Genomic DNA, 144,179 nt, shown 5'->3' with positions numbered 1-144,179 from the left:
CCTTCACGCACCCAGACTTCTTTATCTTTCAGGGCCAAAACCCACAACTGGAGGAGCATACATAGTTCATGTTGGGCAGGCCATAGACCTGGACAGGCCGCATAATAATAAATTTCATTTCTTTACCGGTCAAAGCGGTTTACAGCACATTAAAACATCAAATAAAACAATCCAGGATAAAATATTACTGAAGAAAGTCAAATATAAAGTATACATTCAAAGTAACTAATTAACAGGAAACTAAAATCTTAATGATTTCAAAACAAAACATTACAGAGGAGGTCAACTACAGGACGCACATTTACCACAGCAAAGTTAAGGGGGAAAATGTTTACATTTCAAAAGAAAACATTACTAATGGAAGTCAAATATAAAATGCACATTTAAAACAGCACAACTAGCAAGAGAATAAAATATTATCATAAGAAGTGGGTCTTAAGGCCCTTAAAATACAATCTGAACAAAATTGGTGAAGCAGCAAAGTTTATTTAGCATAATACGTTCTTGCAAGAGCGGGTATCTAAAGTAGGCACACCCCAGCTTTGGAAAAACATGAGCTTATATTTCCTATACTCAAAGCACAGTTCCTTCCCTTGCCTCCCCATTGGCTGGATACTATGAGGTTTGCAGCAAATCACAACTACCTACTTTCCCTACTAACATCCCTGCCTATGTTTTGTTGTTGTTGTTGTTTTGTCGTTTAGTTGTGTCCGACTCTTCGTGCCCCATGGACCAGAGCACGCCAGGCACTTCTGTCTTCCACTGCCTCCCGCAGTTTGGTCAAACTCATGTTCGTAGCTTCAAGAACACTGTCCAACCATCTCGTCCTCTGTCGTCCCTTTGTCCTTGTGCCCTCCATCTTTACCAACATCAGGGTCTTTTCCAGGGAGTCTTCTCTTCTCATGAGGTGGCCAAAGTATTGGAGCCTCAGCTTCGTGATCTGTCCTTCCAGTGAGCACTCAGGACTGATTTCCTTCAGAATGGAGAGGTCTGATCTTCTTGCAGTCCATGGGACTCTCAAGAGTCTCCTCCAGCACCATAATTCAAAAGCATCAATTCTTCGGCGATCAGCCTTCTTAATGGTCCAGCTCTCACTTCCATACATCACTACTGGGAAAACCATAGCTTTAACTATACGGACCTTTGTTGGCAAGGTGATGTCTCTGCTTTTTAACATCTCCCATTACCCTTATTTCAGCCCCCCCTTACCCTTATTTATTATCTCCCTTATTTGCTCTATGTTCCTAGGCAGTTACTTACTAAGCCGAGCAAAAAAACCCCACATCCTGACCACAAGCTCTAAATATCTCCAGTTGTCTGGACCAGAGGCAGAGCTATGTGCTCCGGCACCTGGAGCCAAGCACATGCTGTGTACCTGGGGGTGGGATGAGCGTCCCAGGGGGCGGGATGGCGATGACATCTCCCCCTCAGCGATGACACCTGGGGTGGACCAATGTGGCGATCACACAGGGTCCCTGGACGTTTCACCGTCTATTGATCCCTGTGCCTCCACTTTGTTCCTCACTGCCACCACCCAGGCCCTACCTGGTACAATACTGAGTCCAGTCATGGTTAATTTGGAACATAAACTTTTGTTTATTTATTGCAGTTTAACAAGCGTGTGGTTTCATAAACAGTATTGGTCAATTACAAACATGGGGTGCGTATCCAGACCTATAACTTCCATTACCTGCTCTCACTCAATAAACCACCTCTCAGATATTTACTTGTCTTTCTAAAGTAAAGGTAAAGGGACCCCTGACCACTAGGTCCAGTCGTGACCGACTCTGGGGTTGCGCCGCTCATCTAGCTTTATTGGCCGAGGGAGCTGGCGTACAGATTCTGGGTCATGTGGCCAGCATGGCTTAGCTGCTTCTGGCGAACCAGAGCAGCACACGGAAACGCCGTTTACCTTCCCTCCGGAGCGGTACCTATTTATCTACCTGCACTTTGACGTGCTTTCGAACTGCTAGGTTGGCAGGAGCATGGACCAAGCAACGGTAGCTCACCCCATCGCGGGGATTCGAACCGCCGACCTTCTGATCGGCAAGCCCTAGGCTCTGTGGTTTAACCCACAGCGCCACCTACGTCCCACTTGTCTTCCTAGCCCCTAACTATTCCTGACTCAGCTTATTTCGCTACACTAACTCAACCTACCCACGGACTCTATCCCAATTCACTCCCACTCCAACCAACCACCCAACTCCCAACGAACTCCCCCCTTCGCCCCTTTCTGATTGGGTAACTTGTTTAACTATTTCACCTCCAGCACTCTCATATGTTAATGTCACAACCGCACCCACCGCACCCCTTTCCTCCGCCAGTGGTCTGGACTGCTGACATTTGTCTAACTGTTGCATTTGTGGTTTATGTAAAAAAGCAACATCCTCATTTCTCACATAGAGCATATCTACTCCTGTTGCAGCAAATCCTGTTCATGGTGGCTGGCGGCTGTGGAAGCTCAGGCTCAACGACCTGGGTCTATACTGAGAGACGGCCAAGATGGCCTCTTCAGCAGCCTCAGCTTTTGGAGCTGGAGTCAGTCCAGGCCCCGCCCTCCCAGGCCAGGTGGGAAAAGGCCTGCAAAGCGGGGAGCAGGTACCCCCAGAACTCACGACCAAGATTTGACATCAGGAAGACTGCAATGCTAATCCCACAACCCAATAGGATGCCTTTTAAATATTAGGTTTGTTTTTGAATAAAGTAGGGTTGCCATATTTCTAAAGGTGAAAATCCGGACACAAAGTTGTTGAGCTCCCCCTCTCCTGGACTTCTGACATGGGTTACTGTTACGGAAATAACCCGGGGGGGGGCACATCTTTAAAGTTGTTAAATGATACAAATACAGTGGTGCCTCACAAGACGAAATTAATCCGTTCCGTGAGGCTCTTCGTATAGCGGTTTTTTCGTCTTGCGAAGCAAGCCCATTGACAGCTTAGCGGATTAGCGCTGTTAGCGGTTTAGCGGCTTTTAGCGATCAGCTGTTAAGCGGCTTATCAGCGGATCAGCTGATAAGCGGCTTAGCGGCTTAGGAAAAGGGGGGGGGAGGGGGAAAAAACCCGCAGGAACTCGCAAGACATTTTCATCTTGCGAAGCAAGCCCATAGGGAAATTCGTTTTGCGAAGTGCCTCCAAAACGGAAAACCGTTTCGTCTAGCGGGTTTTCCGTCTTGCGAGGCGTTCGTCTTGCGGGGCACCACTGTATTATGTCTGAATGTATCCTTTCAACTTGACAGCTCAGGGAAGTTACCTAACTTTAAAATAATATAAAATCAACTCCTTGCCAGTTTCCTCCATTCCAAAGCTATTTTCCCCTTGAAAAAGGACTCCAGGAAGTTCTCAGAAGTGACAAATGCTGGGCTCATTGTTAGCCAAGGGAAGCCAAATCTCATCACCTGACTTGCCTCAGGCTCCAGACATGCAAAGGAAGTTCTATTGTACTTTTGGTTGGTGGGCACTTAAGATATATTTGTCTATGCTAATCTTATACCTGAGTCTTGCCCTGCCATGTCTGTTTATGCTAATCTTGTATCAAGGACTTGTCTGGACATGTTTGCCAAAGTTAACCCCTCCTCTTTTGTGACATGTCAGTGATGTAGCAATGATGTAGCAATGATGCTGTACGCACTGTATTCTAGGATATGGTGGGAAAGTTTTAAAAGTCCTTGTCACCCCATCATCGGGGTTCAAATTGCTCTTTGAACCTATTGCACAATAACTTTGGTCTACAGCTATTTGCTCTGGTTGGCTGGAATCCTTAATTTATTCCGCAGGGACCTGTGGGCTCTGCCCAACGAGCTGGGTGACTGAACAGCCTCACACCTAGATTTTTCCATAACAGTTACCGTATGTCCGGATTTCCCCAGACATTCCAGTGATTTCTGCCAGGACACTACTTCCGACTGCCATATTCCAGTTATGTCCAGGAAATTCCAGACATATGGCAACCCTAGAATAAAGCATCTTCAGGTTTGGGCAAGAAATAAACCCAAATATAAAAATGTTTGTTCTACTGCTTCTGGTTTAAAAATAGGGTTGGATGGAATTGCACGTAATGATTTTATATTTATAATAAGCCTGCTTCAATCATTGCATTTCCTTTGCAGGGGTAGTTATATTTAACACCGTGCCTCTCAAATAAAATGAGTTCCTGAAAGAACAACAGGCATCCTTCAGCAAAGTCCCACTGAAATTAATGAATCTACACTACCCATGTTATTAACATCAGTGGGTCTCCTTAGAGCAGGACTAGCACTGAATACTATACAATCTTCCCACCCTGTCAAAGTGTGCGGTTTTCTGTACATATTCTGTTGCTGTCCATTATGATGACAGCCCCAGGGAGTGGCAGAGGAGGCAGCCATTTTGAATTCCCCCTATTCAAAAACACCTAAAATAGACCTTTGAGGGGGAAACAAAATGGCTGCCACTCCATTTCACCTGATGGAATAAATATAACATTCTCAACTTTGCTCCCTTTTTTGCTTTTTTTCAACCCTCCCTTACATACAAACGAGAGATAGCCACGCACAGTCTCTCCCTGGCAAGGGGATTCTTCATTCCCTGCCCTGGAGAGGCTGCGCTGCTAAGCCAGAAGCCAGGACAGGACAGTCAGCGGGATCACAGTGCAGCAATTTCGCTGGCTGTTCTGGCTTATGGACAGCCTCACTCCCTTTAAAGAGCGCACAGAGTGTGCATGCGGCTCTTTAAAGGGAGCGCTGAGCAGAGCATCCCCCCTGCATTTGCTCCATAAGATGCACACACATTTCCCCTTACTTTTTAGGAGGGAAAAAGTGCATCTTATAGAGCGAAAAATACTGTAATTTACCGCTGCACAACAATAAGGTCACACTATGGTTGTGTGCATTTGGATATTCTGCTACACCCTGTCTATTTCCTGAAAGGATAGTTCATTGGGAACCCTTTCGGCTACAATTGTGGCTAAAAAGGAAGCTACTAAAGCAGTAATATATTTGTCCCGATCTGCAAGGAGAAATCTTACTTGGCTTCTTCTTGGAGCCAGATGCATAGCTGTTGATGTTTCCCTTTTTTTTAAGGGAAATTCCCTTATTCCGAATAGGATTCTTCGCAAGAAAAGGGAAAAGTTGACAGCTATGGCCAGATGTCCAAGATTTTGTTCAGCATCAATTGGCGAGGTCTGCTGTTTAAAGGGCAATTTAAGAGAATGTGGTCCATTGAATCAGGTATTTCTTGATTGAAGGAGCACAAACGGGCTTGAAATGGAATGTGTGAGAATCTGCCTTTGGTCACTGCGGAGGGGAAAGCATTTAGTCTTGCAAGCATAAAAACTCGTTAATGGGAAGGGAATAGTAGATCCTTTAGATATTTGGCACAGGTTCCGTAGGATGCTGTGATACCTAAGACCTCCGGGGAACAAGATCTCGGAGTATGAGGTAACAGGCACTGTCTTTCGTGGTCGTAGAGCTGCTGCTTGTTTAATTGGAATGTGTGGTTTTTGTCACATACTTTGAGGCTCTCGAGGGCAATGCCCAAACTACGGATTTTGTCTTGAATTGCTCTGTACCATCTGGATAAAATACGGTTGTCAGGGAACTGCCATCGGAGACAGGAGAGGAGGTAAGGCGCAGCAGCGATGCGGGAGAAGGACCCAGTAGGGAGAGAGAGCTCACTTCCGCTGGGGAAGGAGATAGGCGTTACGCTAGGAAGAAAGGGGAGGTTGAGGGAGCTACGGAGGGAGGGCTCCGAGACTGTTCCAGCGAGACCAGAGGGAAGAGCACAGAGCCTCCTCTTGGGACGCCCACCCTGCGCAGAAAGCTTCCGCACAGGGAGGCTAGGCGGAGACTTGGTGTCAAAGAGCTTTTATGTTGGAAAAAGTTCAGGAAACGCCCACTGACGGATTCTGCCAGTGATTGAGACAGCCACGGAGGAAGGGCTGTCCAGCCGGGGAAAAGTTTGACCAAACTACTCAGCTTGGAGCAGTTTGCGGCTTACGCACAAGCAACCCCACATCCCATTACAACGGTCTTCGAGCATAGAGGTTAATAAGGAGTTAGATGTTGTTCTAAAATGGACTTTCAGCCAGGCCTTGATTGTGGAGAGCCATGCTTTGGTTTCTGTCAGATGTTGACGGATTCAGCACATAAGGTCAAATAACTTATGCATTTAGGGGCACCAAGGATCTTATGAAGAAAGGGCGCTTGAATTTGTTCAAATTCTCTACTAAATGCTTGTATCCAAATTGGTATACTGTACAATAACTGAGAAGGGACCTTGGCATTATTTTTTTTTTATTGCAGCCAGGACCGTCTGGTTTCCTTTGAGTAAGAAAAAATGGAGAATCGCTGATGTGGTGCATTCAATGTCTGTGTGTTGTCCAGTTTAAATTTGACTGGTAGAATATCCCTAGGCATTTGAAAGATTTTACCTGGTTGATGGGATGATTGTTTAATCTCCACTTGACAATTTGACGACTTTGAGAAGAAAAAAATCATAATTTTGGATTTTCACGTCTATTACACATCTCACATGAGGCAGCTGAGAAATGGAAGAGGGGGACATTTGAGTATAACAAGAAGGAAGAGACACTGAAGGTGGGAATGGCTATTTAAAAGAATAGCAGAAGTTTGAGTAAAGCAGGGATATTGAAACAGTGAAAAGGATAAAAAGGTCATTTTTTTAAATGGCAGAAGTTTGAGTAGAGTGAGGCTGTGGTGGGAATAGATGTTTTAAACAAAGTTTGAGTACAGTGAGAATGTTGTTGGGAAAGGTTTTGTTGTGTTATGTTTCTGTGCTGTACCCATCTCTGCACTCTCTCTTTGTTAAAACCGTTTTTTAAAAAACAAAACTTCTCAGTGTTCCTTCCTTCCCAAACTATTGAGATGTCTCCCACTGTTTTAAACCACCACTTTCTCCTCTTTCCGTGTCCCTCCCTTCTCACTCCCATTTCATGGCCACTGCTCTTGTGTAACCTGCCGTCTGTTTTGCTCTCCTAGCCTGCTCTGACTTCGTGCAAATGCAGGATTGTGCTACAGCACTACAGATCCTCCAATAGGGGCTGCTCACTGATGTCATGCAAATCCAGGATTGTGATGCGGCACCACAAATCCCCCAAAAGGGAATTCATGACGACACTCTTACGTTTTTATTATATGTAAGATATAATAGCTGGGGCAGTATGTTTGCAGTTGTCTGTCACTTTACGCAATGTTATGTCGAGTACTAAATTTATTAAACTACCATATGAAAATAGAGACTAATAATGCAACTTTGAGATAAATACAATTTTGTACACACATGCTTTCACATCGTTTTTAATGATTCCCTGAGTAGGCATTAAAAACATTTCACCCTCTGTAGACATGCATTATATTAACACAGGCTATTAAAAGCAAAATGGAGGGGCGAATTATTTAGACTTTTTGGTGCTAAAACAATAACATTTTAACTGATGTAGACATTCAGAGCTGAAAGGCAATATTTTTTCTGAGTTTGAGCATCGGCAGGGGATTGAATATATCATAATGATGAAAACCTCTGAGTATGACAAGTCGGTAGCAAATCTCTTATGCTTTGAATTTTCTGAAGTGCTTTCTTCCTTGGGAAAAATGCTGATTGTTTTTCATGCATTTCCTCCTTCCATGATTGTTACTTATGGTAGAAAGGGTTTGTCAAAATGTTATCCTATAAGTTTTTGTTCTTTTGGGGTGAAGGCATCTGTGTACTTGAAGCAGCCACATCCTGAGAGCAAGATGAATTTTAGGATGACCACAGGTTGCCCCTGAAATTTTGAGACCATTCCTTTATCTTCACCCGTGTATGTAACAGAATCCTTGAAAGGCTGGTTGAAGCTTTAGCTCCTGCACAGAGAGGCAAATAAAATGTAGCGCAGTAGCAAACAAGCTATTAAGTTGTTTGGAACTATTCTTCAGGCTGAGTGTTAAACAAATGCAAAATGGGGAGTTGGAAGGAGCTGGGCATAATGGAAAAGCTCCAAAGCCGGCAGCCTTAAGGTAAAAGGCAGGATATGTTTTGCAGCAAATTTCTATGCATGGTTGACTCAGAAGTCCCACTGTATTCAACAGTGCTAATTAAGGATTGCAGCCTTAATTATGTTAGATTGTCCTGGGTACAAAATAGATTTCAGGTTGCACCGATGGCTGCTAGGACAAAGGAATGCTACGACTGTGCATGCTTTCACCGTATAAAAGCCAGATTGTATTTGGATCCCCTCTGCCTTCAGAGGAATTAAGTTCTCCTCTGCTTAGTGCTGGAAGCAGACATAAACAACACCCGTCATTTGTATTTTCAAAGGGAAACAGCCATGAGTTTTGGCAGGACCATTGAAGGAGGGAATGTGTACACACACACACACACACACACACACACACACACACACACACACACACCTCATTCTCAACACTGATTTGGGTAGCTGTGGCTGCGGTTTACAAATCTAAAAGGATTTGTGTGAACTTAGAGACGTTTTACATCACCTGGGTCACTTCCAGACTGTTGCTATTTTGTGTGTAGGTTTCTGTAACACATCAGCATATCAGGTTGTACAATTCAAGTGGATTTGATCCCCATTTTAATAGTAATCACAACCACCAGCAGCAGGCTTTCTGCAGTAAGGACATGAACTATAAAATGTGGGGATAACAATTGCTTAATGCGGCATTGAAATATAGTCGGAGTCGAGAGTGGATTTCATGCTCTTTATTCAGCTCATAGTGGTGAGGAGGAATGGAAGTTCCCCCACAATATCTGCTTTATATACATTATTTACACAATGGGCTGCACGTGATTGGCTAATTCCAGGATTCTCCTGTAGGTCAATCAGGTTGTGGATTCACTTCCACCTGGAGCTGGATTGGGTGATTCCTGTGGACCAATCATACTGCTGCATTGTTCTAGGACCAATCAGACTGCTGCATTTTGGATCCTATTGCTCTAGGATCAATCAGACTGCTGCATTTTGAATCCTATTCAACTCAGTACATAACAGGCATCTTATGAATTTCCTTCAAACAGGTCAGAATAGATGCTCAATAAACAGGTAATCTGGAAATACTTTCCTTTACATAGTACCTCCACTAATTTCAGTTGTTTGCAAATAGAAGTTTTTCTTTATTTCACATATATTCCAAGAATTTGTTTGCAATAACAGACTCTCCAAGTGTCCCTGTTTTCCAGGGACGTCCCTGATTTAGAGAAGCTATCCCGGTTTCTGATTTGACCCTGGAATGTCCCACTTTTTCTTAGGATGTCCCTACTTTCAATGGAGAAATGTTGGAGGGTATGACATTATCTGACCCTGGGACCATCTGAACGCAATCCTGTATAGGGAAGTTTTTTTTTAAAAAAAAAAATGTTTAAAGTGCTTGTGTGTGTGTGTGTGTGTTGGAACCTGCCCAGAGTGGCTGCGGCAACTCGGAAAGATGTGTGGGGTATAAATAGTAAAATTATCATTATGGAATGGGACGTCCCTATTTTCACCAGAGAAATGTTGGAGGGTATGTGAGAAGCTCCAAGAACACTCGTTTTCCTTCATCATGTACACATCCAGTACTGCCCCCCCTTCCATCATTACTTGTCAGAAACTTTAAGCTGAAATATTTCAGACCTGGGCTGCTTTTTTTAAAGAAATTCTACAATCCTAAAATCTGAATAGGGGGAGAAACATCAATGTCTTATCTACCAGGTTGCTAAGCCTGACATGACCAGGCAAGCCAACTCCACCAGGGATGAAGGTAACATGGGCATAGCCAGGTTTTTTTTGGGGGGGGGGCAGGATTTAGGGGAGGTAGAACTGACATGATTGGTCAGTTATTTCTATTGTTTTACTTGATTGGGGAGGGGGCACCTGCCCCCCTGTCCCCCTTGGCTACGCCCATGGAAGTTGGTGTATGTACCACCCTTCCTCCAGGCCACACCCATTTGCACCCTCCTCAGTGCCGCACAACTCTGAGTTGGCGATACACAGGAGTTGAAACTACCCAGCTGTCATGATCAGACCACTATCTCATGAAGTTTGCTCTGATGGCACCCTGCAGAGCTGGTGTCAGACTTCAGGGAATCAGCTTCCTCCCTCCTTTGGCAGTAGATAAGCAGAACAAAGGAAAATGAGTCTTTTTACCTTTTAGAAACTTTAATGATCACAGAGAGAGAACAAAGAATCCATTTCCTAGGAATGACGGTGCTCCCAATTAAGGGTTCCACCCACTTCCTCCCTAGCCACCCCCGTCACTACCGCATCTTGCAACCTGATCTCGCAACCACTTTGCTTTCTGTGCTGGCCACATATGGTCTCTCCCCAGAGTATTTATTAAGTTTAGAAAGAGGAAGGGCCAAGAACATAATCAAAGAAAGACTCAGGGACATTGAAGCCCAAAATGATTTTAATCAACTTCCGATAACTTATAAACTCCTATTCAATTCCCAAAGGCCCCATCTAGCAAACTATCTCAAAGTACTACACAACGCTAAACATTGATGGGCATTTTCCAGGGCCCGCTTTAATGCTCTCCCTTCAGCTCTCCTAGAGGGAAGATACAACAAAACACCGATCAAACATAGATTATGTCCCTGTAACAGCAACAAAATCGAAACCATCGAGCATGTCATCTTATACTGCCCATTATATCGAGACTCAAGAAAAGAGCTGATCGAGCCGATTTTAAGGAAAATACCTCGTAGTACAGACGACACCTATATCAGACACCTCTTAGCTGACAAAGAGACTGAAATCAACAGGACTGTGGCTAAGTACTGTTACATCGCAACAAGAGTAAGACGAGCAATGATGTTAGCAACGGAGTTTAAATTGTAAACTTCGAAGGAACGATAATAAACAGTAGTGACATTTGAATTGAATTTTTAAAACCTTAAAAGCCGAAACTTGGTCATAAATATAAGCACCAATTCTGTGAATTGGCTATATTTTTACTGTTATTTGTAGCTCAATACTACTTATAATGTCATATTTTTATAAATTGTTTTCTGGTCATTGACCGTATTAAAGATATTTGATTTGATTTTGCTTTCTGTGCTGCCAGCTTATCAGCTCTTCTTGACCTTGGGCCGAGCGCATGAATGCTTTTCAGAGACAGTGAATCTGTTTACTGTCTCTCTCCCAGTGCTGCTTCTCCTAGCTGTTCCCCAACCAGTACTTCCCAGCTTCTGCCTTCTGAACTATGTCCCCCTGCAAACCACTGTTCCAAATCTATACTGCCCTCTTGCTCCTGGGAAGATTCAGGATCCTGATCAGGAGTAGGGGGAGGGGGAGGCTCCAGTGCCGGATTTATGTGCAGGCTAAGCAGGCTGAAGCCTAGGGCTTCTAAATCTAAGAGGCTTTGCCAGCCCTCCCGCTCCCCAGCGGGCAGTCTCCCCTCTCCCAAAATTGCAAACCCAAGACTTCATGCGAGGACAGGGCAACTCAGGCCTCTAAATGTAAGGGGCCTCACCAGCCTGCCTGCTCGCTCCCCAGTGCTGCATGGAGTACTCCCTATTGGAGTCTCCAGGTCCAATACAAAGATGTTAGAAGGGAGAGCAGGGACCTTGAAGTTCCCAACAGCTGTTAATCACGCAAGCAAACATATACAAGCAGAAAAATTTCCTTCATTTGCAAGGAATTGCACAAAACAAAGTGGCACTAATAGAGAAAAGTTCCAGGGTGGCAACAGAAAGCAAACTAAAAATGCTTTTGCAGTTCATCAAAACTATCCAGCAATATCAAGTTATAGCAAAACTTGTGCTATTAACAGTAATCCTTCTAGTTGGTTAATTGGTTTGGCAACTTTCATGCACATGATGTGTGATGCTAATTATTTCCCCCAAGAGTTAAATGATAACTAATTAGAGGCAGCTACAGGAAAGCTATGAGATTCAGGTGAGGGTCAGATGCCTTGTCAATCCCAGCAGGTATATAAGAGGACGACCTGCGGTCTGCCCACCATTCTCCTAAAGAGGTGAAGCCTAGCATGGAAGACTTGTAGTACACAGATCTTAAAGGGCCACAAAGGGTAAATCACCCAAAAGGTATGCTGAAGAGTTTGCTAAAACAGTCATAGCAGGTACAGCTGTTGTTAGTAACTCAGAGAAGGTTTGGGAACCTTCAAGCTTCCAAGAGGTCCAAAGTTTAACCTCAGAGGATGCTGAGCCGTGGTTAAATGCCATGAAGGCTGAATTTGATTCCTTAGAGAGGAACAAGACATGGGAACTAGTTCCAGGCCTGCCTAGGCCACAAAAGGTTTACAAAGTTCAGTTATTGCAAAAGTTTTTCAGTGTTAATTTTATGCATTTTTAAAAATCACCATGGTATTTAACAATAATATCTTACATCCTTTAGAGGAGAAATTGTGAACTGTAGAATTTTAAATACCCGTCATCATCCTTTGCTTCACTCAATTTTGTTTATAACACACTTCCATTTTCTTCTAGTTGTGAGGGTGGGGCATGGGAAGGGGCCTCACAAGTGAAGTAGCCTAGGGCCTCTCTTCATCTAGAGAGAGTCAGTGTGGTGTAGTGGTTGAGAGCGGTGGACTCGTAATCTGGCGAACCGGGTTCGCGTCTCTGCTCCTCCACATGCAGCTGCTGGGTGACCTTGGGCTAGTCACACTTCTCTGAAGTCTCTCAGCCCCACTCACCTCACAGAGTGTTTGTTGTGGGGGAGGAAGGGAAAGGGAAAGGAGAATGTTAGCCGCTTTGAGACTCCTTCGGGTAGTGATAAAGCTGGATATCCAAACTCATCCAAACTCCTCCTCCTCTTCTTCTAAATCCAGCCCTGGGAGGTTCCCATGATTCTTTATCAGTGTAGCCTTCCTCAGCATGGTCCCTGACAGTTGAGGGACCCATTAAGATGATCTGCCCCCAGAGATTTATGGAATCCAATGGGTTCCTTCCCAGGAGCCAGTGCTGGCAATTCTGCCAAGGCCCTAGTCTTGCTGTGGACTCATAGTGGGCCATTGACAGCATTGCAAGCCAAGTGTCATCTCCAACACTGTGGAGCTTAGGTAGCCCCTGGCTTACTGGGCACCTCTTGGCAATGAAAGACGTCAAGAGAGGATTGAAATAAAAGTGGCACGAGTCTCATCAGGGCAACAGAACACATAGCCATGACTCCTATGTGATAGTAAACAGTGAAGAGGACCTTCTTTGTTGCATCCATTGCCTCCAGCCCAGCTTTTCTGAGTGCTATGATGCTTGCTTTCAGCTAGCACACAAGGCAGTGAGGCTCACCCCCTTAAAAAGGTCCCCCTTTCCAGCCCATAATATTATGAAACATAAGACATCGCTGAAGTGCAATGTAATGTCGCAGCACCATAGTTGCAATGTTAGGCAGCGGTTTGGAAGTTTGGATGGTTCCCTCAAACCACACCACCCCAAGTTTCATGCTGTGGGATCTTTAAATTAATACTTGCTTGTTTCCCACCATGCCTTTCTCTGGCAACTTGCGGAAGGGAGGGATCCGTCCCCCAGTGCCGCTTTTTCAAGACCTCAGCTGGACCCGTAATCCTTAACACCCCAAAACAGCAAGTAACTGCGATGCTTGTGTTAATAAAACAAACACACAGGGACCCACAGCCTGGCAAGGCTCTCCAGAATGGCACTGTACAGTCACTGAAAAGTTTCTTTGTGTTTCATGTTGCAAAAGGGGTTTGATTAATGCCATTTTCTTTGCATTGGAATTATTTCCACCCCAGTGGTGTGCTGTAAGTGAAGTAAGCATATTTGAAAGAGATGTCTAAAAATTGTTCCTCTTTTGTCCTTCCCAGCAGCGAGTTCCCACCCCCATCCCTGTTTTAAGCCATCATTTAAGAAACATACTGAAAATCAAAAACCCACCCCTTCTACCAGGAGCTGCTCTTGCCTCCCACACGCCCCTCTTCATGCTATAATTAGGATAAACATCAGAAGTACAAATATATTCGCCCTGCAAATTTTGACCTAGCTTGCAATGCACTCCTGTGGCAGCAATTCTTGAGGTAGTTTTCTCTGGGGGGGGGTCTTACTGTACAGCCATCAACATCTGCTGGTGCTCGCATTGCCTTCTTCAGGTAATGAAGCCCTGAAGCTACTTAGCAGGGAAAACAAAGCAGCTACTTATACTTTCTTATCCAAGAAACTGGGCACACCAGAAATAAGATTTTTGGCTGCCAATTTATTGCCTCTGTTAGTACCCAGTACTGTGGTACCTTGGTACTCGAACGGCTTGGCTCCTGAACAAATCGGCTCCCAAACGCCACAAACCCAGAAGGAAGTGTTCTGGTTTGTGAACATTTTTCAGAAGCTGAACATCCGACGCAGCTGCCGGTTGAGTGCAGGAAGCTCCTGCAGCCAATCGGAAGCCGTGCCTTGGTTTTCGAACAGTTTCAGGAGTCGAATGGATTGCCAGAACGGATTAAGTTTGAGAACCAAGGTACTACTGTATTAGGACATTTTGTCTGAGTCCTCCATGAGTTATCTGCCTTGGTTGCTCAGTTGGTGGAGCATGAGACCCAATCTCAGCATTGCAGGTTCAAGCCCTATGTTCTTGAATTACAGTGGTACCTCCGGTTAAGTACTTAATTCGTTCTGGAGGTCCGTTCTTAACCTGAAACTGTTCTTAATCTGAAGCACCACTTTAGCTAATGGGGCCTCCCGCTGTTGCCGTGCCGCCGGAGCACGATTTCTGTTCTCATCCTGAAGCAAAGTTCTTAACCCGAGGTACTATTTTATGGGTTAGCGGAGTCTGTAACCTGAAGCATCTGTAACCTAAAGCGTCTGTAACCTGAGGTACCACTGTACAGGGAATTGGACTAGAGGACCCTTGTGGTCCCTTCCATCTCTACAACTCTATGATTCTTCACCAACTGCCTACCCCATCTCTTTCCCCAAAATGTACATTCCACAGGGAGCGAGCCATGAAAGGGGAAGTTCCATATTATACATCTTTAGGCCTGCAAGTGTCAGATGGCTTAGGAAAGTTAACTTGCCAGGACTTCTGGACCTGGAAACCCTGGCAGAGTATATTTCCCAAGGATCTTTGCTGTGGGAAATGGCTGTTGGTCCCAATGAAGAGCTGAGAAGCAGCCGCACACGTCTGCTTGCAGGAATTTTTTGGGGGAAAGAGAAGAGGGCAGGGTCAGCCTGGAGCTGTCAGCATGGATGATATTCATGAGTCCCTTCCAGCATTGTGATCTTGTGTAGGAGAGGGTAGAATGTGTAAGAGGAAGCCAACCAAACCAGTTCTTTTGCCAAAGCAATAGTCTTAGCCCGCTAGTTAAGTACTTCCATGTACATGTCCAAAGAGGTTGTCCTGTTGCCATAGAGACAAATGGGAGGTGGGCTCCCCCACTGCATTGAAAGCAAGATCACCTTGGAAGTTAGAGGAGCAATAGCTAGAGGGCTGTGTTTGTGAGTGCAACAATATTTACGATCCCAAGGGTTTGGGGCTCATATTGTTTCTGACCCTTCTGTACTATTCCTGAAGCAAATTGCTAATAAAAATGCTTTCACATTTAACCGTCGTGTGTGCGCTACCAGCCCTGCATCCTTTGTGACATTATTGATTTCAAGAAGAGACGCTGTCAATACAAAACGCTTCTTCACTATTTGTTGCCTTGGAAAAATCAATTCAAATTTGTCAGCTCCTTTGTGACATGTTACTCAATCATTTGTCTCTGGGAAAGAAGGGCATTGTCCACTTAAATCACCACATTCATATGTTTCTTGTTTTTTCCTTCAAAGGAAGTTTTCTTTGCTTGTCTTCTCCAGTGAAAAAGTGACTTCGGTCAGGAGATGAGCAATAGTTTTTAATAGAACTAAGCATGGTATGGGCTTTGTATCTTAGTGGCAAGCACACCAATTGCCCTTTTCTCTGCTTACTGTCGCTGCTCAAATAGGTTTTGCAGTTTTCTTAAGCTATTTTTTTTTTTAAAAAAAACCTGTTCACTAAAGGCAATAGTAGATGGCAAAAAGAGCAGTCTTATGGCATAGAATTGTAGAACTGTGAAGTTAGAAGGGACCCCAAAGCTGATCTAGCACATCTCCCTGCAATGGAGAAATCCCAACTAAAGCACCCCTGACAAATGACCACCCAAATTTTGCTTTAAAAGCCCCAGTGAAGGAGAAGGCATCATTAAGGCAACTTATTATTATTTTTAAAAATTTATAGCCACCTTGGTGGAATCTACACACATAAAAAACGCTGTGAAAATGCTTTTTTAAAAAAAGTTTTGAAAAATAAATTGGATTTTGCATAGCTCACTGTCACCATCTAGTGTCACATTTGTATATTGCACTTTACAACATTTTGTTTGCAGCTGTGTAGATGAGTCCCTTACCTTCAATAAATTCATGGTGGTCTACATGGTCCTCCCCTTCCACATTTGTGTTCTGTTCTTAAAAGGCCTTAATTACTGAGTGGTATTCAATTAAAGTTTACTCTGGGCAGACCTGATGAAATCAATGGACTTAACTGATTTAGTCATGTTCACTAATTCCAATGTGAGTAAATGTGAATACTACCCTGAGGCAGAGTCACTCTCTTGCAGAAGAGCCTTTTGAAGTTGACTAATTTCCAGGAATTGCCCATTTAATTGGTAAAACGTCCTTGTCTCCTCCCCATAATATTTCTCAACTATTACAGAGCAGGAAACCTCACAACCATTTAGTATGACGCCTCTTCAGAGATTCTTTACAATATGTTAGGTCAAGGCCAGATTAAGGTGATTTAGGGCCCTGGTTTACTTCCCCAAATAAGGTCCCCTTTACTCAAAAAAGAACACTTGAAGCAGGTAGAACAAAACAAGTCATGCGGGATGTTCAAGACTAACAAATTTATTATAGCATAATGCTTTGTGGATTGCAAAAAAAGCTCTGAGCCCGTAGAGTTTCACAACTCTCATCAAAAACATTTTTTCCATCTTTGATAAACAAAAACGAAGGAAAAAAAATACTCTGGGCATGTACAATCTTGAACCTCCAACACAAGTCCTGAGCTGAAGTATCATGCATCACAAACCAGGGCAAAATGGTGCAATGTCTCACCAACAACTAGTTTTCTTTTTTTGCTTTCATAGCATTTTGTAGCCACAGCTCTCGGCCTCCCTTCCCTGCTAACTCATGCCATTTCATCTCGGCACAAAGGGTCTTCCAATGCTGTTTAGAAATGCTAGTTCACCAAAGCTGCAGCGCTGAGACCCAGAAGCGAGGGAAGCATCCTTGTTTTGGTTATGCAACTGTTGCAACACTTGTTTTCTTCCCGTACCGCGCTGCACAGCATGAGGAAAAGAGCAAGCATTGCTCAGTTGCCTAGGCAACACAGATATGCTTGCTTAGTTCTTGCCTGTCCTACAAGGGAGTAGCAGAGCACAGAAGATAGACTAGCAGCCTCACATTGCCTGGGCAACTGGGCAACACACATACTGTCTCGTCATGATGTCCCATGAAGCTGCAGGGCTTGGTGGAAAGAACAAGTAGTGCCCAGTTTCCTACAGAACTTCACCTGACTTCCTGATCCTTCAAAGCTTCTTTGTTGTTGTTTAGTTGTTTAGTCGTGTCCGACTCTTCATGACACCATGGACCAGAGCACGCCAGGCACTCCTGTCTTCCACTGCCTCCCGCGGTTTGGTCAAACTCATGTTAGTAGCTTCGAGAACACTGTCCAACCATCTTGTCCTCTGTCGTCCCCTTTTCCTTGTGCCCTCGATCTTTCCCAACATCAGGGTCTTTTCCAGGGAGTCTTCTCTTCTCATGAGGTGGCCCAAGTATTGGAGCCTCAGCTCAAAGCTTCTTTAGATGCTCTCAAGTTCTAAGGGTAAAACTTTTCTCTGTCCATATTCTCCAGATCAAGCATTGTTTCATCTACTTCTCTCATGTCTTCTCTTTCTTGGTAGTGGCACCCGCCCTGTGGAACACCCTCCTATCAGATGTCAAGGAAATAAACAACTATCTGACTTTTAGAAGACATCTGAAGGCAGACCTGTTTAGGGAAGTTTTTAATGTTTGATGTTTTATTGTGTTTTTAATATTCTGTTGGGAGCCGCCCAGAGTGGCTGGGGAGGCCCAGCCAGAGGGGCGGGATATAAGTAAATTATTATTATTATTATTATTACTCACGATTATTACTCACCTTTTCTCTAAACCAGTGTTTCCAAAACTTTTTCCATGGTCCACTTCAAAACTGCTGATGACCTTGGTGGATCACTTAATATTTTATTTCTGCCTGTTGTAACCCTCGGTAAGTACCTGGAACCCCTGGAATCTCAGATATTTGGACTGGCGTGCCACAGTATATATATTCACATATTGCCGGGGTTTTATTTCTTTTAGTGACTGGAGTGAATGCCACCGATCAGCTGTTTCCATGGCTACAGTTACAGTGGCAACACCGCTGTCCTCTGTCTGCCAATGAGCATCAGATATTTGCAGCTTTGAACGCAGACTATCTGCAGGTTGTTCTATAATTTGTTCCTTTCTGTACTATAGATCATCTCGTGCTAAAGACTAGAGACATGTGAATTACTCTTCAGGTCTTAATAACTTAAAGTGCCATCGCCTGCATGTTTACTAGGCAGCAAATCCTGCTATATTAATTATGGCTTACTGGTCTTAATTAAGCGTGTTTAGTTGTGTACTGCTGTGTTGTTCTCTGTGTTTTTTTATTTCCCTATGTAGCTCTCAAAGCACATGTGCTGCTGTAATGATTCTGAAGGATTAAATGGATTATTATTAAATCCATTCCAATATTAAGGGATGTTGGAGAAATCCAATGAAAACAGAAATGGGAGCAGGGATTGCCGGTGTAATCAACCCAGCACAAACCATTGGTATACACTATGGTTGTTGATTTCAGTCTGCAAAAGGTTGATTACACCCCCACCCCAATTGGCTTTGCATTTCCTTCGCGCTGAAATGAATGTGGAGGAATAACGTAATGACAATGTAATTTACATAATAATGTGATTTATTTTTATTTCTTTTGACCTACACTTTGCATATTGTTTTGAGATTCCCTTATGTTGGATTTGATTTTTTAGGCTGCATATTGATTGAAGGATTGGAATTGTATTATATTTGATATCTATTTTGAACATGATTTTGATATTTTCCTGAATGGTATTTGACCTCTACTTTGTGTTCTGAAATTCTGTTCTGTTGTATTGGATTTCTATTTCCAGTGCACCACCTTTGAGATTCTCTTATTAAGTGATTGCCACATTTTCTAAATCAATTGAATATGTTATGTAGTTTCACCAAAGCAGCTGGACAAGTGATGTGAGGTCTTTTTGGTGGAATACAAACTGCAGTGGAACAGAAACAGTACTACATGGAACAGATACAGTGGGAGGTGAAAATAATGCATTCCTAGGTCCCTACCCATATCCCACTTTTAAATCATAGGCCACAAATCTCTTTTCCTTTAGAGAGCTGTCTTATTTTGCCTCACACAGCTGTGCAAATGCTTTTAAATTCAAGCTGTTCAAGCCCCACTGACAACATATTCTTATGTCAAAATGTTTTGGTTTAACTGGGTTGTGAATCAGACCCCTGTCTCTAAGAGATTTCTAAATAAACCAGCTAGAGTTCTGCCTGCTAAGAGCACACAAATTGCTCATCCAAGCAGAAGCAAAATCTCCCTCTGTACAAATCGTGCCCTCCAAATCATGGAGAGCCACGTGTTTCAGTGAGATCACCCAACTGCTTTCTTGTTGCTGGGGCGGGGCCGTTTGGATGACCTCCGCACCTCATTGGATGCCTCTTTGTTGCTGGGGAAAATTTTCTGTCAGTCAGTGTTTGATTGGCAACTAAGGTGCTATTTAAGCGGCTGCACGAAACAAAGTACTTTCTCTTTCGCATCGTGCAGCAGATCTCCTGCCCTCCCTCCCTATAATTTAAGGTTGTGTTTTTGACCTTGCTATGCTTGTCTAGGGGACACGGGTGGCGCTGTGGTCTAAACCACTGAGCCTAGGACTTGCTGATCAGAAGGTTGGCGGTTCGAATCCCCGTGACGGGGTGAGCTCCCGTTGCTCGGTCCTAGCTCCTGCCAACCTAGCAGTTCGAAAGCACGTCAAAGTGCAAGTAAATAAATAGGTACCGCTCTGGCGGGAAGGTAAACGGCGTTTCCGTGCACTGCTCTGGTTTCTCCAGAGTGGCTTAGTCATGCTGTACACCGGCTCCCTCGGCCAGTAAAGCGAGATGAGCGCCGCAATCCCAGAGTCAGCCACAACTGGACCTAATGGTCAGGGGTCCCTTTACCTTTATGCCTGTCTAGGGGTCGTCTGTTTTTGGAGCAGGGGCCTGGTAGGAATTTTGCCACTTGGCTGTTTGGCTGGTGCCATTTGGTTTTTGCCTACCGTGTAGCAAATGGTCATAACTTTGTAAGGTTGGCAGTTAGGCATTGGCTCATTCTTTGGTCCACTTTATGGATCACTGCCTTGCCGTGGCGAAGGAGCTTGAATAACTCGGAGAAGCTATGAGCTATGCCGTGCAGGGCCACCCAAGATGGACAGGTCATAGTGGACAGTTTTGACCAAACTGTCAAAACTGGAGCAGGAACCGGCAAGCCACTCCAGTATCCCTGCCAGTATCCCTGGAGTCCTCTCTCTCCCTCTGGCTCCGATGGCAATTCCCTGACAGTATCCATTCTTAAGGAAATTAGCCCTGAGTGCTCACTGGAAGGAGAGGTCGTGTAGCTGAGGCTCCAATACTTTGGCCACCTCATGAGAAGAGAAGACGCCCTGGAAAAGACCCTGATGTTGGGAATGATTGAGGGCACAAGGAAAAGGGGACGACAGAGGATGAGACGGTTGGACAGTGTTCTCGAAGCTACAAACATGAGTCTGACCAAACTGCGGGAGACTGTGGAAGACAGAAGTGCCTGGCGTGCTCTGGTCCATGGGGTCACGAAGAGTCGGACACAACTAAACGACTAAACAACAACAACATTCTTTGGTGGAGGGGATTATGGATTGGCTGTGCCTGCCCCTCATTTTTGTTGCTGCTGCTAGGGAATTCCGTTAAAGGAATCCAGGGGCTCGATTTGCTCTGTCCGATCCCGTCTCAGGGGTAGGGCCATGCCAGAGTTCCTGGGGGCATCTGGGGTGAACTAAGAGGCAGAAATCCGCCTCTGTGCTCCCCCAGTATGTTTTCCCTTACTGATCTCAGTTGTCAGTCCTGTTCCTGCCAGTGCAGATTCAGGTAGTCCGAACCAATGCCTAAGCAACCACTCACATGCTATAATCAATAAAGTTGTGGCCAAAATTAATGCCAAAAATCTTAAACAAATATTCTGTGTCCTGTGTGATTTATTTTGGAGGGGGTTTTGGGTATTCACTCGCAAAAGCCATTTCCCAACATCCCATCACTGTTGAGCGATTGAGAAACAGAGCCCAGGATGAGGCTATTCAAATAGGAATGAACTGGCTTGATTCTCAGAGCAAACAAGACATAATTTAAATGGGGCAAGCTCTCCTGTTCACTGCAGATAATGCAATCATCGGGGGGGGGGGGGCTAGTTAGCTTTATAAACTGTCAACCCAGGGAGAAGTGACAAGTACAGTGGTACCTCAGGTTACATACGCTTCAGGTTATATATGCTTCAGGTTATAGACTCCGCTAACCCAGAAATAGTGCTTCAGGTTAAGAACTTGCTTCAGGATGAGAACAGAAATCGTGCTCCAGTGGCGCGGTGGCAGCAGGAGGCCCCATTAGCTAAAGTGGTGCTTCAGGTTAAGAACAGTTTCAGGTTAAGAACGGACCTCCGGAACGAATTAAGTACTTAACCCGAGGTACCACTGTAGAGTGTTGCAGGGTTTTATCCTGGGCATAGTGTTATTGAACATACATGACTTAGGTAATGGAGTAAGGTATGGTAAAGGTAAAGGACCCCTGGATGGTTAAGTCCAGTCAAAGGTGGCTATGGGGTTGTGGCACTCATCTCGCTTTCAGTCCGAAGGAGTTGGCATTTGTCCACAGACAGCTTTCCGGGTCATGTGGCCAGCATGACTAAATTGCTTTTGGTGCAATGGGACACCGTGACAGAAACGGAGCGCACAGAAACACCGTTTAGCTTCCCACCGCAGCGGTACCTATTTATCTACTTGCACTGGCATGCTTTCGAATTACTAGGTTGGCAGGAGCTGGGACAGAGCAACAGGAGCTCACCTCGTCGCATGGATTCGAACCACCAACCTTCCAATCAGCAAGCCCAAGAGCCTCATTCTCATGAAGGGTGGCATTCAACCAAGTTTCACCCAAAACGCACTAAGGTTGATGCTGTGCCAGCTGCCATAGGGGAGAATTTGGTAACTCTCCTCAGAATATTAAGTATGATTCTAGGAGCATTTGCAGTTAGCTGTGTAGTCTGTTGCAGAAGCAGTAACATATCCAAGTCTACACCATCTAGATAAATTCTTGACAATAACTGTGAAGAGGAACACCCGGTAGTTATTTCTTTATCTACTGCAAATTATAGTAATTACACTGTGTACATTTTATTTTTGTGCTTGGAGCATACAGGACAACATTATCTGCTCACGATCTTCTGACACAGTCTTGTACAGACTTTCGTGACTTAATGCCTGAACAGTTCAGGTTTGCGCACAAACATAAAAAAGTGCCCATAATAAAGGTGAACAACCTTTGCAACCTTTGATGCAGGAACAGAAACTCCTGCTCTATGAAGTGTACCAGTTCCATGCTTAAAAAAATTAGGATCATCAACAATTATGCATCAGTGTACCCCCCCCCCCCCCAATTTACACACTTGGCATAATTTATTTTGAGTACCAAATTTGTTTTCTCATCATTTTTTTTTGGGGGGGGGAGGGGAATACAGGTACCACATTATTTTATATGCTTGTATATTAAGTAATTTTTTCCCGCACTTGAAAAATTGTCATATAACACAATCCTAACCCACCCCCTTACATAAACGGATGGTGCAGACACTCCTCTTTTCAAGCGGGGAAAGCACTGTTGCCATTGTATGTGAGGGTCTGCTGTAGCAGAGGCCCCAAGCTGAATGTCCAGGCTGTTGAAACATTCTTGTTGGTGGCTGTCCTCCTGTTATAAGAATTTTAAGGTCTCAAATATAGAATAAATATTCATAAATGCAAACATATCTAAATATATGAACCATGTGTCTGAAATAGTACGGGAGAACAATCCTGAAGCCATTTTGACTCTCCCAGTGATCTCAAATATTCCTCTGCAGTAAGGGAGGCAAATGGGGAAAGCCTTCCCATTCTCTTTTTGCTTGCAAATCCTGTCTTAAGGGCATATTTGTGTCTGAATAGGGTGAGCCTGTGACTTGGACTCAGGAACTAAAGTATTAACATCACAAAAGAATGGCCAGGCTGCCCAGGTAATGCAATCAGTGACCGTTATCAGGTATCCTGGCAGACAGGATTTCTGCCTTAGACTGCCTCCTTCTGTGATGCATGTATGATGTTTTTGGGGGGTGGCCTTGTGCTACAGGGTGGGCAAATTCAAAAGTCTATATAAGGGCTTGTGAACCATTGTTCAGGGTTCTCTTCCCTCCTGCATGTGGTGAGTGGGGACCCTGTTGCAACAGTTACTTTAATAAAGATCAGGCTTACTAGCTGCTTTGCTTCTCAATATACTTTCTGTTATGTACTGAAGTTCTCACCCTGGGCCAGCAGGGGGATACTGTAGATAGTTATGCAAATGAAAGATCAAAGGTGACGTTCAGTGATTGGATAGTTTTAGAAAGTTGCAACAGTTATGTTGTTCTGGAGCTCTATATAAGCAGGCTGACTGAGCTCCTCAGTTCAGTTCTGTTCTGGCCTTTGAATAAACAAAGAAGAATTGCTGTGTCATCTGATATGTTTGCCCACAACTTAACTCTTTCACTGGCCTCTGTTTTCTCCTACCAGTAGGGAACCCATTTAAGGACTCTATACAGGCTCTGGAATACCCCATAAGGGAAAGGGAGTAGTTCACTACTAACAGTTCAACACAGGAAGACCCAAAATGGGACATTCAAAGTCCTAGAGAAAAGAAGCTGCTCCCATCACATCATCTGCTCTGGTCAGTACAAGCTAGATACAATAGTGGTTCTGCTGCTCCAATCCTCCTAGCCTCAGATTATGATTGGGACTGGTCTGTTAGTTTATCATTTAGATGAGAGTCTGATGTTAGAATTGATACTGTGAGGCACTTTTATTTCTTAAAACAAAATTGGTTATGAGGTGACACAAATACTGGAATCATATTTTATTGGAAACTTGAGAATTCAGCGCTCATAAGATCATTTCTTCTACAGACCACAAATATCAGATACTGTACAGTATTGAGTTTTCAAGACAAAAAGCATACATACAGATTGTGCCTTTTAAAATGAGCATAACAAAATCCACAACCATTTGAAAGACCTACCTTGGCTCCCAGTACGTTTCCGAGCACAATTCAAAGTGTTGGTGTTGACCTTTAAAGCCCTAAACGGCCTCTGCCCAGTATACCTGAAGGAGCGTCTCCACCCCCATCGCTCTGCCCGGACGCTGAGGTCCAGCACCGAGGGCCTTCTGGTGGTTCCCTCACTGTGAGAAGCAAAGCTACAGGGAACCAGGCAGAGGGCCTTCTCGGTAGTGGCGCCCGCTCTGTGGAATGCCCTCTCATCAGATGTCAAAGAGATAAACAACTACCTGACATTTAGAAGACATCTGAAGGCAGCCCTGTTCAGGGAAGTTTTTAATGTGTGACATTTTAATGTATATTTAATCTTTAATTTTAATTTAATTTAATTTTAATGTCTATTTAATCTTTTAATATTTACCGTATTTTTCGCTCCATAGGGCGCACCTAGTTTTTAGGGGGGGAAATAAAGAAAAAAAATTATTCCCCCCCCCCAGCCCTAAAGAGCAAACCTCGCCTTCGCTCCCAGAGCTTGCTGCTATCCGCAAGCCTTCTGAGCCCGGTGGGAACTCCCACTGGTCTCCGAAAGCTTGCAGATATCTACCCGAAGCCCGGGGTGCGCAGCGCTGCGCTCCCCAGGCTTCGGGCTGCAGGCTGCTATCCGCAAGTCTTGGGAGTTTCCGCCGGGCTCCGAAGGCTTGCAGATAGCTTTCTGAAGCCTGGAGAGCAAGAGGGGTTGGTGCGCACCGACCCCTCTCGCTTTCCAGGCTTCAGTGAAAGCCTGCATTAGCTCCATAGGATGCACACATATTTCCCCTTCATTTTTGAAGGGGGAAAAGTGCTTCCTATAGAGCAAAAAATACGGTAATCTTGGAAGCCGCCCAGAGTGGCTGGGGAGACCCAGCCAGATGGGTGGGGTACAAATAATAAATTATTATTATTATTTTTTATTATTTATAAATAAAATAAAATAACCCCTGGGAGTTGCCTTTATTTTATGTTGCAAGGCACTGTACCTTTAAGTGAAATCGTGTATGTTTGAAACTCGATCAGAAAAGGCTGCTAACACCCTATTCCACTTCCGCCCCTTTCTGTGATGCTTTTCTGACATTTTCAGGTTACTTCTGGGTTTGGCACAATGCATGCATGCACAGTCATGCACATATTGGACGCGCATAAAACGGTTGCTGCTTGTACAGAAATTTTTTATTCAGAACTCATCTTCCTTTTAACTGTTGTGCCCTAGTTTGATGGCTATAGTGAGGCTGTATTTTCAGTAAGCTTAGAGTTGCAGTCTGCCATTAAACTGGAGATGTAAGGTAAGTACCAGGGAGATAAATCAAGAACTCATAAATCAAGAACTCTGGCTAACATTTCAAATGAGTTATAGGATAAGGAAAGGGACACTAAGCAACTAAGACATGGATAACAACCATTTTTATTTATTTTTGAGTAAGGATTGGACTGGAATTGATAAGGTTTTCCAGTCCTTTTGCAAACAGGTTTGTACTGGTATGGGTACTGGTATGAATTCAAGGATAAACAAAAGACAAACTGAACAATGCTACCAAACTCTGTTTAACATTCAGAGAACTGACAAACGAGTAAAAGACAGTGTGAGCTTCTAGTTTTAACACTTCACTCTCCCCCCCCCCCAAGCATTGTGATTAGATATTCTTATAGCTCTGGATTGGAAGGTAAAAGTGCCAATGAGCAAAGTTCAGCTTCCTTTTCCGTCTCCCCACCCTGGCATTTTCCTTATATGGTGTTGTTTTGCAACACTTTGGAGACAGGCTTCCTAGCTTTCTTAGTGTTTGGAAGTGCGGCAAATTCAGTCAGTCCTCTTCAAAGCAATCCAGAGGTGTCTCAATCCACTTTGGACTGGGCCCACTTTAAAATTACTTTAAAATCAATTCAGTTTGGGATTTGGGATTTGTCTGAAGCCATTGCGCAGCCCTAATATTTAATGTTTCTAAATACCTGGAGGGATGACTTGCTTGTAGACCGAGATACACTAGTGAGCAAAATCCTTTTGGTAGAGCTAATCAAGATGTACAAGTCTCTGTTTTTTAATGCAGCTGGTTCCTTTTTTGTAACCTAAGTGGTAGAAGATGGGGTCATAAAGAACCAATGCAGTTAACTTCATATTCAACACATTTTAGCCAGAAGCAAGCATAATTGTCCAGCAAAGCAGATTGCCTATATTTAATAAATATACATACTTTGTACACCTTCAGAGCAGACTGTATAATACATTGTATTTTGAATCTGAACAGAGAAGGACAGTAATTTCCAGGTATTTAAAAGTATTGAATTGTTCTACTGAATATTCAGTCACGGCCCATTTCTATTTCTTACATTCCGTTGTAAAAATCAACTCTTTAGTTTTATCATCAGTTCATTGTTAACCATTATGTCTTGCAGTAGCTGGAGAATTTAGTCATGCATCTTTTAAATCCAACTGGGAATTGTGAAAGTAGTACAGCATTATCAGCATGGTATACCAGTGGGATCTCCATTTGGCCAGTCTGGGTAAGTGATGTTTCTGAGATTATAATTTGGGAGAGATATCATTCAAATAAAGATTTGAGGGACTAAGACAGGGAGCACCCCTGCCTCACACCAAGATATCACTGGGTTGGAAACTACCCACAGAAAATATTCAGTTGGGTGACATATAATTACAGTGGTACCTCGGGTTACATACGTTTCAGGTTACATACACTTCAGGTTACAGACTCCGCTTACCCAGAAATAGTACCTCGGGTTAAGAACTTTGCTTCAGGATGAGAACAGAAATCACACAGCGGCCGCGCAGCAGCAACAGGAGACCCCATTAGCTAAAGTAGTGCTTCAGGTTAAGAACAGTTTCAGGTTAAGAACGGACCTCCGGAACGAATTAAGTACATAACCAGAGGTACCACTGTATTCCAAGTAAATAAGTAAGTATGACTGAGCAAAATCAAAATAATTCAGGATTCGATTGGACACCCACACCTTGCAAAACTAACTCAGCATCAGAACAGCAAGGTCTTATTTTGTAAGGGTTACAAACTGCAAGCACAGACGTTCAATCCCAAAGATAACCATCAAGAATCAGGAACCTTATCGGGAGACAGCTAGCTGCAGAGGGTTGGAACAAGATAAGAGAGGGAAGCAGATCCCCAGTGATCAGTTGGCACCCATTCATCATCAACACATACAGAGTGGGTACACAAATACGTTTATGGAAACCAAAAATTGCTGATATAACAGATGATAATATTTTTATGGAAAAAGTTTTGCCTTATTCAACTGTAATCAATATTCAGGAATCATAAAGGGTGGATGGAAAGGAAGATTCGTGAAAGAATGAGAAAATGGAACCAAATAGGTTAAGACATTGCAAAAGGGAAAGGAGAAAGCAGCTTTTACCTTCTTTGCCCCTGCCCTATGATGCCCTAGACATTAGGGAATAAGACAGCAATTGTTAGGAACATGGCTCACCAGAATGCAAGGGAAGAGACAGACTCAGAAATTGAGCTAAGTGAAAGAGGGACCAACTCTGCAGACGAGAGCTGGCTGACAGAATCGAGATAAGCTAGTTTGACCCCCCTTCTCAAGAAAGACACTGTTAGCTCTCAAGAAGAGGAAGAGTTGGAAGGCAGCCAAAGCGTTGCTAGACAATCAGCAGATAAGCAGAGGACCGAGACTTTGTCAAGTGAAAGTGGGGAGGGGGAAGGCCAGCCTCTCAGTCCCTGTTCTATGAGGCTGGATAAGATCAGACAACAACAGAAGGGCAAGAGGGAAGGGGCGGGAGTTTGGCATCCTTCCTGCTGTGAGAGGGGCAAAGATTCAGACTGACCAACTATCGTCAATGTGAGCAGGCGAGAAGCCAGTGCTCTGGATGTGTTTTGTTGTAAATAAACGTACATAAAACTGCCGGAGAGTCATTACTTCTTATGTGGGCTTGCTTGCCTGCCAGAGATCATTACAGCAATGATGTGTGCAAAATTTTCATCATCTGAATCATCCCCATGGATTTTATTTATTTACGTAGAACTATATGCTGCCTTTGGGTGCTGGCGAGTCCTCAGAGCAGTGCAGAATTCTCTGTGAAAACAATTAAATAACATCATAAAAAGAGCACCAACAAAGGTATTACCTGTAATGTGGAATACTATAGGATATGGATGTTCCAAAGTACCCAGTCTTGTTTCTGAAGTCTTTTTTTTTAAAGCATTGGTTAGATGATGTTTAGGACAGCTCTGGTCACAAAAAGCTGATGCAGGAGCAGAACCAGGCACCAAAACGTCATCATCCCCCCCCCCCCACATTTTCTTCACCATCTCTGGCCCTTTCCCTTTAGGAGAGGGAGATTTTCTTTCCATCTGCTCCTCCTGGTGTCTCTGTCTTCCAGCTACCATTATTCAGCATTCTAGGGATTGCTGGCATCGGTCCATCGAAAAGGCTATAGTATAACTAGCAGGCAAGTAAGGAGACGGGAAGCAGGCTGTGGCATTAAGGCCCACTGGTGGCTCCCAGTTCACTTCTTGAGAAACACTGGTCTAGGATTTCTCCATCTAGAAAAAACAACAACAAAATTTCACAAACAAGGAGTAATTATTGTGCACTCCAGGCTTGGTCTACATGCTTACCATTCCCCTCCCCCCACTTTCCCTTTTTGCAACTGTGAAATTATTTTGGCTTTCACAAGCAGCTTGTCCCATCAGGCTGGTGGCAGAGGTCCCAGAAAGCCTAATCAACCCCCCCATGCTTTCTTTTCTTAAGAAATGTTTAGGGGTACTCTCATTTTGACTCAAGAAAAACACCGTTTTATAGTTCAAATTGGGGGAAATAAATACAGTAAATGGACAAAAGTACAAAGATTCACTAAATGTTTAGGGTATGCGTACCCCTGCATACCCCCAGAAAAAAACACTGCCCCTCCCTCTTTTAAGTGCCACGGTACACTCTATCATTGGTCTGAAAGCCTGCTCCACGGAAGGCTCCCCTTCTTCCAAATCCAGTTGTACTTTCCACTTGGCACCCACTTTGCAAATACCATCCCCAGGTGCTACTGTATAGACCAGGGGTTGTCCACCTGGTCCCTACCGCCCACTAGTGGGCATTTCAGGATTCTAGGTGTGCGGTAGGGGGTTCTCTAGGGACGCAGGTGGCGCTGTGGGTTAAAGCCTCAGCGCCTAGGGCTTGCCGATCGAAAGGTCGGCGGTTCGAATCCCTGCGGCGGGGTGCGCTCCCGCTGCTCGGTCCCAGCGCCTGCCAACCTAGCAGTTCGAAAGCACCTCCGGGTGCAAGTAGATAAATAGGGACCGCTTACCAGCGGGAAGGTAAACGGCGTTTCCGTGTGCGGCTCTGGCTCTGGCTCTGGCTCTGGCTCTGGCCAGAGCAGCAATGTCACGCTGGCCACGTGACCCGGAAGTGTCTCCGGACAGCGCTGGCCCCTGGCCTCTTAAGTGAGATGGGCGCACAACCCCAGAGTCTGTCAAGACTGGCCCGTACGGGCAGGGGTACCTTTACCTTTTAGGGGGTTCTCTATAGCACAAGCTGAATCCTCCTTCCATCGAGTGCTGGTGGGCAATAAGGAAATTTTACCATCAAGAAAGATGCATTAGTGGGTGTTAGGAATAAAAAGGTTGACTAGCCCTGGTATAGACTCTTCTTCTTTGGCAATCACTCGTAGCCGAGTAAGATTGTCTTCCATAAACACGGTCTTAGCAGTGAGTCCGTAAGTGATTGTGGAGGCCAATTCTGGATCCACACATCCTTCCACAGTGGGGACATACGTGTCTGGGCAGGAGTTGATCACGGTGAGGGTTTGCTAAGCATGCCTTCCTCTTAGCACGTTTCTCCCTTTCGTCCCGAGTTCAAGCGTCTTCAAAGCCCATAACACCTTTGGTAAAGACTGTTCTCCAACAGGAGCGCTCGCAGGCCAGTATTTCCCAGTTGTCAGTGTTTATACTACATTTTTTTAGATTTGCCTTGAGAGAGTCTTTAAACTTGGTAGTACAATAGCCTTGTAAACAAGCATTTTGGTTTCCCTGTGTATGTCTCAGCCCTCAAACACTCTGCACTTCGATCAGAAGAAAGCTGCACTTGCACAGCTCAGGCAATGCTGGGTTTTGGCATCAGTGTCGGCCCTTGTGGAAAGATAACTGCCCAGGTAGGAGAAGTGATTGACATTTTCCAACATTACACCATTGAGTTGGATTTGTGGCGCTGCAGAGGGGTTATTTTGTACTTGGTACAGCACTTTGGTTTTTTGGATGTTGAGTGATAGGCCAAACTTTTCGTAAGCTTCTGCAAATATATTTAGGATGGTTTGAAGGTTTGAGTGTGCACACACTACGTTGTCATCAGCATACTGAAGCCCTATGGCAGAAGTTACGGCAACCTTACTCTTTGCTTTCAGCCTGCTCAGATTAAACAGCTTTCCATCTGTTTGATACATGATGTCTACTCCGGAAGGGAATTTCCCTTTGACAAAGTGTAGGAGCATGGCAATGAAAATAATGACTAGAGTTGGGGTGACAGCACAACCCTGTTTAACACCTGATTCCACTGTGAATGGTTCACTTTGAGAGCCATTGTTATCTGCAATTGTTGCTGTCATATTATCATGGAGGAGCCGAACGATGTCCACAAATTTATCTGGGCAGCCAATTTTCAGGACAGTCCACAGGGCATTATGATTTACAGTGTCGAAGGCCTTAGTCAGGTCAATAGACGCCATATGCAAGGGTTGTTTTGCTCTCTGCATTTTTATTGAAGCTGTTGAGTGGTGAAAATCATGTCCACTGTCCCCCTAGAACAGTGGTGTCCAAACTTTTTTCCAACAAGGGCCAGATATAATGAAGTGAAGGGCCGTGAGGGCTGACCAAAGGGCCAACCTTTTATTAGAGCTTTTTTTAGTGTTGAAGTTGTTGAGCTTTTTAGGATTTTACCCCAGGAAATAAACTGCCACAGGGGCTGGATTAAACCAGCCAGTGGGCCGGATTAGGCCCTTGGAACAGACTTTGGACATGTCTGCCCTAGAAGGTCTAAAACCATTTTGGGATTCTGGAAGGGTCGCCTCGGATATTGTTAAGAGACGGTTTGCTAAGATCCTTGCAAGAATTTTGCTGGCCACAGCTAATAAATAGATGCATAGACTAGTTCTGCTGTGGTGCCAGCATAGCATTTGAGGGGAGAAGATCCCCGACTTCCATTAGCGGGCAATAGCTGTACCTCTGCAGTTCTTCCCATCAAATATTGCTCTCAGTGCTCTGGACACAATTGGTTTCCTTTTTTTGTTATTTTAACCATTTTTCTGCTAGGGAAAATCTGAATGTCAAAGGAACTGTGGTGAGAGAAGTTTCACATGGCTCTTGTTGCTAAGGTAACTGCTGCCTTCATGTTTCCTCGTGAAGAGTGACAATTTTTAGAGATCTGCTCGCATTAACTGACTGCGAGAAGGTTTACTGCGGGCAAACTAGCATAATGAGAAAAACTGGACTGAACTGGGCATGACTTCTGAATACACGAGACTGGAGAAAAGCTTTTCAAGTGGGATTTTGAAACACAGGAGCAACCTCGTTAGACTTGTGATTATTTCATGTACTTGACATTTTCGTTTGAGAGGTAAATAAATGATATATGTGAACCAATCAACGTACAATTGAAGCACATGCGGTGCTCCCCTTGGGAAGGGAGAGATTCTGTGGCAAGCAGCCACTCACTCATCCCCCTACCAGCATGCTTGTGACCAGGACAGGAAGATGACGACGACACAATTTTAAAATATTTTTTCTCTTCCTGACTCCAATGAGAAATAACTATACAGTGGTACCTCGGGTTAAGAACTTAATTTGTTCCGGAGGTCTGTTCTTAACCTGAAACTGTTCTTAACCTGAAGCACCACTTTAGCTAATGGGGCCCCCTGCTGCTGCCGCACTGCCGGAGCACAATTTCTTTTCTCATCCTGAAGCAAAGTTCTTAACCCGAGGTACTATTTCTGGGTTAGCGGAGTCTGTAACCTGAAGCGTATGTAACCTGAAGCGTATGTAACCCAAGGTACCACTGTATCAGGTCCGGTGTATTTTCAGAACAGCTTTGTGGGCATGTTGGGAGAAGGTGGGTCTGAATCCTGTTAAGCCGCAGCTGCCCAGACACATCTCCAGAATGTTCTCTTTTGCCCCCGCTGTTGATCGAACACCACAGGTCAGAGATCTATACTGGAAGAACTTTCTAGGAGGCCTCAAGTTGTGTAACTGTCATTATGTGTATGGAACTCCTGCTCTGGTAACCAGGGGTGGCCTGTCCCATTTTGCCGCCTGAGGCAGAACAGTAAGGTGCCTCCTTCCCCCTGAAATTTCTCTTCCTGGGGTCACATGGTGACATCTGGAGAGATCTCATTGGAAGCTGCATCATGCAACTCTGGTGGGGGTGCTGTCCTGCAGGATTCCACTGCCCAAGGCAGCTGCTTCAGTCTGCCTCATGGGTGGGCCAGCCCAGGTACCAGCAGAGCAGTAAGTAAGTTCCTCAGCTGGCTTATAACTGGCTGTAGGATAGCAACCTTAATAAATTTTTTGTACTTCATCTTTTAAAGAAAAATTGCCTGAGACAAAATCAAGAGCATTTCACCAATTTTAAGAGATGGGGAGAGGAGATAATGCAGTAGCTTATGCGGGGAAAGGGAACGCTGTGTGTTTGGTTTGCATTTTTATATAGCATGGAGCTGTCAGGGCTTGGACTGGGAACCAGTATGCAGCTACCTCATGTGGTCAGCCACTGGAGTGTGTGTGTTGCATCAGCTTAGCACCTCCCCTCCAAGAGTGACCACTGCATCTTCCTGGGTAGGGAGGGAATCTTTCTCCCCCCCCCTTTTCCTGCTGAGCGTAGCTTGAGTAACAAGGTCTTCCTGAGCTCTAGAATGTTCCTGTACCCATTAGATGTTCTTTTGTCCTGCTTTTTGGTTTTCATTTGGTCTCAGTCCTGCCTCCTCAATTGCCTTTGTTTTTCTTGTTGTTTAGTCGTTTAGTTGTGTCCGACTCTTTGTGACCCCATGGACCAGAGCACGCCAGGCACTCCTGTCTTCCACTGCCTCCTGCAGTTTGGTCCAACTCATGTTGGTAGCTTCGAGAACACTGTCCAACCATCTCATCCTCTGTCATCCCCTTTTCCTTATGCCCGCAATCGGCCGTGGTTTGTCCTGGACCGAAGAATTGTGTTTTTGGGCATCTCCGTGAAAAAAAGCTCAGCAAATTTGGGGTTTACTTCTTGAAATATGGCAACCCCAAACATGCTGCAAATCATAAAATGCCCTCACTTATTTAGGTGTGGGGTTAGCATAGCCATTGTAAAACTTGATTTTACAAAAAAAATTATTATGTGAATCATTTTAACCTTGTGTATCATTAAAGAGACCTTGTTATCTTGGTAGGATATTTGTCGCCATCTACATCCAGTTACTGAATTTAAATTGAACATTAGTGGCATTTGCAGTGTTTTCTCATTAGGTCGATTAGGGGGGAAAAGCTAATTCATGTGCAGACCTAGAAAAGACGTTCTAGAGCATGACTGGCTGTAGCGGAACTGATGCAGAAAATATTTAAGTGCTGAATGAAGAAAATGTTTTTTTCATCTCAGTGGGGCTTATGGAGGAGAATTTCCTGAAATGGGTCCTTTCATCTATTCAAAGTTCATGTCATAACACATCTGTTGCTGTAAATGCTGCTGCATTTATTCTAGCAAACAAAATTTCTGTCTTGGGACAACTGTATAGGATGCGCTGCAGCACTCAGCCAGCAGCACGATACATGGAATCACTGCTATTCTGTTACAAAAATGTCAAGAAGGAGAAAAAAGCACAAGCAATTGGCTCTAGGGCTTGGCCTGGGCTTGTTTTTAACCTAATTTCAGCCTGGTCCAGAGACAGAAGTCTCAAGGTGCCATTGATCTATAGATGAGGGTGATTAAACAATAAACAGATCTCACCTGTTTCCATAATGAAACCAGGTAAGATTTCACCAGTGCAATATATCAAGAAGGTAATGAAGCAAAACATAATGTTTTTGAGTGTAGCTTCATGACACTTCACTTTTAATAAACTTATTATACATGATGAGACGCGGTGGCGCTGTGGGTAAAACCTCAGTGCTTAGGACTTGCTGATCGTAAGATCGGCGGTTCGAATCCCCGTGGCGGGGTGAGCTCCCGTCGTTCAGTCCCAGCTCCTGCTCACCTAGCAGTTCGAAAGCACCCCTAAGTGCAAATAGATAAATAGGTACCGCTTTCTAGTAGGAAAGTAAACGGCGTTTCCGTGTACGGCGCTGGTGCTGGCTCGCCAGTTGCAGCTTTGCTACGCTGGCCACGTGACCCGGAAGTGTCTTCGGATGGCGCCGGCTCCAGGCCTCTTAAGTGAGATGAGCGCGCAACCCTAGAGTCGGACACGACTGGCCCGTACGGGCAGGGGTACCTTTACCTTTACCTTTATTATACATGATGCTATGAGCTAAAGGAGAGAATATCTGAGCACAGATTATGTCAGAACAAAGGTTTATGTTTCTCCTACATTGTATACGAAAGATTATAACATCGATTTGCACATCTACAGTTGTGAAGATTTGAGGAATGAGATTATCACCCCTCTTTTATTGTCCATTCTGGGTTGCCCAACCACTGCCATGGTGTCCTTTCTCTTGGCAGATCAAGATGAGCAGGTGACAGCAAAGGTTGCAAGGTTTTTAGCTGGGGCAATCAGAATAAGATCCACTATTTGACTATTGGTTCAAAACCCTAAAATGTATTTTGTATAATTGACTTTTTATTTCTATTCTTTGTGTATCGTATTGTTGTTTTATTGCTATGGCTGATGGCTGACGCAAACAAAGAGCCATTCATTCTGCAGTTGTGCCATTTTAACACACCCAGCTCTCTATCATGAAGCAAGTTTACGTGTGCTGTTCCTTTCAGAAACTAATTATTTCCAGTAGATGTGACAACTTGATCTTTCAGAGGGCAAATGGGTTCTATTAATACCTTCATCAGAGACACATTAATTAAATCCCTCAACTCCAGTGTCTCGTTTTCAGTCTTAGGGAAAGTGGTTGAGGGTCACATACTGGTGACAGGAAGCAGGGTCAAAGGAAAAAAATAGGTGGGGCACCCCTTCTCTCCATCTCTCCCCCCCCCCCGCCCCTCTCTCTGAGAGAACACAGCAGTACCATAATGGATGTAAAGGCAGACAGTTAAAAAACCTTTTATGTACTTAGTGTTCTAATCTGCCCATGCTATCTTCACACAGCACCAATGTCAGAGGAAAATTACTTAATCATTACATTAAGTGTTGCCAGAGAACCAACGTCTGCTTGCGGGAGTGTGGTCTCATTATAAATGGACTAATAGCAGTACAATTTATGTATCTGCTTTGAGATCATCAGAAATCTAGTTCTCCTCCAGCCTGGTAATTTGCATTTTGCTTCTAAGGAAGAGCACTGAAATTTTGCTTGTGTCTATTAGTCTTAACCGCTGTCGGAAAAACAAGCCTTTTTGCTCGCTTTGATCATCTGTGTGTTCTTTTCTCCTCTGACTTGTACATTTATCCTTCCCACAAAAGTAGCAACAGAGTGCAGAAGAGAATAGGGGAGCATGTGGGACTCCTGTCTCTTTCAGTAGCATCAGACTCCACTGTGCGATGCTATCTTAAAGCTGGAGCTGCAAAGGCAATAGGATTTAGTACAGTGGGATACTTTGTGATCCAATAGACTGAATCCTTGAGAAGAGTACAGCGGTACCACTGCCTCCCGCAGCCACCGCGCCACCGCTGCACGATTTCTGTTCTCATCCTGAAGCAAAGTTCTTAACCTGAAGCACTATTTCTGGGTTAGCAGAGTCTGTAACCTGAAGCATATGTAACCTGAAGTGTATGTAACCTGAGGTACCACTGTATATCATTGTAACAGTTTTCCAAAACCAATTTTCTCATAGAAATTAACTTAGACACTTAACTTCTTTCTTCCTTTTCATTTTAACTTTAAACATTTTATTCTCTAACATCACATATTTAAATCCTAAGCCTATCTGGTATTTGCAAGTTTTTCCAGTTAAATTATATTAGCATAGTTAACTAAATAGTCCTTGAATTTCATCCAATCGTTCTGATACTCCTCCTCCTTCTAGTCGCGGACTCTTCCAATCAGGTTGGCTAAGCTCCGAAAAGTCCATCATCTTCATCTGCCATTCCTGCCTCCCACCACTCTTGTGGCAGTCCATGACACAGACACTCTATGACTAACCCAGAGGTTTTCAACCTTTTTGAGTCCATGGCTCCCTTAACCAACTACTTTTTTTCTGTGGCACCCCTGTGGGGCTCAGGAGCCCAGTTATGTCACTCCTTTCCTGCAGAGCTGGCAGCCTCTCACCCTTTTTCGAACACCCTCCCTTGTGGGGGGTTCCCTCAGCCTCCTCTCCCCTCTCCCCTCTCCTTGGGAGTCCTCCAGGCAGCTGTTGCTGCCCCTGGTCTCTCAGCCCCAAAGAGAGGCGCCTCTAGAGGGCACCATTAGCTTGGGAAACTTGTAGCCAGGGCTACTGCAACAAACAGCCGCAAGAGGGCATCAGAAGAGGGAGGGAGGGAAGGAAAGGGGGACAGAGGCCAGTGTTGCTCACGGCCAATTGAAAAGGATGTTCAAAATAACTTTTGTAAAAAAAACAAAAAACAGAAGCTCTTCTTTGGGGAATTATAGGGACAGAACTACCTAAATTGTATAGAAGTTTATTTATGTATGCTGCCACAGCAGCAAGAATGCTACTTGCCCCAAAGTGGAAAGAAGCAGAAATCCCAGCAAAGGAAGAATGGATATAAAAACTTCTGGAATATGCAGAAATGGCGAAACTTCCAGGAAGAATAAGAAATCAAGATAACAAACTTTTTTAATAATAAAAGAATGGAAATGGTTTATTGAATATTTACAGATAAATTGCAAACAGATAAAAACATTGGTGGGATTATTGTAATAACCTGCAGTTTCATAAGAGTATATATTTTAATGAGATTGGGCAGTATGATTCTACTTTGAGGCTGTCTTTTAGTGGTTTTGGGATGGAGACTATTTTGGAGTGGGTCCAGGTTTGGGGGATGGGCCCCCCTTTTATGATGTCGTTGAATAGGCGGGTCATGTAGGGCATCAAGGGTTCTTTGAATTTCCTATATAATTCTGCTGTGAAGCCATCTGGGCCTGGGGCTTTGTGTGGTTTCAGGTTTTTGAGGACCGTATCTATTTCCTCTGGGGTGATAAGAGTATATATTTAAAGTAGATAATAAAAGGAGAAAATTAAATGAATGTGAATATGCAGAAGATATTAAAAAATAAATTTGAGGAACCACAGAAAGAGGGGGAGTGAAGTCAAACTTTGAAATGTTAAATTGATTGCAAAACTAATGAAATGTATAAACTGGGGGGGGGGGGAGTGTTGCCCGTAGCCCCCACCCCACCCCGACCATCATTCAAGGCACCCCAGGGTGCCACGGCAGACTGTTTGAAAACCACTGCACTAAGCTATGTGTATCAAGTAAAACAAAGACAGTCAGTCGGATGCATCACAATCCTTCTTTTAAAAAAGAGTATTGAACACCACGTATGACCACAAGGAGAAGCAGGCAGGGATTTTTGACTGGGGGAAGTGGGACGGCCCTGTGGAGTGGTACAGTACAGCACAAATTGCCCATTTCGCTTCAGGACACCAGAAGGAACACATGACAGGAAAAATAATGAGGTGGATCTGAGGAAGGTCAGGGCAGGCAGCTGTCAAAACATACACTGGCTCCTGGTGAAGTACAGGGTCAGGTTTAAGGTGCTGGTTTTGACCTTTAAAGCCCTATGCGGCCTAGGACCCACGTACCTATGGGACCACCTCTCCTGGTGTGCCCCACGGAGGACCTTAAGGTCTGCAAATGACAACATTTTGGAGGTCCCAAGTCACAAGGTTTGTTAGATTGGTCTCAAATAGGGCCAGGGCCTTTTCAGTAGTGGCCCCGACTTGGTGGAATGCTCTGTCACAAGAGACTAGGGCCCTGCAGGACTTGACATCTTTCCGCAGGGCCTGCAAGACAGAGCTGTTCCACCTGGCCTTTGGCTTGGACTCAGTCTGACCCTTATGTTTCCTTCCCCTTATGGTTTTGATCTATGGGCTACTTTTAAAATGAGGCTGCATTTTAAATTGCATTTTAACCTATATTCTAAATTGGTTTTTTCCCTCCTATTACGTTTCTACTGTAATTTTACTGGTGTTAGCCGCCCTGAGCCCGGCTCTGGCCGGGGAGGGCGGGGTATAAATAAAATTTATTATTATTATTTTTACCAGTAAAATGTGCACTTTACTGCTGGGTCTGGGTGAGACCCTGAGAAGATAAGGAGTTTTATACTGGATATATTTAAGAGCTCTTGGGCTGATGCCACCAGTCCTGGTGTTTTATTAGTTTGTAACTTGTTTATAAAGCCCATAACTTCATCTCTTGTTATGGTTACCACTATTTACCTCTGTTCCTCAGACTCCCATGATGGGCTGAATGAATATAACTCATCATAAAATAGCTGCCTTGTTGTAGCACAACATTTACCATGCACAATGTAACCACCCTTTCTCTTAGAGCAATTATCAGAGAGTGCTTACAAATTTTATACGTCTGAGTTACCGAAATGTTCGAAGGGCTGCTGATAAATCTGCTTCGCACATTCAGAAGAAGAAGAAGAGAACCTGTAATTTTAAAGGAGTCTGGATACTGCTGCTTTAATATATTCATATTCATGTTATTGCTCTGGAGACAGCTGTCTTTTTCTCTCCAAAATTGCATGCCGATAAGTATCAGAAAATACAGAGTGTGAAAGGCAAAGGCAGGAAAGTCATCACATTTTAACAAAATTGCTGTAAGTAGTTCAAAAATATATTTGTGTCTGAAATTAGAGCTTCAATAAAGCAATTCTCTGGCTTTTAGTAATATCAGATTAACAAAGTGATGAGTTGCAATTATAGTATTAAAGACTTGACTGAAATGTAGTTCTCTTAGAGGAGAAAGGAGGGTTATTATTTTTTCTTTTTGCAAGATTTTATAATGTCGTTAAATTGGGGGTTCACCACCCACTTTGGGCTGTATTCCCCAAGCAGTCTCATGCTAAGGTTAGGGATGGCATTTGGGGTGTGGCAGTGTTTCAAAACACTTCTGGTTATTATTCACAGGACCAAAAGTTTAGAATTTGAGGGGTTTGGAAATTCAGAGCCAAGTGCAAACCCCCTACAAACTTGGACTCGGCCAACTATGGCCATACCAGGCACAGCAGTCTTTCCTTTCCCATCAAGCCTACTGGGTGTCTGTGCTGCACAGGTCTTGCTATGGCTCTTCCATCAGACCATGAGAGCTGCCATAGCAGCATCCCAAGCACAATGATCCATGGGAGATCTATTAGCAGAAGTATCCTACCTTTGGATCTTCACAAGAACCCTGTGAAGTAGATTGTGAAGTGTAGGTGGGTTCCCACAAGGCAAGACACAGTGATAACAGCACAGACGTGATTGGCTGTCTAAACTTCCAAGCTGTGAATCATGACTCAGAGTTTAAGGGCCAATGGCAGAGGCCCAAATCCTGAAATGTTCTGTGATTGGATATCACCAGAACACAGGAGCTCAGAATCCTTAGTCCAGACTCAAGCTCAGGCAAACACAGACCACTGAATTCATAAGAGAGAGAGGGACCGGGCTTCTCAGCCCTCGTCCGACACAGTCTTGACCCATCGCAGCCTTGTTGTTGTTTAGTCGTTTATTCGTGCCCGACTCTTCGTGACCCCATGGACCAGAGCACGCCAGGCACTCCTGTCTTCCACTGCCTCCCGCAGCTTGGTCAAACTCATGCTGGTAGCTTCGCGAACACTGTCCAACCATCTTGTCCTCTGTCATCCCCTTCTCCTTGTGCCCTCCATCTTTCCCAACATCAGGGTCTTTTCCAGGGAGTCTTCTCTTCTCATGAGGTGGCCAAAGTATTGGAGTCTCAGCTTCAGGATCTGTCCTTCCAGTGAGCACTCAGGGCTGATCTCCTTAGGGGTCACCAATCTTTTTAGACACATTTCCAAACCATATAAACCGCAGTGGGCACCATTAACAGCACACAAACAAGCACATACCCGCAACCGAGCCTTTTGGCTTAATAAGTAAATAAATCACAGGGTCCCATTGGAAGGGATCTCAAAGGCCCTATATAGAATACTTCTTTTAAGCGTGATTTCAGCATGGAGAGGAGACCTTAATGGGCATCAGGGAAAACCTCTCTGTGTGTGGCTTTGGCACTACCGTCAGGTAGGCTTCTGAGAAAGGTAAAAGGACAGCAGAAGCAGCTTCAATGGGCTGTGGAAAACTTCCATTGTACTATGGGTAGCATAATCAGGAGAGGCCTTAGCAAAGAATGAGACTGAGGTTAAACAAGCTTAATTTGTGAGTGAGCTATATGGCACTAAAATTCACTTGTCTGCAGTGAGCTGATCATAACCTGAGCCTGGGAGAGCTCATTCATCATCCATATTGCTTTGAATATCTGTTATCTATTTCAAAAATACCACACCAGGAAAAAGAAGTGTATCTCCAGTGCAGCAGTGTGCAATTCTTAGAATATAATGCATAATTTTACATTAGATATGTTCCTCTATTTGCCACGGTCATAGTCAAAAAAGCGATAAAGCATTAGGTACGCTGTATAAATATTCAAAGCAGCGATGTCAGAGTATTCTACTGAAAATAGAAAAGAAGGTGGAAATTGCTACTGTTTGAATGTTTGTCTATGGTCAGGAATGGAAATCAGTCAAGTGAATATGACATTGTTATTTTTAAGTCTGCAAACTATATGTAACTACTGACTTGTTTTACCTCGTTTTGATGTTTCCTTTACATTTATATGAATGCAAGTTAGATAAGTTATATGAATGAGTATATAATTTGCATCAAACAGAGGATGGTGAGATGAATAATGTCGTATTTGGCAGAATCTGAACTGCAGCAGAACAGAAAGAGCACTGATTGTGAACAATGCAGATTGGAATGGAAATTGCTCCCCTTCTTCAATACCTAATTTACACACCCGCTTTGGATTGTAGGGCCAATGAAAGAACTGGAATAGCAGGCCAAGCCCCCTCAGCCCAAACCCTTGCTGCTTTCATTGGCTTATTGATACCAGACCATTTCTTCCTTTTTTACAATGTAAACTTAAAGCAGTTTCAGACCGAAAGGATGTGGATGACAGTATCAAAATTGTTTGGGGTGTCAGCGTTTTCCCAGCCTGGTGATGAACTACAGTGGTACCTCGGGTTAAGTACTTAATTCGTTCCAGAGGTCCGTTCTTAACCTGAAACTGTTCTTAACCTGAAGCACCACTTTAGCTAATGGGGCCTCCCGCTGCCACTGCGCCGCTGGAGCACGATTTCTGTTCTCATCCTGAAGCAAAGTTCTTAACCTGAGGTACTAGTTCTGGGTTAGCGGAGTCTGTAACCTGAAGCGTATGTAACCCGAGGTACCACTGTATTATCCTTTCTTCACTCACGCTAGTGAGTCATGTAGCAGAGAAGATTCCCCTCAATATTGCAGGAGGCTAGTTTGCAGATTCGTTTGAATCTCTTTAGTTAAGCAATCCAGTCTGGCTTGCCCAGATGAATTATTCCTGGTGTCCCCTTTTATCCCTCTTTAAAGAATAAAGACACAAGAGTCTTTCCTTAAAAGTAACAAGAAGTTTACTCACATTCAGTTCACGGTATGATCCCTGAAGGCAAGCTTTAGCTTGTAATTACATAACTAAGTGTGAGTTCCCAGACAGGGATTGAGCCCATGTACTGCTGGCCTAGAGCCAGCAGACAGCAAAATACATTAAAAGAACAGCACCAAGAGAACAAAATGGCCGCAGGAGAGCAGCATGGCATCAAGAGAAAGATGGCTGCGTGACTCGGCTCTTTTATGGAGTCAGCCAGGGTCATGCCCATCTGCTTGGTCACATGCAGGGGGAGGATGCTCCAGACCAGTGGAACAGGAAGTTCTACTGGCTGGAGTAACTTCCCCCTGCCTGTGTCCACTCTAGGGAAATGCCCTTCTGCTGAACGCTGCTCAGTGTCCCACCACCAGGCTCCAGGCTCTAAGGTGTCATCTCCAGAGCCCTCCCTGGGGGACTCTTGGGCTGGCGGCTCCCACCACTCCTCCTCATCCAGCCTGTCCCTAACACCACACCACAAAGCCACTGCTGCTGGAAAAAGGAACTGTTAAATGTCTGCTGGTCCAAACTTGTATAATGATGTTAAGAAGATGTCCTTGTGGCTGCATGGTCTCATGGATTTAATTTTATTCTGGAGCCTATTTAGCTTGTTTGTCAACCAGCAAAGGAAGTATAAATGTATATGCTCCCAAAGGGATGCTAATAAATATATTTGATTGCATTAATATTAATTAGGCGGCTCAAAAATTAGCCAAGGTGACTGATAGGACCTGTAAGTAACACAGGACTCCCCCATAGCTTTCACCTACTTGCAATGCCAAGGGCTGGGGGTTGGGGGCAAACTTGAACCTGGGTCTGTTTGAGGAAAGGCTTCATCCCTACTTCCAGCAATAGGCTATACCTCTAATGTGGCTCCAACCACTATTGTTCAATATATTGTTCAGTACGTTTCCGAGCACAATTCAAAGTGTTGGTGCTGACCTTTAAAGCCCTAAATGGCCTCGGTCCAGTATATCTGAAGGAGCGTCTCCTCCCCCATCGGTCTGCCCGGACACTGAGGTCCAGCTCCGAGGGCCTTCTGGCGGTTCCCTCACTGCGAGAGGCCAAGTTGCAGGGAACCAGGCAGAGGGCCTTCTCGGTGGTGGCGCCCGCCCTGTGGAATGCCCTCCCGTCGGATGTCAAGGTGATGGACAACTACCTGACATTCAGAAAACATCTGAAGGCAGCCCTGTTCAGGGAAGTTTTTAATATGTGACATTTTAGTGTATTTTTCATCTCTGTTGGAAGCCGCCCAGAGTGGCTGGGGAAACCCAGCCAGATGGGCGGGGTACAAATAATAAATTATTATTATTATTATTGTTATTATTATTATTATTATTATATATACACAAGTTCATATTCTAACCCCAACTGCCTGTTATGTACTGAGTTGAATAGGATCCAAAATGCAGCAGCCTGATTGGTCCTAGAACAATAGGATCCAGAATGCAGCAGTCTGATTGGTCCGTAGGAGCCACCCAATCCAGCTCCAGGTGGAAGTGAATCCTCAACCTGATTGGCCTACAGGAGAATCCCAGAATTAGCCAATCACGTGGGGCCCATTGTGTAAATAACCTATATAAAGCAGACATTTTGGGAGAACTGGCATTCCTCAATACTATGAGCTGAATAAAGAGCATGAAATCCACACTCAGCTCCTAGTATATTTCATGCCTACTACTTAGGTGAGAAAAAGCAAGGGCACAATATGCAAATCTGCTCTCTACCCTACAGCCGCTGACTTGTACCCAATGTCTGCTATTTCCCCATCCTTCTTGCTCTACGTGGAACTTCCCTTGCTTCCATTTGGCTGGACTGTTTTGTGAGAAATGAGGGTGACAGGACTGGGAATGGGGTTGTAAAAGAGAAATGGAAGGCTGGAGCATCTAACGAGAGGGCAAAGGAATAGCAGCAGCCGCCAGCTCAGCCTGACACCACCCACTGTGTTCATGTGGTTGAAAAGTTTTGACTACGACTGGGACTCTCTTTAGCACCGGACCATTTGGCAGGCTGTTGGTTTTGATATTTATAACTGTCATGCAAGTCCAAGTGCAATTGCACAAGGGCTGGGTCCAATTCAGGATCCCATCTGTTGCTACAGCCAGCACTCCCAGCTGCAGGGGTGTTACACATGATGAGACAGAAGCGATGGAGAGAGCTGTCTTTGCTACCACCTTCTAGGCAGAATGTGATGAGTGATGCATCGAACATCTGTGCTTTTCTATTCTCAAGGCAGCTATCGCATCTTTGCAGCTATGGAGAAGAATCCCAAATAAAACTGCAGTTCCTGTGGATCGATGGTGGGAAAAGGTTGAGGAAGTGCTTGGCAGCATCCTGCATTACCAAACTTTTAAGCCTTTTGGTGGTGGTGGTGGGGTTTCCATCGAAAGAAGAGGTACCTAAGGTTGTTTCCCATGCCAGATCCCCTCAGGCCTTAGAAAGGTTGCTTTGAGTAGGCCATGCTCTCTAATGTAAAAAGGTAAAAGGTAAAGGACCCCTGGACGGTTAAGTCCAGTCAAAGGCAACTATGGGGTTGTGGCACTCATCTCGCTTTCAGGCCGAGGGAGACGGCGTTTGTCCACAGACAGCTTTCTGGGTCATGTGACAGAAACCAGAGCGCACAGAAACATCATTTACCTTCCCGCTGCAACGGTACCTGTTTATTTACTTGCACTGGTGTGCTTTCGAACTGCTAGGTTGGCAGGAGCTGGGACAGAGCAATGGGAGCTCACCCCGTCATGGGGATTTGAACCGCTAACCTTCTGATAAATATTATTATTATTATTATTTATTTATACCACGCCCATCTGGCTGGGTTTTCACAGCCACTCTGGGCAGCTCCCAGCAGAATATTAAAATACCATAGTCTGTTAAACATTAAAAACTTCCCTAAACAGGGCTGCCTTCAGATGTCTTCTAAAACTCTGGTAGCTGTTTTTCTCTTTGACATCTGATGGGAGGGCATTCCACAGAGCGGGTGCCACTACCGAGAAGGCCCTCTGCCTGGTTCCCTGTAACTTGGCTTCTCACAGTGAGGGAACCACCAGAAGGCCCTCGGAGCTGGATCACAGTGTCCGGGCAGAACGATGGGGGTAGAGACACTCCTTCAGGTACTGTATTTTTCGCCCTATAGGACACACTTTTTTCCCTCTAAAAATGAAGGGGAAATGTGTGTGCGTCCTATGGGGCGAATGCAGGCTTTCGGTGAAGCCTGGAGAGCGAGAGGGGTCGGTGCACACTGACCCCTCTCGCTCTCCAGGCTTTGCGGACCTCTCCGCAAGCAGCGGGAGCGCTCCCGCCGCTTGCGGAGAGTTGCCTGCGTGCTGAAGCCTGCGCGCGCAGAGCTCAGCGCGTCCAGGCTTCGCGGACCTCTCAGCAAGCAGCGGGAGCCAGCGCTGGGCTCCCACAGCTTGCAGAGAGCTGCCTGTTTGGGGGCTGGGGTCGGGGGAAGCTCGGGCGGGCCTCCCCCGCCCCAGCCCCGCGCCTGGGGGGGAAATAATTTTTTTCCCTTTATTTCCCCCCCAAAAAACTAGGTGCGCCTTATGGGACGGTACGTCCTATAGGGCGAAAAATACGGTATACTGGACCAAGGCTGTTTAGTGTTTTAAAGGTCAGCACCAACACTTTGAATTGTGCTCGGAAACGTACTGGGAGCCAGTGTAGGTCTTTCAAGACCGGTGTTATACGGTCACGGTGGCCGCTCCCAGTTACCAGTCTAGCTGCGGCATTCTGGATTAGTTTTAGTTTCTGTGTCACTTTCAAAGGTAGTCCCACATAGAGCGCATTGCAGTAGTGCAAGCAAGGGATAACTAGAGCATGCACCACTCTGGCGAGACAGTTTGCAGGCAGGGAGGGTCTCAGCTTGCGTACCAGTTGGAGCTGGTAAACAGCTGCCCTGGACACAGAATTGACCTGATTGGCAAGCCCAAGAGGCTCAGTGATTTAGATCACAGCGCCAAAGTACCCTGCCTTGAACAAACCTCCCTGAAACCATGATGGTCACTATTGCAGAGTTCAGAAACACACCACATCTTTCCCATCTCTATACAGGTGAAGAAACAAAACTGATGAGTAAATACTCCTGCAATTAACACAGGCATACTGTGTCAGTTAACTTTCCTTCCAGCCCTATCAATTTTCCTAGGCTTCCTGGTCCCTTCCTGCTTTCTCTGTGCTGTAAAAGGTCCAATCAGAAGATGGCCGTGCCTGGTACCCAACATCTTACCAGTTACAGATCCTTATGAGCCCTTAAGCTCATGGTCAAGACTGTCCTCTGCCCTACATTATAAGTGGTGTGTGGGTCACTTCTCAATGATCCAAGATGAAAAGCCTGGCAGTTCAGGTCCCGGAAGGAAGCATATGAGAAAATCTGGTTCCACATTTCTCTCATACCCAGCAGCATGTAATTGTCAAGGAGAAGGGACACTTCCCTATGTAGGGCCATAGCAAACCCCCCCCCCCCCAAAGGCCTTTCTTAGAAAGGAGAGGTCCGTCAGGAGAACAAGGCTGACATTGATGGAGCAGGCTCCAATGTTTATTATTGAAGGTTGTAAAGAGATAAGCAAACTCAGGAATGCACATGGCCGTGGTGATGTGGGAGATGGCAGGGAGGAGGGAGATTGCAGGAAGGAGGAAAACCAAGACCTTACATGGTAATAGGAACTTACTATAACTTTCGATTTCCCAGAAATCAGGTGGTTTACAAGAAATCAGGTGGTATTGTATTCTGCAAATGTATAAAAAGCTGGCTCGCTCAGAATTCGGGGGCAGACATCGGGCAAACGCGTGTCTGTACCAATTTTGTCATGACAAAATAAAGGGATTTTCCCTGCTGTCATTTTGACTCTTTCAAGCGTCTCTATTGCTCCAAGGATCTCATCAGATAAGGAGGTCATAAAGCATGTCCTTCACCTATGCTCCTGAATACAAGTATCTTGCCCTTCCTTGCTTAGTTTCAAAACCTTAGTGCCAACAAAGATTGGGTGGTGCGGGACTGCCCATCCAGACCTGCTAGCAGAAATCCCAGCTGTGGCAACACTTCCCTAATCTGACCTAGTGGCATTGCCTGGACAGAAAAGTCCTGCTCTCTACAGCAGTTATTGGGACCAGCCCTATACCAATATATCAGTTTGATCCCAAACTGTAGCCCCCACAACCACATGACTTGAGGACTCATCCTCCACGGCCACCGTTTGATAGTAATGTGTTCTGATTCTCCTGCTCTTTCAATGGTCCAAGTTGCTCCTTGTCAACAGACTCTTCCAAGGCCAGGGACAAAGATTTCAGCACTGTGGCTTGTGACATCTTCCTAGTGGTAATAATAATAATAATTTATTATTTATACCCCGCCCATCTGGCTGGGTTTCCCAGCCACTCTGGGCGGCTTCCAACAAAACACTAAAATACAATAACCTATTAAACATTAAAAGCTTCCCTAAATAGGGCTGCCTTCAGATGTCTTCTAAAAGTTTGGTAGTTATTTTTCTCTTTGACATCTGATGGGAGGGTGTTCCACAGGGCAGGTGCCACTACTGAGAAGGCCCTCTTCCTGGTTCCCTGTAACTTGGCTTCTTGTGGTGAGGGAACTGCCAGAAGGCCCTCAGTGCTGGACATCAGTGTCCAGGCAGAACGATGGAGTGATGCAATCAGTGCCTTTTTAAAAAAATAATATTTATTAAAGTTTCAACAATTACAGAAAGAAAAAATAAACATACCACATTAAACAAAAACAAAACAACACACCACAATATAAAAAAGAGGGGAAAAACAGCAACAACAGAGAAATAAGGCCCATTAAACAAAAACAAAAACGCAAGACAGAAAATGCATCAGATCTCCTCATTACCGTTCTTTCATTAGCTTATTTCCTTGACCTCCTCACACCTCCCTTTTTTGTATTCTAGGTCTATTATCTATTTCAGCAAATCCTTTCCCTCTTTTAAAATTTTTGCCCTGTAAATTGTCTTAATATAATGTAGCTTTACTTTTCCTCCTTTCACCAATTAACAGTCAGTTATTCCCAAATCCTTTATATCCTTCCTGCTAGAATCATATAATATTGTTCCAACATCCTTCTAACAAATATTAATTTTACAGTGTTTCTGTAAATAGTCTTTAAATTTCCTCCAATCTTCCTCCACCGACTCTTCTCCCTGGTCTCGGATTCTGCCAGTCATTTCCGCCAGTTTCATATAGTCCATCACCTTCATCTGCCATTCTTCCCGGGTGGGTAAATCTTGTGTCTTCCAATACTTTGCAATGAGTATTCTTGCTGCTGTTGTAGCTTACATAAAGAAAGTTCTGTCCTTCTTTGGCACCAATTGGCCGACCATGCCCAGGAGAAAGGCCTCTGGTTTCTTCAGAAAGGTATATTTAAATACCTTTTTCATTTCATTATAGATCATCTCCCAGAAGGTCTTAATCCTTGGGCACGTCCACCAAAGGTGAAAGAATGTACCTTCGGTCTCTTTACATTTCCAACATTTATTATCGGGCAGATGATAGATTTTTGCAAGCTTGACTGATGTCATGTACCACCTGTATATCATTTTCATTATATTCTCTCTTAAGGCATTACATGCCGTGAATTTCATACGATGCAATCAGTGCCTTTGGGGGCACTTGGGACCTAAAAGCCAACCCCTATCTTGGGTACTGCTGCCTTGCCCCCAATGATCCAGCTGCTCTTGGGGACCTTTAGATGACCTTTAGAGGCACCACTAAACTGTGGGACAGAATTTCTCTCTCCACCTTCTGTCTGCTCCATGGTCCACTCAACCTCTTGCTCACCTATTCCACTCCTGGCTGACCCTTCCAAGACTCCCCAAACACTGAGCAGGCCAGTTATGAATGCCATTTGGCACAGGCTGCTCCTCTTCTCTTACCACTTGACACCACTGGCAGTCCGATGGGGGTGTGGGGGAAAGAAGTCTTAAATATATTCTCCTCGCCTGCCTCTCCATGTCATTCCACACGGTTGCCTGCCAGTTCTGCGGCTTGTGTTCCCTTTCTGAAAGAGTGGGGCAGAGGAAGGAGCGCTCTTATCCAACAGGCATGTATACAGCCTGATCTTAGTAATCAACTATACCATTAAAGGAAATTGAGGGGAATTATTTTAGAAGAGCAGAAAGCATCAACTTCCAAGGCCCTGTTCTAAGGACTGAGAGAAAGTGACACAGGCATGCACATCATTTCTCACTGTTTACATTTCTCTCTGGCTTTCATATCTAATTCATCATCACGGTATCCACCTTCAGTCTTTCATAATAGGATACTAATTTCATACTTTTAAGACCGTTCTGATGCCTATACCTACACATTACCTGCTGCCACCACAACCCTCCAGTGGAAATCTTTGACTTTTGTTCTCTGGGAGGCAGAGTCTTGCTGGTTTAAAGTGCTTTGTTCCCTCCATCAGAAATGTGAGGTGCTGACAGCAAGCAAAAAACACAACCTACTTCAACCCAAAATGTATTTTTCCATGCAGCTAGGGTGGAGGAAAGAGGTGGGCTGGGGCACCAGCATGATACAAAACCTTTTTTTCTCTGTTCCCTTAAAACAGGGGAAAGAAAAGAACACAGCTTTACATGGTAGCTGGTGATCTGAAGGATAATACAGTGGTACCTCGGGTTACAGACACCCCGGTTTACAGACGCTTCAGGTTACAGACTCCACTAACCCGGAAGTAGTACCTCAGGTTAAGAACTTTACCTCAGGATGAGAACAGAAGTCGTGCGGCGGCAGCGGGAGGCCCCATTAGCTAAAGTGGTACCTCAGGTTAAGAACAGTTTCAGGTTAAGAACGGACCTCCAGAACAAATTAAGTTCTTAACCCGAGGTATCACTGTAATAGAAACAACAACAACAACAACAACAATTTAATTTCTTATACCCCCCGACTGGGTTGCTCCAGCCACTATGGGCGGCTTACAACAAAAACACAAGCAAAAACAAACAAACCAGCCATCACAGATATGTCCCTGCTCACTCTTCACAAATTATAGCAAGTATCTGTGAGTTATCAGAGCCACCTCCTGCTGTAACTATAATGCCCGCCACACGTAGATGACATCCATCTGGATCCTTGGCTCCCACCTGACATCTGCCACCTCTCAATAGGGAAAAGGGGGAGTACATGTGACAGGCACTCGGTGATGCTGTCTCTTTCTATAATTAATCCCTATTTTTTATGTAATCCTTTTGCATTTATTTTTGCGTGGCTGGGAGGGGAAATGGTGGGCGGCTCATGTGTAAGAACACAAGAAGAGCCTGCTGGATCTGGCCAATGGCCCATCCAGCCCAGGATCTTGTCCCCACGGCAGCCAACCATCTTCATCTCTGGTTTCCATAGTGTATGGCTCACTCCTGAATTATCAAAAGCAAGCGACTGCTTTACATAGCCTTCCTAGAGAACTTGACAGTGAGCCAAATACAATCCAGTCAGTGTCTAAATTGCAGGTAAAGCTTTATTGTGTGTGAGAGAGCCTCTCTGTGTTAAAACTTAATTCCTTGAGATTTTCTGGGCTGCATCCATGTATTAAGACAGACCACCAGGAAGCTGTTTGGAGTTAATTGCTTTGGCTCCATGCAGAATTGTGTACAACTGCTTTCCCAGAATTAAGACTTTGTGTTATGCCCACTGCATTTCTGGATGGCCGCTTCAAGAAATTATCTTTTAGTAGTCCATTTGCCACCACTGGTCTACATCGTTTGCATGCTGTGCTACTTGTTGCTTTTATTTAACCATAGCCAAGAAGATCTATTTTCAGATACAGAACCTGGGGAATAATACCATATTTACTCGTATCTAATGCTCACCTTTTTTTGGCCACACTGTTGTACCTTGGAATCTGTTCCGGAAGTCTGTTCGACTTCCAAAATGTTCGGAAACCAAAGCACGGCTTGTGAAGCTCCTGCAGCCAATCGGAAGCCACAGAAGCCCCGTCAGACGTTCAGCTTCCAAAAATAGTTCGCAAACTGGAACAGTCACTTCCGGGTTTGTGGCATTCGGAAGCCAAAACGTTCGAGAACTAAGCTGTTCGAAAACCAAGGTACGACTGTATTATGTTGCAAAAATTAAGGTGCACATTAGATTCGATGGGACATTTACATTCGCCAGCAAATACTTTTTTTTTTTGTTTCAAGGTTCTGAAAATTGAGGTGCGCGTTAAGATTCAGTGGCACATTAGACTCAAGTAAATGTGGTAATTTATAACATTCAACATTCTTCAGGTTCCATCTCCTAATCCACAGGTCACCTCATTGGACCCTTGAACTATTCTCAAGCTGGCAGAATTAATATGTCTTCTGCAACATTTGTTCCACTCTTCAGCAGTCATTGAACTATAGCCTTTATTTTCCATTAGACTGTGCATTGTGCTTTCAGGAACAAAGAGCTGGGAACGGAAGGGGCATCCTGTCTGTTAATATCAGTGTACATAAATGTATCTCTTTTTGCCTCTCAGCACAGCAAAGATCCCCAACTTTGCTCCTTTCCATTCCTCTGACCATTAACTTTCCCTTTCTGCTAAGTTCTGACACCCTTTTCCCACCCCACAGGCATAGCAGGGGGTGGGAAGGGGGCAGCTGCCCCCCCCAGTCAATAAAAAAATCAATACAAATCAATACAAATATTGAAAAAGCAGATTCTGTCCTCTGGAAGGGGCTGTTGAAAAAGCCAATAATTACTGAACTTAACATTGGTTGCACTTGTGGGTGGCAGGGCCGGCAGTAATTTAAAAGCATGAAGAATGCAATAATTAAATTATTTCTCAGCAAAGCCTGCCAAAATCTAAGATTCTTTATTTTCTTCACAGGAACCAAGAAACGCTGGTTTAGACTGGCTTTCTCAGTTGCTTAGTGGGGTATATTCTCTGAAATATTTTAGCGTTTCTGGCACACATTTCAATCAAATGTTGGTAATCTTGGATACTGTCAGGGAACTGCCATCGGACCCAGAGGCGGAGGCAAGGCTCCGAAGCGATGCAGGAGAAGGGCCCAGCAGGGAGAGGGGCAGCTCATCGGAGGGGGAAGGAAAACAGCATAACACCAGGGATAAAGGGGGGGCGGATGGGGGAGTCGGCGAGCGGGCTCCAGGACTCATCGCCGGAGACTAGCGGGGAGAGCACAGGTCCTCCTCTGCCCACACCCACCCTGCGCAGAAGACTCCCGCGCAAGGAGAGTAGGAGGAGACTTGGCGTCAAAGAGCTTCTATGCTGGAAGAGCTTCAAAAAACGTCCACTGACGGATTCTGCTAGTGACTGAACGGCCACGAAGTGAAGGGCTGTCCAGCCAGACAGGTTTAACCAGGCTACCTAGCCAGGACTGGCGGCAACTTACGCACGAGCAACCCCTTATAACCATTACAGATACTTTAGGGTTGTAATGCAAGAGTTATATTGATTTAACATCCTTGCTTCTCACAGAAATTGGGTGTGTTCAAATTGTTACTGATGGCAAGTAGGGAAGCCAAGGGTGAAGTAGGATCTCTATTTTCAGCCCCTGAAGCATTAACATCACTGAACCAGTTGTCTGTGCCCTTGCCCACACATTAAGGTTGAAATCACAGCATACTGTATCTTACAGCATTCCTTAATCCAAGCCATTGACTGGATGCAGTTTGTTTTTCCACAGCACTCTCTGCAAGATTTAAATATTTGACTTTTTATTTTTTTTATTTAATTTTTTATTCAAAGTTATAACAAGACATAATATCCAAAAACATATCCTTATTTCCCCCCATTTTTCCTCCCTCCCCCTCCCCCCTCCCCCCAGAACCCCCCCCCCACCTCCCAACTTCCCTCAGTTCCAGTCTTTGGTTTCTCTAATATTGCTATTTTCTGCATGTTACAAAGTTGTATAAATCCTCAAACTGTTTAGCTGATTATTATCAGTAAAAAAAATAATTGTGGATGTTTATTCAAAACCTGCCAAGGAGTCCAATTCGCTTTGTTGCGTCTTCAGATACTTTGTGAAAGGTTCCCATTCATCCTTAAAGTCACAGTTATCCTTGTCCCATAGCTTATATGTCAATTTTGCCAGTTCTGCATAGTCCATCAATTTTTCTTGTCATGATTCTTTAGTTGGGGTTTCTTCAGTCTTCCATCCTTATGCAACCAGAACTCTCGCGGCCGTTGTTGCATACATAAAGATGTTTTTCAACTTTTTTAGCAGGTCTTTCCCTACAATCCCCAACAAAAATGCCTTGGGTTTTTAAACAAATGTTAAATGGAACATTTTCTTCAATTCATTGTATATCATTTCCCAAAAATTTTTTACACTCCCACCACATATGATAAAATGTTCCCTCCTTTTCCTTACACTTCCAACATATATTTGAACTAGTTTTGTACATTTTCCCTAACTGCACTGGTGTTGTATACCATCTGTACATCGTCTTCATGTAGTTCTCCTTCAATAGGGAACAATCTGTAAATTTTAAGTCAGTTTTCCATAATTTAACCCAATCTTCCATCATAATGTTGTGACCTACATCTTGTGCCCAGTTAATCATAACTGATTAAATAAATATTTGACTCTTTAGAGTGCCTTCTCAGCATCGTTTCATTGCTTGAAATAGCTATCACTGCCTGTGTTTTTCTCTGTCTCCCCCCGCGAAGTTCACATGCCCTCAATAATAGCCAGCAAGCAAGTCTATGCATGCCTACTCAGAATAGGTCCCATTGAGTTCCTTGGGGCTTACTCCCAGGTAGGTGGGATATGATTGCAGCTTTAGAGCTCATCCACACTTCCATTTGTCCTGTGCCTAGAAATTATGGATCCAAGCAGTTTTCCAATTGCCCTGCTACTTTACCAGGGAAAACCCACTCTTTGGAGATAGATCAGAACAAATGGAAATTCCAAGGAAAATCTGAATTGCTGTTTGGTTCAATTGAGTGCTAAAGAACAGTTTTTCCTGAGGGAAAGCAGAGGGGCAAGAGAAAGCATGGATAAGCCCTTTGTTTCCAGCAGAAGACTAGATAGTAGACCTGAATATTCCAGGGGAAATGGTATTAATTAAAGAGGCAATTGTATTTGGAAGCTGTTCACAGCAAGTACTGTAATAACGTTCAGAACAGTTTTGAGTGTTCAAAAGACTTCATATTCATTATTTCAACGTACAGCCTAGAAAGTGGCTTTTCTCAGCCTGCTGTTTCCCAGATGTTTCGCATGACACAACTTCGCTGCTTGGGGACAACTTATAATGTGTAGAGGACAACTTATAATGCATCTACTTTAATAGATTGGATAAAAGTATTTAGACACAGAAAAGAGAAGAGATAATTACTGAAAACCGAGGAGAGGAGTGGGGGGAAGTCCGGGGGTCAGAAGAACCTCTACAAAGATATTGAATAATAATATATGTGACCTTGTTCATTATCCTTTAATTTAGCCTAAGTCACAGTTTTGAGGACAAAATGGCAGGACATTAACCCACTTCCCCATTGCACTGAGGTCCTTGAAAGAAGAGTGGGCTACAACAAGGATAAGAAATCAATATATGCAGAAGGCTAAAGAAGCTGGGTCCAGTGAGTTTGTATCATCTGGAACTCCTTATGTCCCCTTTGCAGATGAGGAAGAAAGGACTGGGAAAGATACACCTACCGTTTGCCTGAGGATGTGTAGGTGGAATGTATAAATGAGGCTACAATAAAAAGTAGATCTGACTCCAACTTCTGTGTTTCAACCCCACTTGCAGGATGATGAGAAACCTGTTTGTGTTGACTTCTGACAATATGGAGATTTATTGTACAATGAAATGAATTATGTTGGGTAGGGGTGTGTGGTTCTTTTTTTGGTGTTTTTGTTGGTAGTGCTGGCGCCGAATAAAATGTGTTTTAACTCGGCTCCGGGGGAGAAAGTAGGTAGGCCTCCCTGCCTGTTCTTTGTTTCCATACAAGTGAAAACAGAGAGATAATAGATGTATTATGATTATGCGGAATAATAAGTACCGCAGCGGAGTGCTGTTTATCTCATTCTCATAGGATCTTTTCCATTTCTATGGTTTTATTTTGTAAGCTTGCTGTGAAGGCAAGGAGCAAGGAGCAGCAGCTCTCCTACCTAATTCATTTCAGGCTGTGAAATGCAGAGCAAAAGAATCCTGGCTGCTCTAACGTTTTGCTTACCCCCATATTCCCAGCCTCTTCTACGAGGGGAAAGAGGAGGATTTGTCAACCCACGCCTTTTCATTTGATCCTTTTAAATTCCCCCCACCTCACCAATCCAGTCAGGCATTCCAATACAGACCAAAAAGGGCCCCTGAGGCCTCCAGCTGCTGACTCATATTTTACGTTTCCGAGCACAATTCAAAGTGTTGGTGCTGACCTTTAAAGCCCTAAACGGCCTCAGCCCAGTATACCTGAAGGAGCGTCTCCACCTCCATTGTTCTGCCCGGACACTGAGGTCCAGTTCCCTCACTGCAAGAAGCCAAGTTACAGGGAACCAGGCAGAGGGCCTTCTCGGTAGTGGCACCTGCCCTGTGGAACACCCTCCCACCAGATGTCAAAGAGAACAACAACTACCAGACTTTTAGAAGACATCTGAAGGCAGCCCTGTTTAGGGAAGCTTTTAATGTTTGATGCATTACTGTATTTTAATATTTTGTTGAAAGCCACCCAGAGTGGATGGGCGGGGTATAAATAAATTATTATTATTATTATTATTATTATTATTATTATTATTATTATTAACATATTCTGACTGCAATCTGAAACAACACGAGGAACGTTTAAGTCCAGTGAAGTGAATGGCTAAGGCAGCTTAGCTTTCTCCTGGGTTGTAGCCCAACATCTCAAAGACTGATGATGAAGGAACTACTTTTTCTCTGGGGAGTATGTTTTCCTTGGACTGTTTATTTATATATAATCCAGTCTATTTTTGAGACTTACAGGAACATCAGTACATTTATTTACTTTTGTTTTGAGTAGCCCCAGTGCTCTTTTTCTATAAAAAGAGGTGCTGGAACTCACCATGAACACCTCCCTTGTTCTCTTAGAATGACAATGGCACCGGAACCTAAGGATGTTGGAGAATTCTACCACTAACAGAAAACGTGGAAATTGTTGCAGTTCACATACTCATCTATGGACAAGAACGGAAGTCAATCAGAATTGAAATTGGCTGGTATTTACTTCCAAACCCAGACAAATGTTGAATTCTCCACTACCCTTCCTAAACTAACCCATTTTTATATAATCTTGTTTTCAACTCTGATTATTATTTTTACGTACAATTTTATATGATGTTATAATCTTTGTAAACCGCTTAGAGGTTTTGTTTACAGTTAAGCATTATGCACATTTTGTTAACTAAAACTTTTAAAACATTATCAAATGGTTTCAGATGGCAATTCCTAGTGCTAGTCAGTCAAACCCTGCATAATTCCGAGGACGTCTGTACAGACTTGGTTTGTCACTGTGCTAGGTTTTTAAGTGGTGTTTCTCTGAGGGACCTGGGATCCCTTTAAATTGTGCCAGGACTTTCTCAGTGACATGCATTGCATTGCAGGACAAATATATCCATTTGCTAAAGACCGCTCCAAGGCAAAGGCAAAATATGGAAACTTTGCAAAGTGGTATAGGCGTGTCTCCTGCTATGCAGGCACCGTATCATCAATTTACAGTAAAATTATAGGGACTGATCTATACTGGTGGGTTATAATGTTATAAATGAGACACCAGGGGGCACTGTACAGCAGTCATTGGAAAATTGCGTTGAGCGCTATATAATGTGTGTTTTTTTTTTCCTTTTTAGATCAGTGTAGATCCAGCTCCACTCAGAAGTAAGTCTTTTGTGTTTAGTTAGCTTTACCACCATATAAATAGGGATGCTGGTGGCGCTGTGGGTTACACCATAGAACCTAGGACTTGCCAATCAGAAGGTCGCAGTTCGAATCCCCGCGACGGGGTGAGCTCCCCTTGCTCAGTCCCTGCTCCTGCCAACCTAGCAGTTTGAAAGCACGTCAAAGTGCAAGTAGATAAATAGGTACCATTCCGGCGGGAAGGTAAACGGCATTTCCTTGTGCTGCTCTGGTTCGCCAGAAGCAGTTTAGTCATGCTGGCCACATGACCCGGAAGCTGTACGCCAGCTCCCTCGGCCAATAAAGCGAGATGAACGCCACAACCCCTGAATCGGCCACGACTGGACCTAATGGTCAGGGGTCCCTTTACCTTTACCTTTTACCATATAAATAGCAGCAGGGATCATCAACCTTTTTGGATCAGCAGGTACATTTGAAATTTGATGGAGCACTGTGTGGGCACCAATCACAAAATGGCTGCCATTAGCGTAACATAGAATTAGAGAGAGTACAGTCATTGCCAGTTTCCCCCCCATCCATCCCAGACAACCTCAAGCTTACAGTGGGAAACCAGCTATGTCCTGCTGGTCCTCACTGTGGAGATCACACAATACTGATTTCTCTCTAAGGCTCTCTAAGTGTCCCTGTTTTCCAGGGAGAGTCCCAGATTTACAGAAGCTGTCTTGGTTTCTGATTTGATCCCGGAATGTCCCACTTTCCCTTAGGATGTCCTTCCCATCAGATGTCAACGAAATAAACAACTATCTGACTTTTAGAAAACATCTGAAGGCAACCCTGTGTCGAGAAATTTTTATGTCTAACATTTTACAATTTTTTATGTGCTGTAAGCCGCCCGGAGTGGCTGGGAAAACCCAGCCAGATGGGCGGGATATAAATAATAAAATTACTACTACTACTACTACTATTTTCATCAGAGAAATGTTGGAGGATATGGAGTTACACAACCCCTGAGCCGAGGAGATAAGTAACTATACAACCTTTAGAAGACACCTGAAAGCAGCCTTGTATAGGGAAGTTGTTTTTAATGTTTAATTATGTTTTTAATATATTTTATATATTATATTTTTTATATATGTGATGGAATAGGATGTTCTTATTTTCATCAAAGAAATGTTGAAGGGTATGCTCTCTTTTACACACACACACACACACACACAAACACAATTACACTGTTGCTGGCTGACAAAAGGGAGTTAACACAAAAATATTTTGTGATCCCTTATTTCATGTGTTCCTTTGAGGGTGGGGTGGGGCTATTTTGGGGACTGCACCAAGACCCCCCAACCTCTTTAATATGGCCTTGGTCCCTACACAGGATTCACAGAGTCCAGGATCAGTCTTCCTTCCCTTATTTGTTTTAGACTACAGGAACACCTGCATCTCTGGCTAGCTAACCGGTTCTATAGCTGATTGGCTATTGTTAAACTGTACACATTTAAGTGCACCTTCTGTGACATAGTACCAGGTACCACTCCCGCCCATTGTGAATTATGTAAAAATAAACAATACTGGATGCTTTTCAAGTACAGCAGCCTTTTGCAGTTCACTCTTTGATTGTACTTTACAGGAGATCTTTGAATCATGCTTTGAATATTATTTCTTCCTAGAAATCCACACACATGCAGTGCCCTGAAATCCGAAGCGGTGTTTCATCCTTCATTTGTCTTCATGTTCTTCTCAAATGTCATTAAGTATGGATACTATGGAAATGGGAAAGCATTGCTTTTCATCTTCTAAAGATCCGGCCAGTGGCTTTCCATCTGATTACAAGTGCTTTTATTGTTGTTGCAGGAAACAGAATTATGAGCCTGTTGGAACTCAAACAAAAGATGACGGTAACTTTCTATTTTGCAAGGTTCTTGGTGAGCATAACACAGCATTGCAGACTTTCTTGTAAAGAGAGTTGAAATTGAGTTCTGCACTTATAATACCCATGCAAGCAATTTCTAGACATTGTTGAGAAGTTTATTATTTACCGCACCATTGGAAAAACTTCAGGTTTCAGAAAATTATAACAATTATAGTATGTGTGTGTGTGTGTGTGTGTGCGTGCGCACACACATAAACACAGGGGTCTAAAAACAGTTGTATAATAAAAAGTATTTTCCACCCACAAAGCAAGGTGAGAAAATGTAAGAGGGGGAAGGAGCTACAGGAAGGCAATTAAAATGAAGCAAGGAGACTGAGTATAACTAGTTCGTTTCTGAAAGGATTTTATGTTGTAAACTGCCCTGTGATCTTCAGATGAAGGGCAATATATAAATGTAATTAATAGTATTATTAATAATAATGATTCATCCTGTACAAAAAGGAACTCGTTTCAGTTCATTTACAGAATGAGCTAGATCAATTCACGTTCTTCCAAATGAACTTTTTAGTTCATAAAACTTTTGACAACTGCAACAAATGATTGGCATTCAGAATGTCACAAGCTGCTGTGCTAAAGTATGGGACCCAAAAGTACATCGGGCTCACATGCAAGTAATAAAATGTCTGACAGACAGAATGTCAACAAATGGATGTTTCCCTTAAATTGTATTTTCCTATAGTACTAGAAAAAGCTTAGCCTGTATAATGTGTGGTTAAAGACATAAGCCATCATTTGCTTTGTTCCTCTACCTATACTTCTCACTGCAAAATACCCTCTTACCAAGAGTGGATTTTTTCAGCAGGGGAATGCTTTGCATCCCTTCCATCTGATTGCTGAGCAACAATGATCCAACGATTCTGCATTCTTAGCAACAGTGGTGCCTCTGTTGCTGTCTTATAATGTTGCTTCCACATTTTGCTTTCTAACTTTCTTTATAGATGTCCAATTGCCTTACTTTGAGAGAGAGCAAGAGAGAGAGCAAATTAGAGAGTGAGTGTGTGCTAAGATTCTGCCCCCATGCTGGACATGTGTAAGAGAGAAGGAATGAGCATGAAGGTTAATTAGAAATTGTAAAAGTTCCCAGAGTTTCCCAGGGTTCCAGTGGGTACTTTGCTCCCTCCCTTTCCTTCTTCTCCACTCTGGGTGCCACACCTTACCAATTTTCTGTCTACTTCTTTAGAGTTCTTGAATATTTCTATCCACCACCGCCCCTCCACCTTATTCTACTTCCTTTCACCTGCTAGTGTTGCCTTTTAGTCTCCCTCTCACCTTTGCTCTCTTCCTTTCACTTTGTGTGACTTTCTATGCCACTTTAATTCTTGCTCTGTGACTCTTGCTCCCTCCTAAATAAAAATGAACAGGAAACCTGGGGAAGTTTCATCCCCTCCCCCCCCCCGAACCTAATATAGTTAACAGTTATCTGTTGCCCACCTAGACAGCATCTTAAAAAGCAGAGACATCACCTTGCCAACAAAGGTCCGTATAGTTAAAGCTATGGTTTTCCCAGTAGTGATGTATGGAAATGAGAGCTGGACCATGAAGAAGGCTGATTGCTGAAGAATTTATGCTTTTGAATTATGGTGCTGGAGGAGACTCTTGAGAGTCCCATGGACTGCAAGAAGATCAAACCTATCCATTCTTAAGGAAATCAGCCCTGAGTGCTCACTGGAAGGACAGATCGTGAAGCTGAGGCTCCAATACTTTGGCCACCTCATGAGATGAGAAGACTCCCTGGAAAAGACCCTGATGTTGGGGAAGATGGAGGGCACAAGGAGAAGGGGACGACAGAGGACGAGATGGTTGGACAGTGTTCTTGAAGCTACCAGCATGAGTTTGACCAAACTGCAGGAGGCAGTGGAAGACAGGCGTGCCTGGCGTGCTCTGGTCCATGGGGTCACAAAGAGACAGTCACGACTAAACGACTAAACAACAACAAATCTGTTGCCCCTTAGTGAGAAGTTTGAAAGAACTCCCCAGATCATGGGTAGGCAAACTAAGGCCCAGTGGGCAGATCCAGCCCAATTGCCTTCTAAATCCGGCCCGTGGACGGTCCAGGAATCAGTGTGTTTTTCCATGAGTAGAATGTGTGCTTTTATTTATTATGCATCTCTGGGTTATTTGTGGGGCATAGGAATTTGTTCATTTCCCCCCAAAATATAGTCTGTCCGTCCCCCAAAGTCTGAGGGATAGTGGACCGGCCCCCTGCTGAAAAAGTTTGCTGACCCCTGCCCCAGATTCCCCCACACTGAAGGAGCACACAGTTGTAGTAGCATAACAGTAAGCTGGTTTTTTTTCTTTTCTTTTTAAGTTGTGATGTCTTGCCATTTCACATTTTTAAAAAGAAAGCCACTAAGCCATTTTTGCTCCGAATCAAGAGTTCAATAGCAGAGTTTCAGTCCTGCGCACATTTGAATTGAAAGCATCAAACTTGTCATAAACACACACTGTGATAATACGGTGGTTCCTCGGGTTACAGACGCTTCAGGTTACAGACTCCGCTAACCCAGAAATATTACCTCGGGTTAAGAACTTTGCTTCAGGATGAGAACAGAAATCTCACGGCGGTGGCTGCGAGAGACCCATTAGCTAAAGTGGTACCTCGGGTTAAGAACAGTTTCAGGTTAAGAACGGACCTCCAGAACAAATTAAGTTCTTAACCCGATGTAACACTGTACCTTGACATTTCCTGATATGGATTCACCCTCATATTGACTCTTGTTTGTAAAGAAATGAGTTTTTATTTATAAACATGTATTCTCTACATTAACACAATGCCTTTTCTCCATGCTTTTTCAATGTGCTCTTGCAGAATTGAGACTCAAAAATCATGAGAGTAATTTAGATTAAGAGAATTTTGGAAGCTCGTATAACTTTGACTGATTCCAACTTCTTTTGTGTTCACAAATCATTTAAAACCATTTACTAAACTAACCTTCTCTCTCCCAAATAAATCAAGGTCTGTCATTGATGAACAGTTTTTTTGCTTCCACTGATTTATCTGGGGAAAACATGCTTTTAAACAAGGTAGTTTGGTGTCTTTGGAGGAAGGAAAGCTTATGGAGAATTAAATGCAACTGCCAGAAAGTGGCAAAATAGACATTGTGAAACAGCTTCACCAAGGCAATACAGGAACTGCCGATCTGCATCTTGCTCCTGGATTCAGTTGCCCAATATCTAAGAAAGGCTTGAGAAGGAAGCAGGCACCCTTTAATCAGTGTTTTCCTGCTCTGCTGTTACTTGACAACCACGGGACTCATTCTGCTCAGCTGCACTCGGAAGCCTGGGGAAGGAGAATGAGAAGTGATCAGTATCCCACACCCGTTGTCACCTTCTGAAAAACTGTCACCTACAAGATAAAATGGCCATTTTCAGTGCTTCTTCCGACTCTCTGTGGCTCATTATAAAAATATCAAAGGGTTTCAGTTTAACCTTTATAAGGATTTGATGCCAATATGCTGGACTTAATTATAATTTCTGGTATAATGTACAATCTTTCCTCCCCGCAGGCTCCCTTGGGATGAAGAGACCATGCAAACCTTGTCACAAGGAGCCCATCATCTGGGACTCTTTCCTGGTTAACCGTTTTATGCTGTTCTGTGACCTTTTGCATTTGCAAATAATCTGTTGTCCTTCACTCCACAGTTAGATCAACAGAGCCCTGCCTTAAGAAACTGAATTGCGTTTTGTAGCCATAGCTAAATTGCAGATTACGCCACAAGGTAAATGAGCTGGGAAAATAGCAGCTCCAGACTACCTCAGAAGGTGATGGATAAGAGGTTTCTAAGCAGAGATTGGGTGGCTATCTGCCAGGGATGCTTTAGCTGTGATAGCTGCATTGCACCCCTAGATGACCCTTAGGGGTACCTTCCAACTACAGTGGTACCTCTAGTTGCGGACACGATCCATTCCGGGGTGCCGTTTGCACCCTGAAAATTCCACAACTAGAGCGCCTCTTCCGTGCATGTGTGTGGCACAATCGAGCGCTTCTGTGCATGCCCAAAGCACGCAGAATGCTTCTGCGCATACGCACGGGGTGAAACCCGGAAGCATTCGCAAGCTGAAAAGACGCAACATGAACCTAACGCAACACGAGGTATGACTGTATACAATTCTGTGGTTGTAGGTTAGGTTAGGTAAGGTAAGGTAAGGTAAGGTAAGCCAAGGCAAAGGACCCCTGGACTGTTAAGTCTAGTCAAAGACGACTATGGGGTTGTGGGGCTCATTTCTCTTTCAAGCCGAGGGAACCGGCGTTTGTCCACAGACAGCTTTATGGGACATGTGGCCAGCAGGACTAAACCGCTTCTGGCACACAGAGGACCATGATGAGTGCCAGAGTGCACGGAAATGCCGTTTACCTTCCCGCCACAGTGGTACCTACTTATCCACTTGCACTGGCGTGCTTTCAAACTGCTAGGGAGGCAGGAGTTGGGACCGAGCAACAGGAGCTCACTCCATCGTGGGGATTTGAACTGCCGAACTTCCGATCGGAAAGCCCAAGAGGCTCAATGGTTTAGACCACAGCGTCACCTGCATCCCTGTGGTTCTATGATATCATTAAGAGATGGACAGAAATGGCTGTATGAAGGGACACCCAGACCGAATGCTGCTCCAAAGAATGTACCTGAAGCAATGAGCTCACATGTCAATTGAAATTATCTGGGTTCAGAGGACAAATCAGTACAGCAGGCACACCTACAGCATAGGGAAGTAGGCATATGATTAGTCAACAAATATACTATAAACAACCTTTCATAATCTCTATGGAAGTAACAAGGGGAGGAGGTGTTTGCATCTTACCTTAAGCTCTTCTTACTACCTGAATGACTAGAAGCATTTTTTTGCTGAGATGCTTGAGAAAAATTAAAATTGTTTAGAAAACTGATATTTTAATACATGGTTTAAATTATGTTTTCAAATAAAAAAAAGAGAGAGAGAGACAGCTCAAATCAGAGTTTGACTGCCTTGTACACACTGGACTTGCATAGTCTCAGTGTGATCATGGAGGCAGCTGTATCAAGTCACATGGGGTTACACTTATTATTCTAATAACCACAAAACCTATTCCAGCAGATGAAATCCGGTGCCTAAAAGACACAGAGGGAGTGCAAATCGATAAGGTAAGGCACAAGATCGATCAATTTGTGGATGAGTGGTTTAGTGAATTTGTTGGTCACATCCCACAACCAGCAGAAGTCATAACGCCATTTGTAGAACGAGAAATAAAATTCCGAAAATGATTGGCATCCGTCTGTCTCGGAAGACAGTGGAAGAGTGTGGCTTTGTGAGTTAAGTCAAACTGTTGAGTTACAGTTCCTGCAATCTCAGAGCGGCAATGGAGTTCACTGTGGGTCTCGAAATCATCAAAACAATTTCACTCTAGATCAAAGTAGCTGATTTACAGGTGGTATACTATACTCTGCTACAACTTCACAGAATCAATAACTTATTCTTTCTGTACTGCTAGGATGTAAAGAAAGAAGGACACTAGCAGATATGTGGCAGCATTTTGAATGGGATAGATAGCTTTGGAAGCAAGTCTTTGTTATCATGCCTGACATAACTCTGCAGAAAATTGAGCCTTCACAGACTCTTAACCATCTTTGAGGATTGCAGTGAGAACTTACTACATAAGGATCTCAACAAAATGAAAGTGGCAACATTTCTGGAAGGTTGTGTGAGGTCTCTCAGGAGGAAGATGGACAGAACGAATATGAGGGGGGGGGGAATTAAATGTTGGAAGATCATAAAACTGTTTTAATTACTGTAACATAGTTCCCATTCAAATTGTATATGAACAGCAAGCCAAATTATGGATTAATGCTTTTTGAACTCCGTCGACACCAACAAATAGGTATCAGTGGGGTGATAATGCCAGAATACACCAGATGTTTGGTCTTTGTTTTCTTTTGATTGTCCTGTTCTGCATAATGTTTTGCAATTTTCTTCTAATGTTCTAGTAAACATCTACCTTAAAAATGTTTTCATGCACTGCTTTATTGAAGTGTGTGTGTGCATGTGTGTATTGGGGGAAAAAACCATGGTTCAAACAATATAGCAAAATGATTAGTCTTTTTATTTCTCTTTGTCTACATCATACATCCATTGGGGTTTCTGTTTCTTAACATATGTATTTTCCATGACTTGTTCTGTTTTTCATTTTTTCATATTCTTTCTTGGTATTTGAATTTTCTAGACCAAAGAATAAAAATCTTCTTCCACTGTTGACCTGCATGTGTTTCTCCAACATGGCGATTCTCTCTAGGAAAAGTGTCATGTTTACAGTGATACGACAAGGGCAGTTTTAGGGCAATGTCAGTGGAACTAAGAATAAAAACATCCGTTGCTCTTTTGCTTAAGGATAATGAAATGGCAGTGAATCGTGCACACTGACAGAAACTGCAGAGGCTGCTGCTGTTGCCAGTGGCAAGTTACGCTCCACAAATAACAGTAAACAACATCACTGCAGCTGCTTTCTGGTTCACTTCCTCTGCAGACAGGAAAATTAAATAGCCCCACACTTCATTGTCTAATGCAGCTGCTTATTGTTTAGATGCAATATATACACTGGATGCTTCTACCTCTCCTGAACCTTTATACGTGACCGAGAATACTAGTGAAACATGCCAAACCAAGCATATCCACTCCCCTTTGATTGCATATTTTCTGAAACAGAAACGTCAATTTGACGTGTTTTGATGTGATATTCTGCCAAAACTTACCAAGAAATGCTGAAGTCTCTGTTCACAGTCTAGTGAAACTGAACTTGCTCCCCTCCAGCAAAGGGATGCATGTCAAAACGGACCTCTTGTTTCGGGGCTTGGAGCGACACACATTGTTGCTGTTGCTTGCTCTTTTGTGTAAATCTGGGTTTTTGTAAAAAAAAGAATGAGCCCCCCCCCGCCATCTAAGTATTCATGCACAGGGAAATAAATACCTGCAGGCATACTCATAATGAATGTCAGGTTTCTGGAAGCTAAGGTGGGTTAAAGGTAAAGGTAAAGGGACCCCTGACCATTAGGTCCCGTCGTGGCCGACTCTGGGGTTGCGGCGCTCATCTCGATTTATTGGCCGAGGGAGCCGGAGTACAGCTTCTGGGTCATGTGGCCAGCATGACTAAGCCGCTTCTGGCGAACCAGAGCAGCGCACGGAAACGCTGTTTACCTTCCCGCCAGAGTGGTACCTATTTATCTACTTGCACTTTGACATGCTTTCAAACTGCTAGGTTGGCAGGAGAAGGGACCGAGCAATGGGAGCTCACCCCATTACGGGGATTCGAACCGCTGACGTTCTGATCGGCAAGTCCTAAGCTCTGTGGTTTAACCCACAGCGCCACTCGCGTCCCTATGGTGGGTTAGGAAGTGCTAATTGAAGGGAGAAGAAAACAACACGCAGCGTGAATGTATCCCCTCAGGCACCACCCACTTGTGTGGGCAGAAACACCAAGTCACATTTGGGAGGGATAAAATTGGAAGTGCTCTCATGTGGGCAAAAGGGTGCAGATGAACACACAGAAAAAGCACCCCCATATTAACACCCAACTGTGGACACAGCCTATGGGTCTCAGAATCAGACTTGCCTTTCTTAAAATCCAATATCAATGGAAGTGTGTCATCTTTTCCAAGCACTAGGTAGAGTGAGGTGGCTGCTTTTGTTGGTAGATACAGGGGCTAGGGCAGTGGTGGCAAACCTATGGCACTCAGAGCCCTCTCTGTGGGCACGCACACCATCGCCAGAAGCTGCATCTGAGAGCCCCTGCACCACCTGAAGGTATTTATTTTTCCCAATTTGAACTGTATTTATTTTCCGCGATTGAACTGTATTTATCCGCCCTACCCCCGGTGGTGATTTTCTTGAGTCAAAATGAGAGTACCCATAAACATTATTTTAGAAAAAAAAACACTGAGTTATACCATAAGATCATATATCAATGGAAAGATAATTTAATGAAGAATGTAGTGCAATAACGTTTATGGAGGATTATGTATTACAGCAGCAGCCATAAAGAAGAAATGTGAAACACACAGAAAAAATGAGATATACAGGTTAAATTGCCATGTTGGCACTTTGCAATAAATAAGTGGGTTTTGAGTTGCAGTTTGGGCACTTGGTCTCTAAAAGTTTCGCCATCACTGGGCTAGGGTGTGTCTGTGAGAAGTGAGTTGTTTGGACAACAGGAATCCCTGAAGTCCTAAAGAGGCACTGTGCTCCCCTTCTCTGCCGTTTTCTTTCTGGCTAGTGGTTTCTGTCTCTTTGTAATCTCTGTGTGAGATCAGATACTCCCTATAAATTCTTTTCTGCAGATTCTATTATGAAGTGTGGATGGATGCTAATGTTTTTATTTAAAAATAAATAGTTTTCAAATGACTGGAGATTTTGACAGATTTTTCTGAGCACTTGAACACTTGGGGTCAAAAGAAAGTAATTTAAAACAACTGCTGTTGAGACATTTCATTCCAAAACTGCTAGACAGAGCCAAACAGATTATGGTGACAGGTGGGTGTCTTGCCCACCCCCTAACGTAAAGCCTGGATGTCAGGTAGGTTTGACTGAGAATTGTTGACTGGACCAAGATAGAAAGTAAGGAAAAGACAATGATGAGTTAAGTGAATTTAAAATGTGAAACTGCTCATGTTCATAAAGGTAAAGGACCCCTGGACGGTTAAGTCCAGTTAAAGGCAACTATGGGGTTGTGGCGCCCATCTTGCTTTTAGGCTGAGGGAGCCGGCGTTTGTCCACAGACAGCTTTCTGGGTCATGTGGCCAGCATGACTAAACTGTTTCTGACACAACGGAGCACCATGACGGAAACCAGAGCGCATGGAAACACCGTTTACCTTCCCGCCACAGTGGTACCTATTTATCTACTTGCACTGGTGTGCTTTCGAACTGCTAGGTTGGCAGGAGCTGGGGCAGAGCAACGGGAGCTCACCTCATCGCAGGAATTTGAACTGCCGACCTTCTGATCGGCAAGCCCAAGAGGCTCAGTGGTTTAGACCACAGCGCCACCTTCGTCATAGTGCATGTGTTAATGTAGGTATATTTCATGAGAACACAAGAAGAGCCTGCTGGATCAGGCCAATGGCCGATCTAGTCCAGCATCCTGTTCTCACATTAGCTAACCAGATGCCTGTGGGAAATATAGATTGTCTGTTTATATAGCAAACTGGTTTTTGCTTTTGTTTGCTGTAAAAGAAACAGAAATGGAAGATAGCAATCAAAGCATGGTGCGGGGAGGTTGTAGTTTCTACCTGCCCCTCCAAACCTAAGGGATCCCGTTAAAGGGATCCAGGAGTTGCCTATGTCCATATGCTCAGATGAGGGCTGGGGCTTATAGCATTTCTCAAGGCAGCGATCTCTGCAGGAGTCCCCCTTTTCGATGTAAGTTTTAGGCACTCCGGTGCTTGGATTGACCTATGGCGGCGGGTTAAAATTAATAGTTACCCAGTGCCTATGCCAAACCTCTTTCATCTGTATTCAATAAAGTTGTGGCCTTATTCGATCCAAAGTCAAGTGTGTGGCATCCTTATTCTACGCAGTCTGGGTGGTGGGAGGCACGAAGCCTTGGCATGCAAGTGATAAAGCTTCATGGCTGGGTGGGGATCTCAAATCCTTTTTTTTTTCCAAGAGAAAAAGAAAACAAAATGTTTTTGCTTTTAAATGATTACACTGCTTGCTTTTAAACTTTTTAAATCTTGAATTTATCCAAGCATTCTAAACAGACATGCTGTAAATCCTAAGTCATTTTTTACCCCCTCTACCTGAAATACCATGCCTGGTCTTGCAATGAATGTAGTATTGCTTGCCTAACAATATAAGGTGAAAGACATGCAGTAATGTAACTCATTTACAAGTTAAACCTCATGAAACTTGAGTTCCTTGCATGAATTGGCTCTGGAAGAGAGAATGGCTTTTGTGCCTTTAACAGCTATGTGGCAGCCAGATATTAATCAGAGTAAGCTCTTTGTAGTATGGAACTACAATTATGGGCAAAGCTTCACCTGCTGATATTCTATCTGCTGGGCATCTTATGACTTGTGTGTGACTCCTGATTTATTTTTTGGGTGCTTTACCCCCACTTGTAGAAGAGGGTACAAATTTGCCTGTGACATAAAGTATATGCAATTTTATGCAAATGTGGGTCTTCTTTGGCAAGTGTAGACTGGGCCCAGAAAATCCTGTTGGCACCCTTGGCTACATGGCCTGCCCTTTGCTAGACTCCTGCTTTCAGGTATAGTGGTAGACAATATTCCATCCACCCCTGGAAGAAAAATTCAACTGTCAGTACAGTCACTTTCTGTACATTGAATAAGAGAGGTAACCATCTTGTCCTTTTTTTCAGGTAGCAAAATATCTTGAGCCAGCCCTGGCCCTTTCTATTGCATTTTTTAAATCATAGATTCAGCATTAATATTGATTTTGTTGTTTTATGTCTATGTTTGGGTTCCTTGGTTTAGAAGAAAAAATAGGATAGACCATTTTAAATAACAAGTGCAAGTCATAATTGTGAGATGATGGTGCTAATGTAATGCCTTGGTGACACTTAAAACAGCTCTGTGGTGCCCACTAGAGGAACTTAATTCTTCAGTTCTGTTTTCCACTCCTGAAGAATGAATTTCCATACACACACATACAAATACATAGCTCAGGTGCGCCAAGTTGCCCCCAACATTGTGTGTGCAAGGCGCCTCAGAGTTAGTTCAATTCCCACAATTACAGCCCTTTTTAGAGTTTGTACTTGCCAGTGATGTATCCCAAGGCCTCCCCCCACCTAGCTGCTCTTCTGAGAAAAAGACAAAATGGGGAAAAAGCAAATTATAAGCAAGTAAACACAACATGGGGCTGCATTTGAAAAGTTCTCAGAAACTTCAACTGGCTCAAACAGCTGCAGCCAGACCAATGTTTGAAACTCCCATTGTTCTAGGTGCACTTTGCGACAAGGAATTTCATTAGCGTGAGCAGTTTCTGAGCAGTATTGTGCCTCAGATTTGAGATTAAAACTGCAGAGTGGAAGCTGCCTCCCCACTTCCAGCTACTCTCTGAAGACTGGAGAACAGACCCTCTTAAGAATACTAGGGGGGTTGGCAGGGGACTGACTAGACCCTGTGAAAAGCGAACATCATATTTTAGCTGCAGTTCATTCATTTTCAACTTTGTGTCCTTGTTATAAAAGAAATGTGCCTGGACATTCTGTTGTTGTGCCCATAACCTAGGTTTAAGGTGCCATTTAGCTGCAACCCCATAGTCGCCTTTGACTGGACTTAACTGTCCAGGGGTCCTTTACCTTTTTACCTATATGGAGAGTGTGTGCATATGTGTGTTTTAATCTTATCAATGTTCCATTCAGTGCTGTTTTTTGGGGGGGTATGCAGGGGTAGGCATGCCCCTAAATATTTTGTGAATCTAAGTTTGGCCTCACTGAGGGGCAGTACTTCAATATGAGTAGGAAAATGAGAGTACCCCTAAACTTTTTTTAGAAGAAAAGCACTGCTTCCATTGCTTTTTAAGTGAGCCCCCCTTTATATTTTCAGTGGGTCTTATTTTCATCTGTAAGCCACTTTGCGTCCCTGTCGGGGGGAAAGGTGGGATATAAAGTAATAACATTAACAACAACTAGGGCCCGCTCAATAAATTTTGGCACCTGAGGCGAGCCTCCAAATGGCACCACCTCCTGCCAGCCATGGAAGAAGGGGTGAGCGAATATCTGCCTCAGGCACAAAGGGTGTGTGTGTGTGTTATGTACTCAGTTGAATAGGATCCAAAATGCAGCAGTCTGATTGGTCTTAGAACAATAGGATTCGGATATTTCAGGGGGATAAAGACCTACACCGAGGAATAAGGGGTGGTGGAACCAGCAGCACCTCCTGTTTGCCAAGAGGCCACTTAGGCGGTCGCCTTGCCTTGCCTCATGGGTGGGCCGGCCCCTGGCACCACCAGCTCTAGCAGCCTGACGGTGGTGCCAGGCTCGGGGGCAGAGAGCTGGCACCCTTCACCTTCCAGGGGCAACAAAGCTGGCATCTCCCACAACTACGCCGCTGTCCAGGAACTGAGAAGTTCCTACAGAGTGTCATTGTTGAACCTTGCCAAGGTAGCCAGCCATCTCAGTACAGTGGTACCTTGGTTCTCAAATGCTTTGGTACTCAAACGCTTTTGGTGAGAGAGACACCCAGCTCTACTTCTCTTTTAAATCAGAACCAGTGAAGGCGGTGAATGTCCTGCGTGAGTGCCTAGAGGCGGTTGGAGGATGGATGGCAGCTAACAGATTGAGGATGAATCCTGAAAAGACAGAAGTACTGTTCTGGGGGGACAGGGGGTGGGCGGGTGTGAAGGACCAGGTGCGCAACCTGGGAGTCATTTTGGACTCACAGCTGTCCATGGAGGCACAGGTTAATTCTGTGTCCAGGGTGTTTGTCTACCAGCTCCATCTGGTACACAGGCTGAGACCCTATCTGCCTGTGGACTGTCTCGCCAGAGTGGTGCATGCTCTGGTTATCTCCCGCTTGGACTACTGCAATGCGCTCTATGTGGGACTACCTTTGAAGGTGACCTGGAAACTACAACTAATTCAGAATGCATCAGCTAGACTGGTTACTGGGAGTGGCCACCAAGATAGTATAACACTGGTCCTGAAAGATGTACATTGGCTCCCAGTACTACTGCAATGCGCTCTACGTGGGGCTACCGTTGAAGGTGACCTGGAAACTGCAATTAATCCAGAATGTGGCAGCTAGACTGGTGACCCGGAGTGGCTGCCGGGACCACATAACACCGGTCGTGACAGATCTGCATTGGCTCCCAGTACGTTTCCAAGCACAATTCAAAATGTTGGTGCTGACCTTTAAAGCCCTAAACAGCCTCGGTCCTGTATACCTGAAGGAGTGTCTCCACCCCCATCATTCAGCCCGGACACTGAGATCCAGCACCAAGTGCCTTCTAGCGGTTCCCTCATTGCGAGAAGTGAAGTTACAGGGAACCAGACAGAGGGCTTCTCGGTGGTGGCGCCATACCTGTGGAACGCCCTCCCATCAGATGTCAAGGAAATAAGCAGCTATCCTATTTTTAAAAGACATCTGAAGGCAGCCCTGTTTAGGGATGTTTTTAATATTTAATGCTGTATTGTTTTTAACACTCGATTGGGAGCCGCCCAGAGTGGCTGGGGTATAAATAATAAATTGTTATTATTATTATTATTAACTTGGAACTCAAACACTGCAAACCTGGAAGTAAGTGTTCTGTTTTGTGAACCTTTTTTCGGATGCCGAACATGCTCCATTTTGAGTGCCACACTTCCGTTTTGAGTGTTATGCTGAGGTCTGCCTGTTTTTGCTATTGATTTTGCGTTTTTGTTTTTGCGGCTCCTTTTTTCTTTCGAGACTGTGCGGAACCCAGTTCAGCTACTGACTGATTGCTTGTGTAACTGCAGTACATTGTTTATTGCTTCCGTTTTATGGATCAGTGGTCTCGTTAGATAGTAAAATCCATGTTCAATTGCTGTTTTAGGGGTGATTTTTCCAAAGTCTGGGACGGAATAATCCATTTTGCATTACTTTCTATGGGAAAGCACGCCTTGGTTTTGGAACGCTTTGGTTTTGGAACAGGTTAAACTTGAGAAGCAAGCAAGGTACCACTGTAAAGGCAATGTGGGGGAAAGGCCCTGACTTAAGAACAGCGGAGCCCTCGCCGGATTGCCCTGTCAGCTACTACCGGTTGTAAAGCCTGCGTTCCCTCAGGAACCTAGAGGGGGCGCGCGGAGGCGAGGCGCCAATTCCCGCCTTTCCCAGGTGTGTGTTTGTGTGTTTGTGTGTGTGTGTGTGTGTGTGTTCGTGCCCGCGCGCGCTCTTGCTGGTATCGGCAGACTGAGGGAGCCAGTCGGGGAGAAGCCCTCCTCCGTCTGAGGCGAGCGGCGTTCCTTGTGTGAGGGGAGCCGAAGAGGAGCTTCGCCGACGACGCTCTGCCTGCTGCCCGCCCTGCCGGAGCCGGCGTGGGTGGGTGGGTGGGTGGGTGGCAAGGATCCCCCACGCAGGCACGCACGCACGCCCACCTCCCGCCTCGCCAACCCGGGAGAAGCCGCTGCTCTCTCCCGGTCCCCCACCCCGCCCGGACTCATCATCTGTTGCGCCGCGGCGAAGCGGCACCTCCGCCGGGGGGAATCCTGAGGAGATCCTGAGGGGAGCGCCGGGCGAAGGCGCCGCGGGCGAGAGGACTTGAGGGAGAGAAAAAGAGAGAGAGACCTTCGCTGCCTTCGGGAAAATGCGGCTGCCTCGCCGAGCCTGCCTTTCCTTCTCACGCCCAGTAAGTTCTCCCCGGCTCGCTTGAGGACTGTACGGGTTGTTGAGGTGTGTGTGTGTGTTTGTATCTCTAGAACGGTTTTTATTTATTCTTAGGGGGAAAAGATTCCTGCATTGCAGGGTGGGGGGTTGGACTAGATGACCCTTGGCGGTCCCTTTCCAACTCTTCTGTGGTGATTTATTCCTAATCGTAGATTATTGGGGGGGGGGGGTGGGAGGGCAGGCAAGCACCACCTCGAAGCGGTTTTAAAACAATCCGGAATGAAACATTGCCAGAGGAAAGTCAAATGGGAAGTACTGTATAGGTTTTCCATCACTTAGCACCAGGGGTAACTTTTTCGTGCCCTGGCGTGAGAGGCGAAGGGGCTATTTCTCCCCAAGAAGGGGGGGGGTGAAAAAGATGGTGCTGGTTAGGGTTAGGGAGACCCATAACTTGGAGGGGCAAACATGACTTCTCTTCCCCCCCCCCCATCCTCCCAATGCTGAGGTCCAGAGAAACTTAAAATCCTCACAAAATAAGAAGGCAGGTTGTGGGGTAGAGAGGGAGGCATTGTTATTACTCTCTTTGAAGGCTTGCAGAAGGGTCACTTCACACGTTGCAGCAAAAAGACCCAGGCCTGTGTCTCCCCTTTCTTCTGTCAAATTATTTCTGTGTTTGTGAACGGGTCCAAGCAAACACCGGCCTCTGTGCCTCAGCCAATTCTCTTGTGTGTTTTCCCCCCAGACATAGGAGCGCCTTTTAAACACTATAGAATGGAACATAGAAGAGAGGGTCATTGGTTTTGCTAGGTGGCAAAGGGAAAAAAATAATGACAGCACTTTTAATCCTGTTTGTATTGCTGTCAGTGAGAGAAGTTGTTCCCGTTTTTTTTTTCAGATGTCGGGCTGAGGTTGTAAGACAGTGATGTATACGGTCAAGAGCCGGTTCATGCATATGTGTGTACATTGCTTGAACATGTGTGAACTGTACTCAAGGCTGTTTCTTTTAAATCTCACGCAGAACCAAGATATGTCTTGGTATTTCACTACTAACTTGTCAGTTGCTGTTTTTTTGTTTTTGTTTTTTTTAAAAAAACAACAGCTATGCTATCTATAACTTTGCAGTTCTATCCCGTCAATAAAAAAATTGATTTGTTTCTCAAATCTACTTGCTAGATATGAGCACGGCAGTAGCACTAAAGGGAGAACATTACCCTATTGTACAGATGAGTAGCCTTGGTGACCAATGATGCTCCTTTTGATTTTACCCACATCATCATTGGATGAATTTGAATAGATTGGTTCGGTGCTATTGATTATGCAGAAGAAATACAGTCCTGTTCTGTAGAATTTCAACTTTTGCTTGACATTTTTTTCTGTCTAGAAACTGATGAGCAATGAGGGGGAAATACTCAAAGTATGGTACAAAAGCATTAATCTGAATTGGTTTATGAGGCAATACGTTCATCAGAGAAGGAAGAGTGGAAACATGCAGTGATATCTGGAAAGAATTTTGGAGAAGTGAGGACCAACAGAAAAATACTATGCTGTATTGAGTTAACATGAAATTTAATCATAATTATTGCAATCAGATGTTGATTTTTAAAAAACTGATCCGATTGAAACCTTGTTTTGTAGCATAAATGAGAGTATGAGGTTCAGAGCCCCGTGAAATTCACATTTCTTCCTTAGCCCTTTCTACACGAAGCTGGCGATTCATTTGTTTAAACCTGGGCCTGTTCTAAATCACATAATGCAAGACTTGGGAGGGGGAGGTGCTTTTAAGTGCAGGTGGCCATATAGGTGAGGGGTTCTGAACTCCCCTTCCCTCCTGCAGTTTATGTTCCTACTCCCTTCCACAGTTGGTCTCTGATACCAAAAATGATCCTGGCAGTGCCTAGAGGCAGGGGCGAACTTCAGTCTTTCAAATTTCAGTGGCACACCAATATTTGGCATCCCTTTCTATTCTACACATGCACTACATCATAGTTGCTAAACCCTTTGGCATCCCCTTCGGCTCAGTGCCCAATACAGTGGAACTATCCTAAATCTGTCTCTGCTGGAAGAACTGCAGGGAGGTAAGCCATGGGCAAAGGGGGCACTCAGCTGCCCCTTACAATCTTAAAACTGGGCCCTACATTTTTATTTACCATCGCTTTAAAAATGGTTCTGCTACTATCACCTGCAGTTTGAGACTGCTTTTCAAGGTTAAACAGAAAGACTTGCAAATTTTCAAAGGTTCCTCCAAAGAATCTTGTTCTTCTTGTGAACTTTGAGATTACAGTAAAAAAAAATCTTTTTCAGTTCTGAAAAATCAAAGTTGATAAGAGCCAGTTAAACATGCAACAGATCTTAAGTAGAATATTGCAGCATTCAGCCCTTTAGGCTTGTTCTTTTTCAGTTTACATATAAAGCCAAGTGCTACAGAAGTCTGCAAGTACAGAGAAGGAGTCAGGGAAAAGAAGAAAGTGAGAGGTTGGTTATATGGCAAAGAACTGTGGTGAGAGGAGCAACAGACAGACTTATATGGTAAACCTAGTGACTGAAGGAATTCATCTGTGCATTGTGTTCACTTTTGTAAGCTCCGAGATGGTCTGGCTAAATTACAGGCACCATGAATCGAAAAAGAAGTAGCTGGCACGCCATAAAATAGGATAAATCTGGACAAGATGAATTTCAGAACTATGGAATACACTACTGGGCAGTTTTGATTTTTACAAGCACTGCCTCCACTAGCATCTCCTCGATCGATTCCCAGCACATCTGGCAACTGAAATATATTTAAATGAGACAGTGAAAAAATGCTCAGTATTTAAAAATGGCCACTCCAGAATAAACTTCTTACACCAGACAGGAATATTAAAGGAAGAGAAAGTAAGAAAGTACAGAGAGTGCTTATCATACACACCACAAAGTAAGATGTGTGTGGCACCCCAGGAAGCCTCTTGGGCTCCCTAGAGTGTAGATAATTTCAGAAGCTCTTTCCTCATCCAATAATTCTTTCCCCATGGAGGGAACATGCCCAGCACATCTGAAGGCTCAAATGTATACTAAAACTAAATAAGAGACACATTTACTCCAGGGAAGTTAGCAAACTGCAGAACAAAGAGAGACTATGAGCCCAGTCCACAGAAGGATCGGCATAGCAGAAAGCAGTGGGATGTGGAGTGGGATGACTCTGTGGTGGTGGAGCAAGGTTTTTGTTAGGGGACCTTTTACCTTTTACTATAATCATTATTTAATACTGAGGATTCCATCCTCAGGGGGTGATCCTCGATTGTGTCCACATATCAGAAAATTGGACACTGTCCTGGATCCCATTTAGGAGGTGTACCAGATATAGGGCAACATCACCAAAATATATATAAACTTCACTTGTAGTGAAGTGGGGCTTGGGGATTTATGCGATTTAAGAACTTGTGGCTCAACTACTGGGCTGCACCAAAGTCCATTTACCAGAATTTTGAAGAAGGGATTTAGGTCAGTTTAGGCCTCTAGGAATGAGGATTTTTGTCAGCAGAGTGGACAGTTGATGATGATTGAATGTGGGCAGTTGAAGCCCCTCCAGAAATGCAAGGGTCTGCTTCTCTAGGTTCCCCCCACCAAAAATGGACTAGACTTTAACTGATCTAGAAACAGAACCTTACATTTTGCAACTCTGGAATATTGGTTGAGTAGTTGCAGAGTGAGCAAACTTCCCTTGCTGATGACAACCACTTGCAGAATGAAAGTAGAAGGTTGCAGAAGAGGCTGGGCATTGTACTACTCATCTGATGAATTAATTCAATAGATCCTGGGTGAACTTCTTGTATTTCATCCTATTCCGTTAGAATCCCTGCTCTCCAAACAAAAAACTTGTATTACTTGTGAAGTCAGGCCAGCTTGTGAAGTCAGGCCTGACAGAGAGTTAAGACAGGCTTCTTTGGAAGAAAGCAGCACCTGCAATGACTTGCGGGAAGCTCTTGGTACGTCTGAGTTATTCTCCAGAATTAGAATAGGGCTTCAGGCCCAGAGAATATTTTTTCTGACTGTAAGAAAATAGGTTCAGGGTGCATTCATTAACAGTGGTGGGGATAAAGATTGTTTAGATGTAAAATATTATTTTCATTGCAGGAGTTCTTTTTCTGTGCTTCTTATTTATTCAAAGCAAATATAATCTTGACACCAGCCCAAACTTGCTTATAAGAAAAAGTTGTGATTCATTAGAGCTTGCCATTTGTCAAAGAACACAATCTAACTGGAAATACTTCTGCACCAACTCTACTGAAACTATTCAGAACTATGCTGTGCTCATGTGTAGCTCCTGTTCATTTTAAAGGGGCTTGCATTGGAAAGCTTCATGCTGAATTGGGACAATAATTTTTAGGAAAGCATTTGCTCAGTATTGGCTCTACTGTGTGCCACCACTCTGAAATCCTGCTTATGTCCCACGACTCAGTCACTAAAGGACCAAACTTGTGCTGATGTTGCTATTTGAGGATGGGAGCTTGATTTCAATTCCAAAATGCACTTATACCACGACATGTGCAAAAGAAGATTAAGTGGTGTCACACAAAAACAATTATCTTATACTATAAAGACAACAACAGAAAAGAACCAAACTAGCACATAGACATAAAAACATATCCATCTCTCTTCTTCCCACCCACCAGCAGTAGCACTCTTGTGAAATCAACACTAATATTTTATTTCATGGAGGTTTTCTGTGGGTGGGTGGAGGATGACTCTAGTTAGATAAAACATATCCTAGCCTGCTTTTTATTTGCTACTTCAGATTTTCATTTGTTTTAAAAATATGGTTATATTCTTTGTTCTGCTGAGTTTAGGGAGGTACAGACAAGCCTCAATACATTATGATATTCATTTGCACTTTCATCTGGTATTTTCCACTCCGCTGCAGTTGGCTTAATTTGCACAAGTCCATGTTTTGTTTCATCATTTGCTGTTGCAGAAATATATGTCTACTTAATGAATAGTTATAACAGACAGCTTGTCTCAGCCATCAACAGATATTTGGATTAACTTCCTGGCATGTTCCCTTTAGAGTTCATAAAGTGGCTAATAGCCCATCATAAATCTAACTATGGCTGCAACCTAACTATGTCTACTCAGAATTAAGTCCTATTGCATTTAGTGGGGTTTATTCCTAGATAAGTGAGGTTGGGATTGCAGCCACTCTTGCTACTTTGGTTTCACAGTTCAGTATATACTTGTCATCCTATCTCATTTTCCTGACTTAGATATCAGAGAGGGACAGTTTAATTATAGGTCAAGAAATATTTGGAGTGGGGAGGAAAGGAACTGCAAATTCAATATTTTTGTAAGCCACTTTCTGGTTGGGGTTTTAAAAAATTAAACAATGTGTAAATTTTATGAAAGGCATAAATACATAAATAAATAAATTTTGCTTTTGAAACCAGGTTTTAGGGTGGTAAAAAATGGGTGGTAGAAGCCAGATGGTTCTTCCCACTTTGATAAAAAGCTAGAAATTTAAGATAAAGCAGAAATAAAATCCACAGGTAAAAGAAGGGTTCATTATTGACTCTCTGCAGCAGCAAATAGAACGAAACCTCAACAACAGGGTAGAAGATCAATCTATCCCAGTCTTGGATAAGCTGGCTAAAATCTAATCATTAAGAGGCACTAACTTTTGCCCTGTGAAAATGGAGCAGTTGAACACAAAATTCAATTAAGATATTCCAGTGAATCAAGGCAGATGCCTGGAGTGTATAAGACCCCCTTGAATAAGCAAAGCATGCAGTTCCCACATAGCTTCAGAGGGGCAAAACCCGAATAGCCTGTAAGATAACACAAGTTTCAAAGCAGTATTCATAAATTAAAGAGTGAAGTGGCTAGCTGAGCAGAAGTTGTGATACAGCCCATTTTACACAACTGTTGTTAGTTATCCCACTATCTCACAGCTCCTAAGTGGCAAGTGGTTTCTTAGTCCAAAAAAAGGCCCCGGTGCCTGAGAAAAGGCCTAAATCTTTGAAAATCCAAAGTCAGGTTCCTTATACATAGGAGCACTGTAGGGATCCTAGGTACACAACTTTTTTGAAGGCAACTGTGCTAGCCTCTGCCAACTGAGCCTTTGTGGAGAATAGGTAATTACATCCAGAACAAAAAAGCAAGGGGGAACAAACAAAAAGGAAATCTCATTGCAGGGAAAAAGAAAGCTGTTTCAAAATGGGAGCCTTTTTATCAGCTCCTAATACTCTTTATAAGGGTCACCAGTGTATGAACCACTGTGGCTGAGTGAGCCCTATTCATAAATGCTAATTGCTGGCATACCAAACAAAGCTGGTAAAAGGCACTCTAAGCTGTTGAAGCCACCTGGACCTCAGGCAACAAAGATTAATTCAGGAGCACACTCAAGTGACATGCCTGGTCCTTCAGGGAGAGTGCAACCCTGTCCAGAACAGGTAGTTGACCTGTCTCAAACCTGGAAACCATATACCCACAAGGGTAGTTTTGCTTCACTTTGTTGTTGTTTAGTCGTTTAGTCATGTCCGACTCTTCGTGACCCTATGGACCAGAGCACGCCAGGCACTCCTGTCTTCCACTGCCTCCCGCAGCTTGGTCAAACTCATGTTCATAGCTTTGAGAACACTGTCCAACCATCTCGTCCTCTGTCGTCCCCTTCTCCTTGTGCCCTCCATCCTTCTCAACATCAGGGTCTTTTCCAGGGAGCCTTCTCTTCTCATGAGGTGGCCAAAATTATGGAGCCTCGGCTTCAGGATCTGTCCTTCCAGTTTATTTGCCCTCAATAGCAATATTTGCTTCAGTTTATTTGCCCTCAATAGCAAGTCTTGGCCATGTAGGTAGTAGAACTGAGCTGAAAGAATTAAAAACTGCATGTGGAAAAGAGACAAACACATAGCAGGGGGAAATTACTTGTATGTGTTATCATGTGAAGTTCAGTGGCATTGGGTTACTTTCCAACAAATTAGTTGGTTTAGAATAAGAGTGATAAATCTCTTTGGACCTGAGAGTGTATATTTAATAAGAGATGAGTATCTTTTGAAAGTTTGCCTTTTAGCATATTTTAACAGGTTTCAAATGCTGGTTAGAATGATTTAATGATTTGTGTATTATGCAGTTACTAACCATCTGCAAAGCTGAAAAAATGAATATAATATTTGAAAGGAAATGTCACAATTTGTCATTAAAATTTTGGCACCGAAAAGTTTGACCAACTGTTAAAATAGATCATTTTCACTAATGATAAAATCAAATACACTAAATTCCTTTTGCATGTGTGTGTGCACACACACACACACACACACACAACACTTTTAGACAAAAAATACTTTTTTCCAGACTGATACTTTCACAGAGTTAAAATATAACCGCTTCTGAAAACTTCCAAATTATTATTATTAATAATAAACCCTACTTGTTTATTTACTCAATAAGAACTACCCACTCCACCCTGTTGTATGAATTCTGTTTACTGCAGCTGAGGAACTTGCTTGCAATTTAGTGCTTGATTTAATGAGGTGTGCCAGGATTTACAAAGCCATTGTATTTTGCAATACTGTATGTGCAAACTATCATTTTGTACAATGCAATCACTGTCTTTTAGATTTTGTTACTTTATAAGTGCTTCTATAATAAAGCCCTTTAGTGAAGCTGAGGCCTTGCTTTTCTGCCATTATCTAAAGCACAATTAAAATGGAGATGTCATATGACTAGTGACAGCTAGTGGGGCTGCTAGGAGGTCACTGGGGTGTGACCAAGTTGTTCTGGTTTTCTCCCTATCCTTTTCCCTTGCAAAGATGCTGTAGAAACTTAAACATTGCAGTTTTACAAACTGTTACGTTGTTGGCATCTGTCTCTCTTGGGACACAGTGAAGGAGTGCACCTTTGTGGGTGAGGTCAAGCTGTTGGAAGGTTGCAGCACCTACTGTGGCTGTAGAGACCACTATGGGAGAGACAAGTTTTGTTATGGCTGGGGCAGATGAAGGCATCCGTTTGTGCTGCTGTAGATGCACTCTGGTGTTTCTTCTCTCTGAGCTCCTCCCAGCGGTCATTCCTCCTCTGGTCACTGCTACGAATACATGACTTGACTGCCTGTTTCCAGGCACTGTGGTCTTCTGCAAGGGATTCCCAGATGGCAGGGTTGATGAAGGTTGCCCACCTTCATGTCACATTTGCAGACATCTTTGTGGCACAGAGTTGGTCTGCCAATTGGCCTGGTGCCAGAAGCCAGCTCCCTGTAGAGCATGTTAGCACCTTACTAAACTGAAAGGTGACACATGGTCCCATTGGGTTGCCATGCTTATCCACCTAGCAGCCACATTCTGCACAAGAGGCAGCCTCCAGACTGTCTAAGGGGGTGGCTTCACATAGAGCACATTGAAGTAGCCTAAGCGAGAAGTCACTAGAGTGTGGACAGCTGAGGCCAGCCTATACTGGTCCAGGAACAACCAAAACTGGGAAACAGCCTAAGCTGGCATAAGCACTCCAGACCACAGAAGCCACTTGAGACTCCAGTGACTAACTGGAATCCAGGAGTACTATGATCCTGTTCGTTCAGAGGAAGTGCAGCTGCTTCCAGTGTAGGTTGTACATATAATTCTCAGACATAGGAACCACCCACAGGACCAGGATTCAGCCTCATTTTATTGGTCCCCTTCCAGTGCTTCACTGCTTCCAGGCAGTGGTCCAACACCTTCCAAGCCTCTCCTGATTCAGATTGAATGGAGAGAGAAAGAGCTACATGTCATCAGCATGTTGATGGCGCCATGTTCCAACTCCACAGATGACACAGAACAGTTTCATATAGCTGTTGAATAGCATAGAAGAGAAAATGGACCCTTGTGGGAGCCCACAGCTCAAAAGGCACAGAACCAAGCAACAATCTCCTAGTACTATTTTCTGGTGATGACCCTGCAGGTAGGAGTGGAACCAATGTGATACAGTGCCTCCAATTCCTACCCCTCTGAGTCATTCCTGAGTCAAGACTCAAAGGGAATTTTCCTCTCGTGCCTAGAACATTTTGGTGTCATGCTACATGTGGGTCTAATAAAGAAATGCAAGCTACATTGGGCTCAGATCATGTTTCCAGGGTTCTGTTAGCAAGAAGGGATATTTATCCCAGTTATTGACGGGAAGCCACAAAATGCAGATGTTTCCCTCAGATTTGTGAGTTAACAACACCTGCCCACACTTACTTAATTGGCTTGTTACTTTGCAGATATTCTGATTGTCATACAACATTAAATACTGTATAACATTTTCACCAATATGGTGTCTTTTGAGTCTTCTTACACGGTGTAGGGGGAAAGAATAAATCCCTTTACATGGCTGTATGACAGAAATGGATTCAGGTTGTAGCTCCAGTGCAGGGGGATGAATGATCTAGGCGGCTTGCCTTTAAGGACCCTTACACCAAACTCAGACTGCTTCCTTGGTAATGAACATGGTGTATTCAGTTGTGTTCTATAAAGGTCATTGCAGGCCCATGCCTCTCTCTACTGATATGAACTTGCCACCCTTTTAGCATTAAAATCAATATGGAATAATTATGGGGGCATGTCATTCACAGGGTCTTCCTCATAGACTTACCGTATTTCCTTATCTGAAATGGTCTGCATTAGTCCCAAACTACAGTCCTTCCTAATGCAATGCAAGTGTTTGTTCTTGTACAGTATCATCAGTGTGTGTGGTGTTTTGAATATTGAAAGAAGGGAGATAACAAAGGGAATCGATGGAAGAGATCAGTATAATGAGGATGTGCAATGTAGTCTAAAGGGTTCAACAAAAAAAGTTGGGGTATCATGAAAAACTATGCTGTAATTGTGATTAGTACTGGGTATTCTGAAAGCTGTAAGAGAATGCATAGTGGTAAGCAAGAAATGTGATGGAAGAGGCTGCAGAAGGAACTCACAGTAAAGAGGACATATTCTAAGCTATAGTATTTCCTTGCATTAACATTACCACGGATTCACCTTACTGCACAGTCTCTCTCACCCTTTCAACAGATGTTCTGCAAGATATCATGGCCACTTAAGAGTCCCAAATTGTTTTGTTTTAAATGGCCAATAATGTTTTTGAAAATGTGTAAGATTGATCATTCAAAAACAACAGCAATAGTAACCTTTTCATTTAAAACATTGTACAGTTCAGATATCCCTGCTGCACACACACCTGTTTTTCATTCTCAACAAGAAAAATTATTATTGTGGAGTTTGGTTTGAGTTTAGGCCCATTTTTCTATTATATTAGTCTTTCAACTTCATTCTGTGGTTTCTGGCTTCATTTAAAAAATGACACTTGAGGGAACAAAGGAGAGCAAAATCATAACAAGCTTCCTTTGCTTTTGAGATGCAAGCGAAATGTTTCAGAATTATTTTATTTTCAGTCTTTATTTTTAGGAGGTAAAAATATTGCCCTGAGACTACACAGAATTTGAGGAAAGAAAGGTTACTGTGGTAATGGCCAGGTGCTTTCCTTTTAACAAGGCCAACTTTAAAGGATATAAATTTAGAGCAACAGCATCAGTACCAGTCAGTAGATATTTCAGTACATTAATGAAATGATTTCAAGTGCCTCCCAATAGAATCCTAAACTACAATATTGAGCAACCTTGCAATGCTTGAGGGTCTAAACGCAAACCTTATGTTGCAGTCCCAACAAATATTGACTACACAGTGTAAGACTTGGGCTTTTGTTTGGTTCTGAATTTTTCTTTGCAAGAAAAATGTTTGTATTTTCAGGCAATGGCCACCTGAGTTAACTCTGCATAATACTTATCAAATACTGTTCTTGGTTAAGCTCTCTGGCTGTCTTAGGTCTATTATGTAATTCAATTAAAACATATTAATTCATCTATTGTTTTTCAATAATATTAAGATAATACATAATGCTATGTACATAAATTCATAAAACCAGTTAAGCTTCTGTGATCTAAGTATTTATGCAGTTTTTCGTCTTCCTGTTGCTAAACATGAATACAACCATTTCTGTGAAATTCCATTGCTATAATAATAGTGTACTCGCTATATTGTGCTCCAGGAATGTTCAACTGATGTGCGTTCTCTTTTCTATTGCAGAAAGACATGGTTAGGCTGGTGTGAACTATGGCCCAGTTCTATTATAGAAGAAGCGTCAGTGCCCCTTACCGAGATCGAATCCCGCTACGCATTGTACGAGCTGAGTCTGAACTCTCACCTCCTGAGAAAGCCTATTTGAATGCTGTGGAAAAAGGAGATTATGCCAGTGTGAAGCAAGCCCTAGAAGAAGCAGAGATATATTTCAAGATCAATATTAATTGCATTGACCCCCTTGGAAGAACGGCTCTTCTTATTGCAATAGAAAATGAGAACCTGGAGCTCATAGAGCTACTTTTGAACTTTAACGTCTATGTTGGGGATGCTTTGCTACATGCCATCAGGAAAGAGGTAGTTGGAGCTGTTGAGCTGCTGCTAAACCACAAGAGGCCCAGTGGGGAGAAACAGGTATTTTCCAATGGAAGCTTTTTGTCTGTTGATAATTGCTGCTCTAAGTCTCTGTATGTGTGGAGAGGGGGCGTTCCTTTTCAGGATCATGGTTGATGTAGAAAGGCTTAAACCTCCTCCCATCCTGCAGGAAATTAAGGGAGACTGTGCCTCGAATGTGTTTTTTTTTTTTTAAAAAAAACCCCAATTGCCTCATGTGGATGCATCAAATGGTTAGGCCTTTGAAAGGTTTGTATTCCTAAACTGTTCCGAAAAGGCCAGTTGTAAAGATCCTAACCCTTAGTGGGAGACAGCTGTGCAGTAACTGAAAAGCACCTGGAGGGCTGCATCTGATCCCTGACGTAAGGTTCCTGTGTGATAACCAGACACACATAACTGACATACTTGTCTAATTAATGCATGAAAGGTTTTAGACCAAAGATTAAGCTGTCCTGCCAGGCTCAGCTCACCTTTGGAGGAACTAGGTTATCAAGCCTACTGTTCTCTCCCAGCCTACCTAAGAAGAAGAGGTTTTGAGCAGGTTGCTACAGCTGAGACCACATGGCTCTTACAAGCCATTACTGTGTTCCAATACCAACAATTAGGAACCTGCACCACTGTAGCTAAGCCAAATTTTACTGCCTGTGCAACTCTTTCTGAATGCTGTATGGAAAAACACATGAATCTGACCTTTGGAGAGTTTGTAAGTAAATCATTTTTAACTTACCAATTGTGTGGCCTTTTTCTATGTTAAGGCAAGAATTTTGGAACTCACAAGGACAAATTTTAAAGGTCTGTTTCCATGATTTGCTTTGCTGCATATTTTGTGTTTTTAAATCTCTTTTTGGGTTCTCTCACCAAAGTGTACTTGCCCCAGACTTGGATCTTGGCAACCAGAAAGTCTCCTTTCTATATACAGTGGTACCTCAGTTTACGAACTTAATCCGTTCCAGAAGTCCATTCTTAAACCGAAACAGTTCTTAAACTGAGGCACACTTTCCCTAATGAGGCCTCCTGCCGCTGGTGCCCTTTTACCATTCGGCTTCCATTCTTAGACCAAGGTAAAGTTCCCAAACTGGGACACTACTTCTGGTTTTGTGGAGTTCGTAAACCAAATAGCTCGTAAACAGGGCTATTCTTAAACCGAGGTACCACTGTACGTATATTTTCCCTTGCCACCAGCAGTTCCCAAGCCCTGCTTTAGAATATCCAGTATCCAACATTTGTCCAGGTCCCTTTGTGCCTCTCTGTTCCTGCTTCTGGTGAGAATAGTTTGGATGTCAGAGCCCTTGGGTAAGAGTCAGCCAATGAGGCAGGAGGAGAGAAGAGGCTTAATATGCAGAAGTGGACAGCCTGCTGTGCCACAATGTGTGTATCCAGAATGGCAGTAATATCATAAGAGAAGAGTGGAGGATTATAGTAAAGTGCTATGCAAAGCTGATAGGTGCTCTACTCCCTGAAATGTTGAGAAAGGTGTGGTGAAGGCAGATTGGTAAGTGAGATTACTGCAAAAAGTAGCTCTGAGGTTGCAGCAAATGCTGCTCTGTGTCAGTCAGAAACACTGGGAAGAGTCCTAGCAAATAGAAAATCCGAGCATGTATAGAAGGCAAGAGAGATAATATAAGACCTGCACCCCTGAATGATGTGCTAGAACATTTTTGTGTAGAGATTAGAAATAGATGTAAGTTTCTGGTCTTTTCTTGTCTGCTTTAATTTTCATACATTATCAGGGCACTGTTAAAATATTGAAATGAACAGCATATTGAAATGTCTGGGGGCATTTCACAATGCATAAGGTATCATTTAATTACACTATCTTGTTCTCATTGTGGATTCAGTAGTGAAAGAGAAGTAAAACGTATAATTCATTTCTTCAATAGCATAATGAGAGCTCATTGTTGTATTGTGAAAGCATTCAATGTATCATCCCTGTTTTTGCACTGCTGCAATGCTATGCAGTCTGAATGAAAGGGAATAATCAATTCCCCTTTGGAATTCTCCCCCCCCCCTTATTATCTTTCCATTTTTGGAAGAGAGAACAGGAGAAATCTCTGTATCCTCTTCTAAATATTATTCATACAGAATACTACATTGCTTGTTTTGTATCCTGTAATTTCAGACCTCATATATTCTTCTGTGACTCAAAATTCCAGTAATAATTCTATATAAGTAAAACCTCTCCCTAAGAAAGAACCCAGAATGAACCTTACCAAAGCTGCAAAATTCCTGAATCACGTTGTTGTTGTTGTTGTTGTTGTTGTTGTTGTTGTTGTTTTTACTGTCTTTTACTTTTTACTTTGCTCTGGAGTTATGAATGGGCTCTGTATATGCCACAATTCCGCAGGAGTGCAGGAAGAGCATTGAACATATTACATTGAACATATAATTTCTTTATGAAATCTCAGAAGCTAGGAGGAAGGACCAATCTGAATAATAATTCCAGTAGATGGAAGAGGGGCTTGAATTATGTAAAAACAGCAAACATTGCAGAATACATTATGCATAAGAGAAAATATACAAATATATTAATTTGCTTATTTAATACATAATATAAAATCCAACTTTCCTTGGGGCACAGTTTGGATTGCAGAAAGTTAATTTTTTTTTAAAAAAATACTGAGTTACATACTTCTCGGTGCACAGAAACGACAGATAATTAAACTTAGTACAAAGCACATAGCGCAATTCAGCCACAGTTAAGCACATTTAAATCATTCCAGTTGGTGCATTAATGTGTGTTTACATGTCTTCCATTGACATCAGACTGACATATAAATGCTTGTATTTGTCTGGATTATGCCCATTTTTTTTTAGTAGGATGGAAACAAACTATGAAACTTCTCTCATATGAAATGCATTCTGAACTCCACAATCCTTATAAAGGATGGACCACTCTCTCTATATATTTTCATCCCTGAAAATTACAGCTCCAAGGTTTCAACCAATCTTAATCTTGCCTGAATATGGCATATTTTGGACGCATAAGTCTGACTTGTGTGAATGTGTGAGTGAAAAGGGGGAAGCGTCTGTTTGTACCTGTGGTCTGTGAGAGGTGTGTGTGTACAAAAGAAATATGAATATGTTAGCGGTGTGTGTGTGGTCTGTGTGGGAGATATGCACTTAGGCAGAGAGAAAGGGAGAGATGTATGAGTGATATGTATATACTGTATATGACTAAGTGAGGCATGGATACATCTGTGGTCTGTATGTGAGTAGTGAGTGTGCATGAGGAGGTCTGAGGTTCCTTGTGGCGTGGATCCTGGAGCAGCTGCTGTAGTTGCACCATTATAATCCTGCTCTGATTTAGTCTCATACTCAAAGTCATGCAGCTTCTCTATGTATAGAGAAGGCTCCCTGTTTCAGGCATTATGTTGAATGCAATGACAGCAATGATGGGAGCAGGAAAACCAGTATGAGTTTGAGCATGGGGCTAAGCACATGACCCTGAATGTCCCCTGAACACACTTTCCTTCTACCTGAGAGTGACATGACTCCTACACACCTAATTCATATCAGCAACTCCCCTCACAGGATATGTGTGTCATCCTCCAAACTTCATTGGTCAATGTTAAATAGATATACTTGTATCAAGGGACCATCTCAGTTAGTTTTCTATATTGGCAAATAATGCTTTGTTCGGAGTTTGATTCTATAATGTCTCTGGTATGTAGCTAGATAATTAAAGAAGCATGCTAAAGTTGTAACAAATGCCGCTCTAGAAAAATTAGAACTGGTTCATAGCAAGTGCACATAGAAATGGACTCGGGAACAAACATCCAAGGCCAAAATAAGTTAAAATACTTCCCTTCACAAGCAAGAATAACTCAGAGTTCCAGCACAAAGAATGACATGCAAATAGTAGCAATATATCAAATCACAACATATAAACAACACAGAACAAGGCTTTGCAGAACTGAGACACTTGATCTTTACAACAGCTTACCTATCTGAGTGCAAACAAGTTTTGAGTTACTCAGAGAACTAAAAAATCGTTCAAAGGTGATATATATATATTGCACAGTTTGATGTGTACAAGAATGTCTGATTTATTACACATATCATTATTTATGTTCAGAGTTGATTGCTGGCTAGTGCAACTAAATGAGAGAAGGAGGCTATGTAAATCAAAGCCAAAAAAAGGATATCAGGCTATATCAAAATACTGCAGTAAATCCCAACTATGAAGTGAGCTACATGTTTCCATATATCATGTATACTTTTAAGTGTTGGGTTTGGGCTGTCTGGCACTCCTGAACCCAGTGTTAAGCTTCTCTCTTCCCAATCAAGCAACGAAGCCTAGAAGTCCTACTTGCTGTTGTCACTTGCAAATTTCAGCCTTGTTTGTCCCATCCTTATTAATGGTGGGTGAGGGAAAAACAACCACTTGGTTCTCCATATGCTCAGTTGTCCTTTGTTGTGTGGTTCCCAAGTGCAAACCCCATACAAGGGATTTTAACAGGTGGGCAGCTCCACCTACCTGTCAACTTTGTCCTGCAAGGCTGATACTGATAAGGATCAGGCCCTTCAAACCAAAAAGGTTCCCCACTGCTTACACTGAACAAAATAATTTGATTTGTTGCAAATTCTAGGAAACAGTAGTGAATTGGGCTCGGAACATGAACAAGTAAGTAAAGTGTTGAGGAGGTTAGCTCACTTTTCAGTGACTATTTGGTTCTGGATACATTATGGATATCTGTAGGTAAACAAAACAACACAAAACAAAACCTTGCACTCCATAGAGAGCTGGGCTGAATGTTAGTAAGTTTCAATTTCTTCCAAAACAAAGACACCATCCCAAAAAATATTTGGAGTAGAATAGCCACGTTTTTTCCATTCACTTTTGATGGAGCATCTGCTTAACAGCTCCAAAATAGATGCAAAATTTATTCAGATGTAGATAAACTATTGCACTGTTTTCTTGGCCCATAACATTGCTCTAATCATTTCCTTCTCGGTGACTTATAGCTCCCTTCTAGAAATCAACTTTTGCACTTTAACCCTCCCATTTGAGCGTAGTGCTGATAATGCCAAGGTCATGGGTTTGATCCCCATATGGACCACCTACATATTCCTGCATTGCAGGGGGTTGGACTAGATGACCCTTAGGGTCCCTTACAACTCTATAATTCTATGATTCTATTGCTGTTTTCAAATAGCATTGCCTTTATAGCCATTGTAATCTACTACCTCATAAGTTGCAATGTGGGGAGGAGAAAATTATGAATGGGAGTGCAGTGGAAGGGGGACAGAATAATTAATTCTCTTTTAGCACTATGGTTTCTCCCTTGCCTGCTGCTGCTGCTGCTTTGGTAACATTTTACTCCTTGGTTGCTTCATTCGCTTTCCTATATTTCTCACACGAAGGACCACTACCAATCAGGGATTAAATAAAAGAGGGTAATACCACAATGTGTAAATACACACTGCACTACTGTTTTGTATTTTATTATTGAAAAATTTTAACCATTTTAAAAAAGATTTTTGTCCACCACACAGGCATTCTGCTGGGTCACTTTGCCCAAAATTCCTTGCTCTGAAGGACTCCTGGTCCTTTCTCAGTGAGACATAGGGAAGAGGGAGCTTGGGGCCAAGGTACAGCCAGCACAAATGCCACATTAGCCACAGCAAAGCACTAAACATTCCAGGGTGTGTGTGAATAAACAGGGTGACATTCAATGTTTTGTACCAGCTCTGACCTGCAGCTTTGCTCTGATAGATGCCACAGACTTTGTAGACATGAATTATACTTCCTTCAAAATGGGCAAAAGCAGCCCCCTTTCTTGTTCTAATAATAGCTACTATAGCTACTTTATTCCCCTGGGTGGGTGCAAGAAACTCAGAAGTATTTGCAGTGATTAAGGTGCTGCACTACTTTGCAGTGGTCTGTACTCCCATGGACTGTTCCATCTTTGGCTGTGCTGCTGCAATGGATCAACTGTTCTGGGGATGTTTTCCAGTCACTTGCTTCTACGGAGTGTTATTTCTATGGAGAATTTCAAAGGCACTCATCTTTCATGGAAACACTGTCCAAACCTTCCCAGATTGCTCAAGCCCAGATTTATTATTTATATTTAGTGCACATGATCCTGGATTTCATGACCCTGAACCTGAACAACAGCCAGAACCCTGGCACAAAGGAGGAGGAAGGAGCTAGCTTAAGAAGACCAGTCATGCAAGCAGTGAAGATGCTGAACCTGAGCTGAAGTTCAGTGCCATGCTTTGGGAAGCAGGTGTAAGACTCTGACAGGGTCCTAGAGCCCTCTTACTTCCTTCTCAGAGCACTGGGAACCAGTGGTGCTGCCCTAAAACCATCTCTGCCTTACATCAGCTGTAAAGAATCTGGAAAAGCTGACATGATTAGCCTCTTAGCTTATTATTAATGTTCATGGAAGAAGCCACAGAGAGAGAGGTAGAAGGAATGGCTCTTTTATAGTCTGCATCTCTGGTTGTTTTTACTTTCCGGACTGTTTTATTGTCGAACAAAATGAACAAGTTATAACGTGCTTGAAGTTCTAGGTATCAATTAGTGTTCATATTTTCAGCGAACAATCTAACTTTGTATTGATTTTACTATAGTTTAAATGCCATCTAGTGTTTAAATGAGGCATTTCATTTTTGAAATGATCTTTGTACAATTTAAATCCAAGTCACTAAGGCTAATCTTTATAATGTATTTTGCAGCTATTTCAATTACAATCTATTTTACAGTTTATGATTGGGATTATTTTGCCCTGTAGCATTAATTACCTTTTTTTAGCCAATAAGCCACTATTTATTATAAGTACTTTGCCATATGACCTGGTTTTATTATTTTGGATCTCTATGAAGTTTTTAGTATGACAGAGCCCAGTTTTTTCTGCAGCAGCATTAGAAGTTCTATTCTGAAGGCCCTGGATGGATTTCCATCTAGTTTGTTATCACAACACAGATGACTCCTGCATCTATTATCACTTCATATGTTGCCCAAGCTGCAACACTACATTAACACCAGCAATATTGTAACACTTTGCTACACAAAGCTGCCACTAGCAATGACTTGTTAGCCCTCTTTGATAGGTGAGAATACAGCAATTTGGGCAATGCCCAAGTGGTTCAAAATTTTAATCCCATCTTGGCCACACTTCATTGTGTTAAAATGTGTAGCTTGCCCCCACATGTCTGCCAGCCAAGATCCATTTAGGCAGAAATAGCAGGGCGTCAACCTGGGGTCTTTTGCATTCAGAGTTTATGCTCAGTCATTGAGTTATAGACCCTTAGAATCGCACTGTGCCATTAAAATTGGTGACTCATGTCCTGCAGGCATGGTTGGAGTCACTTCTGGATTGACACAGAAGAAAAGGTTCAAACAAGCAGGTTCAGAATATTGTATTCAGATGCCTATATTTTCTCCAGTAGTCCATTACTTTACTGAAGTATTCTCAACTGGCCTTCTTTATTACCTTACTTTTAAATCTACCTCTCTTTCCCCCCCGCCACTAAGGCCCTCCAAGCAGCTCACAATAAATATCTACATAATGTTACACACTACCCCAATCTCTGAGTGGTGTAAGATTCCAGGGGTCCAGGGTCTTTGTTTCCTTTGGAAATGAGACACAGTGGAGACTTTGTGGTGTCCTTTTGATATATGGCATATATATATATATATAACATATATGCAACCTGAGGCTATGATGTGGGTTGGGAGGGGGCTTCCAGCAGTGCACTTTAAGAGGGTCCTGTGTCTCCCATTGCTGCAGCCTTGGATTCAAACTGTCAGTTCATATTGTGTTCTGGCCGTCCCCCCTTCAGGTTGCTGCATTTAACAGACTGCAGCCACTTTCCCCCCAGGTCACATAATCAGCCCTGCAATCCTGAACTTAGCTCTGCTAACTATTACTCCATGGAAGGAGGGGCTCCATCCCCTTGCTGTCTGGCACAGCCTATATCTTCCTAATGGCTCTTCATCTTCCCTTTGTTCTTCCTGATGGTTCTTCTCCCAGGTGATTTCCTGAATGGGAAAGCTAGTTTGGCCTATATTTTTCCTAAATCCAGCATCTGGCAGCCCATTTCAATACTCCAAGCATTGTTTGAACTCCCAACACCAATTAGACCCAGCAGCTATTAGATACAGGCATTTTGGGGAGCCAAAGCACCCACAAACCCATCACAATAACAACAAAACCCCAGTAAAATACAAATCCATTCAGCAGGAAGATAATGTTACATCCATTAGCAAAATCCCTTGACCTACTGTTCTTATTTTTGAAGATGGGTGAACAACATTAAATAGAAAATTAGCAACTTTGCAACCAGTCCTCATTACAAATTAAACAGATTCGTTATTCAAGGGCAACATAACAATGGTTTCTATAGTGGTGAAAAGCACAGCTATGATGAAGATTATCCACTAGTTGGCCTCCTGATGAATATGTATTATTTCTGGAATTCAATTATCTTCTCTTTGTTATGCTTTTCGCACATCCTGCTGGCAACTGGAGTTGTGATAATGTAAGAAATTAGCTACTTTGCATGTCAAATATTGCCCAGCTGATTACACATTATTTTTCCCTTGACAGAATCCATTGCATGTGGCAAAAACAGCAAACTTAGGGCATATACCAACATGTCTGCAATAGCAGGATTTTTTTATTTTTAAAGAGAAAATGAGGGGTGTGTATTATTCACATGTAAAAGAGGAGATGAGTGCTTGGCAGGAATCTGAAAAAGCTGTAGAATATACTAGACTGCTGTTGAAAGTCATGCCCAATTACCTGGAACAGGGGTTGCCAACTTTTTCTGGGCAAAAGGGCACATTAGGAATTTTGACAACAAGAAGAATCTTTATTACAGCCATAAGACAGCGAATTTTGTCAAAATGTTGTAAGTCACCAAGTGGCTGTCAGAGGCATGGCATAACACAAAATGGCTGTCGTGGGAATGTGATGCAACATAAAATTAGAGTACACTTACTCCTGCTGCTTCACTAACCTACAGACAGCCTAATGTTTCCTGTAGAAATTTAGCTGTGTTCTGCTGGTCCTGATTGGGGAGATCACACAATATGGATTTCACACACAAACCCATGAGCGCGTGCACACACAGATGCTGTTGCTGTATGTTAACAACAAGGATCATTCCCTAGTTCCAGGAAATATACATGAAATGGGTGCTCCTCCCAGCAGTGGATTTAGAACAGTTCAGGCAATTCCCTCTCACAGGGCACCAAGCTGAGGGGGCACAAAACAACAATAGCAATATTGCCTATATTTACATGGGGACCTACTGAGAAGATCCATAAAAAAGCAACTCTACCAAAGGAATTATTGCGAAAATAAGAAATATTTGGGTGTGAGTGCACAAGATTTTGTCCTTGCTCAGGACCCCATATTACCAAAGTCTGCCCCTGACATCACATGCACATGACAAGGCCCCCAATGTCGGTTGGAACTCGGTGCCTCTGATGTACAACATCCATCAACTGAACTTAACCTTCTCTAACTGAACAAGCTAACAAACAGCCTTGCTTTTAAGATTCTATTAATCTTACAGATACAGTAACATAGATCATGCTGTATGTGAGCAAAGGGGTTGCAGAACAGGAGAGAGAAGGCACAGAAACAGGGATGATCTATGTAGAAGGAAGAGTTGAGAAAAGCTAGTAGAGGGGGGAGAAGGGAAAGGGGTGAAAATGGGGGTGCAAAGAAGGTTGGAAAAAGGGAGTAGTAGACACAAGAATGGGGGTTGAGATGAAATCAGGGGCATGAAAGGGTCTGCAGAATAGGAGGGGATGGTGACTTCATAATTGGGCAGAAGGTGAAAAGGTTGGTTAGTATTCATTGCAGTGTACAAGAAGAGGAAGATGCAGGAGGTCACCATGAAGGTGGCTTGTGTACAAGGAGGTGGGGGTGTTGCACAAAAGGTGAGGAAGAAGGAGGGATGGGTTGGTGGGGCAATAAAATAGACATGGCTTCACAAATGAGCTTAAGAAGGTGAAAAGCAAGCATTACAGTTGCATGGGATGAAAAGGGCAAGCCATAGGGGTTTAATGTGATGGGGAACAGCAAGAGAATTGGCAAGTGGAGTTGACAGGCATGCGATCTCTAGTATTAAATAAAAAATTACCTATCCTCATCAAACCTGACTTCTGAACTGTCAGGTTTATGAAATAAACTTAACCCCTTGTTATATTCATTAGATATCTGCCAACCTTCTGCAAATTTATCTTGCCTTAGCCTTTTTTAAAGTGATGTCCAAAAACATAGCCACGTTAATAATTTAAAAAGCAGTTGGAGGTCAGTTAGTGGCTACTAGCCAGAGAATCTAAATGAATCAATATGCTTAGAAACAGTATACCTCTGGTGCTACTTTTGAGGATGATTACCGGAGGAAAATACTTTGAAAAAAATAGAAATGAAGAAATTTAAGATTATTATTATTGTTGTATAGGCACAGTAAACAAAGAGAATTTTCTTCCAAAAGAGCCCTACATTTGCTAATCAATTAAAGGCTGATTTGCACAATACAGTGGTACCTCGGGTTACAGACGCTTCAGGTTACAGACTCCGCTAACCCAGAAATAGTACCTCGGGTTAAGAACTTTGCTTCAGGATGAGAACAGAAATCACGCGGCGGTGGCGCAGTGGCAGTGGGAGGCCTCATTAGCTAAAGTGGTACCTCAGGTTAAGAACAGTTTCAGGTTAAGAACAGACCTCCAGAACAAATTAAGTTCTTAACCCAAGGTACCACTGTATATTTTTGGCTACATGAATCAGCTGCAGTATATAGTTGAAACTGAATAAATGCAGATGTAGACTGGGCAATTATGCATATGGTCAGAAATGATTGCTTTAATCTTAATGGCATTTTCCCTAACCACCGTGAGAAATTGCTGCTGAGCATGTTACCTGATGCACACATAATACAGATGCCCACACAGACTCCCTCCATAATTGGGATTACCCTCAAATCAGCTTCCACAACCATCTTGGAAATTGCTAGAAAAATTGCAGACAGCCGCAGACACCTTGGGGTGAAAGACTAAAGTCTTATATGTGTGCTTCTGCAGGAATAATGGCATGAGGGAGAACTGGGACAACATTTTGAAGCTCCACCTCCCTCCACCATGTCATGTTCTTGTTTTCAGCCCTTCATGTGCTTGAGGGCAGAATTGTGAAATGAGGCACCTCCTATATTCTTAGAGGTTCCCTCCACAGTTTAGAACCCCTGCTTTAGAGGTTTGCCCTCCAACTCACGGAGGGCTATAAACAGGGCAAAAGGGATGCACCAGAGGGACTGAGGCATAACTCTGTGCCCCTGATCTCCCTTATCATGAATACCAAACAGGGTTTATTTGCTGCTGCACTCTGTATTTCAATTCAGCCTTCCTTTTTAGAAGAATGTGACTGCAAATATTGTAAGCAAAACAAGAACACTTCATTCTAACAAACCTATCTGAGAATGCTCTCTGGAATGTCAATAACGTTCCCCCTTCACACTAAGACAGATAGGTCTTTATTTATGATGTTATGCCAGGGAAACAATCATAATTGAGGAGACTGTGAGTCACATCCAGATATACAGACCCATTTAAATTCAGCAGATGTATGAACATGGACACATAAATAATGACAATGTATTTGCCTTCTTTCGCTATGCTCCTCCTACAAGACTTTGGGAACAGTCTATATGCTATATACTGCATCACAATCTCCTGGGCAAATCATGACTCTACATTTCTACAGCACCTCTTCTCTAGAAATTTGACCTCTTGAAGCTTGAATTATTTAAATGTCTACTATGCACAGAATTAAAGCACATGGTTCAGAACTTGTATTTCCCTTGCTTGTGGGATTACTCTGCTGCAAGTGACAAAGGCAGAGATGTCAAACCGTTTAGCAACATTACACAGACAGGGAGAAGGGAAACTGTTTTCAGTCTTCATTCTGCGCTCAAATATATCTTTAGCTGCCTGTAGCTGCTTTCCTGAAATTTCCAAGATAATGAGAGCTCCAGGGCCTATGTCAATTTTGGGAGGCGGGTGGACTTGCAAGAATTGCTAAAACTAACGAGTTTCTCTGTATGGAAAAAAAAACATGCATAAACCTGAAGCCAATCAGATTAGTACTCTAGTTCTCAGTGTAGTCAGTTGCCTGCCAGAATTACTTCCTAAGATATCTATGCAAACAATTCAACAAACTGAGCACCTCAAACTAATTTAGGGCTAAACTGTGCCTGTGGTTCTTGTCTACTTCAAGTAAAGGTTTGAGAACCCAGCTATCACTTTGTGACTAAAGATGGATTGTCAAAGGGGATTTTTTTTTCCTTTTCCCATAGCACTAGTTCATCATGCAGATGTTAGTTAGAAATACTGATAGACTACTCTGGTTCTTGCTGTCGGCTAGTTTTTCTGCTGCCCTGTCCAGTGTGGTGTGATTCACTTCTTTGAATAAATTGGATTGGTTGTACTAACCAGATTGCTTGTCCCAATGTTGCCTTTGCTTGGTTCATGTGGGTCCACTTTGTTCTCTGCTGTCATAATCTCCTTGATGATCTGCATATCCTGAAAGCAGAACTCACACAATACCTTTGATTTATTAGAACCAACCAAACACCACAGTGAGGGAAACTAATTTGCACAAAACCACCCTCAGGCTAAATGGGAAACAAAAATACTGAGTGATCTTTGGTCAGCAGCACCATCTCAGCTTAAATCTAGCACACAAGGATATTGTTGAGATAAAAGAGGGTAAGACCTGTATGCTGCTGTGAACTCCTAGGAGAATGTACACATTAAATATATGCTAAAAATTAATTTTAGAAAAAACCTATATTAACTCAATGCTAAAGATGGAAGTGGGAGTGGGGGCTGAGAGCTAGTGTCTTTTCCAAGGCTGCTGCTGCTATTGCTGTTGTTGTTATTTATTATATACTGCCCTTCATCATAAGATCTCATGGCAGTTCACTAGTGAGTTTATAATTCTGGAATCCCCAATATGGTGACTATAGTGACCCTTTCATTTTTTTAAATCTGGAATTTATTCAGTTTTGCCTTTGGGTGGTGCCTAGGGCTTTTTAGGAGAGGTGGGTGACATTTGCTACTATTTTGTGGTGTGCCTGCAACAGTTCCTTAGATTTCTAAATGTGCCCATAGAAAAAAGTTTGGAGACTTTTCTTCTACTACTACATCAACTGACGTTTCAACCCAGGACTTTCTTGCTTACATCCATGGCAACCACAGTATACCAACTCACATTGCAATGTGCTGACCAGTCTGTAATTTAATACGTTATTATGACCAGAAGGGAGAAAGGAATATTTTATGTTCATACTGGTTGAAATAACAATACACTGAAATGGAGCAAGATAAAGAAGAAAATAATTAGGAATACAATTGACAATGGCATTTACAGTAGTTTATCAAGGTTTATATACTGCTTATATTGGTTTGCTGTGCAAATACTGAGTGATTCAATCCCTTGTCAGTATTATGATTTGCAAAGTCACAGCAGGCATAATACACTAGAAGTCTATATTTTTACAATCCTAAGGTCTTAAATTTTCAACTAAGGCATCACACAAATATCAGATGGTGAGTTCTAAACTTGTAAACCCACATGGAATGTTTTGGTTCCCAACTTAGAATGTTATTCCAAACTAGTCTCAGGGTTCATTTCTGCTCCTATATTGAGTCTAAAACATTAATTGACCCTTAACCTTACAAATGGAAACATCTGTCGTAAGAGGCAAAAGCAAGAGGGAGAAGAATCCCATCATAAGCTGTTGCCAAACAAACATGTTACAACCTGACTAGAAGTATTGCAGCCCGATACTTCAAATCTGTGAAGCAATGTGCTGAACTCTGTGGTACCCAGCCTTGTGCATCCCTCCACAGCTTGTTTTTTCCTCCCAGTTTCTCTTCCCACTCATGTTTCTGCACCCTCCCCCTTTCATTCTTTCTTTTTTAGGCTTCTGCCTCTTCTACTCCTCCTCTTTACTTAAGGATTTTCTGCCTGCCCTGCCCTTCTCTAGAATTAGAGCAGCTGAGCCAATTGTCACCCAAGGCCTTTCTGGCTCCCCAACCTCTCCAATATGCAGACTTCACTGTCACCCCTACCGCTTATGTCACTATCACAAAACCCCGAGAATAGTGTTTCTCAAACAATGGGCTATGGCCCACTACTGGGCCTCAGCATTGTTCCAAGTGGTCCTTGTTTGGAGTATATATATTTTTGTTTATTTATTTTGTGCTTTTATCCTGTAATTTTATGTTGTGAACTGCCCTGAGATCTTTGGATGAAGGGCAGTACAGTGGAACCTTGGGATGCGAACGGGATCCGTTCCGGAGCCCCGTTCACATCCTGAACAGAACGTAAGACGCAACTGTGCGTCTGCATGTGCGCAGGTCACGTTTCGCCGCTTCCACGCATGTGCGTGATGTCATTTTGACCATCTGCGCATGCACGTGTGGCGAAACCCGGAAGTAACGCGCTCTGTTACTTCCGGGTCGCCACAGAGCGCAACCTGAAAATACTTATCCTGAAGCATATTTATCCCGAGGTATGACTGTACTGTATATAAATTAACAACAACTTACTCTAGTAGTTACGTTAAAACATAGAGTGCAACTCTATCCATTCAAGTAAGTGTGGCATGCTGGGTTCAGATGCTACTTTGCTCTGTACTTTCTTCCACCACTAGGGGGAGTGTGTTCTTTTCTCTACAGCTTTACATTTAGGTTGAACACATTGGTTCTTTTTACCAATGATTTCTGAAAATGCCACAACAACTTTATGACGACTTACAGAGCATGAGAGTTGACACAGTCCTCACTCACAGTTTCCCAAAAACATTTCTCTAATCTGCATTGTTTCAAAGGCAAATATAATGAGGAGAAAGACTTGCATTGTTAACTGAGAGGAGAAATTACCATTCTGTGGCTTGGTCAAGGTGCAGTTTTGACTGAGATGAGAATTTCCTTTTGTTCAGTGAAGAACATGGCTGATTGATGTTCTATGACCTTCAGTGGTATGGTGCCAGAGAAGTTAAGTTTCAAACTTGTAGAGCTTTGAAAAACAAGCCAAATCACATGCAGTGTGCCAGACACCTTCAGCTTTAGTAACCCTGAAGTATGCCATGAACAAAGAAAAAAATGCTTCTTTTTGCCTCACAGCAAAGGAATTTTGAACCGAAGTTCATTTCTTTATGTTACAGGCAAAAAGCCAGCAACATTTATAAATTATAAAAATTTACTTTTGCTGACTATGAGCCAACTGTCTTCTTTGAGAGGGCCTGCTTTTATCAAAGAGCTCAAAAGTCTAGAGAAACTGTTGAGCCATTCATAAGAGACCTTAATTTTTTTCAAGGAGCTCCTCATAGGGACACAATATACAGTGATATGCACCTGATGGAAGACTTAACTCTTTGCAAGACTATAGAGACGTCAAGGAAATCAGGGGCAACCAAAACTCAGGCCAGGGAGAGGATCTTTTATGCAATTGAAAATATATGGCAGCTGCTGCATTTTCTTTTAGGTACAAGGAAAGCTTAAGTCGGATTTAAAAGATTTATCCTATGTAAATGGGTGGATATGATATACACCATGCCAGCACCAATGTTCCTAACAAAAGGGAAATTTTCAAGACAGAAGGAGGAACAGGGCAAAGCTACTCCCTCCCTAGTTCATTGATAGTATTTCTTGAACCATTAGTAACAGTAGTGAGACAAGAAGAAACTATAAGTGGAATAAAGTCTGAAGGTCCTGAATGGAAGTAAATGCTTACAAATATGGAGAAATAGCTGAATTTAAAGTGAATTTAGCTAAGAACTAGCCTAAGTTTAATTGGGAGTGGTTGGGGGATTTTCAGGTATGGAAAAGGAATGAAAGGAATTCTGTCATGACTGGGCAGAGGTCCATTCAAACAAATAGGGAAATGCAGGATTGTATCTATGAGAATCATTTCATATTCACACCATCAGTAAGTGATTTAAAAATAGCACCTGTGCACTATAAATAGCTGCTTCTAAAACGTATCAAGTCTCCTCTGATCTGTATTTACTGACAAAACAAAAACCCTCCTCACACTGTTTTATTTCTCTCATCACTTGTTGGGAGCAATTACTGTAAAAAGGCAAAGCCAGGTTCTGTTCTTCCTTATAGAAATGGTAGGAGCATTACCAGGAGACAATATTTGTTTCCAGACTATATACAGTATTACAGTAGGTAAATAAGAAGTACAAAACAAGCATTTGTCTTTTTTGGGGAGGAAGGTAATGATATCTCAGAAATAATTACAGTGACGCTAAGAAGGTGAACAAACAGGGAATGCAAAAATATTGAAATTGAGGAATAAAAGAGCAGCCAGCCTAGCTTTTTTCCCCTCACTCTCTTGTTTCCTTTAAGACTGGGATTGATTCTCTCCAGCCAAAGCAAGCCTTTTAGATGTTAGCAATATATGAAGAGGGGAAGCAGAACATCCCGACCTCAGGGCCATAGATCCTGCCACACATTTGACTGAAGATGTCTGCAAAGGGGAAGCCTCCTTACATAGAGATGAGTGCACATAGGCTTCCATGTGGTCAGGAAACCAGATTGTGCAAGGTTTGGAGTAGATTTGGTATCATCTGCATGTGGATAGCACCCAGCTCTATTTCTCATTTTCATCAGATTTAGGCAGTACATTGGAAGAGCTTAATCAATGGCTGAGTCACTGGAGGGCAGCAAATAAAGTGTAGGTCAGATAAGATGGAGATGTTGTTGGCAGGTAGGTAATCTATCCAGTTCTGTTGTGTTCTGGATTGGTTTGTACTACCCAAAAGGATAAGTCTTCGTATGATTATACCTTGATATCTTGTACCTTGAGCTACAGATAACACCTACTCAATATAACTGTATTCACTTCCCTTCCCACAGGTACCACCCATTCTTCTGGATAAACAATTCTCAGAGTTTACACCAGACATCACACCCATTATCCTGGCTGCCCATACAAACAATTATGAGATCGTAAAACTTTTAGTACAGAAAGGTGTTTCTGTTCCCAGACCGCATGAAGTCCGCTGTAACTGTGTGGAGTGTGTCTCTAGCTCAGATGTGGACAGCCTTCGCCATTCCCGATCCAGGCTCAATATCTACAGAGCTCTTTCAAGTCCGTCTTTGATTTCCCTGTCAAGCGAGGATCCTTTTCTTACAGCTTTCCAATTAAGTTGGGAACTTCAGGAACTGAGCAAAGTGGAGAATGAGTTTAAATCTGAATATGAAGAACTATCACAGCAATGCAAGCAATTTGCAAAAGACCTCTTGGATCAGACACGGAGTTCCAGGGAACTTGAAATTATTCTTAACTACAGAGATGATAACAGTCTAATAGAAGAGCAGAATGGTAATGAACTTGCAAGACTCAAACTGGCAATTAAGTACCGTCAAAAAGAGGTAAGTGTATAGAAGAGTATTTTTTCTGATTTAATTGAAATAATGTATGAGATAGATGATATACCCATCAAATGAGACAAATTGCTGTCAAGGTCTTTTGTTCACCATATTGTCTCAATTTAAAAAAGGTAATGGGCACATTCGGTTATTAGGCTCTTGTGATACAAGAAACTGAAATATTGCAGCATATAAGAAATCCAGAAGTACTGCTGCTCGTGTTTTCTCATGAAAAAAAGATCCTGTTAGTATATCTGCCTGACATTAAGCTCTGTGGAAAGACAGAAGTATTTTCTGGTTCATTTTACAGCCTAGAATTCCTCCACAAGCAGCAATGTGCATTGCTGCAAATAGTTGTGTATCTGAAGAAGTGTGCATGCACACGAAAGCTCATACCAAGAACTAACTTAGTTGGTCTTTAAGGTGCTACTGGAAGGAATTTTTTTATTTTGCAAATAGTTGCTTCCTGTAAATGTGTGGAGGCTTTCATGATGATGTAATAATGATAATCAAATCAGTGAAGGTATAGAAATCAGACAGATGGCACTGTGTTGGGTGAGGAAATGGAGGCTACTGGTAGGAACCTATCTGACCCAGACACTAGTGAGATCCCTTCAGAGGAAGAGTCTTGGCCCCCTACAGACTCTCTTCCAACTGAAGACTTGGAGGTAACCCAAAGGCAGCCTGATGTACCCCACTTCAGAGATGTCTAACTTAGGCTACCCAAGGACCCCATGCCAAGCTCTGCCACGATCTCTGATTCTCCCCCTCCAGCTCTCATAAGTGAAGATGGCAGCAGAACCAAACAGGAAGCCCAGAGTCACAGGAAGAGTGCTTTATTGCCAGGATCTACTTGGGTGAGAATCCAGCTTCAAGGAATGACCCAGCAAAGAACCTGTTAGAGGAGGAGCTGGTGTGACTGTGCAATTCTTTGGGTCTTCTCTAACTTCGTTAGGTTAACAGCTCCCTTTAGAGCTCATTAATGTTCTTCCAGCTCCCTCTGTCCTGTTCTGGAACTCCCTGGCTCAGCCCTAGAGGTTCCTGGCTCAGCCCCTGCTTCAGCTACCACTCTGACTCCAGCCTTCACATCAGGTGCTGGTCATGAACAACTACTTAGAAGGGTTACGTTCCTCTTGGTTGAGCCACAATAGTCCAGTAATTCAGTGAGAACAAAACAACTTTGAAATAATAATAGTAATGGGTGGCTTCCAGCAGAATATTAAAAACAAACTTCCCTAAACAGGGCTGCCTTCAGATGTCTTCTATAAGTCCGATACAGTCGTACCTTGGCTTTCGAACAGCTTAGTTCACAAACAACTTGGAACTCGAATGTTGCAAACCCGGAAATAGGTGTTCTGGTTTGAGAACTCTGCCTTGGAAGCCGAACATCCAGCGCAGCTTCCACTGCTTCCGATTGGCTGCAGGACACTCCTGCAGCCAATTGGAAACAGTGCCTTGGTTTCTGAACATTTCAGAAGTCGAACAGACTTCCAGAACGCATTCTGTTCAAAAACCAAGGTACGACTGTAGTTGCAAGTAAGCCTTAGAAAATTCTATGCACATTTAGTAGGAATAAGTGCTACTGAGGTAAATTGAACCTATTTTTGAATAAATAGGCTGCACCAAACAATTTACTTACTGAAGCTGAAAAGCATAAAGAAGAAACATAAAAAATATTATTAGGAATGCAGTAATGCAGTTCTCAAGGGGAGCAATACCTCCTTTATCACCTCTTAGACTCATTCAGAAAGTTCTGATTTTTCTGCTTCAACCACTGTGTGAGTGAGACTAACTCCAGCCAATTAGTCTATAAAGGGATTTGGATCACCATGCTAATCACATGATGCTTGAGATGATAGCCTGTTTTGTTTGATTCAAAGTTATTTTTTTATCATAACTGATGAATTTCCACATGTTGATATTTTAATCACACCCTTTAGCATTGATTTTAATTATTTTTGTATGCTTTTAATAGTTGTTTTTAACTGATAATAGGAGTTTTTTTGTAAACCACCTCGAGGTCTGTTTTTTATAATCAAGTGGTATATAATTTTTAATAACTAAGTAAAAATAATTCTTTATAACTAGAAAGTCATGTGAAGATAGGTGCAGGAAGATACTGTTTGCAAATCATGGAGCTTCAGTATTGCAATGTAAACACAGGCTTAGGGTATCCTGTTTGCCTCATAGCACATGGTTCTACTCAGATAATTTATTGTGTAACATGAGAATATTTTTTATATTATATTTTAAGATTTTCAGACATTGCAAATAGCTAACATAAATACAAATATTTTTAAAGCAGAGTTCATTTAAAGAAACAGTCCTAAGATGATATTTAGTTATGCGTGTGCATTGCTTATTTGGTTGTGCCACCTTAACATTTTATGCTTTATAACAAAAGTATAACCAAGTTAGAAAGCCATCATAACAAATGTGATATTGCAGAGGTTTCATTTGGTCTTTGATACTTCGTCGAAGCTGAGCAATTTCCTCAAGCTCCATTTTAACAGATGGCATCCTTTGCCTTTTAATTAGCTGTTACCTGAAATCAGACTGTAGGGAGGAGGAAACTAATTATGGCTAAGATTCCAAGAACCACATGACTACCAATTCTGCAGCCCCAAGTGGGCTTTTAGAATTGTACTTTTCTAATGCCGCTCCATCATCCCAAGCAATAAAATTCCTTTAAAACTGAGGCATATTCTCACAGCAGTCTGTGATTAACCCGTAGTGGGAAGAGACTGTTCAAAAGTATGTGTGGAGGGAGTGTAAAAAGCTCCAATGAGAAACACACAAGCCAGGAGGGGTGACTGTCTCAGCCTGCATCTCTGTTTGGATTAACCTGCCTGTTTCTATCCAAACAGCTCATCTGTTGCAACAATTTGTAGATCAATTATGAATATGTAGCCATTTTCTGCTTGCACAGAATCCCATCACATGAGAATTCTAGACAAACCCTAGATTATTTTTTGTGGAGTCCGTTCCATCTGCCTTTAATGTAGCATATGAAGAATTTAATTCATAAAGCTCGATTTATGCAATGGAACACTGCTATCCAATTCATTCACGCATATATTTTTTTAAAAAAATGTTTTCCTCTCTTTTGTAAGAGCACTTCCAGAATATCTGTTTATTGAACATACATCCTGATTTTTTTGCAGGAAGAGTAGATGATATTGGCCATTTAATGAGTATTCATTCCAATTGGCTTGCGGGGAGGTTTGATGATGTTGTGTCAAAGCAAGTGCCATCCCATTGCTTCCCAGTGCAACTTTGCATTATTTTTCTTTTCGCGAGAAGTCTGAATTTGGGGGGAAGCAGACTTGTTGCATGCAATCTCCCAAACAGCTTGAGTTGCCCAACCTGAATTTGCCAGTCTGAGCAACTCCAGACAGATGTCTTGTACCAGGTTTATGCAGCAATAAGCACTATATACTTTCAGTGTGGATTTATAATGTATTTGTCTGATCCTCCTCCTGCTACATTAATGTTTTCCAATACTCCTGCATTATTGACTCTGCACTGGCATCCTCCAGCAATTCCAAGGCCATTTTTTGCACCCTCACCATCCACTCTATTGACCCTCCCCCTCTACAGAAGTAGAAGTTAGATGTGCTGTATGACACCGTGCTGCCATATCACTGTGCTTTTTCCAAGCACCAGCAGTAGCACAGCTGTTCTTTTCTCTCAGTCTGCAGCAAGAAGTCTGATCTCTTCTTCCCTCCCTGTGCCCTGTAGCTGGGCAAAGATCTGACATCTGGAAGGAAGGGAGCTGGGAAAGAAGGAGGAAAATACATAAATCGTCAGTAGCCTCTGTGTTGCAGTGGCACACAATCACCTCTCTAGTTTCTCTCTTGCTCTGCACACAAACAGCCACCACATTGTTCTGCGTTTAAGCATACACCCATCTCTGAGCAAAACAAAACCTTAAGAGGCTAAGCCAGTCACAAAGCTTCCCTTTGATCACCCCCCTGACACAAGTGGAGCCACCATAGCTGCCAGCAAGCAGCAAAAAAGAGCAGGTGGGCAGCAATTTTATCTCTCCCCCTCCCCCTTTTAAGTACAAGTTATTTGCAGAATGGCAGCATGCCAGCACCATACTTCCACTTTTACAGTTTTAATATTCAGGCTGTGATTACTGTGCTAAACCTTCACTCGGTTCCACAAAAACAGCATCAACAGGAAGCATGTGGGAGTAGCTATTTCACAAAGAAGCAACTTCAATTCGGCACATTGCCATAGTACCATAGCACATCAGTAGTTAAAAAAGAAAAAAGGGAACATTTCTGGTATGAAAAGTTTAATGATATGTGCCAAAAGTTATGGATCACGCACAGATTGCTACTTATGCCATGTGACCATCTCATCAGTTTTAAAAGTACAAATCAACTTTAATGTGGGAGCACTTGTGACTAATGCAACACCATTAAGAGGACAAATCCTCAGTAACAATGACATCAGTAAAAACAGTGCATATCCTCAAGGGCTAAGGTCCCAATCCCAGGAGGCATAAGCCTTTCACCAAATTAGTCAACAGAATAGTCAGGGTTGGTGGTGCAGCACAGTCCAAACAAACCAAGGTCAAGCACAGGGAATCAGTCTAGGAAACAGTCCAAGATCAGTAGCATAAGTTCATCAAGCTGTGGGAACTAGACTTAGAAACAAGGTTGTGTTGTTTCCAGCAAATGAAAGACTTGGGAAGGAGACATTATGTTCTCTGGCCTCCTGGACCACAGTTGATGTTAGTTGCATACTCATGTGTATACCCCTTGCTCATCAGTAGACCACTGACTTTGGGTCCATAGATGCATACTGTAATGTTTTCTTTAGCCTTGACCCAAATATTTTAGCACCAGTGTTCTTGAGAACTGATGGGTGGTGCTGCTACCTCCTCCTTTGATAGCTCCAGGGGTTCTCCAGCAGGTCCCAACCTGGAGGACCCCTCAAGGAGATACTCGGCATTGGTTTCACAGGACCCTGCTAGCTCCTCAAAGTTCTTGACCTGTGGAGTGTCTGGTTGATCCTTCAAGGACCTCATGTCTGGTACCAGGTCAGGGCGAGATATAACAGTATGTGATGGAATCCCACCAGAGAATAGCTAATCTGGAAGTGCCCAAAGTCTATGAGTCTGTCCCAGGGTATGGTGGAACAGGGTTGACCTCCTTCGTGCCAATTATTTCACATTTTTGGCTTTTTGCTGTATGCCTTTCTATTTCCAGCCCCATTGTTTTTGTGGGATACTAACAAGTTGTAATAACTTGACCTAGGATTGATTTGCTCTCCTTATCTCCAACATGTTGTCTGCACAAAGAGAATTATGATTTTAACAACACCTACTGGAAGAAAAATCAATATACCGGTAGATAAAAAGCAGCAGCAAATGAGTCAGAGCCAACAGTTTCACCATATGTGGCAATTAGGAAGGAGTTAAAAGTTGGCAAGTTAGGGAAAAATTTGTAAGGATGGTTCATATTCCAATAAATATAGAAAAGTGTCTTCAATGAATTTTCAAAGTGACTGTCGACATGGAAACAGCATATTGCTAATAAAAATCCAGAAATTTTATATTGCATTTACAGCAAAGGATTGAGTTTTCATTCTAGAGTAATCTAGAGTGTGGATTATCCAGCACCCCCATAAATACAAAGGTCTCCCATTTAAGGAGCAGAATCAAGATGCAAATTGAGGAAAAGCTCTCATTGAGGGCAACAGTTAAGAAACAGTTCCTGGGGAGAAGACTGAGCTGAACTCTTCTTTTCTAGTGGTTGCCAAGTTTGTAACAACTGGTTTAGAAGGCATTTTAATCCAGTTCTTACGTGGTAGTGGGCTGGAATTTTATTTCATTTCATTTATTAAATTTGTATAATGCCCTTCCTTCGTGGCTCTCAACATAAAAATATGAGATTAAAAACGAAACAAAATACATAATAAAAACAAGAACAAAGATAATCCATTAATTCCATTCCCCAACTTGCATAGTGATGGGAAATTGTGGAGGAGAGATCTGCAGAACTTGGATTCCAAAATGGACTCACCCAATCTGACTAAAATGTATCCAGATTGGATCACAAGTCCACTTTAGAAGAATGGTGGAACATCAAGCCCTGTTGATCCCAGGGCAATGTTCTGTTCAATTGAAAGAGCACAGCGGCAATAAGATTGACTGTGTTAGCTACTCCAGGCCCTGAGCAACTGGGAGACTTCTTCTGGGAGCCATTATAAGAAGGATCAGTTGCAGTATGCATACATGTTCACCTTTTACTTTATATTGTGCACAAATTACTTTTTGTTGTATCAATTCATAGTGAGAGATATAAAATGCATAAAATAAGCACAAACACTGCCTGCCTACCCCTCTCTATTTTAATTTTTTTTTTTTTCCTTTTTAGAAGGCTGGCTGCATTGTGGTCTTGGAAATGCCTTGCCCATGCCAAGCTGCTTCTCATTTATTGAGGGAGCTCTTTTCAGCTTGCAGACTTTACCCAAAGGAACCGGGAAAACACATAGCCAAATGTGCATAAGAAATAGCCACTTGCCATCCACATCTTTCTAGAGCAGGCATGCATCTGTGCAACTTGAGCAGAGTCTAAATAGCCGTCCCACTGCTAACAGCAGTGAAATTAATGCTGACTTGCCGGAAATGTGGATCAATGTTCTTTTTATTCAACAAAAGCCTAAAGAGAAAATAACGCTGTGTAGGAGATATAATATTTAATTACCAGAGAAGTGGATTCAGCAAAGCAGGAGATACTTGTAAATAGCTAACCTCAAGGACTGCATTAGCACATTCTTTATCATTTACCAGAAGCCTATGCATGGCTGAGTTACTCAGAATTTGACACTAAGCCAAGCTAAAAATGTGATTAGAGGTGGGAATTATTTGACAAAATATTAATACAGTGGTACCTCGGGTGAAGAACTTAATTTGTTCTGGAGGTCCGTTCTTAACCTGAAACTCTTCTTAAACTGAAGTACGACTTTAGCTAATGGGGCCTCCCGCTGCTGCTCACGATTTCTGTTCTCATCCTGAAACAAAGCTCTTAACCCGAGGTACTCTTTCTGGGTTAGCGGAGTCTGTAACCTGAAGCGTCTGTAACCTGAGGTACCACTGTAACTAGGTGCTGCAGCTCTGCTTGCCACCCTCACCTACTCCTTTACCCTTCCCCCATCCTTTCCTCCACCCTCCAGTCAGTGGCAGAGCTTCATGCTCCGGCACCGGGGGGGGGGGGGTAGAGAACAGGCGGGGGTGGGGCTGGCGTGCATCCTGGGGGCGTGGCGAGGGGGCAGCCACAATGGCATCCCACTGGGATCGCGCTGCGCTCCCCCCGCACTCCTCTTCCTCCACCAGTGCCCCCAGCCACCCCTATCCCCCCAGAGTTTGCTCCAAGCCCTTCCTTTTCCCTCTTGAGTTGCACCCCTCCCACCCTGCCCCCCCATCAAAGAATGGGGAGGTGCTTCACAAAGCGGCTTGCTAAACTGCTGTGTGAAATGCCTCCTCTTCCATTAAACCCTCCTGTAGCCACGTTTAGTGGAGGGGGTAGGGCTTCACAGTACCTCCCCTCCATTAAACAGCTCACCTGGGCCAGCCAACTGTACCTATAATAAATTATAATAATAATAATTTTTTATTTATACCCTGCCCTTCCTGGTTCCAAATCCGGGCTCTGGGCAGCTAACAACAAATTTAAAACACTTAATTGTAAAAGCAGCATAAAATGCAGTATAAAAACATGAATAGCAATAATATTCAAAGTTCAGAAATCAATTTAGGGGAAATCCATCTGATAAGCATTAGATAATCACCAGGGCTATTGCCGCAGTTGGTGTGACTCCCTACTGAATGCAAGAACTGCCAAGCATGTTGACAAGTTGGAGTTTTTTAAAAAAATATTACATAAGGGTTGTGTGTTAATTTGTTCAAACCAGGGTCCTAGTTTTGCTTGAACATCAGAAGTAGAATCTTTATGTATTTCATTATATACAAGCAGAAAACATTGAGGCAAGTTAACTGGTCAGCCTCATTCCCCCTCCTTTGGCCTGATTCAGTACCTAAATTAATTTCAGCCTGAGATGCTTTAAGAATGAATTGTGATTCTTAAACCAGGCCTTTCAGATAGACGTCCCCAGCTTATTTTTGAATTGGTTGTTTATATTTATAAACTACAGTTCTGGACCATGTACAAAAGGGGATACACATACACACACACACACAGACACACACACACACTCTACTCATTCGCATTAATGATACAGATAGTGCAGATCTAATTAGGACAGAGTTGGATGTGGGCATGACTCATGAGGCAAAGCAGAACTAGCAATGTGACTGGAAATTAAATGAGACCCCAAGTAAAGACATTCCCTGATTGGAAACTAGAGCTATTAATCACAGACCTACACTCACATCCTCTGCTTTTCCCCTCCTGCCTGATGGTTTCCATTTATGGAGACTTTTGAGGAGATTACAAAAACGTATCAAACTAGAAAACAAGCAATTCTGAAGCCTTGGCCTGTTTCTTGGATTTCCTTGGATCACAGCCACCCTGCATTCTGAGGTATTCGGAATATCTCCAGGGCAAGTATTCTCATCTTAGTCACATTATCTGAGACGAATGCATAGTCTTAAACATCTGCCCGTACTGTACAGAGTTCCAGTTTGTTTGCCCCTACCCAGTCATTTCTGACCACAAACTCTATTTTTATACAGCTCTAATCTCATCAGTCTCCCTGGAATACCATGGAGATGAGAGCTAGAATTATCAGTATCTTGATGACATCAAACTCAAAATCAGAGTACAATATTCCCCAGCATCTTCATATACTATTTATTTAATCTAAAGGCCTTATGTTTTACTTTTCTGCCTCAATGTCAGGTACTCTGGATCATTTACAACAGGATGATACCACAATTGACAATATTCAGTAAAAGAACTGAAACATTCAAAAATACAAGAAGAAGAAAAATTAGTCATAGATATGCATGAGATCCTAATAAATAAAGTAATGTTTGAAGCTTTGGGAATTTGATTTAATATGGAGCTTAAAGATTAATCTTCTCTACTTTATTGAACCTACAAATGAACCTACTTCTATTGAACCTACAAATGGGCAATGGGCAGAATCTTAAAAGAGTTGTGGAACGGAGATTTAGGCCAACAAATCGATGAACACAAGTGGGGTTCTCTATGATCTAAACCAACACTGCATACCATTTTGGCTAAACTGTAGGAAGTCATTATAAGATGCCCCTGGATGCCCCTATGCTTTTTAAGAAGTTAGCTACTGCATTTTTCCGTGTATAAGACTAGGGGTTCCCCCCCCTAAAAATTAATGTCAAAAATTAGGGGGCATCTTATACATGGATAATGTCTCCCCCCATTGTCTTAAATCTGAGTCCCCCCAAATAGGGGGTGTTTTATACATGGGGGTGTCTTATAGACAGAAAAATAGGTAATCTCTCACCCTTATGCTGGAGAGGATATAAGCTTAAAGGCACATTCCTCCACATGTGGGGGGAGTGTCTCTTAAAGATTTCTGCACCCATTTCCCCCCACAATTATCCACCATTATAGGGCAACATCTTGTATGCTATCCCATGTTAGCCCTGCTGTCAATGGGAAATGATATCATCCCAAATGTCAAAAATAAAGAGGCAAATATTTGCTTCCAATTGTAATAAACACCCCCTCTCACCACAGAAACTTGGACCCGATATGTGTGTAATATAGCACATATGGAACACTTAACTCACCTTTGGAGAGTGATAAGAGGTTGGTTTTCAATGTATTATTGTTTATTAACAGTACAGTAACCTCCCTTTGGTCTCAGTCGCAGCAGCCAGTAGATAAATTATCTTAATGCTTTAGATTGAAGTATACTCTAATTTATAAGGGACGCAGGTGGTGCTGTGGGTTAAAGCCTCAGCGCCTAGGGCTTGCCGATCGAAAGGTCGGCGGTTCGAATCCCTGCGGCGGGGTGCGCTCCCGCTGCTCGGTCCCAGCGCCTGCCAACCTAGCAGTTCGAAAGCACCTCCGGGTGCAAGTAGATAAATAGGGACCGCTTACCAGCGGGAAGGTAAACGGCGTTTCCGTGTGCGGCTCTGGCTCGCCAGAGCAGCGATGTCACGCTGGCCACGTGACCCGGAAGTGTCTCCGGACAGCGCTGGCCCCTGGCCTCTTAAGTGAGATGGGCGCACAACCCCAGAGTCTGTCAAGACTGGCCCGTACGGGCAGGGGTACCTTTACCTTTACCTTTATACTCTAATTTACACGATTTTACAAGCTTGTTTAGATGTCACGTTTATGACTGCATACAAGACTTAATATCTGTACACGTATCTGTCTTGGAAGACAACACTTTGTGTTTGGTAATTTATTTTTAAATATTTCAATAAAGTTTGTAAGTAAAAAAAGCAATGTCCGTAAATAAAAAGAAGGACATCAAGAAGACAGGGAATTGGCTCTCCTTGGTTTATGGCATTCCGAGCCTAAGTACAGCAAGAGAGAAGGTGCTATTACATGTTCCCACAAATCAAGCCTCAGTTATCAGCAAGATAGTCAGAAGGCCTCCCCAAACTATCTCCAAAATCAGCCAGGTTCATACTGTAGAACAGGAGTGGCTAAACATTTTTTGGTTTGAGGGTCAGATTGATGGTCAGCTCGCCTCCTTAAGGGCCACATCCCAGCACTGGGAATGGCTAATTTTGTGTGTGTGTGAACTCTCTCTCTCTCTCTCTCTCTCCACCCCCACCCCCACCCCACCCACATACATGCATATTCACCACACATATACAGTGCACACAGTCACCAGGCATGAAGACACACTCTGCCTCTCTCACAAACGCACATTCTCAAACATGCATTCTCACAATAAACACATGTAAAGACAAGACACACACAACCAGGATTTCCAGCCCTCCACACTCCAGGGCAGTGAAAACAGTACATTGCATAAATCATTATTTTTTATTTCTTTTTAAATAGATCTGTTTATTTGTAAATACAAAAAGAAAAAAGGTAGGCGAGATAACAGCCTTTTCAGCTGACATCATATTTATTTTAAAAAATAATTTATTATTTTTACTCCGCCCATCTGGCTGGGTTTCCTCAGCCACAATAATAATATTCCATCAATTCTTATTTAAATATACAGATTAATATAAGCAATCCATATGCCCAAATAGATATTTAAACCATGTGTTCAGATAAGCACAATCACAAAATCTGCTACTGTCCTGCAACACTTTGGAGTCTCAGTTTCTCTTATTCCTATCAGCATGAAAACAAAATAAGCCCCTCAAGCGTAAGGTAGGGATTTCAGATTTGCCCAAAAAATCTAGTTTATTTACTTATTTTATTTCTGACATTTATATAGTTACCCAAAAACAATTATATGGATGATAATTCCATGATAATTCCATGCTGATAAAACTCTTAGCGGTAAGGTAATAGCATTCTGGGACTTACTCCGTGCTTTCTATAGATGTTATATTCTAGCACATTGAAGCATGTATTATAAATTGGTAGGATTTAAATAACTACCAACTGACATGTTTAATTAGAAGAGATAATTGAGTTTCTAAAAATACATTAGTATCCGTTAGATTAAATTAAATTCAACCATCCATCATGTTTTAATAGTCTGAAAAGAGCCTTAAGTATTACGCTAATGGTTTCCTTCTGTTGGCCATGCTTTGACTGTGTGCAATGACTAGAGTTGCCATTTATTTATTTATTACAGTTATTTGGCACTTCTTCACTAGAGTGTCTCAAAGTGACTTAAAAAGTAAGAATAAAAATAACATGCTACTGCGACTGATCCAACCCACCACACTAAAACAATTAGCACAAAAAGGTGCCACAGAAATACCAAATTATCCTTTAGGGCCAAAGGCCTGGGAGAATAAAAATGGTTTTGCCTGGCAGCTAAAAACGCAATGGTGTTGTCAGCTGTGCCTCCTTGGGGAGAGCATTCCACAGTGGGGAGCCACTACTGAAAAAGGCCTGTTATCACGTCATCGCTCTCCCAACCTCCCTTCAGAGGGGCACCCAGAGAAGGGCCTCAGATGATGAATGCAGGGTTCATGTGGAGAGAGGCAGATGGATGGAATAGTGGAGATGCAATGAAAGCAGAAAAATATGCTTTCTCCACTGCTTTCAATGCTACCAAATCGACATGAAAATGAGCACTTTACTAGTGTTTGGTTCCATTTGTCTGGAGTTTCCTTCCACTTGCATTCAAGCCTTCTCTGGGCTTGCTTCATTGCCCTAAACCATGGGTAGGCAAACTAAGGCCAGATCCAGCCCAATCACCTTCTAAATCCGGCCCATGGACGGTCCGGGAATCAGCGTGTTTTTACATGAGTAGAAATCCTTTCATTTAAAATGCATCTCTGGGTTATTTGTGGGGCATAGGAATTCGTTCACCCCCCCCCCAAAAAAAAATATATAGTCCGCCCCCCGCCCACAAGGTCTGAGGGACAGTAGACTGGCCCCCTGCTGAAAAAAGTTTGCTGACCCCTGCCCTAAACTCTGGGAGATATTCTCTGCCTGAAATCCTGGAATGTTGCTGCCCGTGTAGAAAACGAAGTACTGAGCAAAATGGACCAGTGGTTTGACTCACTATAAGGCAGTTGCCCATGTTCCTATGATTCCTATGTTCCTATGATTATCTTCTGAAGAGAAACTAGAGATTTTTGGATTTAATTTTTACAAATTCCAGTTTGAGCTGCCTGATTCGTCCCTTCCAAGCTAATATGCAAATCAAATTTTCTGACTATTGCAACATAATTCTTGACTTAGAAGGCATCAAAATCCTTATTTTTTGAAATTCAAAAGGAAGAAAAGACATTTTAAAATATGTATTTAAATTCAAATTTTCATACTTTTCTTTTTCTTTTCTTTTTTGTTAATTAGTGTAAAAGTGACACAGACTGGAAATAGATCGTCCTGTATATCCTCAAGAGAAGCACTTTAAGATAGTCACAATATTAGAGTTTCCTCGTGCTTTCTTAGCATCAGCACTCCTGAACATCAGAAATGGTGGTCCATCTAGTCAAATGTTCTACTTTCAGCTGTGGCTAGTCATAACCTTCATGATTCCTGTTCTGTTCACATTATATCCTAATTGTGGATATGCCTGTTCTATGTCTATGAAGTGGGGGCAGGGATTAGGCAGGACAAAAGACACTAACTATGGTTTCTTTGCTGCTTCTTTATCAGTGGCTGCTATTGTATGTTGCAGAGGAAATTGCAGGTATTTGTGCAGTAAGTGCATATTCCATTTAGAGTTGCTGCTGTTGTGTCTTTACTAGCAGCTAAAAATGATAAAGATGAAACATTTGCTGGTTTGACGTAAGGGGGAAATTCCACCTGCCTAATTTCTGTGCATTGGACGCAGAGTCAGGGTTGATAAAACAGTAGCAAACCTAATACCGTTACAGAACATTTGTTCTTAAAAGGTGTGTGTATGCAGTTCTGGGCTAAACCCAAATCTGCATGAATTAAGCCACTTTGGATTCAGTTCCAGGGCACTATAGATAGAAGCACACAGCAGGTTCAGAACATTTGGCGTTCTAAGTCCCAAGAGGAATTGCATCGCAACTGGGACTTTTGTGTTCTTTTAATTTTTATTTGAATTTGAAAGTTGATCTAATGATGGCTGAGTAGTGTGGCTAAGTCCAGTCCTTGAGAGGGATCCAGTAAAAGTTGCACTGAAGAGAACATTTCCTCTAGGTGGGTTTTTCCATGGCTGTACCACTGAGATAAGAAGAAGAAAATGCATTAATGTGACTGGAGGCAATGGATGACAAGATTCTTGTACCTTTAATATTTGGTCATAAAGGGAGTCCATTTCAGATTGTCATATAGATAATTTCCATTAGGCAGGCAGGCGAAACAGCTCGGTACCTGCTGAAATTCCTCCGCCATGGTACAATGTACAGGTAATGATGTAGTAGGTGGGAGAGATTTGACTGTTCTTTTTCTTTTGCTTTAGTTTGTTGCCCAGCCAAACTGCCAACAACTGCTTGCCTCTCGCTGGTATGATGAGTTCCCTGGCTGGAGGAGGCGCCACTGGGCCGTGAAGATGTTGACTTGCGTCATCATTGGATTTCTTTTCCCCGTCTTCTCTATCTGCTACCTGATAGCTCCCAAGAGCCCACTGGGTCTGTTCATCAGGAAGCCATTCATCAAATTTATCTGCCATACTGCATCCTACTTGACTTTCTTGTTCCTTCTGCTGCTTGCCTCTCAGCACATTGACAGGTCAGATCTGAACATGCAGGGACCTCCACCAACCATCGTCGAATGGATGATATTACCGTGGGTCCTGGGTAAATGTATTAGTAAAGAAAATTCAGTTGACTTGCATAACTCTTCCATAATTGTCTAGCTTTGCCTAGCATATACAGCAGGGCATTGTAGTTTATTCTATGGTTTTATTATAAACTAGTTCATTAATCTATCCGCAGCCCATCTAGGTCAATAACAGAAAATTCCATTTAAGATTAAGGAATTTTTAAGAAAAGGAATTTCAACTTTAATTTCATTTCAGAATTAAAATTACTTTCAAATTAATATGTTGAATGGTGGACAGTCAGATCCAGGTGCTTTTCTCCACTTGGACAAATAGGCTAAACTAGCATTTTTGCTCTAGATTTTAAAAATGGGAAATGATGTAGCTTAAAAAAAAAAAAAAAAAAACATATGGGGAGAGGGGGAATCAGAAACAAAGTTCCACCATTCCAGTAGGGAAAACACAAAATAGATCATTATGTTTCATTGCCAGCAGTAAATTGTATAACAAAAGTCTGGGCTTCTTCCACCATTTTAATGGAAGTTCTTCTGTTTTGATACATCTCTATGTTCCCTCTATTTTTTCCTTAGTCAGTTGCATTTTGTGCTTAGTGCACATACATATCAGGGTACATGCAGTGAACACTAAGGCTGCAATCCTAACACCTGATGTGATCAGTAGAAAGGTAGACTACAGTACAGGCCCCTCTCTGCTGGCCTTTGATGATGGATAGGAGTGCCACCGATGTGGGGCGGGGCCCCTAACTCAGTAAGCTACCAGCAGAAGCAAGTAGAGAGCCCCAAAACAGGGCATTTCAAGGCAAGGCACTAGAGATTCCCCCAAGGGGGCTGATTCTCAGCCCCCTCAGCTACATCACTCCTAGAACTGGCACGGCAAAGTAAAGTATGTGAAGCCATCAAATATTCCATCGTAGCTTCCCACAATCATGCGTTTATTAACAAACAAACACCCATAAATAAACATCAATCAACTGAACTTAGTATTCTCTTAACAGAACAAGCTGCCGTGCTTGCTGTTAGGATTATAGTCATCTGAAAGCAACGAACGTATATCAGCATGGTGTACGTGTGCAAATTGGGCTGTGCAATAGGAGAGAGGAGATGGCATGGAAATGGGGGTGATTTAAGAAGAATGAGGAAGGTAGAGGGGGAAAGCGAGTGGAGGTGAAAATGTGGAGTGCAAAGGGGGTTGCACAAAACGAGGGAGTAGAAGGCATGGGAAAGGGGTTAAAGATGAAAGCAGGAACACAAAAGTGTCTGAAATATGGGAGGTGATGGTGACTTCTTAGCTGGGTGGAGGATGATAAGGATGTTTAGTAGTTGCAAGGTAGGAGGAAGATGCAAGGGGAGTCACAGACATGGGGGCAAAGGTGGAAAACAGGTCCAGATCAGGGCTGTAGGGCTGTTGGAGAAGTGGTTGCAGAAATGGAGTTGGTAAGGTGAAAAGTGAGTTTAGCAGTTGCTTGGGGTAGGAAGCAGAAGTTCTAGTGGGTTTATGTGAAGAAACCTGTGACTGGCGTGAGCAGGAATGCAGCCTCAAATATATTAATCATTCCTGTCATTATGCTCCTGGGATTCTTGTCAGATCTTGAACAGTTTGACTTTATTCTAAAAGCAGTTTCAAAATGTTTGTTTCCCGTAAAGAGGCTACCATTCTTCTTTGTAAATACCACTAAACATCTTGCGACATTCCCCTAAAATAATTGCTTGTGTCACTGACCTTAGTATTGAGACAATATAGGTTAATGTTTATTGGTTTTGCTAGATTACCGGAGATGAAGGGGAGAGAGAGGATTACCAGTAGAGCAAAAGATAGACTGTCAAACTCTGTGTTTTCGTGCACGTGCACATTAATAAGGTCTTGGCAAGTTTCTCTTTAGAAATAAAAAACAACAACTAAAATCAGCCTCAGTCGGTTGCCGTTTTCAACAAAGTAGTTACATGGAAGGAAGTGCTGACCTCTCTTTACTCCTGGCCTTTTTCTGATCAGAATCTCCTCCAAGCTGCTTACCATCTCATATGTTCTTTTTCACCCACTGATTTCAATCAACGGAAGAGATTTAAGCATGCGCTTAACTTCCAAGTCCTTTTGCTGAATACATTTGGCATTATTATTTTGGCCCTAGCTGCAATGATTCCAGTTACTGCTATTCATGATGATCAAAAAGACCATTATCAGTGTTTTGGGAATGTGTGAATGTGATGGAGAAAAAGCTGGAATTTAACGGCTCCTCCTTGAGAACTCCTAAATGTGCACAAAAATATATAACCAAATCCCATGTTGTGTTCACCCTGTCATCTTGAGTTATGGTATCTCTTTTGGGGAATTATATATGGCAGCAATATGCTGTAACTGGATGCTGAGTTTACATCCTACACTCTTGTGATGGCACAGGAAGTTGCCTAGTCTTTAAAAAAAATACAATGGGAGAAAAGTTATTTGCAGCAGGTCTGTGGCTGTTGTAAAATTCTAAGGGTATAGGATTTGATCCAAGTATTTTACTCTCCTGTGCCACCCAGATCTCACCTATGTCTGCCCTGTTTTGGCCATTTCACCTGTATTTTTGGAGTGGCATCTACCATGGTTGTCACCAAATCCTTTAGCCCCTCAGCTGAAGGATGTTCAGTACTGGATTACACCCTAAAAGGCTCTTTACATTCTCTCCCTAGAACTATTATTTTCCAAGGTATATCAGCCACACTGAAATTTATTAGCTGCTTGAAATATATCCTGATTTGGTCAAGCAAAGCTGCCTGTATGCATAACATCTGATAAGTGTTTCCTATTAGCTGTTTCCCAGAATGAGTGTCTTAAATCAGTTATGAGTGCTATGGAAAACAAAAAGGTGGTGTTCGTTGCTGTGAATAGTAATAAAACAATTATTTCCCAACAATAAATTTCACTTTAGGTGACTGAGTTTTTCATCACATGCAGTTCCTCTGAAGTGCCATTTAAACAGCAGGTGACCACTGGTGCTAAATTTCAGGAAGTGTTGTTTAAAGGTCAAAAATCAAAGTTTGAAAAGCAGTTATAAATTTGAACCTGAATTCACAGCCTGCCAAGTTCAGAGTAATTCTCCCCATTGCCTTTAGGCTACAGTCAGTGGAACCAAAGTACATGGTGAGCAGAATAGTAACCATTGTTGCTGCAGCTCCTGTTCTCTTCCGTGGGACTGCACTGGAAAATTTCCCATTGATTATGCCATATATATGAATGAAACGTGAATCACAAATGAAAAATAACAATATATGTGACTAATAGATTGTAATGGCTATTATGGTTGTAGCTGAGCATGCTTAAAATGTCTTGTGCTTTTATTTCATTTTAAGTAAATAAACACAACAGCTTAAGCAATTCATACAACTAACTTATATCACTGCTTTCTATATTTGCAGGGTTTATCTGGGGTGAAATTAAACAAATGTGGGATGGCGGCCTGCAGGATTATATTCATGACTGGTGGAACCTGATGGATTTTGTAATGAACTCATTGTACCTGGCAACAATATCTTTAAAAATTGTTGCATTTTCAAAGGTAATCAAGACATCTATTCATATTGTGAATATACTATATACTTGACATTTACTTTGAATGTGATTTTATTGTTGTTTTCACTTTCTCAGGATCTGTTCTCTTTATATTGCCTTTCGTTGTTGATTAATAACTGCCAATTCAGTAATCAGTAACTTGGGGATAAGAGATAATCCTAAACAAAAGTTTTGGCTCATTGTGGAAAATGCCCATTCTGAATTAGAATTTTTGAAGTGAACAAATAGGACAAAAGCAAAATGGAAATTCACTGTTAAGGAATTCAAATGCCACAATTTCCTGAATAATTTCTGTTGATTAGTGAAATGAAATCAGATCAGGGTGTACCTCCCAAACAACATACCTGAACTCTCCAAGGAAGAGCAATCCCAACAAGAACAGGAAATATACTCATTTCCCAAACTCAAGAGCCTACAAGGCACATCTTGACTGGATTCAATTTCAGGTTAAACTTTATAGGTATCAGAGTAGTAAAATCCAGCCTGCTTGTGGAGATGAATTATTTTATGTACCAGTTCTGTTCCATTCCTGATGTCTCACTTGCTGGATCATCACCTTGTCGTGGTGATTTGGGCTTGCACGTTCCTATGACCCTTGTGAATGAAGCCGTCGGGAGTCTTGTACTCCCAGCAGGGTCACCCAAGGCAGTAAGGTCAAAGGGAGACAAGGAATGATCCAAGACGTCCTCAACGGCAGAACAGGCAGAAGATAACAAGTGGTATGTTACAGTGGCTGTGAAGGCGGATGAAGGCTGCATCAGATAAGAACCTACTGGTCGTTGTGTTATTCATGCCATTGAAAAAAAGCCTTACTGTGAATACTGCAACATAAAACAAATTCACGCACAGGCATCTTCCAAAAGCCCATCCCGGACCCAAAGAAGTCCCATGGCAATCGGCAAATGGTAACGAGGGCAGGACTGTGAAATCTGGAAGCCCCTCGTCTTGAAACCGGCACATGGGCAGTGAATACAGATTCATTCGTTCCGACTCAAGGAATGAGGCAGTTGAGTAGCTCAGCAGCTGTATCTATGACTGAGCAGTCCTATTTAGGATCCACTCTGCTGGCTCCAAAAAGGGAGAGGGGCTAGAAAAGGTGCCCTAAACCTAGTCTGCCACCATTTTTCCCTGGCTGGATTACTGTGCCCAGTGGGGTCACCATCCAGTGGTCGTAAAAGACAATTGAACTTTGGAACATGGATTATACAGACTTGGTTGGATAGCACAGATAATGAGTGTCCTGAACACAAGACTGCCATCATTGCAAGAGATTTGTGATGTTTTAACTTCAATTTTGCAGCATAGTATAGGTGATGTTTTAGAAATTTATTTAGAGACTGCTCTCTCTTTCTCAATGACTGTAGCGTGTGAAATGTCAAAAGATCTATCCAGTTCTGGCCAGTTAGCTTTTGTGAAGAAGGTGTATATTCTGGAAGGTGTATATTCAGAAACAAAACACAGAATAACTATCTGTGGGGAATTTCCAGGGGAGTGGTCTGGTCACAGTTACAGGCGAAGGACTGTTCATCTGTTCAGAATATAGGGTACCTCACAAAATATTGTTTTTAAATGTGTTGAAAGCCACCCACAGTGGCTGGGGCAACCCAGTCAGATGGTCAGGGTACAATATTATTATTATTATTATTATTATTATTATTATTATTATTATTATTATTATTATTACAGTGGTACCTTGGTTCTCAAACTTAGAAGTCCATTCTGTTCCAGAAGTCCATTCCAAAACCAAAGTGTTCCAAAACCAAGGTGCGCTTTCTCATAGAAAGTAATGCAAACTGGATTAATCCATTCCAGACTTTTAAAAACAGCCCCTAAAACAGCAATTTAACATGAATTTTACTATCTAACGAGACCATTGATCCATAAAATGAAAGCAAGAAACAATGTACTGCAGTCACACAATCAATCAATCAGTAGCTGAACTGGGTTCCACACAGTCACAAAAACAAAACAAAAAGCCACAGAAACAAAAACACAAAATAAATGGCAAAAACTGACAGACCTCAGTGTAAACTCAAAACGGATGTGTGGCACTCAAATCGGAAGCATAACACTCAAAATGGAGCAAGTTCGGCTTCCGAAAAGAGTTCGCAAACCGGAACACTTACTTCCAAGTTTGCAGTGTTTGGGTTCCAAGTTGTTTGAGTACCAAGGCGTTTGAGAACCAAGGTACCACTGTATTCTCAAAAGGATTGTGAAGCAGCAAATGAAAGGAGTCATATCTAACAATTACTCATTGAGGGTCTGTCTTGGAAGAGTATGGTCTTGCTGAAATGAAGAGTGATTGCAGAACATAATGGTTTTTGTATTGTTGGGGAAAGACCTTGCTAATTTTGCATAACTCTATTGTTTTCAGTACAGTGGGCTGCTCCCAAGACAGAGCTGGGATATGTGGCACCCAACACTGGTGGCTGAGGCACTGTTTGCTATTGCAAACATCTTTAGTTCTCTGCGCCTGATCTCATTATTCACTGCAAATTCTCATCTGGGACCATTGCAGATCTCTCTTGGAAGAATGTTACTGGACATTTTAAAGTTTCTTTTCATCTACTGTCTTGTGCTGCTAGCTTTTGCAAATGGACTTAACCAGCTATATTTCTATTATGAAACAAATGATGCCAATCGCTGTAAAGGGATTCGGTGTGAAAATCAGAATAATGCATTTTCAACGTAAGTTAGCATTTCCTACTTAAACAATCCATGGTATTCTTTTTTGTATTGCACAGTGCTCTGTGTTGATTTGTTGCTAGAGAGTTGTCTAGGGCGCCAAACTGGTTTCATTTTAAAGAAGGAATTTAAATGCACAACATACAAGGCAACAAACTGATACTCACTAGAACCTATGGAAATCTCATGAAGCTGAATGCTGGAAAATTCAGGACAGATAAAGTACAGTGGTACCTTAGTTTTCGAACGTAGTCCGTTCTGGAAGACCTTTCGAGTTTTGAACCATTCGAAAACTGAAAGCTCAATAGCCAACAGCTAGGCCTCAGGATCTTTCACTCAGTGGAAACCGTGTGACATCTTCGACTTCCGAGGCATGTTCAAAAACCGAAATGTTCGTCAACGGAGACATTCAAAAACCAAGGTACCACTGTACTTCTTCATGCACCACATAGTTAAAGTATGGAACTCGCTTCAGTGGGAGACAGTCATGGTCACTGATTTAGATGGCTTTGCTGAAGCCTGGATACACGGTGTGAGGCAGCGGTGTGGCAGGTGGCGGTGCTGTTGGCGGTCAGCTCAGCGGGATCCCACCTTCATCGCCAGTGAAATATACTCGGGGTCAAGTGTGGATTTCATGCTCTTTATTCAGCTCATGGTAGTGAGGAATGGAAGTTCCCCCAAAATGTCTGCTTTATATACATTAGTTACACAATGGGCCCCACATGATTGGTTAATTCTGGGATTCTCCTGTAGGCCAATCAGGTTGTGGATTCACTTCCACCTGGAGTTGGATTGGGTGGCTCCTGCGGACCAATCAGACTGCTGCATTCTGTATCCTATTGTTCTAGGACCAATCAGACAGCTGCATTCTAAATCCTATTGTTCTAGGACCAATCAGACTGCTGCATTTTGGATCCTGTTCAACTCAGTACATAACAGCTTTAATCGAAGATTAGACAAATTCCTGGAGGAGAAGGCTATTGATGACTACTAATGTCGCCACGGGACGACGATGAGGAATGAGGCCAGGGGGAGGCTAGTGCTGCAGCAAAAGGCTGCTGAACACGCCCCCTCTGTGGCACCTGGTTGGATGGCCACAGGAGGGGGTGTGTGAGCACCAGCCAGGTGAGCTGGAGGCAGGGGGCAAATGCCCCCCTGCTGGGCGGTGCTCGGGCTCCCGCCCACAACCACTCCCCTCTCTTTCAGGGAGGAGAGTCTCTATTGATGACTACTAACCACGATAGTTTATGCTGTCCTCCATGACCAGAGGCACTAATGCTTCTGAATACCAGTTTCTGGATACCACATGAGGGAGAGGGTTCTTGTCCTCAAATCCTTCTTGTGGGCTCCCCACAGGCATGTGGTTGAGCACTGTGAGAGCAGGATTATGTAGACCGGGGGTGTCCAACAGGTCGATTGAGATCGCAACAACTTCGGCTCATTCTCTCCCCTAAAAAGCCCAACAACTTTGATGGGTAGATCACTGCCAGTTTTTTCATAGTGGGAGTAGATCGCAGTCTCTTGGAAGTTGGACACCCCTGCTGTAGACCATTGGCCTGATCCAGCAGGCTTTGCTTATATTCTTATGAATCATACCTTTAATGCTGCTAAAAAAAACCCAGATATGAAAGAATCCATATTCCACCTACAGTACCAAAAATTTGACTGAGGAAATGTAATAGGAGATCTAGATGTTATGATGAAATGGAGCTGCCACCCAAAGTGACAGCATTGTTTCAAGTTATTCCTGTCTGTAACATGCAGCAAAACTTACATCATGTACAGATGCATTCTCATCCTGTGCGTTTTCCTGCATGGAGGCAGCACAATTGGCTGCAGTAGCTGGGGAGATACAAAGCATGATGATGTCAGCACATATATAAGTACGGGGGGGGGGGGGGGACTTCAGTTGGTGGTGATGTTTTTCAGCGGCAGCTCAGTGTTTATTTGTAACATCTAGTTTCACCCTAATTGCAGTACTGAACTGCAAGCCCCAATTTGCATTTCAATACCTAATCTAGTGCCATGTAAAAGCCACCAAGTCCTATATAGCTGCACTGTTTCCATTGGTACCAACATGCCCTTAGGATGCTATGCCAGGGACGATAGATAGCCTGCCCCACCATCCCTCTTTGTTATTTCCCTGTTATCCAAAATCCCTTTATGATCCATTAGGGCTTTGCAAGAGGACCTGATGTCCCCATGTGCTAATCAATGCTCGAATCCCAGTGAGCACAGCCTAGAACTGGGCTATAACTTAATTGCATTTAAATGTCTCATTTGCTGTTTTAAGTTTAAAGGTTTTAATTAAAGTTTGGGGTGGGGATGTAGTATTTAAAACAAATGAGATGCTTCTGTTTTCTTTAAGACTTTTCCTTTTCTTTTTTTCTTTCTTTGCAGTTTGTTTGAAACTCTCCAGTCACTGTTTTGGTCCGTGTTTGGGCTCATCAACCTTTATGTGACCAATGTAGACGCACGACATGAATTCACTGAGTTTGTTGGGGCCACCATGTTTGGGACCTACAATGTCATCTCTCTGGTCGTCCTTCTCAACATGTTGATAGCTATGATGAACAATTCCTATCAGCTCATTGCTGTCAGTTCCTTGGTTTGATTCTTGTTCACTTTGAAAGCCGTATCTGTCAGTTGACCAAAATTCCAGCTGTTTGAGAACAATAAGCCCTGTGCTTATGTATGCTTACAAAATTAGGTTCCCTAGAATGTGCTCTAGCCTCTAAAGAAGCAGAAATCAGCTACCTGAGCATTCCAGCAGGAATAATTTTTCACCAGGTGCAAAATTAAATAAGCCTGGCTTTGCATACCATTTGGTATTCAGCACCCAGCATCTCATAATTTAATCAGTATTCAACATTGGGGGACATATAAAGAACCTACTTTTCTAAGCAAGAAAGCTGAGATTTCTAGTTTTGCCAAATTATGCCAAAGTGTTACTGACTTTCTATTCCTAGCCAGCCAAACTTATTAGACCTATATTCTCTTATATACATTTGATTCTCTTCTAGATACTTCTCAGTTTCATCAACTTACATTCATACTTTAATTTTTCCTTGTACTGAGAAGACCAAATCTGTCTGGTTCTTTCTATCTTCTTCCCATTATTCTCATTTCTGTTTTCCTTCATTTGTTCTTTCCTTTTTCCCTACATTCTTCCCCATACCATTCAGTTTGCTTTACTTATCGTACATTGAACAAACCTACTTTTGTCCTACTTCTTTCTTTACTTTTAACTGCTGTGTCCTTGTTTATTCATTATTTCCCATCCTCCTCTTCAGCAGAAAAGGCTCCTCAGGTAGCTTTACAGATCAGGTTTTGAAAAAGATATTCTCTGCCTTCAAGATCTATATCTATTTTCCCCTTTCCTAGAACCAAAGTAAAAGTTATGTGGAAAATCCATGATTTGATCTCCTCACACAATTGTGCTTCCCCTAAAAAAGCTACAGGGGATTCTAATTTGGTATAGAGTAACAACTTGAGGAGGTTCCTTTCCCATTGTAACACAGCCGTGATCCAAACTGGGTCCAATTTCTAGAATAAAAATAACTCAAACTTTTGCTTTAAAAGCAAAGGAGACAACATAAAAACCGTTATCTGTAACATACTTGATGGACTAAAAAGGTTTTCAGCACCTGTGTAAAAACACGTAGAGAGGGAGAATTTCAGCTCTCTCCAATAATAAATGAAAATATGTTTCCATATTTCCTGTATTCAGGATCATGCAGACATTGAATGGAAATTTGCTCGAACAAAACTTTGGATGAGTTACTTCGAAGAAGGAGGGACTCTGCCTACTCCGTTTAATGTCATACCAAGTCCCAAATCTCTCTGGTACCTGATCAGATGGCTGTGGAGACAAGTGTTCAGGAAAAAAATCAGAAAGAAACCTGAAAGTTTTGGAACAATTGGGGTAAGCAAAAATTGCCGTTTTCCTCACCAGCTGCCTTTCTTTATATTTAGGTGTTTTCATAGATATTAGACACCAGCATGTTAGGCAAAAGCCAGCCTGGGCACTACTATTTTCCATCTCATACCACTGTTGGGAGACAAGCACAAAATGAAAATATCCACCCCTTCCCTTTTCTGGTTAAGGGAAACCAGAACTGATCGGTGTTGCCTATCACCACCAAAATAATGAGTCAGGTGTTACGAATTTGGAAAGACGTACCGTAACTTTGACATCTTAAAATAACTTTCCCCCAAACAATCCCCAATGATGGTTTTCATTACCAAAAAGCTATGGCTGAGAACTCCCGACTTACTATCATGTAAAAAGACTGCTGAATTAGTAATGTTTGTGCATGGGTATCATATTAATACACACATCAGGGAGTCAGGATTGGACATTCAATAGTCAGCTCGAATTAATTGCCATATAAAGTGTGGAATTGCGCACACGCACACACCCGCGCACAGACACACACACACACACACACGAGCATGGCTGTAGTCATGGCCCAAGTCACTATTTTGCCACTTCCTTTTCCCCATTACAAAGGATATTTTTCCTAAATGTATATGTTAGGTGTAATGTAAGATGAGCAGTTAATATGCATAAAAACTGGCCATTGTGCTCATTCACTAGACCTCCTGAAGAATCTGCCCATGAAGAGGGAAGTGTGCACCTTTCCTGGTCAATAAATGCAAACCCCCCACCCCAACAGGCCTTTGGGAAAATTGAGTAAATCTCTCTAACTGCATTTTGTGCACTCTCTCGCCATTCTGCACAATCCCTAACAGAATGAATAAATAAATCTTTATCTGAAGACCTACCCCCTCTTTCCAATGTTTGGCTGATCACAGGGAAGGCATGTTGTAATCCGTGTAAAATTAGGCAGTAGGCCAGAAGCAGAGGGCAGGGGGCCACAGATTTCACACTTCTGAACAAGAGCTAGATTAAAAAAGACAAGAGCATGTTTCTAGGACGCTATGCATACTGACTGGAGAATGTACAAAATGCAGTTGATACATGCATATTCCCCAAGGCCTGTTGGTTTATGTATATTGACCAGGAAATGAACACAATTCCTTCCTCATGGGCAGATTATATGCACATTCTCCATAAGGTCTTATATCACCCCTAACACACACACACACACACACACACACACATTAAATTGTCAGTCAAAGTTTCTCTTTATTCACTGCCTCATATCTGCTCTGCCTACACTGTCCAATTTCCATGAGCCAGGGCTAGATCCAATAAGTAGTCTGAATGTGGCCTCTGTTTTCAAAATCCTAATGCCTTTCCTGGACACTGAAGTTGATCCATGTTCATTTCTGGTCACCATTTTGCAGCTGTCTTAAGCAATCAATCTTCTCCTTCTCCTCCTCTTCTTTGACCATCACTCTTAGCCAAGTGTTACTTTCCTTGAAATAAGAGGTTTAATTTGGGAGCTCTTGTGAATGGGTCTTTCCTGTAAAATTGACATGGACTTCACATTAAGATGTAACACTATTCATATTCTTCCTTGGATATTATCTTTTTGACAAAAGGTTTGCATCAAATTAAGCCCAATTTTGAGGCAGACCTTTTGTGGATGATTTTGGCCATGGTGGACATCTCTGCTATTCAGACATAATTGCTTTTCAAATATCATTCCAGCTAATTTATGTTCTTTATTTTCAGAGGCGTGCAGCTGATAATTTGAGAAGGCATAATCAGTATCAGGTAACCAATCTCATCTTTTGCTTTTTTTACCAGAAGGAATTGAGCATTTTGCTCAGGATGTCACTCAGGATAGGATACCGATTTAGTTTCCAACATAGATATTGCCGTTCCATTGTTGGATACAATTATTCGAGCTTATCTTCTGCCCAAAGCTGTCCAAGAATAAATGCTTCCAGTTGCAGGTATAAACGTTAGTGCCTGGGGAATTTGCAAATGAATATACAGTGGTCCCTTGGTACTCAAACAGCTTGGCTCCCGAACGCCGCAAACCCAGAAGTTAGTGTTCCGGTTTGTGAACATTTTTTGGAAGCCGAACATCTGACGCGTCTTCCGATTGAGTGCAGGAAGCTCCTGCAGCCAATCAGAAGCTGTACCTTGGTTTTCGAACCGTTTCAGGAATCGAACGGACTCCCAGAATGGATTAAGTTTGAGAACCAAGGTACCACTGTATGTGCAGGTGCACATCTCATAGAAAGCCAGGAAGGCATCCTCACTTGCTTGAATATCTGGTTGTACAGCCAGATGATCATCTCATTGAAAGTAATGGACAGCATCCACCTTTGGGCTAATTCAAGCTACTTTCAAATGTATTTACTTCAATTGCACTGTGAGAATTAATGACATTTTTGCTGATGTCTCAACTTGTGCTAGAGCAAGTCAGAGGCCAAAGCTAAGGGCTGTTGTGGCCCTTCAGCTCAGTTCAAAACATGGCACCTGCACAAATTTAATTTTTCTATAAACAAGGGTCAAAATGAAGACAGGTTCCCCTGGATCCTTACAACTCCTGTGTGGCAGAATCTGTTTCCCTGAAAAGTGACCAGCTGGCAATTACTCTACATATAATGATTTTTTTTAGTCCTTTTTTTTGTAATTGCATAATTTAAAGCAAAAGGTGATGAAATTTCTGATTCATCAAATGTCAAGCAGCACAGTTAGAAGTGCTGTCAAAATTGGACTGTTCTTATCTTTCAGGAGGTCATGAGAAATCTGGTTAAGAGATACGTGGCTGCAATGATAAGAGATGCTAAAACTGAAGAGGGGTTGACCGAAGAGAATTTTAAGGTGACTGCTCTTATGTTGGACACCTTAATAACAATGAATCAAAACATTAAAGAGCTTCATGTGTTGGTGGGGAATAATCTAAGATATTTGCCACTGAAAGTTGAGTGCATTTGCACACAAAAACGTACTTGAAATACATTGTAATGCAACAATTTTCACATACAGTGTCTAATATCAAATATGAAACATTAAAAATAGAAACACAGTCTGTAGGGTTTACTGGATGTAGAAATAAACCAAGACCTAGAAGCATAGCCAACCCATGAAATCTGGATGCCTTGTGAGGAAAACATGACAGGAATCCACACACTGTCACTTAGTGATCTCATAACATAGCAGGGAAGGGTTTGTGAAAAAATCGTGAGAGCTAAACTTTATGATGTCTCTTGCACCTTTCCATAGGCAGACTGTATTCACCTTGCATGAAACAATTCACTAAGTGGGGGTGTGGAGAACTTGGAATACTATAAATGGCCTCAAGTGAACTTTTATTTATTTCCCCCTTCCCCCTCCAAAACCCACACTACATCCCCAAACCCAAGTTTCAATTCTCTCTCTCTCTCTCTTTTTAAACATCGTTTTTATTAAATTTTCCCATATTTCATTTAATTCAATACACATATTCACGGCTTATATTATTTGCTCAAAGTGAGCTTAGACTTCCTTCTGTCTCTCTTTCTGACATCCCTATAGTCAATTCTCAACAGCTGAAAACATTTCTGCTACTCGTAAATAGCAAGATGCTTATTAAAATAGCAATTTAATGATATTCCAGCATTTATCTTGTGAACTGCCCTGAGATCTTCGGATGAAGGGTGGCTATTTATTTATTTACAATTCCTTTCATGTTAAGGATAGCATTTTTCTTCTAATGTTTTAGGAGTTAAAGCAAGATATTTCCAGTTTCCGCTTTGAAGTCCTGGGTTTGTTAAAAGGAAACAAGCTGTCTAATTTACAGTCCTCAAAAGTCAGCAGAGAAGAGTCCTCTTTGCCGGAATCTGATGAAGGAAATGAAAATGGAGGAGACGAGAAAATTAAGAAGAGAAACCTTAGCCTTTTTGACATAACTTCCATGATTCACCCCAAAGCAGTGGCAAGAGCCTCTGAAGCCCACAGCCACAGCAATGGGTCAGCCATGATGACAAGAGTTTCCTCCAAGGAAAAGCAGAGGAAAGTGAATTTTATGAGTGATGTGAAGAAGTTTGGGTTCTTTCACAGACAATCCAAAAGTGCTGAGCAAAGGACGAGTATCTACACGATTTCTGAAGATGTTTCCCGCCAACAAACAGAAGAATGTGAGAAAACTCCTGAAATGGGAGTGAAAGCATTGGTTGTGAACTGCGAACTCAACGTTCGGGATCTCAGCGAAAGCTGTAGCGTAGGCACTCATAATCAGGCCAGAAATGAGGCGCTGGACTCAAAGGTGGATGAGAAAGTTGCTGCTGCTTCTGAAATGAAGAAGGCTAATTTGCCCACACCAAAGGATTCTCCGGACAATGAGCAGGACTTCAGTAGTAGTGACTCTGTTGTGAAACAAGAAACAATTCTTCAGGACAATTACCTGACAACAAGATTGTGATGAGCGGAGGCAGAAGCCTGTAGAAACACACTTGGCGGTGGTGATGCTTAAATCAGAAAATAAAGAATCAAAGCATTCAGAGGCAACATAGCTGTAACATAGCTCAGTGAAAAAGAGGAAATGGAGGGGCCTTCTGTTTTGTAGCCTGCTTTAGCTTTCACAGCTTCTTTTACATTTTTTATTAAATGGGAGCATCTTGTATTCTTGTACTGTTGCAATAATCCACAGATACTTTTTAGCTATCTTTTTCAATTTGAAATAAATGCCATTTCTCTCCTGTGATAGTTAATTGCCTATGGTAAATATTTTTCTATGCAAATAAATGTAGCTTAACAAAGGTGCGAGCCTTTATGAACCTTTTTTTAGGATTCCTAAAAATGGACGAGAGAGAATCGTCAGTGCTGTGTGTCAAAGGGTGATAGCCAATATTACTCTATGATTAATGTCGGATATCTACTCTGACCCATTGAAAGCGATGGACAACTTTAATAAATTGATTTTGGTGGGTCTGCTCTGAATATGATTTAGCTGGCTTTACCCAAAATTATTTAACTAGTTAGAAATCTTATTTATAAATAAAATTTTAAACAGTGAAATAATTTATTGAAATTGTTAGTGCCTATAATTTACTAGTAATCATTTTGCTATTTATGTAAAATAGCGTAAATTTGTTATTTATGTATACCCTATTAGCGATCACCATTTCCATACCTAAAAAGTGTTGCAGCCGAATTTTTAAATTTGAAAACTTCAGATATAACCCTGCAGCAAAATAAAATATTAAGACTTCTTTAGTGGAAGATGCCCATGTCAAAGCAACTTTGCACATGCATTTTGCTGGAAAATGGGTTAATCCATCCTTAGCCTCCCTAAGCCACACACATACCCCTCGATGGTCTGGGTGGGGGGGGGAGAGCATATTTTATAAAATGTCTCTGAATGATAACCTGGAAGCAGTTGTGACTCTCCACATACACTCAAGCTTGGATTAATCTGTGAGTCGTACACTTTCGAGAAGTCTCTTTTCACTTCTGCATTCATAATCCCAGTGTATTTCACTAGCAACACCAGAGTGCTTCAGAATAATCTAATTGATGTGCTATCAAATTATGACAATCATTCAAAATCTTCTAAAGACAAATCTGAACCGAATCAGTCTCCTTTCCGAGATGTTGGTGGCCTCCTTTCTGACTCTTTGCACAATAAATACGATGGCTGGTATTCAACTAAGTTTTACTTAGAGTAGACCTATTGGAATTAATGAACATGACTGTCTTAGCCCCATTAATTTCAGTAGGTATACTCTGACTAAAACGAAGTTGAATACCGCCCACTGGCTTTTAAATGTACAATATTATTAATCTGAGAGTATTTTCATAAACAAGTGTTTTACTGTCAGCCAAAATAATTTTTGAAATTAAACAGTCTGTTTCTTTCTCATCAACGACTGGTGTTTTATGTTATAAAAAGACTAATATACACTACATTCATATCTGAACATCTGTTCCAGTAAATTGACCATGTGATAAAGCATGGCTGCGGTAAGGCAGAGAGCATAGACAACTGAAAGCAAAAGTTCCCTTGCAGAGTTGTAGAGTTTCCTTCCAACTCTAAAATTCTGCCATTCTATGCGTTTCTCATTGGTTAGACATTGTGGTTAACACTTAATGCAACATATTTAATGACATCATGAGAGCCCACCCTATGACATCACTGGGGGCCATCTCCTGTGACATCACCAGGGGCTGACCCTAGGATTCAGGTTTAGACTCCTGATCTGGCAACCCTTCCTGAAATCTGTTCATGTAGTTCTGGTCCGCACTACACCTGAGGCAGCACCTTCTATGCTGAATGTTATGATTAACCTGCTACCAGGCCCACACCACTTGTAGCACAATGCTCTGTGCTGTTGCTGCAGACTCCCTCTCTTAGAGGAAGGAAGGTCTTCCTCATTGGCAGCGTTGCAAATGACTGTGCTTTCTGTGCCTGGGATTGCCATAGCAACACACAATGATCTGATTTACTCATGTTAGTGGTTGGTAACAGGGCATTAGGTCTCAGCTCAGAAATATTGAGGAGACACTTCTCTTCCACCAGACATCTGGAAATACAATCCCATATAAATTGTTTTTAGAATGGGAGCACTGAAGTTTATCTCTCCATAGTTCTGATCTCTCTTGAACAAGAAAAGATTCCCAATAGGATATTGTGTCTCTTCAGTGAACATCCCGGGGCGCAGTGTGTGTGTGTGTGTGTGTGTGTGTTATATGCATAATTGTTCAGAACAAAACCTAATCTTTCTTTCTTTCTTTCTTTCTTTCTTTCTTTCCACCCCACCCATGTGGCTGGGTTTCCCTAGCCACTCTGGGCTGCTCCCAACAGAATATTAAAAACACAATAAAACATCAAACATTAAAAACTAAACAGGGCAGGTAGTTGTGGGAGGGCATTCCACTACTGAATTCCCTGTAACCTCTCCTCTCACAGTGAGGGAACCGCCAGAAGGCCCTCGGCGCTGGACCTCAGTATCCTGCCTGAATGATGGGGGTAGAGACGCTCCTTCAGGTATACTGAGCCGAGGCTGTTTAGAGGTCAGCACGTGGGTGGCGCTATGGTCTAAACCACTGAGCCTAGGACTTGCCGATCAGAAGGTTGGCAGTTCAAATCCCTGCTTCAGGGTGAGCTCCCGTTGCTCGGTCTCTGCTCCTGCCAACCAAGCAGTTCGAAAGCATGTCAAAGTGCAAGTAGATAAATAGGTACCGCTCCTGCGGGAAGGTAAACGGTGTTTCTGTGTACTGCTCTGGTTTGCCAGAAGCAGCTTAGTCATGCTGGCCACATGACCCGGAAGCTGTATGCCGGCAAGATGAGCGCCACAACCCCAGAGTCGGCCACGACTGGACCTAATGGTCAGGGGTCCCTTTACCTTTTACCCCACCCATCTGGCTGGGTTTCCCCAGCCACTCTGGGCGGCTCTCAACAGAATATTAAAAACACAATAAAACATCAAACATTAAAAACTTCCCTAAACAGGGCTGCTTTCAGATGTCTTCTGAAAGTCAGGTAGTTATTTTTCTCTGACATCTGGTGGGAGGGTGTTCCACAGGGCGGGTGCCACTACCAAGATGGCCCTCTGCCTGGTTCCCTGTAACTTGGCTTCTCGCAGTGAGGGAACCGCCAGAAGGCCTTTGGCGCTGGACCTCAGTGTCTGGGCAGAACGATGGAGGTGGAGACGCACCTTCCGGTATACTGGACCGAGGCCGTTTAGGGCTTTAAATGTCAGCACCAAGACTTTGAATTGTGCTCAGAAATGTACTGGGAGCCAATGTAGGGCTTTCAGGACCAGAGTTATATGGTCTCGGCGGCCGCTCCCAATCACCAGTCTAGCTGCCGCATTACTACACTCACAGAAATGCTACACTTTAACCTCAGCACACATTTAAAGTCAGTGAGTGTGGTTTTGATGGGGAGCTCATTATGGGCATCATCTGAAGTCTAGTTTTCTTTCCCCAACACCTGTACCTGCCAAGCACCCTGTTTTAAGTGGAACAACTCCATTTTTGAGGAAGGTGCCCTGGGCTCTGGCAGCAAGCGGGTGGGTGTCAGTGGGCAGGCAGCAGCAGCCTGGTGGGGTTTTGGGTAGAAAAAGTTGAAGTGTATACAAGTCTAGCGCTCCCTTCTCGTATCATGTACTGTATCCTCAAAGGTTCCGTGTGAATCCACGCTAATGAAATATGTTTTTACAATGCGTTTCTAAAAGACTAATTTTACATTCCCATGGTAGTGATACAGTTTTTTTCATATCCGAAAACCACATGAAGTAACAATTACAGTTCCTGTAATGGAAAAAGTGCTTTTCAGCTGTATCACTTGTGACTGTGCTTTGTATTGAAAGGGCATTGTAGTTGTTTCCCCCCCCCCTCTCTTAATATTTTTCACAGTGTGAACAGAAATGGAATAATATGCATGTAGCTCTAAGGCGGTGAATGAATGAAATGGGCCCATTTCACTGGAGGTGGAAGAGAAAGAGCCATGTTCTTTTGCATCCTCCCACTGCACTGACTCACCCGGTTACCTGTGGTGCTGCAGATCTTGACCAACACACCTTGCAATGTGGCTCAGCAGGCTTGTCCTTTGGGGAGCTTCCAGGGTACAGAATGGCTCATACTTGCAGCAAAAAAACCAAATCATCAGCACCTATTATTTAAACCCAGAGCTCATTCCTGTTGGTGTTTCTTCTATATTTTGAAAAGACTACAAGTTTGGGGGTGTTATAGAAACACAGCACTGAACTGTACCAAGGGTTTCTCTCCTCCTTTTCCTCTCCTCCCCCCCCCCCTTGCACCCTCTGCAAGTGTCAGGTTTAGGAAAATTGGATCCCTCCCCCGGTGGCAGTAATGAGCAGATCAAATGAAAGGAGCGTTCTTACCAGTTAGTTTCTTTAATAATCACAGCAAGAGACAAAGGAATGCATATCTCTCTAGAAACGGTGTTGCTCCCAGTTAAGGTGCACCCCCTCCATCCCCATTAATCTACATCACACCTATGTCGGGTAATCTGAGCTTGTTGCTGTTGCGCTCTCTGTTCTATCACTCTCAAAGCCCGTCTAGTCTTAAGAGAAGGGTTGGGGTCAGGAATGCTGTCCAAGGACACTGAATCTGCCAGCTGTCTCCTGGTGCTTTCTCTTCTAGCTGTTCCTCACCCAGTCTTTCCCAGCTTTTCCCCTCTGGGCTATGCCCCTCTGCAAACCACTCTTCTAAATCAATACAGTGGTACCTTGGTTCTCAATCCATTCTGGAAGTCCATTCCTAAACCAAAGCGTTCCAAAACCAAGGCGAACTTTCCCATAGAAAGTAACGCAAAACAGATTAATCTGTTCCAGACTTTAAAAAACAACCCCTAAAACAGCAATTCAACATGAATTTTATATTCAGCTGTTGTCCAGTCTAATGGCAGCCATCACTGAGCGGCCATTTTTTATGGCAACAGCCATTTTGAATTTCCCAGCATTCAAACAGGGCTTTTGGGGAGCAGGGGTTAGTAGTCACTCTGATTCTATTCGTTCTCAGAGGGATTTTGCCTCCAAAACAGCTGGGGTGAAACATCTGAGAAATGGTCCTTGTCAGTTTGGCATGGCTGCATGTCATTCATCCTAAAACTTATAAGCGGGATTGCGGGTTGGACTGACTCTAGGTGGCCAGAAGTGTGTTGAACCGAAAGCTTTTTCTTGAATGAGGGCCTTATCACCTCACAGACTTTAGTATCACATTACAAGTTTTGTCTCACATTTCCAATAAGGCCTGCTGGAAATGCAAAATAAAAGAAGGTAGCTTCCTACATATGTGGTGGGCATGTGAGGAAGTGAAGAAATTTTGGAATCTGATTTATAATGAATTAAAAAAAATATTTAAGTACACATTCCTTAAAAAGCCAGAGGCTTTTCTATTAGGAATCATTGGAGAAGAAATTAAGAAAGAAGATAGAATTCTATTCCAATATTCGACAGCAGCGGCCAGAATATTAATCGCACAAAACTGGAAAAGCACAAAATTACCAACAGTGAGGGATTGGCAGTCAAAATTATTTGAATTTGTTGAATTGGCAAGAATGACGCAAAGGGTCAGAAATCAAAAAAATACAAAGTTTATTGGAGATTGGAATAAATTTATGGTCTATATTGATGGAAACTATAGAAACTTACCAACTATAGTAGGTATGTTATAAAACTTACGATGTATAAACTAGTAACCAATACCAGCTGCAGAAAGTGAAGCCTTTAATCTAAGAAACCCGAAACCAGAAGGGAAGGAAGTCAGTATGTGTATCTGAAATGTATACTGTAATGTAAATGTTCAATGTTTTTCCTTTTGTTTTTCTTTTCTGCCCTTTATTAATTCCTTTTTCGTGTTTTATGTGTAAGTGTACTTTTTTCCCCTAATTCACTCTTTTTTATGTTTATGTCGAGATCTATGTTTTTGTTATGTACGTGGCAAAATGAAAATTAATAAAAATATTTATTAAAAAAAAACAACAAGTTTTGTCTCACATTTCCAGTAACCTTTTTGCTCTATTTCTCAGAACAGTTTAGCACTGCATTCAAGGTGCACTGAAGTGTTCTGGGTTTGATGCAGAAACAGATGGAGCTTTCACAGTATCACAGCTCTGTGTGTTTCAATTTCCAGGAAGACCTTAATGTCTCATCATTAAGATAATCTCATCCGAACACCAGGAATCCTCCTGCTTTTCAGTGCAATATGCCCGATCCAGAAGACTTGACTATATATTGTTTTGTTTGTTTATAGCACATCGAAAAACCAGCATCTACCCTTGACAGCTATGATAGCACGAAACTAAATCTGGCAACACCACATGTTTAGTAATGTGGTTAAAATGAAAACAATTTTTAACAGGCCTCCTTTATTATTAGGGGTCTGAAAAGCTTCATACAAAAAAGATGATGCACCCAATCTTGAAAATTAGATCATTGTCAGAGGACTCTGTTCTTTATTTTAAGCTTTTAAGAGCCTATCTTGCTCTTAACAAGAGTTCTGCTGGAACCTGGGGAAGCAGCTCCAATTGATTTTCATAGGAATCACTCTCACCTTGCAGCATTCTTGCAGAGAACATGGCAAACTGATGCTAATTAAAAAGGGATAGCTCAGGACCATAGTGATCTCCACATCAATAGAGCGTGTTCTATTTGAGTGCAACGATCGAAACATATTGACTTGATGATCTTTGATCTGCTAGCTGTTGTTTGATTTTAGATATTTTCTTTTTACTCTTGTAAGCTGAGGAATCAGTCGTCTTAAGGGCAGCATAAAAATGTTTTAAATAAACAAATGGGTGACATTTGTCACAGTGCATGTCTGAACTCACACGTGTCCAGCACTCACATGTAGCCATGCACACAATATCAGGAAGTTGAGGATCTTTCACTAGAGCTATAACTTGTGTCTGTTTATGAATATATGTTTGCTTCTATTCCTGCCTAAGTAAAACTCCTGACACCTGATATGTTTTTTGTCCTGGGTGATCCTAACACCCTGTTAACTATCAGCTGGGCAACCCAGTAATGTTTAAAGGCAAAGAAATAGTTTTACTATTAGATTCTCAAGAGACAAGTGAACAAAGGAAGCTTTGTTTATTATATGAAATGAAGATGACAGAAGACATAAATGCTGTTTCAGACAGTGAAATTACAATTTAAGCAAGCTGTGCCTTGGTTTTTGGACCGTTTCAGGAATCGAACGGATTCCCAGAACTGTATTTTTCGCTCTATAGGACACACCCAACCATAGGACGCACCTTGTTTTAGAGGGGGAGAACAAGGGGAAAAAAATTCTCCCCCTCTCTGCTCAGCGCCCCTTCAGTGAAGCGGCAGGAGAAACGGAGCCCCTTCCATTTCTTCTCCTGCTTTGCTGAAGGGGCGCTGCGCAGAGAGGGAAAACTGTGCAGTGCCTCTCCAGCGAAGCGAAGCCAGGAGAGCAAGAGGGATCGGTGCGCACCGACCCCTCTCGCTCTCCAGGCTTCAGCGAAAGCAACACAAAGCCTCCGAAGCACAGTGGGAGCGCTCCAGCCGCACTCCGGAGGCTTCGCGTTGCTATCGCTGAAGCCATGGAGCCTGCATTCACTCCATAAGACGCACACACATTTCCCCTTAATTTTTGGAGGGGAAAAGTGCGTCTTATAGAGCGAAAAATACGGTAAGTTTGAGAACCGAGGTACCACTGTATATGCAGGTGCACATCTCATTGAAAGCCAAGAAAGCATCCCCACTTGCTTGAATATCTGGTTGTACAGCCAGATGATCATCTTATGGTTTGGTTTATTACGGTATATGAAATGAACATGACAGAAGACATAAATGCTGTTTTAGACAGTGAAATTACAATTTAAGCAAGCGGCAAATCCCACCATTGATCTAAAGAGTGGAAGAATCCCTATCTAGTCTCAAAAGCAAGTGAGTGTGGCAGTTTTGTCAGCAGGACTCACAATAATAGTAAGCTAAGAAATGGAAGGCAAGGGAGGAAAAGTATACTGATCCTTAAGCACTTGTGTATTCATTCCTTGTGACTCTGAGCTGAATGAAGGTCCTTGTTAAAACTAAGAGAGCCACTGACTACAAATTTTAGGTAGGGGGCTTTGAGATGACCAGTTCCTATAGTTTCTGATGTCTTCCTCCAGAGTTCTTGCCCGTTTCTCACCTTGCCTATCTTGCAAATTAAGCATTTGAAAGTCTAGCATTCCAGTGGGCTGTGACTGAACTGGTTACATTTTCTCTGCTCTCTGCCTTCAAATCATCTAACATTATCTTCTTGATAGTCTCCATTCATGGAGTGAATAGACTTCACTTGGAAACTAAATTTGCATGTGCTGACTTCTATGCAAAATGTGAAGAACTCAGAATTTCCTGAATGCGTTTCAGGAGATGAGGCTAGTGTCTGACTGGTATCAGTGTCACCAAAGTTCGGGATGGGGGGAAATCTCTTGCTATATTAAGGTTATGTTACTTTTCTTCCCCATGTCATCATCTACAGTAAGAAAACACAGAAAAATTCAGATTGACACATGCCAACTGCAACCTGATCAGTTCAGCTGAGGGAGCGCATAATGACAAAAAAAATGTGACCAGTCTCAGGAATGTTTCACAGCTGTAATTTTAGCTACTTTACAAAGATAATCTGCATGCGATGTATGTCTTACACATACAGAGAATAGTAACTTCTGAAGTTTTTCATTTTTGTTTTGCCTGCCAGGTGCTTGGCACACATGAACACACACTTCTAGACAGACAGGTGCATAATAATAATAATAATAATAATAATAATAATAATAATAATGCAGCTTCCAGCATACATAAAAACGTAGTAAAACATTAAACCTTAAAAAGCTTCCCTATACAGGGCTGCCTTTGGTATTATGGTCCAAAATTTGTTCAGGGCTTTGTAAGGTAAAGGTAAAGGGACCCCTGACCATTAGGTCCAGTCATGGCCGACTCTGGGGTTGCAGCGCTCATCTCGCTTTATTGGCCGAGGGAGCCGGCGTACAGCTTCCGGGTCATGTGGCCAGCATGACTAAGCCACTTCTGGCGAACCAGAGCAGTGCATGGAAACGCCGTTTACCTTCCCGCCGGAGTGGTACCTATTTATCTACTTGCACTTTGATGTGCTTTTGAACTGCTAGGTTGGCAGGAGCAGGGACCAAGCAACGGGAGCTCACCCCGTCGCAGGGTTCGAACCGCCGACCTTTTGATCAGCAAGTCCGGGGCTCTGTGGTTTAACCCACAACGTAAAGGTAAAGGTAAAGGTACCCCTGCCCGTACGGGCCAGTCTTGACAGACTCTGGGGTTGTGCGCCCATCTCACTTAAGAGGCCAGGGGCCAGCGCTGTCCGGAGACACTTCCGGGTCACGTGGCCAGCGTGACATCGCTGCTCTGGCGAGCCAGAGCCGCACACGGAAACGCCGTTTACCTTCCCGCTGGTAAGCGGTCCCTATTTATCTACTTGCACCCGGAGGTGCTTTCGAACTGCTAGGTTGGCAGGCGCTGGGACCGAGCAGCGGGAGCGCACCCCGCCGCAGGGATTCGAACCGCCGACCTTTCGATCGGCAAGTCCTAGGCGCTGAGGCTTTAACCCACAGCGCCACCTGCGTCCCCCAACCCACAGCGTAGGTCAATACAAAAACCTTAACCCTGTTTATTGGCAGCCGGTGCAACTTCTTTATACACCGACTGCAGTTTCCAATCCAACATTAAGGGCAGCCTCACACTGAGGAGATTTCAGCAGCCCAGTTGTGTGGTTGCCAGTGCACAGGTCACAGTATCTCTGTCCAGGCAATGCACAATATATGAGGAGAAAGTAAACGCTCAGATTATTCTGTTTCATTTTTAAGAATATACTTTTGTGTGAGAGATTTCAGTCCTTCCTTACTGAAGAAAACTCCCGCCCAGCAACCCCTGTTGCAAAGTAATTGCAATGACACCTTCTTAATATTGACTTCTGAATAGTTGCGCTGCATGATTGCCATTTGTAATGCTAAAAAGAAAGTGGACTTATTTTAGTTGCCTTCTGCTGTTTTTAACATATCCAAATGAAATAGCCCAATTAACTCCGCAGGAGCTCGAACACTGTATGATCCAGATTCTGAACATATCTAAGTGCAGAATACTTAACTTGTCAATAAAAGCGAGAATATTTTCCCATTTTCCTCTCCTCCCAGTTCCCTAAAAGCAGGTGGTTTTTTTTCCAATGCCGAGGCATGCTGGGGAAAGCAACCTGGGGATGGAGGTCTCTGTGCTGAAAATGCCACTGTGTTGCACACAAATGGCAACACTAATTACCTTGGACAGCAGGCTGCCACCAGTGGAGAAGGAACAGGACGTGTACTTCCATTCCTTGCTTGTAACGCGCACATGCGGTAAGAATCAATTTCGAAGAAAAATGCTAAACCTTTTGCCCCAGCCCCAGATATAAATTGCTCTTTTGATCTCATGCATTCACCTCCAGAAGCACAAGATTCAGGCTGTGTGTTTTCATAAAGTTCTCTACAAATTATTGCCCCGATCCATTCCATATAAAGAAAATTCCCACTTGCAGCTGCATTCGGAGGGGCGAAATTCTATTAAAATGTTGCATTAATTAATCCTGTAACAAAGATAGATGCATGGTTGGAAGGTGCATGGATGTGGGGTGCAGAATACAGTCGTACCCTGGAAGTTGAACGGAATCCATTCCGGAAGTCCGTTCGACTTCCAAAACATTCAGAAACCAAAGCATGGCTTCCGATTGGCTGCAGGAAGCTCCTGAAGCCAATCAGAAGCCGCGGAAGCCCTGTCGGACGTTTGGAGAAGGGGGAGGCAGTCTCCACCATTTGTCCTCCAATGTCCAGCCCCTGACAGGTAGTCCCCACAGTTTTCTGTGGGAAAGAACCTCCATAGTTTGCACAAAGAAGCACTTTCTTTTATCAGTCCTGAATTGTTCAATATTTTGCTTTGATGGGTGTTCCATGAATTCTAGTGTTATAAAAGAGGGAGAAACGTTTCGCTCTATCCACTTTCTGCATGTCATCCATAACTGCAAACATTTCTATCATGTCGACTTGTCCTCACCTTTTCTCTAAACTAAACAGTTCAAAATACTGCAACCTTTCCTCCACTCCATTCTCCATCATTTAAAACCTTTTCTGAACCATTTCCATCTCTACCAGATCCTTTCTGAGGTGAGGTGACCAGGACTGTACACAATATTCCAAATGCAGTCACACCATAGTTTTATGTAACAGCATTATAATATCAGCAGTTTTATTTTCAATTGTTTCCTAAGAATCCCTAGCATGGAACAGAGGTGCTGTCTTGCGCCCAAGATTGGGGGAGGGGCGCATTGCACATGCATGACGTCGTGAGTGCGGTGCAGCATGGTTTATAATGTTAAGGAAGGGTTAAGGAAGGGTTTTCATAGCGAGGATAGACACATTAAGATCTGCTTTTAACGTTCATAATGCGTTATTTAAAATGTGACACCATAGGGCGCTGCAGAGCAATGCTGTAAACAAAAATTGCCCTTTTCCCTTATGGGGTATCTAAGAGCCCATATAGAGTCCTTACATAAGTTCCCTATTGATAGGAGAGAATAACAGAGGCCAACCAGAGAATATTGAGAAGCAAAGCAGCTAATAAGCTTGATTTTTATTGATCTGTTGCAACAGGGTGCTCCCCTCACCCGCAGGAGAGAGGAGGAACCCAGAAAAATGGCACGCAAGGCCTTATAAAGACTTTTGAAATTGCCACACTGTAGATCAAGATCACCCCCAGAAACATCATACATACATCACAGAACGGATGTAACCTAAGACCACCCCTCAGATACATCAGAGAAAAGGCGGTCTTAAAACAGAAATTTGAATGTTGTTTTTCTCCTGTCGTTTATCTCCTGTCTGGCAGGTTACTTGATTGGATTTCCTGGGGAGCCTGGCCAGTCTTTTGTAATGATAAATACTTAGTTCCTGGGCAATGTCACAGGCTCACACCCTATTCAAACACAGACATACCCTTAAGACAGGATTTGTGAAGGAAAAGACAATGGGGAGGCTTTGCCATTTTCCTTTGACCTTGCAGAGAAAACATTTGGTCAGTTTGGGACAGTTTGGGAATCAAAATAGTTCCAGGTCGGTCTTCCTGTGCTGATCTATGTATGTGCTTGGTTGGTACACTTATGAACATTTAACATATATCTAAGACCTCAAAATTCCTATCACAGCAACCAGGAACCCGCAGTAGGTGATCTGCCTTTTGACGGACAAAATAAGGTAAGGAATGTTTTCAATTTATCAGTATGCAACATTTTAGAACGATATATCTAATACCATTCTAATGATGTTACAAAGGTCAATGTAGATCCAGCCAGAGTGTCTGTGAAGGAGACAACAAGGTAAGAATAATAAATCTATTTTGAAAGCACACTAGAAAGAGGCTATATATAACACTTTCCATAGCAAATGAAAACAAGCAAGGAAATAAACAACAACAACCACCTCAGAATGTGTGCACCTATCCATTTGTTCATGAGCAAAATGAGTAGGCAATGGGAAATCTCCCACAAATATATAGTCCATAACACATGGATAAACAAACACTAAGCAAAGCAATCAGGGAACCATCAGCTAGCCAAGCATGAAGAGAAAGGCTGGGCTGGTATTAACTCAGTCAAACTCCATATCATTTCTTAAAGCTGCATGAGTTGATAGAGGAGGCCAGTCATGCTGTTTGACTGAAACATGAGTATTTTTGTCTGGAATCCAATGTTGTAGTTTAGTCGTGTCTGACTCTTCATGACCCCCTGGACCAGAGCATGCCAGGCACTCCTGTCTTCCACTGCCTCCCGCAGTTTGGTCAAACTCATGCTGGTAGTTACAGATAGGTAGCCGTGTTGGTCTGCCATAGTCAAAACAAAATAAAAAAATTCCTTCCAGTAGCACCTTAAAGACCAACTAAGTAACCAACTAACAGGCTCATCACAGCTATCTGCCAATCACCCAATCCCACCACCCTTCTGAGTAATACCCCTCCCCACCTTCTCACTATATAGAAGGGTCTGGTGACTTCTGTTTCAGTGTATCTGAAGAAGTGTGCATGCACACGAAAGCTCATACCAAGAACTAACTTAGTTGGTCTTTAAGGTGCTATTGGAAGGAATTTTTTTATTTTGTCATGCAGGTAGCTTCGCAAACACTATCCAGCCATCTCATCCTCTGTCGTCCCCTTCTCCTTGTGCCCTCCATCTTTCCCAACATCAGGGTCTTTTCCAGGGAGTCTTCTCTTCTCATGATGTGATCAAAGTATTGGAGCCTCAGCTTCAGGATCTGTCCTTCCAGTGAGCACTCAGGGCTGATTTCCTTCAGAATGGAGAGGTTTGAT

The 144,179-nt window shown here is 42.8% G+C and overlaps 1 protein-coding gene and 1 long non-coding RNA gene across 3 annotated transcripts; one reads left to right on the top strand and one right to left on the bottom strand.

Moving 5' to 3' along the window:
* Positions 1-38,182: 38,182 nt before the first annotated feature.
* Positions 38,183-38,677, bottom strand: LOC307206093. The gene is made up of 3 exons (XR_013834272.1): positions 38,581-38,677; positions 38,468-38,546; positions 38,183-38,254 (listed from the first exon to the last, which is right to left on the bottom strand). It is a non-coding gene; the product is annotated as an uncharacterized lncRNA (long non-coding RNA).
* Positions 38,678-72,810: 34,133 nt separating this feature from the next.
* On the top strand, positions 72,811-132,208 carry TRPC4 (transient receptor potential cation channel subfamily C member 4). 2 transcript variants are annotated; one of them, XM_079959253.1, is made up of 11 exons: positions 72,811-73,068; positions 84,101-84,505; positions 101,373-101,891; positions 115,887-116,055; positions 119,603-119,742; positions 122,131-122,444; positions 124,842-125,037; positions 126,172-126,366; positions 128,086-128,127; positions 129,100-129,189; positions 130,070-132,208. In XM_079959253.1, exons 2-11 carry the CDS (start codon positions 84,128-84,130, stop codon positions 130,766-130,768), a joined length of 2,742 nt encoding a protein of 913 aa, XP_079815379.1. In that variant the 5' UTR covers positions 72,811-73,068; positions 84,101-84,127; the 3' UTR covers positions 130,769-132,208. The 2 variants fall into 2 exon arrangements, with proteins under 2 accessions (XP_079815379.1, XP_079815378.1); XM_079959252.1 differs by having other exon boundaries at positions 115,887-116,223.
* The last annotated feature ends 11,971 nt before the right edge of the window (positions 132,209-144,179 follow it).

The sequence above is a fragment of the Podarcis cretensis genome, assembly GCF_951804945.1.
Source record: "Podarcis cretensis genome assembly, chromosome: 17".
NCBI lineage: Eukaryota > Metazoa > Chordata > Lepidosauria > Squamata > Lacertidae > Podarcis > Podarcis cretensis.
This window is presented reverse-complemented; position numbering and strand designations above follow the sequence as displayed.

Bases quoted from the DNA above. Each gene is read 5' to 3' on its own strand.
- TRPC4 (XM_079959252.1), top strand. From the start codon at position 84,128: ATGGCCCAGTTCTATTATAGAAGAAGCGTCAGTGCCCCTTACCGAGAT. The intron at 116,224-119,602 runs GTAAATGTATTA...CTATATTTGCAG, and splicing joins GATATTACCGTGGGTCCTGG to GGTTTATCTGGGGTGAAATT. The intron at 126,367-128,085 runs GTAAGCAAAAAT...CTTTATTTTCAG, and splicing joins AAAGTTTTGGAACAATTGGG to AGGCGTGCAGCTGATAATTT.